The following is a 144,179-nucleotide window of genomic DNA, read 5'->3' as shown; positions in this document are numbered from 1 at the left end:
CTATAATGTATGCTCAGAAAGAAATTACTGTACCACCCACAAACAACACCAGCAAAAGGATTAAGGCTGAGGGCTTTTAGGACTTCTTTGTAGTTATCAGAAAATTTAAAAAAAATACAAGAACGAGGGGGCTAAAAAAGGACTGATGAGCAAATAATGGCGCATTTTTGTCTTGTTTTTGTTTTTAAATAACTGATGGATTTAAATAATCAAAATGCCACTCCCATTCTCACAAAGATAGCAGAGCTGGGTCTGGATCTCAAATCCCACCTTGGATGTTTGGATTCAACATTCATGAAGCAAATCTGAATATAATTTAGTCAGTATGTATCGATAAGCAATGTTGGAGGATCAACAAGGTTAATGCAGTGAACTAGATACAACTGAGGTGCAATTTTTTTATATTTATTTTTATTTTATTATTTTGCAACAGAGGTTGAGAGATAAAAATGAAGAGTGTATTGTACATTGTACAAGACGTTTACATGCAGTGTAAGTAACTTAAGAAGGACTAATTGGGAAACTTACATGCTGGGTAAAATTTGAAAAAGCACCTGAGCGCCACATTTTCAAAAGCGACTTAGCTCCTACTCCCAGATCTGCAAAAGTGTTTAGGTACCTAAATGCCTCAAACCACCATTCAGATGCCACCATCCTCATAATCACTGCTAAATTGTCATGTAACTTCCTAAATCCCTATGGCTTTTAATTTCCACTGGTAGCATTTGCGAAGTTACTTAACCCTGACACTGCCTTATAGCTAATGAGCTACTTGGAGCCGTAGCTCAAGCCAAAGCCCTGGAGGCCCTAAAATGATTGGGCCATCATGTCATCTCATGGAAGACCTGATACCTGTCAGATTCTGCATTAGGATGACTGAGGGCAGGTCACTGATAGGTGGAAGGACAGCACAGTGCTGGCACAAAAATATAGGGGGGGGGGCGCACAAGGAAATGTGAAGCAAGCATGACAGAAGTATTGAGCATGAGTAGGGGAGACTGACAGAGAGATGGTTTCAGCTTGCTGGCTTCTGAGGATCCCTTTCTATGGGTCTAACTCTTCCAAAGTATCGAATGTAGCCTGGGCACATAACTTGGGACTAGGGTGACCAGATGTCCCGATAAAAATCGGGACCGTCCCGATTTTTAGCTGTTTGTCCCGCATCCCGATCGATCTCTGGTCGGGACGCAATTTGTCCCGATATTTTGCTCCGCCGGCATTTTTTTGCTCGGCCGGCAGCACTCGGCTTTTTTTTTTTTTTTGGTGTGTGTGCCCCCTTTTCCCCGTGGCGTCCCGATATTTTCTCATCTGGTCACCCTACTTGGGACTGAGGCTTCCACTAGGCAGCAAGCTGCCAAGGGATTAGGCATTTAAATATTGAATGGAACAATGCCTAAATACCTTAGAGAATCTGTACCCTAGACACTCTTGCAAATTTTACCCCATCTCTGAATTTGACCATCCTCTCTTTGCAAAGATATTGTTAAAATAATGGAATGGAAGAAAAGCTGGGCACTTTTGGAAGGATGAAGGATTTTAGTCTCACTTTGGATAGAACTTGCTGTTACAATTGCATGAAGTTGTAGGCATCTTGGAAATGTTTATAGACATTGTAAGCAAGAAACAAGAAGTAATTCTTTCATCTACTGAGCACTAATAAGGCCTCAACTGAAGAACTATGTCCCGTTCTGGGCACCATGCTTTAGGAAAGAAGTGGACATATTGGAGAATGTCCAGAGGAGAGCAACAAAAATTATTAAAGGTCTAGCAAATATGAGCTATGAGGAATGATTGAAAGTAACGGGTTTATTCCATCTGGGAAGAGAAGATGGATCGGGGGTAATTAATTTTCAAGTACGTAAAAGGTTGTTATAAAGAGGAGGGTGATAAATTGTTTTCCTTAACCACTGAGGACAGGACAAGAAGTAATGGGCTTAAATTGCAGCAAGGGAGATTTAGGTTAGACATTAGGGAAAAACTTCTTAACTGTCAGGGTAGTTAAGCACCCCATCATTGGGGGTTTTTAAGAACAGTGTAGGCAAACACCTGTCAGGGATGGTCTAGATAATGCTTAGTCCTGCCTCAGTGCAGGGGACTGGACTAAATGACCTCTCGAGGTCCCTCACAGTCCTCACATTTCTGTGATAGCCCTTCATGTTAAACCTCTGTGGCAAAGAAGATCCTAGAGACCTAAAAAGGGAAGAGATCACAAAACATCTAGAGAAATACACATCAGTGATATCTAGCCTGTGGGGTTTCTCAGAGTGGATGTTTAACAAGTCTGGTGGAATTTTTGGGGTGATAGCACAGAAAGCAGGTAGGCATGAAGCAGTTCAGGTAATCAATTTGTACTAGCTGGTATTGGACACAGTTATACAATAGACTAACTTGTAAGATTAGCAATTCTGGCACAGAAGGCAGTGACCATCAGTGGATTTAGAACTAATTACATTTAGTAAAATTAAGCAAATAGGTTCTAATGATAGAAGAAGCTGTAGAGGTAGACAGTATTGAACTCAGTACTAAAGAGAACAGTAGGGGAGGCACACTTGTCATTTCACAAATAAAAGACAGACTTACTGTGAGCATAGGATTCATATTCACAGATGTTAGCAAAGTTGATAGGAAAAGGATCAAACCTAGAAATAACTAGATAGGTTAATAATATGAATACCTTAGAAGGCTTGAAGATTCAGTCAAGCTGCTTATCTGAAATTCTGGAAATCATGGGAGAACTGACTGTTAGTGTTCCTTATTCCACATGAACCCTTTACCTACAGATATCTCCCATCCTGCACTGAAATAGTCAACCATTTCCTTAGCACTGAGTATCCCCTCCCCCAGACCCTGCAGAAGGCTGTCCTCAGTCAGGAATCCACGCGTGGAGAGCATAGCTGGAGAATAGGGCTAGGGGAAATCTCGGAAGTGGGTACATCCAGAGTCTTTATTAACTACTGCTGCCCCAGCTTCACTGTGGAACAAATGTCTTATGAACTTTTTCAAAGCTCAGAGTTTGGGGCTTGGTTCAGTTTGTCTGCAACAGAGACATTAGCATCAATTCTTATTTCATGCACGCTGGCTTGTTCATCCCTCCTGAGGCCATGTATAAGTGATTTGTGAATATTAACATGGAGAAGACTAAAATATAAATTTTAGGATTCTAAAATAGCTAGTGCAGCTACATTTCCTTTCCAATCTGGTGTATTTCAGAGATCAAGGCTGATGGTTCTCCATTGCTCAACATAAAAGTAGTTAGAATGTTCATCTGTGTGGTAATAATTCTTAGATTTAAGGATTAATGTGAATTGCTTCCTCTATCATCATAAGCTTTGCTTAGTGCTCCCCCCCCCCAATTGCTTATTCAGTAATGTGTTTCTTCATAGTTCTAGAAACAGGGCCACCTGGAGGGGGAGGGGGGAGCAAGTGAGGCAATTTGCCCCAGGCTCCAGGCCCCGGCCCGGCGGCGATCCGGGTCTTCGGCGGCGGGTCCTTCAGTGCTGCTGAAGACGCGGAGCAACTGAAGGGCCCCTCGCCGCCGAAGACCCGGACCGCCGCCGGGTGAGTACAAGCGCCGCAGCCAGGGCCGGAATTGGGCCCCGTGCCCCTAAGAGGGCCCTGCAACCTCCCGAAGGAGCTGCCACCGAATTCTCGCCACTGTCTTCGGCGGCAGCTCAATCATTGCTGCTGTCTTCGGCGGCATTTCGGCGGAGGGTCCTTCCTCCATGGCAGCGATGGGACTTCGGTGGCAGCTCATTCGAATTGGGCCCCACAGTGCCTAAAGCCGGCCCTGGCCGCAGCTCCCCCGCTTTGCCCCAGGCCCCCTGAATCCTCCGGGCAGCCCTGTCTAGAAAACCTTGATTAAATATTGAAACTTCATCTGTTAGAAAGCAAATTTATCTTTTGCCTTTTGAGTGGAATCAAAATCAATCTTTCATTCTTGTTTCATCGTGAACTTGGGTTCTGATATCTGTCTCAATCAAGTTTTATTTGTTGAATGTAGTGAACTACATTAATGGTAAGCTATAGATGAGACACCCCAAGAAATTCAAAAACTTCTGATTTCCAGACAAATGTACCTGTGTCGTATTGTACATATTTCGGCAAGGAACAGTAATACAAAACCCTTTAAATATGCAAGGGGCTGAGTTACAATTGTTGAGGGAATCATAACTTACTATGTACATCCATTACATGGTATTGATACTGATGGAGTTTATTGCATTTAAGAAATAAAACAATAATGGAATTGTGATATTGGGCAGGCAAGGTGATTAAATAGATGGCCTAATAGGCTTTCCCAGCTCTAATTTCTGTGATTCAATATCATACTGGATCCAGCTTAGTTTTTGTTCTTGAACTAATTTTAATTTTTATTATTTTGGGGGTGGGGGGAAATGCTGGTGTTCCAAATTGACATAACAGGGTACACTCTTTAAAACAAGCTAAGCTGTGTGTCAAAGTAAAACTGTTGCCATAGTAACTGGCTGCATATTATATGTGCAGCAGCCTAGTTTAATCAGTCAAATTACCCCTTGTTTAAAAAAAACAACAGCCACATAGCCATTTTTATGTTTAAAAAGAGCAAGAGAAAAGAAGAAAAGAAAAGCTTAATAAAAACCAGCCACAATTCTGTTAAATTCTCTTTCCCAAACTGTGAGCTTCTGGTTTGTAAAGGATACTTCCTATTCTATTTTTCTCATGTAGTGTGTCCAAAAATATGGAAACTTGGTTTTGTTTTGTTCATTGCCTTCAACAATTCTTTTGGGCTGGCTATGAGCCAAAAATTAAAAAAAGGGCTTATGATATGCTTCTCCCAAAACAGATCTTAATAAGATATGAAAGTCTAGGCATGTAGTTGGTACTGCCACGGTTCATGAAATGTGTTTAGTCTCAGTAGTGCATGTTAACCACCCCATTTTTGGATGATTTCTAATAAAAATGGCATGTTTCTTGGTTGCAGATGAACTCAACTGCCAGTTAAATCAATACCTGCCACCTCTTCTCATTTGAGAAGCTCAGCAATTAGTTGTGACAAGAGACAGTGCTGTCTAATTAAAAGTGAATGTGAGGGCAGGAAAAGCCCTTTTATTATTTAAGGTACATATTTATTTACTTTTACTTATAAATTGATTGTGTTTTGCAGCTTAATTTATTTTCTGTAGTATCCAAACCTAGGGTGACCAGATGAGAGGAAGACCATATCGGGGCATGGGGGTGGGGGGGAAGGGGAGGGTTGCCAGTGGAGCCAAAAAAAAAAAAAAAAGGACCGTGAAATATAGGGACTAATTGCGTAGACACGGGACAAATGCATAAATATCGGGACGGTCCGAATTTTATCGAGCCGTCTGGTCACCCTATCCAAACCAGCTGGTAGTCATGTCCGATTACTATCCAATTTGTCCTGAAAGTCTATGACCAATCAAGAAACATTACATCCTCAAAACAATCCAAGGAAAGGAAAGAACTATACATATGACTGACAATCATTATAAAGTCATTTCTAAACATGATGATAATTTATAGTACTTAATATTTATATGGCACTTTATGTGCACTATTCCTGAGGGCATTCTGCACCAAAAAACTAAAAATGTTGTGCAGAATTTTAAAATACCGTGCACTTTTTAAAAGGTGGTTTCCTCCTTGCTCACAGTCTATCAGTGTTAGTCAATTTTCTTGTTTCCATTGGTGCCTCAAGAGCACAGTGACTGGCAGATTAAAAATAGATAGGTTCCTCAGGCCAAAGAGCCTCCGTTTTGCCTGAGTGTTTTTATCACTTAACCATTAGAAATGGATGAAATTTTCAATCCAAATTATTATAATGAAGATGGCCTTTTTTTCTAATAAATTTATAGCAGAATATTATTTTATTGGCAATTTTCTCTTCCTTTTTGGACAAAGCACTTTTTACTTCTCTTTTCTGGTGAGGGGGTGAAGCACAGAAAATGACTGAACTTAAAAAGTTTCCCATTAGTGGATTTAGAATGTTCCAGATGAGGATGGTACATATCTGAGTAAGCAATGGGGAAAATATTTGTGTATGGAAAAAACCCCACTCCCTTCTTCATTCTCCTACATTTTTAAAGACTTGTTTTTCTGCTGAGAAAGTTACTAGTTTTGTATTAGAAAACTAATACAGCACAAGATTGTGACCACAAAAGAGTCTTTCCTGTACTACTTATCCCTGCCACCATGACTTTCATCAGATGCCTCAACTGAGATTCTCAAATGCAAACCTAACTATCCACTCCTTCTCTCTAAGTGGCAGCCTAAACATTAATTTTTTTGTCCATTGTTCATTTTTTGTTCAGTTAGTGTTGTCATGTCTCTTTTTAGTTTTTAAATATTGAAAAACTATTTCTGTATTCACTAATATAGGACCTGATCCTATACTCTTCACTCAAAACTCATGCTGACTTCATGGGGTGGAGGAGAGAGAGAGAGAGAGTGAGTTGTACAATTGGGCTGAATCCTCTCTGATACTTTTGCAGAATTGTAATTTGCATTTTCAGGGAAAAATAAGTCCTCCTCTCAGGAATTCAGAGAAGACAAAAATAACCTTTCTGATTAGTGTCCCCATCAGATCTCATTCAATAGATGACATTTATGCTCATGGATAACCGGTTGTTCAGAGCTATAGATTGAAGTTTTAAAGATGTATGGACCCAAAATCAGAGCTCTGCTTGGTGCCATTAAAGAAGGGGACAAAGGTATCTCTAAGATGCTCTATGCTCCCCTGATTCTTTGGGGTGCCTTTACTGAGGCCAGGGGTGCCTGGAACACAGGATGCTCTAGACATGACCCCTTTGTCCCCAACAAGCCTTCTCCCTGCGGGGTCCAGGAGGAATGGAATACAGATGGGATAATAGCTTTGAATTTAGATAATAGCTTTGAATTTAGAGGTTCATCCTCTTTATTTAAATCTGTATCACACATTTGTTCTTCTAGCTTTGGTATGTAATCTCTAGCTCCAAATTTTATATTGGTTGGGAACGCAGAGGAATACCAACATCAACATAGTTACCCAATATGGTTTCTCCCTGGGAATGCTGGCTCAAGCCTCTTCTTGGGATCAGATGCATTACTACTGTGGGGAAAGGCCACTATATAGTACAAAGATTATCTAAATATTTGAAGGGGCTAAGATATTATGGTGATAGGCAAAGCATAAGACAATAGATAGAACTGAACAGAACTCTGTCGGAGTATCTCAAGTTTATTCCAGATCCCAGGTCTTCTCTGTGAACCATTATTGCCAGGTCATAGATTCTGCTGGCTAGAAGAATACATCTCATTAGATCTTTCAGTATTTAACATCAGCACAATTGCAAAGTGAATTCAGCTGCAGTATTTTTTTTCTTCTTACATTGTTCCCCTTGAGCACTAATTAAATACAGTATTCACAAACATGCTTCTTTTAGGAATGATGTTTATCCATATTTTACCGTTCTCAGGCTGTGAATGCGTAAAATAGTAGTAATAATTTGTAATCAACATATTTGACATTGAAGAGGTGGGCTGTAGTCAACCAGTAAGATGGACATCACTATTTCAATTTTTACTCTATTAGTATGCAAATATGGACCCGAATGTAATCTTGTTAGAATATTCATATTTTTTTTTGCAAATGAGTAATCATAAAGAAGTCAAAATTGTCACCAGAGAAAATACTTTATTTGATGTACATAAAATTGAATATTTTGGAGATGCTGATGAAATTGCCTCCTAGAACTTGATATGATGTAGGAAGATGAATTAAAATTTCTTTGTAAAATATAACAGGTGGTCAATCCATCAGGAATGGAGGAAATCCATTTGAGTATATGACTAGGCTACAAATCCCAACAGATGTTTTACTTTCAGAACATCAGACAATTTATGTATATAAATTAGTTTTCCTATTTGTCTAATTTTATTTTCAAATATAATTACATTACTTAGCTTTTATTCGCAGTCTGACTTCACTGAGGCTTGTATTCATATTATTTATTATTTCACAAAGAGCATACTCCTCATGTAAGTAAATTGTTACAATCAGACCTTGACCTAGATTTCCTGCAGTTCTCAGAAATGATGTTTCTGAAGTCGTTCAGAGACTTCGGTCTATAAAGCTGATCTGCTGTGAGAGGCAAGTGAATTCCTGGAATATGAAATGTAGTCAAAGCTCAGCCTGTGAATTGAAAATGCACAATGATGAGTTTTGTCCTCTCAAAAGCCATTTTTAGCATGTTCAATAATTACCTCACAGCTGGTTTTAATAAAATGTGCACTGGAAAGGAGCCAGGTTCATGCAATATTTAAATATGCTTAGCTGGAAAATAGTGTCTTATTGCAATCTCGCTTTGAAACTGGCAGTAGAAAACAGACATATTATGGTTTTAGTGCAACAGTAGAAAGATCAGTGAAATATATATGTTTTTACCGTAGGCAGTGAAATAATGTCATACAGACTGAATACCTAAGAAAAACACAGAAGCAGATATAAAATGTCAATGCTAATTTGAAGTAGCAGTTGTCTTCAGAACCTTTAGTAGAAGAATCTATAACATTATTAAGAGAGTAGATGAAGTCAGAAAGGAATAGAGCCTTCTACAATCCAACCTCAGCAATCGGAGGAAAAGGATTTAATGGAAAAATAATCACCCAATTCTAGGCAATAGTGTTCCCTGCTCATTGCTTCAGAGGAAGGCAAGTCTCTAGTTCTCAAAAGTATTGAAAAGCCGAGTTAGCTCTTCAAGTCCATTCATGTCCATTCTTTTTTTAGCACAATGCCCAGCAATTATAAATCTCTTTATTTCTATGACATCTGACTCAGAAACTACATGCAATACTTTAGTAGGTGTCTATCTGAGGTTGGAGCTTGGATGAGATCTAGCTGGATGGGACTCATTCTGGATAACACTGAGATTTAGGGAAGCAACCACAAATATTCTTCAACTGAAGGAGCATACCCACTGTTTGTTACTCAGCTTTGCAATCTATTTATCATGTTGGATCCTCAGTGATTTCTGAATATCCAAATTGTAGCAGTAACCAATAACTTTATTTTTCATTTGCATTTGGCAATAAGATTGCAATGTTGTCTATGATGTGAATCATATCATAACTACTTATGTTTTTGTCAGCTCAAAAATGGATTACAAAAAATGTGTTCAACATGACGATGTATCAAAAGATGACTAGAAAATATCACCTTTGTAAAAGCAGATGTTAATTGTTAAACTGTGTTTAAATCAAGGAGAACACTCAAGCTTTGTAATGCACACTGGTTTCCAGTTACCTGGTGGATAAAATTTGAGGTCTTAGTTTTGATCTTCAGGGCCCTAAATGATTTGAGTCCAGTTTACTGTAAAGAGCAAAACAGTCTTCACAGAAACCAACCTGTAGCAGGTTGAAGCATGGATGAAGCATCCTTGACTCTGGAATTTATTCCCCATTTTAGTCAAATGGAGCCCAGATTTGTTGATCTCCAGAACATGCTGTTAAATCAGTTAACCGTGAAACTAGCTAATATGGTAACAAGTCAGCACATTTTTGACTAAATGAATTTCCATCAAAGTATGTCATTTCATCAAAGCCAAAATGTTTCACAGAGATGTATTTAGTTCAATGAATTTTTTGCCAGGAAGGAGTTTTTGGTCCAGGGCTCTTTGGTTACATCTGATATATGAGTGAGAGAGCGAGAGAGAGCGCTGAACTGAAAAACCTGGGCTCTTGTGTATGTTTCAACACCCTTCTGTTCCATGAAAATATTCAAAAGGATTTGTTTTCATTTCCCTTCAAAACAAATTGAAATATCAAAACCTCAAAAGTTGTTGTGAAATGGGGTTGTCTTCTGGAAAGCTCTAGTAACAAGCCTAGTTCTAATAGAGCATCCTTATCAGAGTACTCCCTTGTGGCATTGTGGGGGTTCTGCAGCTATTCAGAATCAGTTTCTCAGCTGCTCTTCCACTTCTCCACCCAGTCTCCAATTCCTTCTGGGTTGCAGAGATGTATTCCTCCACCATGCCACTTACAGTTCTACCCTTTTCAAGTTTCTCAAAGTCCAAAACAAGTCTGAATCAACATAACTCTTCTCTTTGCTCCATGAGATCTTGTATTGGGTCCCAGGAAGTGGGTGGGCACAAGCCTGCTCTCCTACAGTGAGGCATGTAGCCTTCACCTCTCCCCTGCTTTCTTCTAACTGAGCAGGGCTCTTCTTTTTAAACCCCTCCATTGAAGCCTGCTGTGTCTTAATTTGGGCTATTTGGACATTCAGTAGCCCATCAATCCCTTCCTGCCTTGTGCGGTGTCAAGACTCAGAGCCTGCAGAAAAGCTAGTCTCCAGGCAATCTAATGAGCACACCTGGCCTGTAGTAGGCTGCCTGATTGGCTGGACTGCCTGATTGGTTGGAAGAATCATCAGACTGGCTCTTAAGCCCAGCAGCAGCAGTCTAGCAGCTGCTCAAAGCAGTCACCCATTGCTGTGATAGCTCCTGGTTGTTCCCAGTCTTGGACCCAGTCCTGCCCCTACCTTGTCTCACTCCAGGTAATCTGGTTCTGACCCTTGGCTCTGTTACCTGCACTCTGACTCCAGCTGTGACCCTGAGTTCCAATTTCTGGGTATTAACTCTGGTTTTGACCCATAGGCACAACCACCCATGTCTTGGTCACTGATAGTTGGAAGCTTTTTTGCCCTATTATAGCAGTCTATATACCTAGCTTCTTAAGCTTTCTCTAAGGGGATGGACTGACTGATAGAGGTAATGAGTTGATTAGGTAGAATGACTATTAAGTGGCCTAGAGTTAATTTATGAATTAACTATTTTTAAAAATGTAGACTGGAAGTGCATCATTTACTATTTGTTTTCTGTTTTGGTCATCCAATGAGTAAGCAGAAACTATATCATGTGATTTTTAAGTGACCAGTCAGATACCATTAAATAGCAGATAGTCCAAAGGAATAGTTTGTGATCCACCCATAGAATGAAATGTTACATACTCTATTTGGCAAATATTTACACACACACAATATGCTCTGAGAAAGCAGGAGCTATTTGTAAACAGGAAAAAGGGTTACATTCACAAGGAATCTTATTTACCAACTCTGCTCAGGTGATTGACTCAAGACATTTTCATAATGAATGGATTAGTAGCAAAAAAGAAAAAAAATTGTGACCGTCCTTGAAAGGTTCAGTTGTGTTGATAAAATCAATACGGAGACACACTTGACCTTTAAACATGATGGACAGGAGTAGTTTCAGAGGGGACTCTGCCTATAGTAGAAGAATGGCTGTTCATAACATGACATTAAATGAAATATGCTAATTGTATTGTAGTTTTCAGAATCTGCAATTGTTTGTTTGCTACAATGGAGGCCTTTCAACTTGTCTTAGGTTACCTTGCAATATATTAATAGCATCTTCAGCCCCAATCCTGCTCCCAATAAGAATGAGAGAGTCTCTTCTTTACATATAGTATGTTACCATCACGTTGTTAGCAACATGTCCAGCCAGGGCCGGCTCTGGCTTTTTGGCCGCCCCAAGCAAAAAAAAAAAAAACCTGCGGCGCAGGTGCAGGGGGACCGGTTGGGGGGGGGGCAGCAGTGGGAGCGGGCGGGAGAGAGAGAGAAGGGGCGGCCAGGGCTACAGCAGGGGCGCTGCCACGCGGCCCCTCCCACTGCGCCGCCGCCTGCCGCGAGGGCTCCGCTCCGGTCGGCGGGGAGGGAAGGAAGAGGACTGCCCTGCAGGGCGCTCTGGTTCTCCGTGCCGCCGCCGCACCCTACCAAAAAAAAAAAAAAGCGTCCGTGCCGCCCTAGAATTAGGCAGAATGCCGCCTCCAACAATCTGCCGCCCCAAGCACCAGCTTGCTCAGCTGGTGCCTGGAGCCAGCCCTGTGTCCAGCAGGTTCACAAACATGAGAAGGGAAGTGAGTTCCAAATGCAAGAAACTTTCACAGGGAGTACCTTGTAAAAACCAGACCAGTTAGAGTCATGGTTATTATCTTGACCAATAACGCATTGAGTATTTCTTGTGCATACTTAAATAAAATAGAAAATTGTTGGCCTCCATAGAAGCTATTTTATTTTTCAGTAATGGAGGATAAGGTATAGGGGTGTGTGTGTATATACCAGTAACTAATTCTAAAATAAGAAATATCTTAACAGTAGTTCAAAATGGCTTTAAAAAAGATGTAAAGCAGAAAGCTAGCCCTGCTTCTCTGCCAGAAGTGTTACCTGTGTTTAAAAATATTAATAGGAACTTTGGCTTAGCCGTAGCCCAATTATCTATCTAAATAGAACCCGTGAAGCATTTTCATGGTGCATTTCAGGTTGTTGGGACTTTGCCAAACTGTTTAACCTTCATTGTTCACCTTCCATTTATATGTCAGATTTTTCATAATTAAATTGGGTTTAGGGTTTTCTTATTGATTGCATTTCTTGCCAGCTGAGTAGTCTCTGTGAATATATTACTTGTGTTATTCAGTAAACCAAGCAGCAAAAAGTTATTGAGACAAATTCATTCCTGGTGTTACGGCACAGAAGTCAGTTATATGAGGGATGAATCTGGCCCATAGACTAGTAAAACTTAGTTTGCTAATCATTTTTATTATAGTAGTGCCTCAGGATCAACCAAGAATGGGGCCCCATTATGCAAAGCACTGGGCAGACACAGAATAGCAGACAGGCCTTAACCTGAAGAGCTCACAGCCTAAAAAAGGACACAGGGTGGTAGAAGGGGTAGAACACACAAGCAGAGTGAACACTGTGATGGCACCAAATGTCATATTAGTTCCATGGCTTTACTTATTTAGGGGTGGGTTTAGTTAAGAGGGGAACAGCTAAATGGGAAGGGAAGAGGGTTGAGATTGGGGGGACATGAGGTAGGTGTGGAGTGAATCTGAAGTGAGGAGACTGAAGGCAGAGCAGGGTTTGAGCAAACAGCCTATCAGCAGAGGACAGAGAAAGTCCGGTCAAAACTAGAAAATTCTCTCAATGACTGAAGGAATTAGCTGAAGAGATTGTGGAGCCCCAGCAATAATATGTATAAATTCATGGATGATAGGAGAGATCCTGGAAGACTGGAGAAGGGCTAACATAGTGCGCATCTTTAAAAGGGGGTGGGTGGGAAGAAGGAGCTGGGGAACTATAGACCAGTCAGCCTGACTTTGATACCTGGGAAGCTACTAGAGCAATGTATAAAACATTCAATTTGCAAATACCTAGAGGATGAAGGGATAATCACTAGCAGCCAGCATGGATTTACCAAGAACAAACAAATCATTCTAAACCATGATTTGTTCTTGGTAAATCCATCTATACTATAACCGGGTAACTGATTTGGTGGATGGGGGAATGTGGTGGACATACTATACCTGGACTTCAGCAAGGCTTTTGACATAATCCCACATGACATTCTGATAAGTAAGCTGGAGAAATGCTGCTCAACAAAATGACCATTAAGTAGATACATAATTGGTTAAACCACTGCAAACAGAATAACTATTAATGGAAAGATATCGGATTGGAGGGAGGTCTCAAGTGGGGGTTTCACAGGGATCTGATCTTGGTCCAGTGTTGTTAAACATCTTTATTGATAACCTGGATGTAGGTATAGAGATCACAATGATCGAGTTTGCAGATGACATAAAGCTGGGATAAGTTTGCCAACACTTTGGAGAATAGAGCTAAAATTCAGAGGGATTTTGATAAATTTGGGACCTGGGTTATAGACAACAAAAGGAAAGTCAATAAAGACAAATGCAAGGTGCTACACTTAGGGAAGAAAAACCAAATGCACAAATAAAGAATGGGGGAAAACTGGCTTGGCAGCAGCACTGCTGAGAAGGATGTGGGAGTTGTGGTGGATAACAGCCTCAACATACATCAGCAATCTTGGTGTTGGTTAGGCCTCAGCTGGAGTACTGTGTCCAATTTTGGTCACCAATGTATGGAAAGGCTCCATAGGTGAGCAATAAAGATGATCAAAGGGATGGAGTGCAAGCCATATGAGCAAAGGCTGAAGGAACTGGGTATGTTTAGTTTTAGAAAAAAGGAGTTTGAAGGGGTAGGGGGGCGGGGGCATGATAGCTGTCTTTAAATTCTTGAAAGGTTGCCATAAAAAAGATGGAGAAAAATTGTTCTCGCTTCACAGAGGGCAGGACAAGAGGCAATGAGTTCAAATTACAGCCTAGCAGATTAGGATTAAATCTCAGGAAAAACTTCCTAACTGTAAGAACAGCAGGACAATGGAACAAACTGCCTAGGGAGGTTGTGGAAGCTTCTTCACTAGAGGTTTTCAAAGGGAGGCTGGATAACAATCTGTCTCGGATGGCTTAGACACAACAAATCCTGTATCTTAGTAGGGGGTTAGACTAGAGGACACTTGCAGTCCCTTCTAGCCCTGTGATTCTATGACTGAAGGAACCTGCTTTGGAGGCTTCCATAGCTGCTCCTACAGGCTGGAGCCTCTGGCTGGCTCCTTTCTGCAGTTTTTTCCATAAGGCCACATGGTGTGGGGAGAGAGTTTTAATGCCCCCAGAGAACAGGGAGTCTCCCCTGCACAGTTTGGGATGCAGGTCGTGTTGAGGGGAGAGGGGTTGCTCCAGCTGGGTCCCTCACCCCCAGTGCAGGAATCCCTTCAATAAAAGTTTGACCCCTCCTTTGTCTTCACAATGGTACACATCAAAGTTTTCTAGCAGTTCCAGCTGAGCCATTTCATGCTCAACAGTAAACAGTTTCCTTTGAAGTTCAGAAAGAAAATGTTTTACTGTGCAATCAGGCATCTCTCTGTTATGCGCACACACGTGCTGTTTATATGTGCCACCTGCATAGCTTTAAAAGGGAGATGGTTGTCATCTCTGTGGAAACCCAATGACTTCAGTGTTTGTGAGGTGTGAGGGAAGTAGTTTGGTTTGACTTGAGGATAGGTGTCAGACAGGGCTGCATGCCATCGCTGACTCTTTTCAACTGTTATCCTGAAGAAGTCTTAAGAGGAGCCACTGATGGAAACCTACAAGAGGATATACATGTTGGTGGATCGAAAAATTAGTGATCTGTGCTTTGCCAATGATATTGACCTGATTGGATCATCATTAAAATTGGTAGGAAGAGTAGTGGTGGAAGCAGAGAAGTTAGGTCTAAAGATAAAAACTAATGGTGACCTCTAAGTCTGTTGAAAAGGCAAAGATGTTTGTACCCAAAGCTGAGGAGGCATTGAGCACTTCAATTACCTAGGTAGCATGGCTACAAGGGCTGCTAATCATCACTTTGTTATCCTACATAGAATTGGATTTGTGACTGTCTCTATAGTGATACTCAGCCCCCGTGGAAGAGGCAAAAGTCTTACTATGAACTGAAAACAAAAATTGCTGCAGTCTTGTTTTTTGTGTTTTTGTTTTTTTGGCAATACACATGTGAGATGTGTGCTAAGGAAACTGGACATTGAGGCTTTTTGCCTCCCAATTGCAATGTTACAGGCAATAGCTACACATTAGCAGTGCCGTATTATTGCCTAGGCCGGCAAATTTGCAGGGGCGGAAGCTCCCCTCCGCGCCCCGCCCCCCTGCTCCAGCTCACCTCCGCCTCCTCTGCAAGCGCGCCGCCGCGTCCTGTTTCTCTCCACTCCCAGCGCTTGCGCCGCGAAACAGTTGTTTCGCGGGGCAGGGAGGGAGAGGAGAGGAGGAGGAAGGCCGCGTGCTGGGGGAAGAGGCGGGGCCGGGGGTGGGGATTTGGGGAAGGGATCCACTAGGGGAAGGGAGGGGGCGGAGTTGGGGTGGAGACTTTGGGGAGGGGGTTGGAATGGGGGTGGGGAAAAGGGCGGAGTCGGGGCGGGGCCAGGGCGGCAATTATTTCCCAGCCTAGGGGCGGCAAAATTATTAATCCGCCACTGCACATTAGGTATACCTTTCACATGAATAATGAGGAGGTAACCACTCAAATGTACAGTATAACCAGAGTGAGACCTGATATCAAGATGATCAGATTGGGGTGGGAAAAAACTTGAACTTGCAGGACATGTGGGTCAGATGAGTGGAGGAAGATTGGTGAAGCAAGTTTTGTAGGGAGAGATGCCAAGGGTTGGCGTGCCCATGGCGAGTATGGTTTGACGACGTGGCTGACTGGATAGGATTCAGCATTGTAGGCCTGAGAGCTGCTCAAACCTCCCTCTCCCCCCATTAAACCAGCCTTGGGTGAAACTCAGGGAGTTCACCACTAAAATTGGGGGGGGGGGAAGGAATGTTTGCTGCTGATAAAGCACCCCCACCTCAGGCTAACGAGAGTTATAACCACCAAGGTTGTAAAGGCACTGGGAAATTAGGGAGGATACAGAAAGAGACTCAACAAATGGTAAAATAAGCTCTGACCAGCGTTTTATGCTGACCATCTGCACAAATAGAGAAGGTCACAATAAGTTACAATTTGGGCATGAAAAATAAAATGTAAAGAACTTGGGCACGAAGGAAGAGACATAAATGCCAGTGTGTAATTGGTTAAAATTTTTGTTATTTAGGAGTGTGGGATAATGTGACCGGTTTAGTAAATTTGAAGGAGGAGCTAGTTTTACCTATATAATGTAAATGAAAAACAATGCTCTTTGGGAATCCATTCCGGAGTGCAGTTCAGCATCAAGCTGCTGGAACTCTGACCCCTCTGCACGACCATGATGTGCAGAGGTGTTGCTGGGAACCCCCAGATGAATGAATCCTGACTGGCTATTGGGTGAAATTTGTCTGTATATTCGGAGTGGTGAGCATAAGAGATTTGCTTGGTCTATGTATTCTGTGTGTGTTGCTAATAAATAGATGTTTAAAGCCCAACTGTGTAAGGCTCTTTCACTGGGAAAAGCTTCCGCAGACCCGTAGAGCCCTGAGCCCCGAGGAAAAGGGCAGGTACTTAAATTGACTAGGTTTCTTCCTGAGCCCCATGGGTAAGGATAAGTGCCTTACACCCTGAGCCCTTGGAAAGGAAAGGGTGGGGGTGCCTAAATTGATTGGGTCACGCCTTGAGCCCTCAGTAGGGTATAGGCAGGGTGCCCTAAATTGACCAGGTCAAGCCGTGAGCCCTCGGTAGGGTGTAGGAGGGGTGCCCTAAATTGAGCGGGTAACAGTATGGTGTGCTTGAAATGTGGAGGAAGATTGCTGGCCAGTGACTCCCATGTGTAGTGTTTATTCTTTATTGTGATGTGATTTTTGTGGTGCTTTGCACTATGAGAATAATATCTAGTTACAATGTTGTTGAGGGGTTTGTTTTATTACTGTTTGCTTTCCAACTGGACATCATGGAGATCTCATTCTGTCTTACCAACTGAAATGTGTGATTATAAAACTAGGAATCAGACATCACATAAAACGTCAAGACCGGATGTGAGCATTGAGCCTGTTAGTGAACTTGATATATGTGCACAGACTCCCTCCTTCATTACTCCCTCCATGCTAATTTGTGTGGGTACTAACTAGTCAGCTGGGTTGTTGTGGGTAGATGCTACGTAGGAAATTACTCTGCTGTCTTTTCAAAGGTGCAAAAATTAGCAACTGAAACACAAACTCACTCCATTTATCTGATAACATCATAATGGCCGTGGCAGACTTACCAATGCATATTGAGCCAGTTTGGTAAATGTATATCATGAAAAGCATGTTGTTTTGGGGTAGATGTAAATTAATGCTTTAGAGCCATTATGATCTATTATGTAAATAAGCTTTTAGGGACTTTAAAAAAGCATAATTATGATGGAGAGACAAGGTGGGTGAGGGAATATCTTTTATTGGACCAACTTCTGTTGGTGAGAGAGACAAGGATTCAGCTTGCTTTTCTGAGACCTATACCCTCCCCCCACTTCCATGAAGGGACAGAGGACCTTGGCCAACAAACGCCACAAGGTCGTCTCCTATTCCATATGCACAAGGCCTATCAGTACAATCCCAGGTCTCTCACTTCTGGGAAGTGTTCCTTTTAACCACACTGGAAACAGGCCACTGAGGGGGCACCAGTGACCAGCTAGGTTACATTTTCCCCCACCACCACACCAATACCTGCTATCAGATCTCCTGCCCAATCCATTCTCTCACATTTCTGAGGCAGAGGTCAGCCCCTGCATCCGACAAACATATTCAATCGACCCTGGAAAACTAAGACTGGTTATAACAGATGTTCCTATGCTAGACCACAAAATCACAGTCTCCAAGAATATTTTAGTAACCTCACAGGTCACCACCTTCTGAGTCTTATCCACACAGGCTGACTTTGCAACTCCCAGACAAACATGCATTGTGAACATTTCTGGCCACGGTTGCTTAATCAGTCCAACATACCCTTGAGTTTCGTATCTCAACTTGACTCCCATGCAGGTCTCAAGATCATTCTTCCCAGGATGAATAACCAGGACTTTAGTGAGCTGCTCATCAATGAGTGCAGGAGCCGCAGAGCTGATCCCACAGCATGCCTCTTCTGCCAAGCCACTGAACACATACACTGAAACTCAGTTGTGATCCATCTGCAGACTGGCCACCTTCTTGCACTATGGAGCACCTGCTAATCCAAACATTGTGTATGCTTTGGACATCCCCTGGAGTCAGAAACAGACCGGATTAGTTACACTTATTTTCATTTCCAGTAATCTTTCCCTTGGGACAGACATAAGTCCTGTAACAATTAGATTGCCAGTGCCTTATCGCCTAAACCTTTCAAGAGTCAAAACCCTCTGCTGCTGCCAGTGTCGCTGCCTCAATCCTGAAAGGATGTTTACCAAAGTTAGCTTGGCTGAGACTTCAGTGGGCCAGAGACTCCTTCACTGGAATGCACCCCACACACATGGGAGGGGGAGTCCCAGAGCTCCTGTGTACTCTCTTGGCATTGATTCTCCTAGGGGCAGAGCGCACCTCAACTTCTTTGTCCTGATATCCTGGATCTGGGAACCTGAAAAGAATCCAACCAAAGCCAAATCTTGCTGCTGCTGTAATGGAGGGGGGGAAGCCTCCATGTGGCCTTGGCAGGATTTAAGTTAATGAAGGCAGAGGCCTTGGCAGGATTTAAGTTAATGAAGGCAGAGGGTAAGGGAACAATCAGCTACCTTCCTCCTCAAGCTTGCCAATGAGTTGCTAGAGATTCTGAAGGGGAGGGGGACCCCTCAGCATGAGTTCAATTGGAGTGGTCCCAATTGCTGTGAACCCCATTGAGTTTTCTACCCATTGAGGTAGGCGGGTGGCACTGACTGAATTGCATGAGGGCAAAGCAGTGGTTGGGAAACTTTAGCTTAAAAATCCTTTTGTGGATAGTGGGTCTTACTTTCATTATGCAGAAGTCCTTTGTACACTATTTTGGCAGCACGAAAGGGTCTCAAGGTGGATGGAAGTGGCTCTCTATGGACACCCCTCATGTACAGCCTCCCTAACTACTGTCAAGCCAGTGAAAGGCCTCTTGTGTGGAGATGTATTTTGGGTGTGACCACAGTATACTACACTATGGCTAGTCTCCACTTCCTAGGGGCCACAGGAAGTAGGGGGTTCTAGAATATGAAGAACTGAAAGGGGGCTTAAATATTTGGTCCCTAAGTACAGGGATGGAATAACAGAATCAGGCTGAAGGTCTGGGTCTTAGACTAGTAAAAGAAAATGGTGAATGAAATTGTTGCCTCTAAGATCAAGTAGAGCTGTTCAGAAAATGTTTATCCATGTCATTTCATGATTTTTTATTTTTTTTAAATTTTTTTACCAACTCAATCATACGACTTTTTAATTCTTCATGGTATTTTCTTCTTTAAAATGCAAGAACATATATACTTAAAACTGAGGCTTAAGTCTGACAAGTGACAACTTTGACAAAGATGCTAGCCTAAGAGATTAAGATATGTGCATTTTAATTAGTAAGATCTGCAAAGTACCAGTAGCAATCATAGAGGAATGAAAAATTCATATTCTCAACATTACCAATAACCAGGGTAAAAAACAGTGGGATTCATCTTCATTTACATCAAGAAGGGATAATTAGGAAGGCTATTAAGAAAACCATGTCAATCAAGCCTATCAAATTATTGCAAGAAATTTAATATCCTAGTTACACTTTTTATCAAATGAAATTGGGTATTTTTTTCATTTCTATCAGTAAGAAATAATAAATTATTGTAAATTGGTATTAATAATTAAAACTGCATTTAAGTAGACAGTCATTGTAGAGTTTGAGTTGAAAAATGTTTAAACAAGGGACTAAATGATCATATCTGTGAATGGAAATGTATGCAAAGCAAATCTTTGACTACGCCTATTAAATTGAAATTCTCCCACTGTTTAAAAGGTACAAACGGCACTTAGGTGAGTTAAGTGCCAGTTGTACCTCTGAAAATCAATCCCCTCGTGTATATTTGTTTTATGAATTTGTGCAGTTTATACTATGGACAAAATTGGTGGACTTACAAGATTGATAAGGAAATGTCATTTTTTATTATGAAACCTATGTGAGTAGCTTCTGGGTTTTGACAAAATATTGACTAGATAATTATTGCTACATTTTGCACTATTAACCTCACCCTGGTCCAAAGTCCACTCAAAATTCCCATCGGAGTCCCTAGGAGATTTGGATACACAACAGTAAGATCAAGCTAAAGGCAAGAAGGTAAGTATGTGGCTATTAATTTTACCTCTAATAATCCTGAGAGTTTGCACTGAGGAAAAGAATCATTAGAAATTTCAGAATACAATATACTATGAGTGCAAATTATACACCGAGGCATTAATTTCTGTAGGTGAAATACTTTTCTCTGGATTCTTAACTTGAGATCAAGTCACTCAAAGCCTGCTGTTATATTTTACATCTATATAGCATCTTTTTATCTGAGAAATCTCAAAGCATTTGACAAGCTTTATGACATGCCTTTGAGATAAGTAAGTAGTACTGTTCTCATTGTAGATAGGTAAACTGAAACAGAGGGACTTACATAAAATAACACAGCAAGTTAAATGTAGAGCCAGGAATCAAACCCAAGAGTCCTAGAGCTCAGTCCTCTGTTTTTAGCCGTTAGATTGTGCTTACATTTTGTTGTTGTTTGTCTGATTCATTCTAAGAGAATCCTTGGAAAATCAGTTTGAGAGAAAAAGGAAACACACATTTTTAAACAGAGGACTAATGGAACTCTTAAAACAGAACTTGCATATGTAAACCATTGCAAGATAATGCCACCCTGAAAGGGGTTTTGTTTTGTTGTGTGTTAGATGAACCTCAGGCAGCATTGATGGCTGTGGATATGTCTACACTACAGTGTAAACCCAGGGAAGCAGCTAGCTTGTGTTAGGGAACCTTGAGCTTGAGTCTACATTGTATCTTAACCCTACGTTAAGACTTTTCTAATGCGTGCTCAAACCTAGAGCTCTAATGTCCACACTGCAGTGCACAGACCTGAGACAAAGTAACCATATCCCAGAGTCCCTAGTGGCCCCTCACGAATGATGGCCACTGTAGCCGAAGGACCATGGTGCATTCTGGAAAAACTTTACTGCCCACCCTGCATGTTACAGGAAATTTGAGCAGCCCACCAAAACAGTCTGCTGAGCAGTCACTTTGGTCTGTGCCCTCCCAGCGACTGGAGCCAGCAACATGGAGGAGGTGCCTTTTGACAAACTTCTCTTGCTTTCGCCTTGACTCCTGTGTCAGGAAACTGGCAGAGCATTTGCAAGGATCTGGTGGACATTTTTGGTGGCTTTTCTGTCCCACCAAAGTTACCTGATGGATTTCATGATGGAGCAGTGGGAGGAGGAGGAACTAGAGGAGGAGAAAAAGTACCCTGGTATTGCAGACTCTCACTGGGAGATGTTTCTCAGAATAATTAGCATAGCTGCTGATGCCCCTTATGTATACTCCAACTTCTGGCACAGGACCGCAAGCACAGACAGGTGGGACCACATCATCATGGACACCTGGGATGACCAGCAGTGGCTCCAGACCTTCTGCATGAAGAAAGCCAAATTTCTGGAACTTTGTGAGCAGCTTGCTCCCACCCTCCAGTGAAAAGAGACTCATCTGAGGTCACATTTGCCAGTCCAGAAGCAGATTGCTATAACTGTCTGGGAGCTGGCTACCCCAGACTGCCACAAGTCTGTGGCTAACCAGTTTGAGATTGGAAAGTCGACAATGGGTAGTCAGGATATGGTTTATCCCAAGGTGGTGGGCATTAAAGATATTCCTGAGTAATTACTGGCTTTGAGAGAATGGTGTTTCCTAATTGTTCCAGGGCTATTGATGGGACTCATTTTTCCTCAAGGAGCACATGAGTACATAAACCACAAAGGTTACTACTCCATTTTTATGCAGGCACTCGTGAACCACAGAGGCACTTTTTATGAACGTCAGTGTGAGCTGTACAGGAAATGTTCACAATGCCAGAGTTTTTTGCCTCTCTGGAGCCTACCTTCATGGACAGGTTGGGGCACTATTGCCACCAGATTACATTGACATAAATGGTGTTACTGTCCCCACTGTTATTCTGGGGGACCCTCAATAACCCACTTTTGCCTCGGCTTATGAAACCCTACCCTGATTTCAGAGGCCATAGCCAAAATTTAAAAAAAAAGGTTTGTTTGTTTGTTTGTTTGATTATACTCTCAACAGCTGTAGAATGGCTATTGAATGTGTTTTTGGAAGATTAAAATCACATTGGAGGTGTCTACAAACCCATTTGGATGCCAGTGTCATCAATGCTGCCCCTGTTAATGGGGCTTGTTGTGCTCTTCACAACCTTTCTGAAGCCAGAGGTGAGTCATTTCCCCCTGAACAGGACCTATGTTCCCTCAGCTAGAACGTGCAGGGTGTGCAGAAGTCAGGCAGCAGAAGTTAGGGATGCTTTGAGCTCCCCCATTTTGGACTTGCATAGCCCAATGGAAGAGGGGGAATAGTACCTGTGTGAATGTGCTTGTGGGGGGGGAAAGTGGCTCATATGGGGAGGGGAGCAGCTCTTGGTAGGGGTGTGGGCTTGATTGCTATGCAATGTAAGTCTGAATGACATGATGTATATTGAATTTGGTTGTGGGGGAGAAGGGGGCAGAGTGGGTATAGAGATGGAATTTATTTGTAAAGATGTCTTAAAAGACTAAAACACTCAGACTTGGGAAGGCTAGCTGCCATTATAAAACCACATGCAGGAAATAGTTAATACCCAACACAATCCTCCTACCACTGCATGTCTCCTGCCCCAATGTTCTTTTCCCCTTTTCCCCTCAGTTGACAGCAGGGGAGGTAGGTAGAGGTTTCCACTGAAGAAGGGTTGAAGAAGGAAGCCTGCATGGTGTAGTTGCCCTGCCCAGCTGCTCATGAGTCCTGAATGCTTGGGCCACCTCAACATGGAGATGTCCAAGCTACTGCTGGGCTGAAGGTACATTGCAGGGTGGTCATGCTGTGGTGGTGGGGAGGCAGCAGGAGCCTGGTTCTAAATACACCCTTCCCCACAGTGTGACTAACTATCTGGAGTTCCTTCTTCAGGAGAACTTTGCAGCAATCAGCAGCTGTGAGAGAATTAACATGATGCTGAGTTAGCTCACACATGGCTTAACTCTGCAGCTTTACTCCACCCAGCACAGTTCTGGGGAAAAACTGACACACATTTATACTTTGGAGAAATGATTTTGTGACCTACAGACTGCATGGATAACCCCTAAATGAAGTGCACTAGATTTGGATGTAGAAGTAGCTCCATAGACCCAGAAAGAGTGATTACAAAGTGGCAAATTTCTTATAACTGAAAAGGAAAACAAGAATGACTTTAGCAAACACCTATGTTTTAACTGTTAATATAACCTTTACAGTTGTTTATGAATGTTTTGAATTCTAAGTTACCATTTTGAACTCCTAGTGGTGGGGGACACCTAGGCTGTGGGATACAATCCACCATTAGTGGCCAAATGCTGGTAGCCAGGGTTTATCATTTTTTGCATTGTTTCTTACAGCAGAAATCCCTCCCATTACTGTAATAATAAACTCTAAATTTGAGCCATACACTTACTGGGCACCAGGGCAGCTTCTGTCTCCACTGGATTCTCTGCAGGCTCATCAGCGGGCTGTTCCTTGCGGGGGTGGGAGGGGAATCAAATAGCTCTTCCAAATAGGGACCAAGTATTTGCTGTTGACCCTGATCCACAGCCTCCTCTGAGACTGGTTTCATTAAGAGTCACTTTCTGCTCCTCACTGGGAGCCTGCTGCTGGATCCCATCAGTCCCCATGGTGCATTCAGGGCCCAGCAGGGCACCATCACTGCTGATCAGGTTGTCATGAAGCACGGTTGGCTCCATCCTGGGTGCAGTTCCCAGAACCTGGTCAAAGTCGTCATATAATGGGCATTTCATTGGCAAGTTGCGTGAGGTGCAGTTCTTGTCCCTGGTCTTCCAGTACTCGCCCTTCAGCCAAGCACTTAATACGCTCCCTGCACTGATCACCTGTTTGGAAAATTTGCAGAGCAGCAAGCTTTTTAGCTATTTGCTGGTACATGTTGTTGTTCCAGGTGCTTTTGCTGAAGTCCACAGTTTTACTGGTCTAGCACCAGAGAGTCCTCAAAATCTGGCTGTGCTTCCATGACCATGAAGCAGCTCACTTAGCAAAAAGGCTTGATCAGTTTACTCTACGTGGCAAACCCATGTGAGGCTCTCTGATAGCGTGCTTGCAGATTGGTTAATGCTGACCTGAGCTGCGTCCATTCGCCAAACGGGGGTGGGGAGGGCAGCTTCCATTTTCAGTAGAGTGGATTGCAGATTGCTGGAATAGAGAGGACTAAGGAAATTGTCCTATGGAATTGTGGGGTACTTCTGGCTGACTCCCGGGACCTGAGTCAAGCAGAGCTGTGCCTACAGTGCAAAACCATAGGGCTCAGACTCTCTGGGTTCTGGCTTGACTTGCGCTTGGACCCTCTGCCCTGCAAGGTCCTGGGATACTGGTTCAGAGTCCTGGATTAGCGCAATTGCAGCATAGATGCAAGAGGTGTTAGGTTTGAGCCCGGGTGTCAGAGAGGTTTAAAGAGAAATGGAAGGAGGGACGGGAAAGTGTGCGCTGAAAATAACACTTGAGTGCTCACGTTGTGCCATTGTATATTTGTTCCTCTTTTCTTTTTTCCTTTCTGATTTGAGGAGCAGGTTGAACTGTACAATGTGTACTGCTGGCTTTTCTAACAGTTTATTCAGTACTCCACACAAACGTTTTTTCCCCCTCTGGCTTGCTCTTCATTCTGCTACGGGTGAATCCATGCTGACTGACTGCTCTCTCCAATTATGTACCTGTTAGCCTTGAAGTGATCATAACCTAATGGGTGATAATTTGCCACTACAGCAATATAAGTTTTTACCCTTTCAATTTATTGTTAATCAGCAATTTAATCTGTCATGCTCATGCCTATAGTCCCATTGATGGTTTTTAAGGCAGCTTTAACTTCATCCCCATCAGGGTGGCCAGTGGTAGTTTTGCATATATATTATTGCATAGAGATGATCCAGGAAACAATATAAGGTTTGGGCTTCTAATTATTTCATAATAAATATCTTCCCTCCAATTCAAGTGCTGATGAACAATATTCTACATAATTAGTAGCATTGTATATAATATTCTATTTAACATTGGGAGTAGAATAAATTGAAGGGAGAGGCATGTTCTGAAACAGCTCCTTGTCATGACTTTCTTTAACTTTTCTCATGTGGCTTGATTTTTCTTTCATCTGCTACCCACTACCAAACCCATTTTTCTCAGCTTTTGTTTCTCAGTTTAAATCTATTTTTATCTAATGATGAGTCAGTCACTGGTCTCTAGTTTAACACATCCTGTGTTGCTCAGAATGGCCTCAAATCCTTCTCATATGAAGAAGAATAAAAGAACTAGCTAACTGCATTATGACTTTGTTTTATTCTATTCCACACCAAAAGCAAAGCTGGGTGCCATATATTTATTTCTTAAGTTCTTCTTGAGTCAATGATTCTTGAATAGATTTTTTTTCCCCTCCTAACACAATTTCTGTCAGGTTTTATACGTGCATGCACCTTGGTTTGCTACTAGTTTGTCTCACCCATAGCTTATATAAATGCTGCAGTTTTTGTTTTCTTGTACTACTTGTTCAATTCCGCTGCAGCTGAAATCATTAAATTGTCATCTAATTATAGTGGTGCTACTCAGATGGCCAGAGTTAAGGTTGTGTCAGCATTTGCATTATAAATCTTTAATATCAAGGGTTCATAACAGCTCAACTATAAAATGTGTTTTGAGCTAAACCTTGGTTTGCAAGGTCTCAGGCCAGCATTGAATTCTTTTTAAAGCATACAATTTGAAAATAACTTAGTTTAATTGTTTCAAAAATGAATTTAATACTTGTGAAAGTGCTGGATTTATTGCTCTGCAGACTACAGTCCTCTATTTAACCACTTAACAGGTACAGCAGCGGGCACTGCATTATAAGTTTCTCCATGATGCCTGAAACTGGCCTCATCCCTGACTTGGAAGAAATAATTCCATAAAATGAGAGGATAGCTCAATCTGCATGTAAATTAGCATTTTTGCTGGCAATAAAGGCCAATTACTGTCAATTATGGTGGTGGCTTACAGGATCAATTAATGGACAACCATTACAACTAACACTCAGGGACTGGACTGAGACCACCAAATCATATTTCACTTGCTCTCAGTCATCAAGGAACTATTAGATGGTGATGAAGGCTTCCATTACCAGTCTCATAAACCCAGCCCCCTAATCATTTTTAATTTGAAGAATGTTAGGAAGAGGGAGGAGGACAGGTAAGGAACTGGAGGCAAAGCAGCCCACAGAAATGGATAGATTTAGGTATTTTTAGAACTGTTGCCTATAATTAAAAAAAACTATTTTTTCTGGATTTTTTTTTTCCAGCTGTATCAGCGATCTCAGCTAAAGTGGAGCCTCAATTTCTCAAGGAAAGAGATGGAAATAATCTCACTGAAATAGATTTTTCAGGTAAGCTAAAACTCTTGATCACATGATACCCCTCCAATCACTTGGGGGTAGGCTTCCCACCACGTGTCTCACCAGGTGACCTTGAAAAATCTTGTTCCTATCCAGTTAGTACAAAGCATAAGTCAGTTTGGGGTATGAACAAATTTTATCATTAAACATGGTTGGATGCAGTTCAGGCTCTTACTAAGATTGAACATCTCTTTCAGACAGACATCATGACTTTCATGCAGAAATCACTTGGTGCAATTCTTTGGCCTGTGTGATGCAGGAAGTCAGGCTAGGTGATCAGTGATCTCTATGGATTTTAAGGTCAAAAGGGTGAAATCCTGCTCCATTGAAGTCAATGACAGAATTCCTATTGATAATGGGCCATAATTTCACCCTGTGACTATATTAATCAAACCAGGGAGATTTCCCCACCTGCCCAGTATTTGTATTACAATAGTGTCTAGAGGCATCAAGAAAGATCAGGGCCTCATTGTACACTCTCACAACAACCCACATGGTCCCTATTCAAGGATCTTGTAATCTAAATAAGAACCTATAAATTACATATACAAAACAGATAAAGAAGGTATCTCAGTTTTACAGATGGGAAATAGAAGTACAGAGATATTAGGTGGTTTGCCCAAGGTAATGCAGGAAATCTATGCCAGAGCTAAGTATTGAACCCAGACTCTTGGTAGTACTTTTGTGACTTGAGTTGAACAATTCACAGAGAGCTTCTGATTGCGAAGATGTGAATCCTTTTCAGTATATCAACATGCTGCTTTTACATGTGTTGTTGATGAGGTGACTGCATAAAAATCTTCGTTTAAACTATGTAAAAAGATTCATAGGGTCAGCCCTTTCTAATGTCCATTTTAGAATCAAATTTACATCTGATTGAAATATTTTCTGCTTTTATAAAGTATTTACATTATAATGCAAAATCATGAATGTATGATTTTATTACTTGTTTTATTCTTAAAAATAATCTTCAGTCATTAGTTTTCTTTTGTCCTTCATCTTGGATCTTCAGTCTGTATTCGGATCTTTGCAAGCTGGGATGTGCCCATGAGTCTGAAGAAAGAATATGGGCTCTAAGATTTGTTAGCAGTATTTTTTCCTTCAGTCTTTTGAAAATGAGAAGACCAAATTCTAAATCTTTTCTCTAGTCTGTTAAAACATGTATAGTACCATAATAGTATGTCCATAACTTCTGAAACATGATTGGATAGAGAGTTCACAATCATCATACAGAAAAGAAAAACTGTAACCAGGTAGAACTGACTGGTTAACTGATCAAATTAATATACAGTGCTTTTTACCATTTATCACCTATATGAAGTGTTCTATCAAGTTCAAGAAATTCTGGCAGCTCATTCTTCTAACAAAGTGTATAATGAAAAAAGAAAATGGCATGTCAAAAATCCATCCCTGTATTACAATTGTTACAATATTTAACTAAATCTCATTGTGCTCCAAAGACTGTAATTATGATGTTATCCTTGAGCTCTATAAATTGGCATAAATGAAAAGCCCTTGGAAGCTTTCCATTCATGAGGTGCTCTTGCATTAGGCATAGCAGTTTTCTATCTCTGGCTCCTCAAACAGATTGGCCAGATCAGATGTTTAAACACCTAAGCTCTTCTCCTTGGCACCTCACCCCTGGTTTGCTTAGGTGGCTCCTCACTCAGCTGGCCAGTTTCTGAAAATCTTTCTTAGGTAATTAACACTCCCCATGCATTCCATGGGGAGCTGAAGGTCATGGAGCTGCCTAATTTAGGACTGAAAATTCCACTAGGCAGTGGGTGGCCAATGGGTTAGGCATTGCTGCACTCAGCTGAACACCACCTAAATCCTTCTAAAAGGCTGGGCCTCCATGTCTAAGGTGATGCAAGGTTTGGCAAAGATTGAATATTGTTTGTAAGATCCTACTGGGTTTTTTATCCATTTCTTAGCTCTCTAGAGAAAAGAGTCAAGTAGATTGCACTATCTTTGCAGCTTTGATGTTCATATTAATGATCTACAGAGTGATAATGAGTTACAGCCTGCTGATATTGACAGCTACTGAGAGTGACAGCCTCTGAGATTATAGCTGCTCTCCAGATCTTAGGGTCAATGCTGCTGATAAGAGACTTTAGAATCATAATAGGAAAAAACAGCATCACATTATGACATGGGGAATGAATGTGCCACTATTTCTGCTTAGACAAATTGACAATCCTGAGGCTACGTCCTCACTACGGTGTGTGTGTGTGTGTCGATTTAAGATACGCAAATTCAGCTACGCTATTTCGACGTATCGGAGCCGACTTACCCCGCTGTGAGGACGGCGGCAAATCGACCTCCACGGCTCCCCCATCAACGGCGCTTACTCCTACCTCCGCTGGTGGAGTACAAGCGTCAATTCGGGGATCGATTGTCGCGTCCCGACGAGACACGATAATTCGATCCCCGAGAGATCGATTTCTACCCGCCGATTCAGGCGGGTAGTGTAGACCTGCAGTGTCTCAGGGAAGACATGGATGAAAGTAAACCAGTTGCTCTGGGTCCTTAGTCCTTCTTGCAAAAAACAAAATGAAGGCAAAGTAGTTGCTTTTGAAAGCAAACTTGTTCAGCTTAGATCAACTTGTGATACCTAGCAGCTGAACTAATTGTTTATCTCAAGCCATCTGCAAACACTTGTAAGGTCTCCCATTATGTAATCAGCTACAAGATATCGGGTACACGTTTTGTAGGAGAGTGACGGTTTCAGCTTTCTGATTGTCAGGCAGAACTATCTGGGGTCATTTCATACAGGGTGCTGTTCTTGATAGCAAATATGAACAAACAAGTCAAGGCAGAAACAATTTTATTTTATCCTGATCCTGACCATCTGGCTACCTAGGTAGATTTTTCAATTGTTTTTGCTTTAAAAAAAAATGTTTTAAATCAGATACACTTTGAAAAACACAGGATGATTCAAGGAACTTTAGAACATATATTTTTCCCTTCACACCCAAGTCTACCAAGACAATAAAGAACCACATCCAAAGAATGCATCTGAAGTCTGAAACTAGTAATGTTTTGACTTTTATCTCCTTGTGCAATGTTCCGAGTACGGTGTGTGTGTGTGTGTTTTTAAAAAGCTTGTTTTGAGTTTGACCCTGTTTATACATCCTGCCCAAGCTCCACTTTGCTCCATTTAAGGTGGTCTTATTTTAATCTAAAGTTCACAGGCAACTCTCTTGCGCCTTTATTTTCCACTTTGTTTAAAAAAAAAAAATCACTAGGGAACAGATTTTACTGCTAACTTGATGCGTTAAGAGGGAGTTGAAAGTTACTTTCTGCCCTAGATGTCTACCAGTCTCTATCATTAGCATCTGAGTCACTGCCAGTAATTACCTATTTCTTCATCATAGGTCTATTTTGTTCACTTCTGGAATTTTTTTTAACCCTATTTTACTTTATCTGTTTCTTTTCTTCAGGCCCATTTCATTATTGACAAGTTTGTTTTTACTTAAAATTGTTTCTGCTTTTATTGTAACTAAATTACCTCAAATAAGAGTATTTCTTTCATTGCATTTTAGCTCTAAAAGCTCTTTCATGGAAGTTCAAGGTCAACAGGAGGGCTTATATAAGCAAATTAACATTAGGCCTGGTCCAGCTTTCAGTGAAGTCAATGAGAACTTGCATTGAAATGGGTGGAAGCAAGATTGAGATTATTGGGGTTATCATAATATAATATAACACTTTGGACTTTAATAGTGTCAAATCTGATATCACAGTACTTTAATATAGTTCTATAACAGCATTATACATAGAGCTCGGTGAATGATTTTCAGTTCACTGGCAATTCCAAAAAGCAAAATAATTCATTTCAGGTACAACAAAACATTTTTGTTTTGATAAAATTGAAATATTCAGTTTTGATTTTGACAAGTTTAAACCAGCTTTTTATTGGTTGTTAATAAAATGAGACTTTGACAACCAAAAACACTTCAAATAAAAAAATTCAAAACATTTCATTTTGAATATGCCAAATTGAAAGACTTTTTTTGTTCTTAAAAAAAAAAAAAAAAAAAAAAAAAAAGTTTGGTGAAATAGATACAAACTTACAAATGTTTCGGTGTTGCTGAATCTGCATTTTTATCTGAAAGAAAAAAAAATTTGCACAAAAACTTTTGCCCAGCTCTAGTTATAAATTCTTGCAATCGCAGCATAACAGGGTAGGTAAGTATTTGAGGAGGTTGCCTGCATTTGGGTTGCTTATTACTTCCTTCTTCCCCGGTTTATTTTATCGGTTTGGATGACTATAACAAAACTATCCACACCTAGGAACCTGATTTTGTTGGCAAGGGCCATTAATGACTATGGGTGCAGCAGCTTAGCAATATGAACTCAGCTATGTTGTATGTATGCAATGTTTAATTTCCAGGTTAGATAGTTATATACTTAATTGGGGTGCTATATAAGTACAAAGGATTATATACACTGGGCTTGATCTCCTCTCATTTAAGCTTGTTTTACACTAGTGTAATTCCACTGGCTTCATTTTACTTGCTTCAAACATAGACCAGAAGAAAGTGGAAAAAGAATCTAGCTCACTATATGCACTGTGATTGAACTAATGCTGCTTTCTTAATACTGGAATCTTTGCTTTCCTATGTTAGCAACACAGACTTCCATAATTCCGAGAAGACTTTTGTTCCACAAGATGTTAACTAACAGAGGGTGAAATTCACCAGGGCCTTGGAGGGCCTTACATGGGATTTCTGGTGCATTCAAACCATGCAGTGATTTTGCACTGGATCGTGTAGTAACTGTGGAAGCACAGGCATGAGGAGAAGGTTCTGCACTTTCTGTACACTGCAGAGGAAGTCTACCTGCTGGCCTCAAACAGGCCAGTGCATAAGGGGGATTTGAGAGCAGGCTTGAGGGGTAGAGGGTGAGGCTGCAGAGATCCTGCAGAAAACAAAGATACAGAATGGCAGCTGCTGCTGTTCTAGTCAATGAGTTGTGGAGGACAGGAGTGAGGGGAATTAACTTTTCCCATAGCTAATATCCAAACCATTCCACTGGGTCTGCATATAGAGCTGAATATAGGTCTTATATTCTATTAAAAACTGTTGTACTTCTCTCTCTTAATTTGTTGAGAGTCTTTCAGGGCTGTCACCTTGGTTCTCATTAGGTCATTTTGTGTTGCTTTGGGCTTCTGAAATGGACTGTTGTGTTGTCTGTAGGTGCCAGCATGCTGGTATGAAGGATGGTGCTGTCTGTCTGTACCTTCATTACATTCCTTCCAAGAGACATTTCCCAGCTTCTGTCCTTTCCATTCTGTTAGTGCCAATGTTAGTTATGCGCCTTTGTATGCTCTTGTTTTAACAAGTGTTGTTCATTCACTCCACCTTCCCACAAACAGGATTAAAGTTCCTCCTTGGGAATTTCACCTGAGGGAAAAGCAAACATATTACTAACATCCCTCATGAGTTTTAGAGGTCCATGCCCCTTGAAAGAAAGGATCTTATTTAGAGACCTATCATTGTCAGTCATTTTTATAACTCCTAACCTCATGGAGGAAAGAGGGTATGATTTTTTTTTAAATTATCATGAGAGAGCTAAATATTGAACATGTCAAAGTCACTTAAGACGCATTCCTGTCAGATATCTGTATGATTGCTTATTTATTTTGTCCTCATTCCAAATATGATTTTAACTGGCCACCTCAAAACTATTATATACAAATTCTATGATATGTCTAATTCACACTTACACTAAGGGTTATTTACACCACCCTGGTATCGTAAAAGGGTCCTAAAGTGGATATACATTACATCTGTTTTACATTGACAGAATGATTTAAAGGGATCTTACTGTAAATGAGAATTGGGTCCTATAACTTGAAAATGTCTGAGTATTTTGATAAAGTCATTGTATTCTATGGGAAATAAAAGTAGAAGCATAAAGTAAGATTTCACCCTCCCCCTGAGGAGGCCTTAGTTTTTACATTGGGCTGGATCACCCCATATTACACTATGACATACTTGCCTAAAATATGACCAATTATGGCTTTGTTAAAACCAAATATGAATAAGAAGCTTATCATGGAGGCATTTCAATTTAAGGGGGGGGGGGTAGAAAGACACCTGAGATAGGTGCTGGACTCCAGCTAGCCAAAGTTTTAAAAAAATCCTATTTTAGAATGTATTGAATATGGTGCATCCTGTTTGCCCCATGCTTTGAGTCAGCATAGAATGAATTTACCTAAGATGTCAATCCACTCTATAATTTTCACTAGTTCCGTTAGTGGCATCCAATTACAGAGAAGTTCAGATCAAAGTAGGAGTGTATTTGTCTAAAAAGCAGGAGAGAACAGACTATATAAGATCCGTTGGGATTTTCTTAATAAAACAAAAAATAGAACTGACATGCAATATTGATCATGCTTAGAATCTTTTCACTTCTCATGGGGTTGAATCATTAGAATTTATGTTGAATTGAAGAACCCAAGGCTGTGAATTTCCCAGCCAAGAGCGATGTATTTGTGACTTCAAAATCTTGTAGTAAAAATTATAACCACAGTTCTCTTTCATGAATACTAATACTATTATACAAGATGATAGTGCCATGTTGAAAGATACATGGGCTAGTGATTTAAGTGCAGGGATGGGAGCCAGGAATTCTGGGGTCTGCTTCTGGCTCTTCCAGAGCTTTGCTATGTGAGCTAGACGAGCCACTTAAACTTATATCCCAGTTTTCCCTTCAGTAAAATGGAAATTGTGGAAGTAAAATGGAAATTTGGAATGTGGAAATTTGGAAGTAAAATTGTGGAAATTCTTGTGAAGCTTCATTCATTAACGTTTGAAGTGGTTTGGGATCCTTTGATGAAAAGTATTAAAAAAAAACACCCTGCAAAGTGCACAAAAGTAACTCAAGTAACCCCAACCTTGCCCACAGTGGTTCCCAAATGAGTCGTCACCATTGGCCATGAGGTGTTATCAAAGGTAGAAATCAGAGCTAATAATATCTGTGATGTTTCACTCTATATGATTTTATGAAAATATGCTAATGTGTGTGAATATAATGTAACTGGAATATACTTCATGCAAAAGGTCTCTTGTAAGGTATCATTACAAAGCTTATAATCTACTGAGTGTGGTCCTCCTATTTATATAAATGTATCATTCTTGTATCTGAAACTAGAAATATGAAATATAACTCTGAGGTCCTATTGTAGTAATGCAACGTGTGGGCCATTATGGTGGATTAGAATCTTGATGGCTCCCATCAACCAGGACAATTAACTGTGGATGGCTCTGTTTGCTTACAGGCCTTCCTGTGAGTCAGGCTGGGAGGAATAAGGGCTTGGAGTCTTACAATGACATGTGATCCTGTCACCTGAACTGGAATCCATCTTTAACCTGGTGCTTTCCTATTTAGAAGGAGGGGTGGGAACCCAGAGAGGGACAAAGGACTCCTGCCTTATGCAAAAGATATATAAGTGGGTGGAACAGAACAAAGGGGGCTGCAATCATGAGAAATCCCCTAGCTACCACCTGAGCTGGAACAAGGGCTGTACCAGGGAAAGGACTGTGCCCAGACTAGGAAGGCATCCATTCTGTGATAGAAACTTATTGAAGCATCTCTGAGGGTTAGATTTCATCTGTAATCGCTTTCTTACCCTATTAGGTTTAGAGTTGCATGTTTTATTTTATTTTGCTTGGTAATTCACTTTGTTCCGTCTATCATCACCTGGAACCACTTAAATCCTACTTTTTATATTTAATAAACTCACTTTTTACTTATTAATTAATGCAGAATATGTATTAATACCTTGTGGGGGGGGGGAGGCAAACAGCTGTGGTGGATTCATGGATAACAGAATTTTACGTATTCAAGTCTTTGTGGTTAGATTCAAGACCATTTGTGGCAACTCTAACAGAGGTGCACTGTGAGGAAAGAGGATACAGAGTTCCTTTCCCTGTTTAATGCACCCATGCAGGATGCAACCATAACTTGGGTGCTTGGGCCATGGAGCACGGGTGCAGCTGTCCAATGCTGCTGAAGGCACACACTGCCCACAGAGGCAGGCGTAGGCCAGGGCCTGGCCATTACCCTACATGCCATCTAGCAGATGTAGAGCTCTACAGGGGAGTATGTGCTACTCCTGAGAAGAGGGCTGCTAGTCCACATGCTCCTTCCAATGTACTACCTCTGACTTCCTCAGATTAATGTTTCCATAGGTCCTTGATACACTTCATTCCTTTCCCCCACTGTGGCTCCCTTTGGTCCTTGAGAGATTCTGTAAAAGAACACATCTGCCAAACTAGCAAGATACTTCTAATGGGAGTTCTATTTCAAGCAGCAAAATAAAGTGTTCCAAGGAGATTTTGGTATGTTAACTTTTTTTTGTAGGAACTTATACTTATGATGGTTGGTGGATGGCTTTGAGGGTAGTCAGGGTAGCTGTTTTTCCACCTTGTATTACACACAAAGTGAGAACAAATCTAGTTTTATCTCTGTCCTTTATGAAACTACTGGGTGAAAGCTTGTACTGTAAGAACTGTGGCAGTTGGGTCAAATAATCTGTGCAGTCTTTCTCATACAATCAACAAAATTACTGCATGCAAATTAGCTGGAGAGTATGGGTGGGAGTTGGTTGAATTACCACTAAAATCTCAATGGTCTAGGACTCTTGCATGGCTTGCATGCATGCCTTACTGTAGCTGGAAGCCTGTGCTGTCACTCAGTTGTAATTTGTAAAGTCAAAATTGCTTGGGCACTTAAAAATTGGACAATAATAGACTACAGATCCCAGTGATGATTGAACCTGGTGATATTCTAAACAAAAAGAGCTCTCGGCCATGCTTGTCGCTTGTAGCTGTTTCCATCGCTTAACAATGACTCAACAGACATTCTAGGTTTCAGAGTGACAAACCTGGAGTCTTCTTATAGAGATAATCTTGCACTACTCACTGCCTGCAATGAGATTCTAGCCCAAAAGTTTCATCAAGTGTAGGGTGACCAGATGTCCCATTTTTAAAGTGACAGTCCTGTTTGGGGGATTTTTTCTTATATAGGCATCTATTTTCTCTCTTCCCCCCTACCCCCCATCCTGTTTTTTCACAGTTGCTATCTGGTAACCCTAATCAAGTGGAGGGAGAATTCTTTCATCTCATGCTGGGCCTCACAAACTGTAGCATGGGGGCCTGCTGAGGTGGGATGTGGCATGGCCTGTAGCCAGTAGCACTTGAGGCATTCTTGGCAAAGTTGCGGCCGTAACAGAGGCTGGTATAAATATACAAACCACAGTAATAAACAAAATCCAATAGCATGTGTTAATATTGCACATAAATTATCTACAGTACGATATACTTTTGATTTTGGATTCAGAAGTGCCTTTATCCATGTATTCTGTATTTCCCCACTCTCTATCTATTTAAAGGGTTCATTTACTAGATAACTGCTTGTTGCCTGTTAGATTGTGAAGTGTGAAAGACTGCTAAGAATTTCTAAAATGCATTTTAGCTGAAGAGTTTGATTAAATTCAGAGTTGAATGAATAATTTGTAATGAATTGACTGAGTTTATCCTTTTCTTTTGCATGTGGATTATCGGTAGGCTGATTGCAGTTTCTTCAGATTTATTCAATAATTTTTGTGGGAGATTTTCAATGCCAATACATTGCCAGAAGTTCACTGTGAGCATTTAGTAATTAATGTTTGAAATGTGTGTTGTCTAGTCTCACAAATCACGTGATATAGTTTTTCTAATTACAACTTATTGGAACTTTTATCATCAAAAGGAAGGCACATAAACGCATAAGAAGGTATTTGAGATCAGAAAAGATAAAATAATTTAAAAACAAGAAGAAAATGGAACAGTAGGAAGAAAGAAGGGGGGGATGAAGGAGCAACTTTCTAATTTTTTTTAATAAGTGATTTTTTAATCAAATTCTTTCCTGACATGAAAGATGGATTTTTATAGACTGTGGTTCACTGAGAATGCTAAAGATAAATCTGAAAATGGGCATCCATTGCCTCAGATTGTTCTTCATGACTTATTTATACTGAACAAAATTAGTCAAACCTGACCTTAAGTCTGCTTATTTTCAGATTTGCATGACAAAAACGATATTCCAGAAATAGTATTCAGAAATGGGCCTGTCTTTCTGAATGTCCCTCAAACTTAAAAAAATGCTCATTACCTCTATGAATTTAAGGCATGATGTATTCATACTTACATTTGATGAGTGCATATGAAAACAGCATACAGTAAAACAGTCAAAGAACATGGTGAGTACTGCAGCATCACTTAACTTTAGGGCCATTTTTAAAAACATGGGTGCTTAACATTAGGTTCCTATTGCCAGACTTTTAAAGTTATTTAGGCATTTAAGGATACTGGTAGGCACCTAGTGGGATTGTCAAAAGTACTTGGATGTCTAAATCCCATTGATTTAAAATCAGACAATTTAAAGTCAAGCATGATTATAAATGTTTTCCTGAACTGGGGCAATAAATGAGTGGTCTGATTTTCCAAAGTTCAGAGCACCCATCAGCTCCTATTGAGGTCCATTTGAGATGTTTCAAGTGAGATAGATATGGCATGTTTTTGCAATATCCTTGAAAAACTTTATTTTATGTATTATTGTGAACTGTGATTGTATGTAACCTCTCTAGGGGGAAGATGTATGCAGTGTAGGTGTAGCTGTGTTGGTCCCAGGATGGTAGAGACACAAGGTGGATGAGATAATATCTTTTATTGGACCAATTTCAGTGTTCACATTGCGCTCCGCGTCAGTACCCAGACCAATCCTACCTGCTGACCAAATTTGGTGATGAATCCTGGTCACGTGCCGCCTGAGGCACGTTGCACATATGCTAAGAAGAAAGTGAGAGAGACAAGCTTTTGAGCCACACAGAGCTTTTCTTCAGGTCTGGGAAAGGTACTCCCACATCACAGCAAAACAACCTGTTCCACCTTGCATTTTGCTGTGATACTGGGAGTACCTTTCCCAGACCTGAAGAAGAGCTCTGTGTGGCTCAAACACTTCTCTCTCACCAAATAAGATATTACCTCACCCATCCTGTCTCTCTAGAGAAGGGGCAGGAGACGTGACAGATGTAAGGCCTGGTAGTTCAAAAGACTGTATTGAAAATGTGCTAGGCACAGGGCGGGTGCAAGGATGTTTCGCACCCTAGGAGAAACTTCCACCTTGCGCCCGCCCCTCCCCGAGTCCTGTGGAAGCTCTCTGCCCTGAGGCCCCCCCCTGCCCCCCGCGGCAGCTCCCCTAGGTCGCCTAGTGGGTTGCACTGGCCCTGGCTAGGCAAGAATGGACTTGGACACAATAAATGTTAAGTGGATTTCCTGGGGAACTCCTAGGAAGAAAATGCAAATTCCCCATCTCCAATTATGCAAAACCCCAGCCTTTTGAAGCCTCACCTTTTGTAACAGGGAGTCAGCAGACAAAGGTCCAAGCTGTATAAAGCAATAGCTGATCTGTACAGCCTTTGTTCTAGTTCTGGATCTAAGATGGATGAACTTGTAACTATGGGGAAAACCAAGTTGCGGGTTTTGAGGGACTAAAACCTACCAGAGCCCTAGGTTGGAATTCAGCATGACACCTGGTAAATTTTTAGCATGTGTATAGGTTTTTATTTTAATGTTTTCTCTCCTAGATCCCCCTCCTCACCTCTGTGAGTCTCTCTTTATAGACTCCTGATGGGGTAACCTGCTTCTATTGTTCTGCCTTTTGGTATTTTTCCACTGCTGTCAAACCTCCTTCCCTTCAGACAAGTAGAAGTGGTGTCTTCTCCCAGCTTCAACAAAGCCATTGTCTCAAGGTGTTTTACTTGGAATAGATAATAGAGTGTTGATCACTTCCCATTGTTTTTAACCTGGCAGAGACATGACCTAGCCCTGCTAACTCAGGGCAGATCCATACCTCCATACAGGTTTTCCAGTATATAATAATTTCATAATTAACCACATTTCAGAAGTGGTACAGATAGATTGTGGCCAATTTGTCACAAACAGCATTTTGAAAATCAGGTTACTTATACATGTGCCTAAATCAGGGCTGACTCCAGCTTTTTTGCCACCCCAAGCGCTGAAGCAAGGGGGGGGGGAGAAATAAAGCCGATCGGCGGCACTTCGGAGGTAGCTCAATCGCGCCGCTTCATTCTGTGGGGGCAATTCGGCAGCGGGTCCTTCGCCCCCCTCTTCCTTTTCGGCGGCACTTCAAAGAGGAAGAGAGGGACTGAGGGACCCACTGCCGAAGACCCGGACGTGCCGCCCCTTTCCATTGGCTGCCCCAAGCACCTGCTTCCTTCACTGGTGTCTGGAGCCGGCCCTGGCCTAAATAGGGATTATTTTAGGGTCCTGTTTTTTAAAAACTTGGTTTAGAATCTAGATCCTTTATGTAGAATAAAAAGTAGCAGTCTTTATGCTAAGTAAAAGCATGTGTGGGTAGGAAAAGTATAATTTCTGGGCTTGAAGTGTTTGACAAATCCTGAAGTGTATGTCTGGCAGATCTTGCTTCCCCTGAGTGGGGAAGACCCACTGAAATGTGCATGTGCTTCACTTCACTTTAAGCACATGGGTAATTCCACTGAAGTAAATGGAACAACTCATGTGCTCAAAGTCAAGTACATGCTTGTGTGCTTTGCTGGATCAGGGCAGCAGAGGGCTTGCAGGATCTGGACCTCTATGTATAAGGCGAAGGCTATCAAAAAAAAGGCCTGACTTACAAAGAACTGTATACACAGATGCCTTCTTGCTATTTCTAAGCTATTATAGGTTTGTGGCTGCTTTAGCTCAAATTGCAGTAATGGTAGCTAATAGGCACTTGAAAGCCTAATAGCGCCTCAAAAGGACTCAAGTGGAACAAATCTACCTAGATCTGCTCTTTTTTTAGGACAACTTGACACAGACCTTCCACTTAATATAAATATAGGTGCATCAACAGAAGTGATTGTGCTGTAGTGACTCACATAGAAAATGATAGTAAATAGCAAGTTGCATTTGAGTCTGGAAGGCAGGGCCGGTGCAAGGAAGTTTCGCGCCCTAGGCGAAACTTCCACCTTGCGCCCCCCCCCCCGAGGTGCCCCCCCGCGGCAGTCCCCACCTGCCCTGAGGCACCCACCCCATAGCAGCTCCCCCCCCGGGAGCCGTGTGGCAGCTCCCCACCCCAGCTCACTTCTGCTCCGCCTCCTCCCCGAGCACACCGCCCCACTGTAATTCTCCTCCCCTCCCAGGCTTGCGGTGCCAATCAGCTGATTGGCGCCGCAAGCCTGGGAGGCAGGAGAAGTGGAGCAGCGACGGCATGCTCGGGGAGGGGGCGTAGCAGAGGTGAGCTGGGTGGGGAGCCCTGCGGCAGCTCCTCCCTCCCCCCTGCCCTGAGGCACCCCCACGGCAGCTCCCCGGCCCGGGGAACCGTGCAGCAGCTCCCCACCCCAGCTCACCTCTGCTCCGCCTCCTCCCCGAGCATGCCGCCCCCGCTTTAATTCTCCTCCCCTCCTAGGCTTGCGGTGTCAAACAGCTGATTGGCGCTGCAAGCCCAGGAGGCGGGAGAAGTGGAGCGGCGACCACGCGCTCGGGGAGGGGGCATAGGAACGCTGTAAAAAAAAATGGGGGGCACCGCTTTTTGGTGCCCCCAAATCTTGGCGCCCTAGGCAACCGCCTAGTTTGCCTTCATGGTAGCACCGGCCCTGCTGGAAGGTAGATTTTGGCTGAATAAAATAATACAACATAAAGAGAGAGAGAATTGTTGTTAATTTCTGTTGAAAAGTGGGGGAAGCTATATTTACAAAGTCAAAAAGTCCTGTAGTTCAGTAACTTTAGAACTACCTGCTATACCAGGGGTGGGCAAACTTTTTGGCCCTAGGGCCACATCGGATACAGAAATTGTATGGAGAGCTGGTAGGGAAGGCTGGGGGAGGCTATGCCTCCCCAAACAGTGAGGCGTGGCCTGGCACCCTATCCAGCCCCCGCCCCGGAACCCTCATCCCCATCCACCCCTGACTGCCCCCCAGGACTCCCGCATCCTATCCAAACACCCCTGCTCGCTGCCCCCGACCATCCCCTCAGATGCCTGTCCCCTATCCAATCCCTCCTGCTCCTGACCCTCTGACCGCCCCTGGGACCTCTGCCCCTATCCAATCCCCCCTGCCTCCTGACCGCACCCCCCTGGAGCACCAGGTGTGGCAGTGCTATAGCCGTGCCGCCTGGCCGGAGCTGCAGCCACGCTGCCCTGGCCCAGCCTCCGCCCCGCTCACTGCACTGCTGGGGGGTTAGGCTGGCTCCTCCACAAGCCTGTCCTGACCCCGCTCCCTGGCAGGAGCTTGGGGGCCAGAGGGAAGGGTCCTGCAGGCCCGATGTGGCCCACGGGCTGTAGTTTGCCCCCCGCTGTGTTATACCATCTTCACAAGCGCAGCATCTTTTGTTGCTGAGACGTTTCAATAGAGGCTTTACAAACCTATGATTTTGAAATAAACTATCAGGAGGGCCATGCTTACTCATTACACCTCCCGAGCCATTTTTGACTGTGTATATATGCTATATAGCGAGTAGGCTGTAGGTAAGAAGGGGCTAGGAGAGCTAGCAAGAAGTGCTAGGGCAGCTCTTGTAAGTCGATTTAAAGGAATACAGTTTTCAGAACAATGAAAGCCAAAGAGTATCTGGTTAACAATTGGGGATGATATTAAAAGGTAGTGCATGTGAGCACCTTCTTCAGGAGAAGGTGAAAGCTGTGGCTGAATATTTGGACTAAAATTTAGTTTAAAAAAAAAAATTCTTCTGCCACAAGGGGTATTTTTCTAACCTACAAGGACTTGGTTCTAAATTTTGGATTGTAGCCTAAAGCTTCTGAACTCCTTGTAGACAGTCTATGGGCAAAATAAGCTGAAAAATCAGGCAGAGAGCAATCTGAATTTTTTAGAGAGAGCTCTGCTGCCCTAAGAGCTGTCAGTACAGGCTGAATCCTAGTAATCTTATGCACTAAGTAGATAGCGTAATAAATACTGGACTCTGTGGGGAGGCAGTCCCAATTCACCAGGCTGTTCACCACCTGAAACATTTCCACTGACTGGGCTGTGGCTTACTCTGTGGAGAAATAGAATACCTTGGCCTCTAGCACAAACACAGCATAAGACTTCTGTGCATTTTAGGTGAAATTCACCCCACCATAGGGAACAAGCTCAAGGCTAGGATGAACCCTGTAAATTCCACTTACATCCCAAAATAGGGATGAAATGGGCTTAAGTAATGTACAGAAAATGTGAGGACCCTCTGCACAAAGATGGATTTCACCCATAATCGGTACAATTACCACATAATTTTGGATTACTAACCATATTTTATCTAGAACCAAGAGTATTTTTGCTGAACTTGTATTTTAAGCTATCAGAAGACAATGAGCTATCGTGTATGCAAGGCTTACATAAAAATCAAATGTATCTATCATGTTCCATGTACTGACATGTACCAACTGTTAAAACCCCCACTGAGAATGGACTTCAAAATTTGGTTTATCCTAACTGTTGTAAAAATTGAATTTAGTCACCAAACTTAGTATAAACATCAAGTTCCTTCAAGAACATAAGGAAAAATATCCATTCCAGCAGGCAAAGTGTGTATTTTCAAGCTCTGTATTGGGAGCTAATGCTGTGTGAAAGACATTACAAATGGTTGAGAAACAGAATGGAACTAGCAATCCTACCTTCTTCAGATACTTCTGATGCCATTTCCATATATTTTTGTTTCAATTGCACTCTAATAAAGGGCATCCAGTCTTACTGTAGAACAGTTTTAATAAATCATTGTCATTGAGCAACACAATAATAGCCCTCCTAAACTCTAGGGAGTCTGAACACTTTAGACCTAATCTTGCACTATTGATGCCAATGGGATTTTTGCCATTGACTTCAAGTGTAAGATCATAAGGGATAGTTCTGTGTAAACATCTGCTTAATGTGCAGCAGCAGTCAAAAAGCTAACAATGTTCAGAACTAGGACAGGGGTACATAACAGAAAAATATCATAATGCCACTACATAAATCCATGTTACGCTCATATTTTGAATACTGCATGCAGTTCTGGTCGCCCCATCTCAAAATAGGTATATTAGAATTGGAAGAAGTATGGAGAAGGACAACAAAAATGATTAGGGGTATGGAACAGCTTCCAAGGGAGGAGAGATTTAAGATGAATAATGGAAGTCTTTTTAAAGAGAGACTACTAAGGTGGGGGGATAAGATAGCAGTCTATAAAATCATGAATGGTATGCAGAAAGTGTGTGGAGAAGTGTTTTACCCCTTCACATAACACAAGTACCAAGGGTCGCCCAATGAATTGAGTAGGCAGCAGGTTTAAAACAAACATAAGGAAGTACTTCACACAACATAAAGTCAACTTGTGGAACTTGTTGCCATGGGAAGTTATGAAGTCCAAAAGTATAACAGGGTTCAAAAGAGAATAAGATAAATTCACGGAGGATAGTTCCATCCAGGGCTATTAGCCAAGATGGTTAGGGACGCAACCCCATGCTTTGGGTGTCCCTAAACCTCCAACTGTCAGAAGCTAGGACTGGAGAACAGGGAATAGATCACTTAATAATCACCCTGTTCTGTTCATTCCTTCTGAAGCACTTGGCATTGGCCATTGTTGGAAGACCGCATACTAGGCTAGATGGACCATTGGTCTGACACAGTATGGCCATTCTTATGTTCTTATCAAGCCCCTTGTTGTGACCCCCTATCATAGTCTGAACTAAAAGGACATAGGATCAACGAGCCCCAACTTCACTCAGATATTGAGGTACAAAGATTCTCTTAACTATAACCAAGGAGCAGGGTAGCAGTTCTCCATAAATACTATTTTTATATATATATATATTCAAATTTTGAATTCATGAAATAATACTCAAATTTCACTACACTAATCGTTAGTGAATGCAATTCACAATCTGTTACTTTTAGGTTCACTGTAATGTCAGAGTTTTTGGATTTCTCTAGAAACGAGGACTGCTATAGCTGGGAAAGCAAATTTACGTGTAGTGGTGCTGCTGCTGTTTACCCACATGCATACTGTAGCTATCAGGAGTGCTTCTTCCTCCGCCCCCCTAACAGACACATTAGCATAATTTTTATAACCATTGAGGTTGTTTAAAAGCACTAAAAACATGAAGTACTGGCTGTGCTCTTTAATTAGGAATGTAATATTCTCCATCTGGAGTGACTCATTGCTGCAGTCTGATGTTGGTAGCAAGTCTTCTGTGGCGCTCCAGAAATTTTTCCCCCTGAAATAAACAGACAATATTGGATTTTTTAAAATAACTTTGGTTTTACATTCTGTCCATTGCCTATTTCACTTTTGAATTGTCTGTTGTAGATTTTTAATCAAAATTTACTCCTGGAACATATTGTGCTTGTCATCTCCAAAGCCATAATGAAGTGATTTCTATAACTGGTAAAATTCTATAGGCTTGATCCTAGCTCTAGACATTTGCAATCACTTTGTCGCTTGTCTTGTAAAACCAGTTCCCCTGGATGTGTGTACACTCTCCCTACCTGATTTTTAGAAGATTAGCACTGAGTATGTGCAGCTATTGTATCTGAGACTACACGTGCGCCCTGAACACTCTACATAATGTTATTCAGCTTCTTGTCAAGAAATATAAACCTATACTCTTATTAGGTGTTAGCATGAAGGATACTCAAAAGAAAGGACCTTATTAATAAAACAAAAACATCTACAATTCTGGGATTTACAAAGGAAAAAAGAGAGCCACTTACTGCATGATTCTTTATTTTCAATCATCAAAAAAAAAAAAAACACCTTTTCTCCACATATCATGAAACTCCTACTTGACATAAATTCAGCAGCACACATCAAAGGGAGTAGAATTTGTCAGAAAAATAGCAGATTGGTTGATTTTTGTGGAAGGAATGTATTTTCATTACAAGAGGCACTAGATGATTTATTGCAACAGTATGTCACTGCTTAAGTACAGTCAAGTTGGTAGTTACCAAAGGTTCTGAGTGCCCTTTAGTGGTTTGCATTAAATAAGCTGGTAATCATGCTATTACTAGACGGATGTGTAGAACATATCACATTTGAAAACCTTGTTGTCAGTCTGTCTGACTGCATATGAAGATTTTTCTCTCTGTGAACTCGGAGAATCTTTCCATTAACTTAGTGGACTTTGGATCAGGCCTGTAGTTATTTGTGATTGGTCATCTTAGTCATATGCTCTCAAATGAGGAAAAGAGGGAAGCTGAATTAAAAATTGGAAATTGTCTGGACTAGCCCTTAATTTTGACCTTGTACAGAAGGCTAGCACAAGGTCAGTCATCACTTAAGTCCACAAATTGGCCTTCTGCAGTGGGGTGAATTTCATCCTTCAAGAACTTGCTTGGGTAACACTTCTAGGCAGAGGCAACTCAAGACAATCTTCTACCTGAGGCAAAACTTTATTGGGCACCCTGTGCTCCATGTTGGACATGCACAGATTGCAATGTGTAGTGATGGGGACAGGGAACAGTTGTAGCCATGCATCCACTGATTTCTGAGACTACATTTCCCAGCACTCATTATCAACGATCATTTCCTTCTCCTCTCAGTTTCATCGCTTCTCCCAGGAATCTGCTGCCCTAGGCAGCTGCCTAGTTTGCCTGTAGTTTGAGCATAGTCTGCTTATATAATGAGTGAATCTTCTGTTTAAGGGTATTCAGGCATTTGATTTATGCTTGCTTTAACCACAGGCTTTTACAGACTCAGGTTTTCATTCACAGTCTGAAATCTCCCAAGCAGAATTTTAGGTCACAAAGGAAAAGCAGTTGTAATAGCAGAGCACATGTGATAATTGAGCAATCATTGCTCACTCTTTAACAGATCAATAAGTCACCTCCCCCAAAAATATTTGTCAGTGATAAATGCATAAAGTTGCTTAAGCTGAATATCAAATACTTCAATGGAAAAAAAGCAATACAGAATACACAGTACTGAGAAGATAAAACAACCGTTCATATCTTTACCATGCTAGTGGTATCAAATCAGAAATAATGAAAAATATATTTTTATTTGTAGCTCTGTGTTTTGTTATGTGTCGCTATGGGCCATTCTTGTTTGTCCATCCACTTAAACTGCAGCACATTGACTACACGGAATAAACAGGAATGATGTAAATGAAGAAACAAAATGGTCTTTGAGATTTCTGATTTTCTTTTATGCTGCCAGTGCATGGACTGCTGAAAAGGCTGAGGAGGAAATTAGGTTAAGTATTCAGTCATGAGGGAGAGAGACCCACAGTTATGTCATTTAAATGAAAAGGATGTTGGTGAGAGCTTAGTGAAAATTCAGTAAAGGAGGGGGCTGCGGAGCACCACCTGTCCATGCAGTCTGTTTAAAAATGTGCTCATAAAAAGGATGCAAAAGGTTTGGTTTGCCATCAACTAGGTGTGCTGCTGTTAACACTAGATAATGGAAGAGAGGGCAGCTTGTTCTTTCCAATATTTATTATATATTGTTTAATAAGCAAGTAAACTGCACAGGCTTTCACTGTTTGTTGCACTCATGCACAGTGTGCCATGTATTTATGGCACTTATATGTAGGATTTTATGATGTGATTAAAAATAATACTTTTTGGAGGTGGGGAGAGCTCATTTCTAATTGCACTTATAAAGCCATATATTGGTAACTTTTTATTACTTTGAAAGATTTTGTTATGGTCTTGGAGTTACTTTTAGACTTTGGGGATGTATTACAATTCCAAGCAAATGCAGATTGATTATTAAAAATATATCTTCCAAAAGTTTTCTTTCAAAATGAAAAGCGGTATCCAATCAATTTGGATAGGCTAGTATTTTGCCATGCAACAACAAAGTAGGAAGACCTCTGAGAAAAGTCCATATGTCCATTTAGAACAAGATTATTCCCTGTTTGGTAAAAGCTACATAAAGATGAGAAAATTTGAGTTTCAACTTGTAGCATTTCCATCAAGTCCTTCCTTCAAGGAGAGGGGTATGTGACTTTCCTCCTCTCATGGAAGGGGAAGGGTCAAAAGCCATCAAACCGACCAAAGTTCTGTGGTGAAATCCTGTGGATTTCAACATAACGATGGAAGGACCAAAGTTGTGGTGTGGAAGTTAATGCCACTGCACTGCTTACTGCTGCCCTACTACCATGTCCCCGCTCATGCCTGAGACCCTCCCCTTAGGGGGCATCTAGTGTAGGGAGGGGGAGCAGCTTGGAACTATAATGCTGAGATGGTCAGATCATTATCCTCTAGAAGGAAATTTCCCCCATCTGAAACAGACGAGTGGCTTTCCCGTCCCATCTGTCCTGCCCCAGCGTGGCCCCCACAGTCACGCAGAGCCTGAATGTGGCTTCTCTGTGAATAGCGGAAGACTGGAGCAGGCTGCAGAGCAACTGATTCTTCTCTTCAGTCATTTCTTCCTCCTGAAGTCCATTTCCACTAGATTTGGCTAGCATTAGTCTTGAAGTTCAGATTCTGAGCCAAATGTTTGAAAGGTTAGAGCTCTTTTTGCCATAAAGTGGACAAAAATGTGCACCAACGGTCACTTAACTTGCATGTCATTTGCAAACACAAGAGACTGTGATCTACCTCTGAGGACCAAAACATAGCAAAAAATACAACTGGTTATAAATTTCTATTGGTATTTTTCAGGAAGCAAATGATTTTTACCAAGTGACATTGGAGAGTATGAATAACAGACAGTAAATCAGCGCACATTGTTTTCTCATTGTGACTACTACCATCCTACATAAAGGAGAGAATACATAGTTGATGAGACTGCGGGTCACAGAGTTGAAAATCTGAAAGAAAAAAAAAATTCTACTTCCGTTTATTCTGTTTCTCTTTCCCCACGAACCTTCTCTGACACTGAACACCTTTTGGAAAGAGTAACTAGATGGAAAAAGTCAGACTTAAAATACAAATGCCTATGAAAACTAAAGAGATGGTGGGTAATGCAATAGTTTTTATTGGACCAACTTCTGGTCCAGTAAACAATATTACCTCACCCACATTGTCTCTCTAATATCCTGACCAACACAGCTACAACAACCCTGCAAACAGATATGAAATCTAAAGGTCAGACATATCCCTTCCAGCAAAAAAAGCAGAGAAGAGGAATGCTTAGAAGAAAATATCCCTTGCTTTTGACCTCCCAAAGCTGTGCAGCAGTATCCCTTGCTGATATGAGGCTAGTTGCAATGGAAAAGAGGGGAAGACTTAGGCTACATCTACACTACGGGGGGGGGGGGGGTCGATTTAAGATACGCAAATTCAGCTACGCGAATAGCTTACCCTGTTGTGAGGACGGCGGCAAAATCGACTGCCGCGGCTCCCAGTCGACGGCGCTTACTCCCACCTCCGCTGGTGGAGTAAGCGCGTCGATTCGGGGATCGATTGTCGCGTCCTGACGAGACGCGATAAGTTGATCCCCAAGAGATCGATTTCTACCCGCCGATTCAGGCGGGTAGTGTAGACCTAGCCTTAGATAGCAAAATTACATATAGGCTGAGGATGTATGGATTTAGATGGTCTGAACCAGACAGACATCTTGCCTTGTGCATATTGCTAATATGGAGTTAAATCCTGATTCTGTTGAAGTCAATGGCAAAACTCCCATTAACTTCAATTGGGCCAGGATTTCAGCCATGCTCTCTCAAAGCTCTCTTTTCCTCTCCCAGCACTGCAAGCATGACTGGCTCTAGAGATGTGCTGTTACTATTAGCTCTCCTCCCACCCCACACCGCCAGCAGCCAAGTTTATATAAGCCACCCAGTAGGGGTCACTGCACATAGTTACATTGTCTGTTCTGCTTGTTATGAGAGGGTCAGTAAAGTTTACATATTAACTGTTAACTTAATGGTGGGAGGGCAGTATTAGTATGCAAGGATTGGATTTAATTAAGCTGCAAAAACCCTTTTTTCCCTCTGGTACTAAAGGTTATTGTAATAAAAGTGGGGGGAGGGGGGAAGGGAAGAGGACTATAGTTATAAAAATGTGGCAATTATTGTTCACTTGTTTAAAATGCACAAACTAAATTTTCATCAAAATCTGTCATTGCTTTTCACTCAATGACATTTAAGTTTGTCTGAAGTCCATTCAATGTCAGTGGCAAAATTTTAAAGAGAAAAAAGAATCATGGGGTGAAAAGAGGCCAAAAAGGGTTAAGCATCCTGCAGAATAAATGACCGAAATTCAACCTTTAGGGACATATTGATAATGTTTGTGTTTTTGTGTGTTTTCATATGTATTGTTAGATGTAATGTATGTAATCAACAATGTAATCAAACTGTCTACTCTGCATTCTGTTAATTCAGAGATCAAAAGGAGATCTTATCATTTAAATGAACTGTGTATATATAGTGATGTCACTGTATTGATCTCTCTTTGAAGTATATATCAAATCACCTGTGAATGGTGGAAAACAGGCAATTGCCTTATTTTAATCCAAGTAGCTAACTACCAGTGATGCTTAGGAAATAGGTCTGCTTCAAAGTCTCAATGTTTGCCTATTGTTCGCCTAAGAACTCTGTGCTTTCAAGAGAAGGCCTGAAACTGTATAAAGGTCTCTTGGGTCTCCTTTTCATCTCAGATCTGTTTGGTGCTTTATGCAGGGGAGGCTTGAGTTGTAAAACTGAGCTCTCCAGTCCCACCTGGATTACCCTGGGTATGAACATTGGACTATAACCTATAGACTAATTCTGAGAGAACTCTTTGCAACTACAAAGCTTACTGTCTCTACTATGAAACAGATCTCAAACTATACACATGTCTGTATGTATACTGATCTTTTAACCAATACTCTCTTTTCTTTAATAGATTTTAGTTTAGTTAATAAGGATTGGCTGTAAGCGTGTATTTGGGTAAGATCTGAAATATTTATTAACTTGGGAGGTGATATGTCCGTTCCTTTGAGATTGGTAGAACTTTCATATTTGACTTGGGTGTCTGGGTGGAAGCCCAAGGCTGGGTTGCTATAAGGGAACTATGTTTTGTCTTCTGGGTAACCAGTAAGGTATTATAGAAGCTGTTTTGAGGCTAGCTTGGTGCATCTAAGTACTGGAATGACCAGCAGCTTTGGGGATTGTCTGTCCCATTCTTTGCAGTTTACCTTAATTAAGTAACCTCAGTGTGCCTCCCCTTGGACCCTGTCACACATGGATTGAAACAGAGCAGAAGGCCCTGTAATAAAATAGCTGACCCATTTTCAACTGATTTTTCTTTCTGCCCTCGTGTGCTTTTTTCAAAACATAAATGAAATTGCATGCAAAGTAACTAGTGGGAAGACTTGACTTGTCAAAAGATACAGAGAGAAACTCCGAAAGTTTGTGTTACTAGGTCCTGTTTCAGGACCACATCCCTATTCAGGAAGAACATGTTAGTACATGCTTCACTTTAAATATGTTCTTAAGTCTCTTTGACAGGTTGACTTCAATAGGACTTAAGCATGTGCTTAAGTGCTTTCTTGAATTAGGGCTTTATACATTATCTTTTGTATGGTTTCAGAGTAGCAGCCGTGTTAGTCTGTATCCGCAAAAATAACAGGAGTACTTGTGGCACCTTAGAGACTAACAAATTTATTAGAGCATAAGCTTTCGTGGGCTACAACCCACTTCTTCGGATTGAATAAGGACTGGGAATGGCTGAGCCATTACAAACATTGAATCTATCTCCCCTTGTAAGTATTCTCACACTTGCTTCTTATCAAACTGTCTGTACTGGGCTATCTTGATTATCACTTCAAAAGTTTTTTTTTCTCTTTTTTTTCTCTTACTTAATTGGCCTCTCAGACTTGGTAAGACAACTCCCACCTGTTCATGCTCTCTGTATGTGTGTATATATATCTCCTCAATATATGTTTCACTCTATATGCATCCAAAGAAGTGGGTTGTAGCCCACGAAAGCTTATGCTCTAATAAATTTGTTAGTCTCTAAGGTGCCACAAGTACTCCTGTTATCTTTTGTATGTTCTATTTACTGTTGGGAGTGATGGCATATTCAAACCAGACAGAGCCTGCTCTGATAAATCTTAGCACAAGTAAAATTGCACACATGCAAGAAAGATGCAGAGTAATCATGAGTGTGAGGAAAACGGAAGATAAAGTAACTACAAAATTAGAAAAAAACAGCTTGAGCTAACACAAAACATGCACTGTCAGTACAGGAGTACTAACAGGGAAATGAGGAACTAATACATATGTATAAGAAAAGGTAACAAAAAGTTAAATTTAGTCAGCCTAACAAAAGATCAGAGATGCTGAGAACTGATTGGTCAGGAGGGGACATGTGTGGTGTTGTCCCAAATAGGTTCCCACTTGTAAGTATCTGATAATTGCTTGCTAGTGTTTTGCCTCACTAATAAGGGTTTGTTAATCCAATCTGCTGAGTGGTGAACTTCAATCCAACATTCACTACCATTCTTCTCCCCCCACCCAAAAAAAGACTTCCTCTCCTAATCAGTGTCAATCACTCCTAACCAGCCCTAACCAACCTCCCTTGGATCCATTTCCCTCATCTGTATGGCCACAAATGGATGGCTCAGTCATGCTGTATGTGGGCTGAATAGCAATATATTTGTCATTCCGACTATTTTTAGGAGTGGGCATACTGTTGCTGCCTGCAGGTAGAAGCAGGTAATGGTTGTTGGTTATCTGATGCATTTTCAGTTGTAAAGCTTTTTGTTTAGCAAAGGATTTATATCAATTATATGGCAGTAGTTTGATTAAAAGTTCATTTTTTCTTTGAAAATGATACTTGTGATCCCAGGGGGGAAAAAGTCACCCCTCTGCCAAGCAGATCAGTTGCCTTGAAGGCAATGTAGCCTAGTAGGTAGCTCACCAGACTAGGCCTCCAAAGAACTGGTTCTATTCCTGGCTCTGCTACTAGTCTGCTGAGTGACCTCGGGCAAGTCACTTCCCTCCCTGTGTCTCTTCCCCATCTCTAAAATGAAGGTGCTGATACTGACCTACTTTGTAAAGTGCTATGAGATCTAAAGAGGAACAGTCCTATCTAAGAGCTAGGTATTATTATTTGGAGAAGAAATTGGTGATGCCAAGTCAAGTATTTTCCTAGTCTAGCTTTTTTATTATAAAATGTACATAGTCCTGTATTCTGAAGCAGGGTTAGTAACAGGGCCGGCTCCAGGGTTTTTGCCGCCACAAGCGGCAGAGGGGGAAAAAAAAAAAGCCGCGATCGGCAGCAGCTCCACTGCACCGCTTTCTTCTTTGGCAGCAATTCAGCGGCAGGTCCTTCCCTCCAAGAGGGACCGAGGGACCCGCCACCAAATTGCCGCTGAAGAGCCCGACTTACCACCCCTTCCCCTTGGCCACCCCGAGCACCTGCTTACTGAGCTGGTGCCTGGAGCCGGCCCTGGTTAGTAATGAACATCACACAGGAAACTCCCTTTGGCAGAAACTTTGATGAAAGCACCTCTGCCATGTTCCAAAACAGTAACTCTCTTGCCTCTGCCTCCCTTCAGGGACTTGCACATGACTGACAGCCAAACCTGACACCTTAACAAAAGGTCAGAGGGGTAGCCGTGTTAATCTGTGTGACGGGTTGGATCACAGAAACCCCTTGGGAGCTGCCACCCGATGTGCAAAGACTACCCCTGCTCCTGTTTTCCCTGCCAGCTCAGGACTCCAGCACCCTGTCTTGCTGAGCTAGACACTCCAGTCTGCTCCAACACAGACCCAGGGTCTGAATCACTTGTCCCAAAGCTGCAAGTTTACCTGAAAACAGCTCACAGAAGTGTGCTTGTCTTTAGCACTCAGATGCTCAACTCCCAATGGGGTCTAAACCCAGATAAATCCGTTTTACCCTGCATAAAGCTTATGCAGAGTAAACTCATAAATTATTCGCCCTCTATAACACTGATAGAGAGATATGCACAGTTGTTTGCTCCCCCAGGTATTAATACATACTCTGAGTAAATTACTAAATAAAAAGTGATTTTATTAAATACAGAAAATAGGATTTAAGTGGTTCCAAGTAGTAACAGACAGAACAAAGTAAGTTACCAAGCAAAATAAAATAAAATGCGCAAATCTATGTCTAATCAAACTAAATACAGATAATCTCACCGTCAGAGATGCTTCAGTAAGTTTTTCTCAGACTGGACACCTTCCAGGCCTGGACACAATTCTTTCCCCTGGTACAGCTCTTGTTCCAGCTCAGGTGATAGCTAGGGGATTCTTCATGATGGCTCCTCTCCCCCTCTGTTCTCTTCCACCCCTTTATATATCTTTTGCATAAGGCGGGAACCCTTTGTCCCTCTGGGTTTCCACCCCCCGCCCCCCACTGGAAAAGCACCAGGTTCAAGATGGATTCCAGTTCAGGTGACATGATCACATGTCACTGCAAGACTTCATTGCCCACTTGCCAGCACACACATATACAGGAAGACTAACAGGTAAACACAGCCATCTGAAGACAATGGTCCTTGTTAATGGGAGTCATCAAGATTCCAAACCATCATTAATGGCCCACACTTTACATAATTATAATAGGCCCTCAGAGTTATATTTCATATTTCTAGTTATAGATACAAGAGTGGTACATTTATACAAATGGGATGATCACACTCAGTAGATTATGAGCTTTGTAATGATACCTTACAAGAGACCTTTTGCATGAAGCATATTCCAGTTACATTATATTCACTTATCATATTTTTATAAAACTATTCCCGTTACATTATATTCACTTCTTATTATGTTTTTATAAATCCATATAGACTGCACAACGTCACAGTCTGGATCTGTAAAAAGCGATAGAGTCCTGTGGCACCTTATAGACAGACGCATTGGAGCATAAGGTTTCGTGGGTGAATACAGCATGCATCTGACGAAGTGGGTATTCACCCACGAAAGCTTATGCTCCAATACGTCTGTTAGTCTATAACCTCTCTAGCCCCAAGCTCCCTTCAGAGCACATAGTCTGGAACGATGAATCTGAAATCAGCCCTCCCTTTGTGCATCTGTTTTTCCCCATGCTTTAAGTGCACGACCACAGGAGAATGAGTTAACTTACTCAACCTCCTAATGACTCTCTGGTTGAAGTTACTGTGTGGCAGTGATACACAGACCTCAGTGGTCAGGAGCTAAATTGGTGAACAACATTACCCAAAAAAGCCACAGTAGTGTGAATTCATTGTTTCATTTACACTCTCTCTCTCTCTAATTTTCTCACAACAAAATGACAGACCAAGTATTATTATTTTATCAACTACAACTGGTTAATAACATAGTAAAAGCATCCTGATTGGTTAATAATTAAATGACAGTGTTTTGATACCAGGTGCTGCAAAGAGCCACAGGAGACGTATTAAAGAGCCACTTGCATCCGGCGAGCCTCAGTCTGAGTATCACTGCTGTATGGCATTTCAGCTCTTTCTATTTGGACTTTCACCCCAGATGAGGGCATCAATTGCCCCCCCCCCCCCACACCCAATGGCAACCCTATTACAATACCCATAAAATCATCCAAAATGTAAGTTTTTTGTTTTGGAACTGAAATTTGTTTCTTAAAGTTTTCATTGAAACTCAGGCATGAGAGAAAACAAAAAAAGATGTGTTAAAATCAAGATTTTACTCAGATACATTGATCTTCCTTGGCTCAAATAAGGGAACCATGTGCCAAAACCCACCATATGAATATTGCTGGGATAATGATAGGCCATATTGTCTGGCTGATTTTTAATCACAACTCTCCAGTGAAATCAACATATTCAGCATGTTTTACATACTTTGCTCTCACAAATGTTGTGAAAGTATACGTTTTTCTTAGTAGATGAAAGTCTTCATGTAAAATGTAGCTTGAGAGCTGTTATAATTTAAGCTGTCATTATAGCTCTGGCTTTAAAGAATTAATGTTTCTTACACAATTTATCAATGACATTTTTATATGACAAATACATATGTTATACACAAGTGAAGTTCTTTACGGCAGTAAAATTGCATTGTTTTAGCTTATTCAATTTTAGATTCCTGAAACACAGTTATGATTGTGGGAAATGTAAAATAATGGTTAGGGTGTGCTCCACCATGAACTTGTGTCTATTCTTAATTAATATGATGGTCTTAAAAAAGATCTACTTTTCATACTACTGTTTATATTTAATTTAAAGTCAAAACTCAAAGCCTGTATCTGAACAGTGAGATGATCTTAAAAAAAGAGACAACTTAACACATTAGTTGGGTAATTTATTTAAAATGTTCTTTTTCTGTTTTGAAAAATGGAATTGTGGAATAGTATTTGGGGGTGGGGGGAGGGGGCTCCATGTTTTTTCTTTCTGAATGATTTGTATATCAAATATGCATTGTTTGATTCCTAGCTTGCAGTGACTGGGGTTTCTTACATGCTTAAAAGTAAGCATGCGCTTAATCACTTTGCTGGATCTGGGCCTTTAGAGGCACATCTTCTAACTTGCATCCTTACTAATACATCAGGGCTCAGAGTCCAGCTGGATTCTCTCCATCTTGTGAATTTGCTCCTCAGTAGCAGGTGTGCAACTCTCTCAGTTATGCTCTCAATGACGGAGGTAACTGATTGGAACTTCGCAAACAACTCCTTTGATGTACAAGAAAGAACAAAAATGCAGGTCAGTCTCTCTTAGCTGCATTGCCTCTTCAGAGCTAATAGGAGTAAAAAGCAACTACGCTTATTTTTTTTTCCTCTGAGTTCAGCAAACTCTGACTAAGGGGGTGCCATTTTGACAAAGCCACTTTTCAAAGTAGAACACCACTTTAAAAATTCTCCAAAGATTGCTTTGAGGATTTTCTGTCCTTTCTGAATTCATGTGACAAACATGTCCAAGTTGCTGCATAATAACATGGAGCTATTTCAGAGTTGTCCGCCTGGGCCATGCAGCCTAAACCACAGTCCAATTCAATTTCCCTGGCTGTCAATCAGTTGGGGGAAGAAACCAATACACTCAGATGGAGGCTGGGGAAACATTGACCTTTTTATTTTCAGTGCCTGATTGCCACATATGACAGTCAACCTGGGCAGTTACAGGCTTTGTATCTGGTGAGGAGGAGGAGTTTGGGAGTCACACAATGTTATGTGGCTGTCTTGGAAGGAGGGACAGGATTGCTGTCCACATCTACAGCTGAATCCTTCACTGCAGAGCCTAGCAGTATCCTGGAATTGCTGAGGGCTTTCTATTCTGGGTGCTGAGTATTTTGGGTGCTGACCTTCTGTTTGGGTTCTATCTGCTGACATCTTGTGATCATTCATTCAAGAATACAGTTCTGTTTAATGTCACAGTGCTTCAGCCAAATTGTCGAATACCCACCACTCCAATAGGCCAACCTCTGGGCATGTATTAATACCTATTGTTAGGAGAATATGAAATAAATAGGGTAGAGACTAAATAATAATCTTGTTTCTGGCCTTGCTTTTAGTTTAAGCAAGCAAGAGAATGTAAGTGAAAGCACAAGGCGGCACCCCTCTTCTGCCCACCCCTCCAGCTGGTAGTCTTGCCTTTCCGTAACAAGATAAGGGGCTAATCGAGCAACAGGTAGGTGTAAGGAGGGGAGACAAAGTGTCCATGGCCACAAGTAACCCCGCTCCCTATCCCTCCCATCAGGTACAAAAGAGGTGGTCTTATCGACCCCAGACTCAAGACCCCACAGAATGGAACATGACCATATATTGGAAGGGGTGGTACCAGGGGAGGGGCACTAAAAATATAATTAAGTTTTCTAAGAAGAGGGAGGGGAAGAGGGAGCTCCGTCGGCGTGTGGAGCTAGGGGTCAGAAGAAGAAGGGGGTTCTATTGGCATATAGAGAGAGCCTGACTGGTGTGAAGGGCTTTGGAATATGCTTGCTTGTTTAGCCCCAATAAACCCCTCGAATTGCCTGCAGACTGGACTCTGGACTGTTATTTTCCAGCAAACTGTGTCTGGGAACTGAGAGGGAGGAGGGAGCTGGACCCCTGCCAACACATATCATTGATATTACTGAAATAATTATTGAAGAGATATTAGAGCAACAGTGTAGTCTATCTGCAGTATCTTTAAGGAACAGTTTATTTTAAGAAAACACTTATAGTGGATTTACCTACTTTTTACTGACCTACTATCCTGTCTTCATCTTTACACTGGCTGCATAAACTACATTTATAATCAGAGCTGTCCCTTGGGTAGGGCAAATAGGGGTGACCACGTTGGGCCCTGTGCTTTGGGGGGCCCTGCGCGTTAATAAAATCGGGACTGTCCCAATAGTTAGTCCTTTCTCCCGCATCACAACCAATGTACGATCAGGACACCATTTGTCCTGATATTCAGGTGAGGAGGTGAGACAGGTGGGCAAGCGGGGTGAAGAGGCGAATGGGGAGGCGAGGAGGCAGGCAGACAGATGGCGAGGAGGAGAGTGGCGGGAGGGGGCGTGCACCGGATGCACGGCGAGGAGACTAGCGGGGAGGCGGGCAGCGGATAGGTGGGTGGGAGGCGAACAGAGAGGCAAGAGGCAGACAAGGAGGCAGGCAGGTGGGTGGATGGTGAGGAGGAGAGTGGTGGGGGGGGGCATGCACCAGATGGACGGCGAGGAGGCTAGCGGGGAGGCGAGTGGCAGGCAGGTGGGTGAGGAGGTGAGTGGCAGGTGGGTGGATGGGGAGGAGAAGAGCGGGGAGGCTGATTTGTCCCAGCCCCTGCACCCCACTAGGGACAGCCCTGTTTATAATGGCACCCATATGTAATCTAAAAGAGCAAACTATGATCATTTAAATCGTATTTCATTTCTTACAGTCTGTCCTAATTAAAAATACTTAAACTATAAAAATATAATGTTCATTACTTATTTATTCAGTTAAATCAAGTGCTATGTCATCAATTATGTGTGTAAATAAGAAACTAAAGAAATATTTTGTAAATGTTAGCAGTTTTAAAATGAACATTTTACTCCAGTTGAAGGAACTTGCTTCTAGGTCAAATACTTTGTGTGATAATGTGCATTTTTCTTATTGGAGTCAGTTTTTGTATCTATCTAATCTTGCAACTGCATATGCATCTGTTTAATTGTGTGTGTCTGAATCGCTCTGTTTACTTCCCAGGTACTGCTCATGCATAAGTATGCATACATACAGCTAAGCACATGCATAAGTTTTGCAGCAATAGGATAATTGGAAGTCTTGAACTGAGGCTTGCCTCAACCATCCTTGGTTTCAGGAACTAAAAAGTGGGTTGAGACAGGCACCTACAAATTGCAGAATAGAAAACTGGATGAAAAAACTTTGTAAATAAAAATCTAAATAAAAGCAACATTATTTTTGTAAGTGGTGACCACACTCAGCTTCAAAAGCTCTGAAATGTAGTCCATTTTATTTAGGAGTCTTGATATGTAACAGCATAACATTAGATATAAAATATCTTTATTTTCTACTGCAGAATCTTTGAGTTTTAACTGTCATCACCCATGTTCTCTGCTTCAGGGATTAATGGGTATGGAGGGGAGGGGGCCATAGAACCATAGGGTTAGTAGGGACCACAAGGGTCATCTACTCTAACCCTCTTATGAAAATGCAGGATTTGTTGTGTCTAAGCCATCAAAGACAAATGACTATCCAGCCTCCTTTTGAAAACCTCCAGTGAAGGCGCTTCCACAACCTCCCTAGGCAGTCTGTTCCATTGTTACAATTAAAAAGTTTTTCTTGAGATTTAATCTAAATCTACTATGCTGTAGTTTGAACCCATTGACTCTTGTCCTGTCCTCAGTGGCAAGACAGCAATTTTTCTCCATCTTTTTTATGGCAGCCTTTCAAGTATTTGAAGACTGCTATCATGTCCCTCCCTCAATCTCCTCTTTTCCAAACTAAACATCCCCAGTTCCTTCAGCCTTTGCTCCTATGGCTTGCATTCCATCCCTTTGATCATCTTTGTCACTCACCTCTGGATCCTTTCCAGTTTCTCTGGATCCTTTCTATAAATTGGTGACCAAAATTGGACACGGTCTTCCAGCTGAGGCCTAACCAGTGCAGAGTAGTGTGGTACTATCAATGCGGTACTAAGCAATGCCTCTGTTAATACAACTTAAAATGGCAATTGCTTTTTTTGCAACAGCATCACATAGACTTTCTGAGTTTGTGATCAACCAAAACTCCCAAATACTCCTCAGCAGTGCTGTATTCTCACCATTTGGTTTTTCTTCCCTAAGTGTAGCACCTTGCTTTGTCTTTGTTGAATTTCATTTTGCTGGCTATAGCCCAGTTCTCCAATTTATCAATATCAAGGGATCTTGGGTTTGATGGTTCTGAAATTCCTTTTATTTATCTATCTGTGATGAGGTGTTCACAATACATCAGACTGGAAGGGGTTAATGAGGCTGAGAACAAGCCAATTAACCAGATAGGCCACCTAAATCCCATCAGCTATGGCCTAAGCAATCCCCTGAATGATGATGGAGCCCAGCTGAGAAAGAACAGGTGAGGCTGGGATGAAGCCAGGAAGTTGGCAACAGAAAGGGGCTGCAAGGAAATAGTCCACAGTCACTCCTTGGGAGTAGGGAGGTGTGTTTTGAGGCAATGGAGTTCAGTAGTCTGCAGTTGAGGAGGGAATTTGAGTTGGTACACCCAGATTGGGGAACCAGAAGCTGAAGGAAGGAGTCCAAGGAAAGGGTAACAGAGTCTGAGGGGAAGCAGACCACAGTTGCTAGGCAGAGGGTCCCTGGACTGGAACCCAGATTAGGGGGGGAAGGCCCAGGTCCCCCTACCAGCCACTTGGAAAGTACAATCATCAGGGCAGTGCATTAGAAGACCACCTGACGTCACTGGTATGAAAAGAGTTTGATACCCTGGAAGGGAAAGACTACAGTGACCTGGCTGGTCTTCCAGAATTGGCCCTCTGTAACTGAGTACACTGGGAGTGAGAGAGATGGCAGCATGTGCAGCAAGCAGCAGAAGGGGGCATCAGACCTGAGTAAAGGTAATCCCCAGATATGGCCATAAGGATTATGGCCCCTTGCAGTGAATGGAGTGCTCTGTGACATTATCCACTTAACTTCTTTTTATCCAGATTGCTATTCTGAAATTTCAGTTGTGTGACTCTTGAGAAAACAAGGGTGGGATTCACAAGGATGACTCAGGTGCCTAACCACCACTTTAGATACCTAAATCCTAACTTTAGATTCTCAAAGCAGCAGCTCAGCTGCTGCCTAAATTTCTGCCAGTAGGCACTGCTCAAAGCCACCTCACCCCTGATACCAGTGAGCGGTTTGCCATCTAATTCCTGCCCTTACCCAGTGGGACTCTCAAACTAGGTGCTCTTCTGCTTATCTCGCCTGTGGGGCCTGATCGGTTAAGCATGCTCAGAGGCCATTTTAGAGCAAGTCTGGAAGGCATGGTGATGAGCATGAGATCAGACTCCATGTAAAACAGAAAACCCAGCATTTTCAGCCATCTCTCTAATGTCCTTATTTAGATATCTCTAGCTTCAGAAAGCCAGAAGTAAAAATAGTTTTTGTTAGTCTTCCATGTCAAGCTTTTGCAGAGATGAGTACCCTTCCCCATGGGGGGCTTAAGATCCCATATATACTGTGACAGGGTCAGGCCAGATGGCTACAGGAGAGTGACAGAAGGCAGATATATTAGCCCCAGATTAAGCAGGTCCCTTTTCCCTGGGTAAGGTAACCGGGGCGGTTCCAGAACAATCAGGAACTTGTTGGAACCAATTAAGGCAGGCAGGCTACTTAGGACACCTGGAGCCAATTAAGAAGCTGCTAGAATCAATTAAGACAGGCAGGCTAATCAGAGCACCTGGTTTAAAAAGGACCTCACTTCAGTCAGTGAAGGGCGTGCAAGGAGTGGGAAGTGAGAGGGCATGCTGTTGGAGGACTGAGGAGTATAAACGCTACCTGGCATCCAGAGGAAGGTCCTGCGGTGAGGATAAAGAAGGTGTTGGGTGGAGGCCAGGGAGAAGTAGCCCAGGGAGTTGTAGCTGTCACAAGAAACACTGTAGACAGCTGTGAGCCACAGGAACCCAGGCCCAGAGTAGAGGGTGGGCCTGGGTTCCCCCCATACCCCTCCCCCCTATTGGATATAAGAGGAGTTGACCTGGACTGTGGGTCCCACCAGAGGGGAAGGTCCCTGGCCCATCTCCCGACCCACTAGATGGATCAGCAGAGACTGCGGGGCTTGTTCTCCTTCCTTTTTTCCATGCTGGCCAGCAATGAGGTTAGCTGAATGAACGGCAGGTTTGAGCCACTAGCAAAAGTGACCAAACTGAGGGCTGCCGTGAATCTTTGAGGCAAGCAAATCCGCCAATAAGTGCAGGACCCACCAAGGCAGACGAGGGACTTTGTCACAGTACACACGCACTAATTGGGTGAACTAATATTTTGACAAAAGCACAGCTTTCTTCTGGTTGTTAATAAAATATTCAGCTGTCATTATGATGAATGCACATACTTTTCTGCACAGATAACAATGGAATAAGACCATAGGTTTCTAAACATGGAAGTGGTTTTACTGGGCACTTAATCTAGCAATATATTGTATACAGCATGAAATGAGGAGGGGGTGGGACAATAGGATTAAAGAAATCACTCGATAGTCATTCTTGATGCATGTAGCTACCTGCCTCTTCTCATACCTCTTTCCCTCATCCCATCGGTGTTATGTTATGCAGGGAAAATAAGAGAGACAAAATGAATTAAAGATGAGAGGCATTTTATTACTAGTACCTGACAACTTGCCATTATTCCTGAAGCTAGTGTGGGCATGTCTACTGTAGAAACACAACAGTGCACAGCTGCAACATGGCAACTGTGCCACTGCAATGCAGACACTTACTATAGACACAAGTGTTTTTTTCCATCGCTGTAGTAAATCCACCTCTCCCAGAGGCTAGGAAGAATTATTCTTCCATTGACCTAGTGTTGTCTGTCCCAGGGCTTAGGTCAGCTTGCTTACATCATACAGGGCATGAAACTTTTCTCAGACCTGCATGATGTAGTTAAGTTGACCTAACTTTGTAGTGTAGAACAGTCCTGTCTAAACCCTGCACGAGGCTTTCCTTCTGAGAATGACAATACAGCACCCAGCACTTCTGGATAGCTCAAGGAGAGAGAGATAAAGAGGAAACAATTTTAAAAGAAAAACCAATATTGGTGAAATTCTACCCCCAGTGACAACAATAGGAGTTTTTTGCCATGGAAGTAGGATTTCACCCATTGAATTTAAAAATAATGGTGATAGAGCAGCATGCTACCTAGAGGTTGAGGAAGAAAGCATGCTTGGAACTATATTGTGTCCTTGTATCTTTAAGCAGAATGCCCAACTGGTCTCTGAAAAAGGTTTTCTACAGTTTGAAAGACAAGAAGGAAGACTTGGCTGGGGTCAATTCTTTTTCTGAATCATTGAGACTGATTAAGACATACTTTTATATGTCCTACTGTACAACCCTGCTTGTGTACACAATTATTTCCCATGTCTTCCCTCAGCCAGAAAGCATAAAATCCATTTCTTAGAGTGGCCCCCTACTGAGAACTGCTATAAGACTGCAAAATAGTTTCCGTAATCAGCTCCTGAAGAAGAGCTCTGTGTAGCTTGAAAGCTTGTCTCTCTCACCAATAGAAGTTGGTCCAATAAAAGCTATTACCTCACCCACTTTTTCTCTCCAGTTTTCAGATGTTCATAACTTTGGAAGACCTTTTGAGCTGAATTTTTCCATCAGTCTCATGGTGACTTATTTGAGAAGTTCAAGCAAAATATTGTCACTCCATCTTCATTGAGAGGACAATGGAAACAAATACTGTTGTTTGAATGTGGGTATGTTGAAATGCACACATCTTATTGGCTGTTCAGTGTATAATATTGTTGCTAGGGGTTAAGATTCAATGATGAATATGTTAGAGAAGGAGGCTCTTTAAATATACATGGTCTTTGTACTAAATCAAAACTACAACGGAGTGGGGCATATATGTACTTGTTAAAAAGATACTGTCCAAAAAAAGTTACTGTGTGCTTAGGCTATGTATTAACCAAGTTTCATTTAGGTCAAGTATTTAAGTGAGAGCAGGCAAGAGACTATTTTTCATATTCATTGACATATTGAATATGGTCAGATTATATTACCTCTTCTTGGATGGAAGAGGTCCAGTTATTATGGTTCTCTCTACTTCTTGGCTATAATTTTGATCCAAGTGGCAGATGGGCTAGAGAGCGGTAGCATTAGCCCACCCACATGAGACAAGAGACCTGTTGTTTAGCTAGATGCTCTTTGAGGGGGGGATTATATTGTTACAGTGTTGTACAGTGTCTAGGACAGTGGAACCTTGATCCCTGGGTAGGGGCTCTACCCTCTACTCTAATACAAATTAATATTAATAGTTAGGAGGGCTGGGGTGTTAATTAACACCCTTTGGTGTTACAAATTACACCTCTACCCCGATATAACATGACCCGATATAACACGAATTCAGATATAACGTGGTAAAGCAGCGCTCCGGGGGGCTTCGCGCTCTGGCGGATCAAAGCAAGTTCAATATAGCACAGTTTCACCTATAACGCGGTAAGATTTTTTTGGCTCCCAAGGACAGCGTTATATCGGGGTAGAGGTGTATATGTGGTATTGTGAGATCCAGGGGGTCGTAGGAAAGGTTTGTAGAAGGGAATTTGGTAGTCCTTTGGAGAACAGGAGTATTTTTTTTTCAGGTGGTCTCTGGCTTGACCTAGGGAAGATTCTTATTTGGGAAGCTAGCTTCAATATTTTATTACCTTAAGGTATGCAAAAAGGTTGAAAATGCTGCTGGCTATATAATGGAGATAGGGAGGACCTGCAAAGGATTGGTTGTTGGGGCTTGAGTGCTCAGTCCTTGAAGTAGTGAGCAGGAGGAGACGGGGCAAAGTGCATGTTGTTTGGCATAAACCAAGACTGAGATATTTAGTCTCATTTGCATTGATTTTTTACTTTTGAAAATGTCTGTCTATGATCAGTTCTTTTCTTCATACTGTTTAATGCAAGATTAGTGGCTAATAAATTTATCAGTATCTTCTTAAGGATGAGACTCCTGATTCTGCATGCATAACTGAGGTTGATTTGATGACAAGGCAGGAACAATGCTGGCACATTTGTCTCCATCTGGGTATTTTACTACAGATTCCACATGTGAGTATGTGGTAATTACCTACTTGCATCTCATACAAGAGCTAAATTCTATGGTGAGCAGATTAATGGACAGAACTTCAGATTGATTTGCACTGATTTAGAGATCTCCAAACTATTTCCCCATTTGCAAAATAGATGTACTGTATCTAATGTTAATCCAAGTGTAAATATCAGTATATGGTTTGGGGCACAAGAGGTTATATAGAGAGAAGAACAGTGAGAAAAGAAGGGAGTAAAATGGCTACTGTCACTGTTAAGTGTGTCTGCTAGAAAAAAGGATTTGGTGCAATCCTTCTTGCTGCTTGCTTAACTCATTCAGAATAGAATATACCTTTCTTTGCACAGGTGACTATGCCAGGGCTTTCCATATCTGCCAAACTCTCCAGCTCTTGAAATACAGAAAGAGACAGCCATGCAAAGGGTAAAATGTATCTATGTCCTGGTAGCTGTCTCTCCACACTACAGGGAAGGTTATTGTAGCACATGAGAACTCTAGTAAGAAACGGGTGACTTGGGTCAGGGTTATAAAATATCAGGTTGTAGGGGATTGATTCCAGTGGCTACAGTTACATGCTGATAGGTTCTACAAAAGCAGAGGACGCTGGAGAAGCTGGCCATCACAGGCCTATGCTGAAAATGTGCAGGTGGCTTAAAGTCCAGTTCCCACTCCCCATTAGTGTCCTTAGCTTTGTGACACAGCAACATCTGTGTCCATTCTGCTCCTCTGTCTACACTGCCTTTTCCCCCTGTATGTCTCTTGGCCAATCAGAGATGGGGAACGAGTCCTTCAGGCATTCAGAGGCTGCCTAGAATCCAGTTACTCTTGCAACAATCAAAAACATATTCAGCCCCTGATACACTGTCTGAGAACATCAGGCAACCTAGTTACACTTTAGTGCTATACACCTTCCAAAGCAAATGGTTAGTTTTCAACCAAGCCTGTATGGGGAGCTAGAGTTAAGTGCATATTGCTGATAAAGCCTCTTGTACAGACTGCCAAACAGTCTCTTTAGTTATTCTCTAAAATGTCTAGCTTAATCTAATACATATTTATGCTAGAGGTGCAAGACTTTGGTCACAAAAATAAACCAGAAAATTATTCCAGGAAGTCAGTTTGTTTTCTGCAGTGGTTCTGCATTTATTCATGCTGGGAAGTAACTCTCGACGCTTCTGAGGAATACCAGTACATTTTCTTGTGCTCCGGAAGACAGATGGAGGCAGGATTTTAAGTCACAAGCTGCCAAACATATCCCTCAGGGAGCTTCCAAAGCCACCTTTCTGAATGCTAATGTTTTCTTTGTGACCTTTTACGTTGGAAGACATGGGTGGGATATATGTCCATCCCACAATGTTACGTCTCAGGAGGGTGATACGCTTCTTTTATTTCATCACAAAGGTAGACTAACCTTTAAGCTTGAATGTATTGATTTTAGCTAGCATGAAGACAGCAGAATCTGAAATAGGGGCATGTAGGCCTAAAATTGAATATTTAGGGTTAAGATATAACCCTGATATAGCCCTACTTACAAATAAATTTTTAGCTCCAAAATACGTAGCTTCAGTAGTTACTATTTGTTAACTCTACAGTGACATCAATTGCTTTCAATAGGTAAATGTCAATATTTTAATGGTAATTATATTGGGCATACGGGAGTATCAGGGTTATGCTAATTACTTTCAAATAATTTTAACATCTTAATTGCAATAGTATAGGGAATCCTACAACAATATCACTACATCACTTTCAAATGGTAACTGTCAGTAATTAGTGGCAATCACTGTATGTTCAAAGGAATGGCTGAAGTTTTAAGCCAGTTTGTCTCCTTTCTACTTATAAAAGAATAATCTGCAGCTTTATCTAAAGTCTGAGTTGTAGTGATTAAAGTTACAGATTACGCATACAGGGCCAGGTCATGCCTCGCTCTTAGGTGTGTGTGTGGACAGGAGGCAAGTTGTAAGATGGTGCAAAAATCTTTCCCTCCCTCCTCCTTGTACAGGCTATGCCACTGTCAGGTACAATTGCAGTCTCTGTTATTCCCTTTATTTGCCCATTGGGGAGCAAAATGCCATAGAGAAGAACATAATGTTGCCTCCCCATGCACTATCCATTAGAATGAAAGAATGCAGTTCCCCCTATTCTCCATGCATTGTGGAACTCAGATACACTGGACCTTTTTGAGCACGTTCCCTGCTGGAGCATACCTGAGTGCAGTTCATACTTAAACCAGTGCCTATTGAGCACAAGTTGGCCCAAAGTTTGTAAAGCCTGATTTCACAAATTCCATGATAGCATCCAAGTTAAATATTTACCATAACAGAATGCCATCTTTCTTAGGGTTCTGTTTTTCCTAACAAAATGTGCTGCACCTCCATGAGAATGATCTTTGCTATAAAACAATGGCAGCTATCAACATACCTATGATGTTGGAAGAGGCTTCTGATTTGCAGAGAATAAGAATATTTAACTCCCTATAACCCACTCGTTGTTATGCCATAGTTCATATGGTCTTTGGTTTCTTTCTTAGAGCAGGAGTATGCCATTTTACTCATGAGTTTAGTGCTGTACATTTGCTGCTATTGATGAACAAGAGCCTTTTTTGGTGCAGAAAGGCAATAATAAATCACTGTAGCTTGTTAAAATGGCATGGTAGTGGTGGTTGAGGAGATAATACACCACTCATTTGATCTGTTATCCTAAAATGAAACCAGTGTTAGTTCAGTCATTGAACAGCAGCTTAGAGTGGAAGGGGGGCCAATGAAAGTATAAAAATTATCAAGCATTGCCAAAAATTCAATGCTGAGCCCTATTGACCTGAGCAAAGCAGAACATTGCCTTCTTAGTAAAATCAATATCCAGGTTATTTTATGTATGGAACTTTGCATTATTACAACAGAGAACATTTTTCTGGCACCAATCTCTGCAAAAGACTAAGTGTGCCCAAAAATCATGTACAAGACCTATCTAAAAATAACCTAGGCACAACATTCTCACTGACTGCCCTTTGGCCAAAATGATACTGATAGCCCAGATTTAATACAATATAACCTCTCTCTCACTGATGTAAATCAGGAGTAATTCTATTGAAGTTAATACAACAAATTAAATTTATTTAATTAATTTATTTATTTATTTAATACAAATACACTAGTAGAAAATGAGTTTAACTGAAAAAGAGAATGTAGAGTGTACATTTTAGTGTATTTTTACAGGGAATTAGTTTCTAGTTCTTTAATAATAGGAGTTCAATTTCAAAGTTCTAGCAAAGTGCATGAAAATATAACCTATGTAAGCTGAGAAGGCTGAACCTGAAATGACTGACCAGTGATAAAAGAATCCAACACTTCATTTTACACCGTACCACATCTACTATGAACAATGGAACCATAACTCACCTGTACATAACTTTGTCCTGTACTAAGTCAGGAAGCTGTAAGAATGTCAGAGGAAAACAGAGCACATAGATGGGTGACAGGTCAGCAGCAAGATTGGAGGCAGTTGTCTTGGAAGCGAATAATGGGTGTGGAGTGGGAAAGGAGTCTGATATTCCAATTTGTCCTGTACTGAAGTTTAAAAACCAAACAAAAAATCTGTATTCTGCTGCTCACAACAAATAGAAGTGAAATCGATGGGATTGTTTCTGGAAAGAGGACGCAATTTAAGTAAAGGGGTCTGAATCTAGCCTATAGGCCTGGTCTACACTAGGAGGTTATGTCGAATTTAGCAGCGTTAAATTGAATTAACCCTGCACCCGTCCACACAACGAAGCTATTTAGTTCGACATAGAGGTCTCTTAAATTCAATTTCTGTACTCCTCCCCAACGAGGGGAGTAGCGCTAAATTCGACATGGCCATGTCGAATTAGGGTAGGCGTGGATGGAAATTGACGCTAATAGCTCCGGGAGCTATCCCACAGTGCACCACTCTGTTGACGCTCAGGACAGCAGTCCGAGCTCGGATGCTCTGACCAGCCACACAGGAAAAGCCCCGGGAAAATTTGAATTCCTTTTCCTGTCTGGGCAGTTTGAATCTCATTTCCTGTTTGGACATTGTGGCGAGCTCATCAGCACTGGCAACGATGCAGAGCTCTCCAGCAGAGGTGACCATGCAATCCCAGAATAGAAAGAGGGCCCCAGCATGGACTGATCGGGAAGTCTTGGATCTGATCGCTGTGTGGGGCAATAAGTCCGTGCTTTCGGAGCTGCGCTCAAAAAGACGGAACGCAAAGATCTACGAGAAGATCTCAAAAGCCATGACAGAGAGAGGATACAGCCGGGATGCAACGCAGTGCCGTGTGAAAATCAAGGAGCTGAGACAAGACTACCAGAAGACCAAAGAGGCAAACGGACGCTCCGGATCCCAGCCCCAGACATGCCGTTTCTACGAGGCACTGCATTCCATTCTAGGTGCGGCCGCCACCACTACCCCACCACTGACCGTGGACTCTGAGGATGGGATATTGTCAACGGCCGGTTCCTCGGAGATGTTAGCGGACGGGGAAGATGAGGAAGGAGATGAGGAGGATGAGGCAGTCGACAGCGCTTACAACGCTGATTTCCCCGACAGCCAGGATCTCTTCATCACCCTCACAGAGATCCCCTACCAACCGTCCCCAGGCGTTAACCCGGACCCAGAATCAGGGGAAGGATCAGTCGGTAAGTGTTTAAAACATGTAAACATTTATTTTGAACAGAACAGGAATATTAACAATATTAACAATGGGTTTTTCATGATTAGTTTGCCCTAGGCACTCTACTTTTTAGTCCTTGCCAGTGCAGCTACTGCAAAAGAAGGTCTATATGTCCGGGGATAGAGCTGAAATCCTCATGGGACATCTCCACGAAGCTCTCCTGGAGGTAATTGGAAAGCCTTTGCATGAGGTTCCTGGGGAGAGCAGCCTTATTGTGTCCTCCGTGGTAGGAAACTTTTCCACGCAAGGCTATCATCAAGTACTCTGGGATCATTGCCTTGCAGAGCATGGCGGCATACAGCCCTGGTTTTTGCTGGCTTTCACCCAGCATGCGGTCTTTCTCTGTCCCAGAAATCCTCAGCAGAGTGATGTCGCTCATGGTGACCTGCTTAGAATTAGGGGAATATTACTTGCCTGTTCCTTTACAGAACTGTAACCAGCGGTTTACAGCCAAGCGGTGGAGGCGGGAGAGGGGCAGCATACAGGGATCTTTCCCAGGGACAGCCGCGAGGGGGTGGGACAGGGGCAGAGTTCATGCTTGCCAGATTGCCGGCAGCAGGAACTGGCAAATGCTAGGAGCATTGCTTTGAACGTGAAAGGAGGGCACTGCTATAATTTAAGTTTTAAGCAGTCAAAAGTCTATGGCTTACCATGTCAGCCTGCTACCCGAATTCTGCTGTCCTGCCCTGCTTGTCTGATCTCCAGTGCAAGACCCCAGGCACTGAATGCGAAGGCCGAAAATTCGACCTTGTCCTGAGTGCGCATGTGATAGGTGCTGTGCATGGTCTTGTTCACAGAGAAAGACTATGTTCATTGTTCACAAAAAATTATCTTTGTGAGGAATTCACTTCCTTTTTCCCATCCCACAGCTGCGACTGTCTCCCGACCTACCCTGGCATCTCCCTCCCAGAGGCTGGCGCAGATTAGGCGGAGAAAGAAAAGGACACGGGACGACATGTTCTCAGAACTTATGGGCTGCTCCCGAGCCGAGGTGGCCCAGCAGACCCAGTGGAGGGAGAACATGTCGCAAATCCATCGATCACACATTGAACGGGAAGAGAGGTGGCGTCAGGAAGACCAGCAGGCGACTCAAACGCTGCTTGGACTAATGAGGGAGCAAACGGACACGCTCCGGCGCCTTGTGGATGTTCTGCAGGACCGGAGGCAGGAGGACAGAGCCCCGCTGCAGTCTCTCTCTAACCCTCCTCCCCCGCCACAAAGTCCCATACCCCCCTCACCCAAAGTCCCAAGAAGGAGGGGCGGCAGGGGCCGTGAAAACTGTCACTCCACCCCTGCAGACTGCTCAAGTAACAGAAGGCTCTCATTCCCCAAAATTTAATAAGTCCTTTCCTTCCTGCCTCACCCAAGCCCCCGGCCCAGTTTCATCCCCTAACTGTTTCGTTGCTAATAAAAAATACGTTTCTGTTAATTACTGTTTTCATCATGTTCTTTTAGAGGACAGTGTGTTTGAAGGGGGGGAAGGGGGTTGGTAATTGGACAGGACAGTCACCTTTACCAGGGTACAGACAGGGGGTCATGTTCAGCAGCAGGTCACACACACATTGCAGTCACTAGGCACCCTGGTCAGTCTGGGAGGTGGTTTTCATGTTCTGTGTGTGGGGGGGCTATGTGAGTTTGTGGCGGGGGAGGGCGGTTAGAGATCTTATGCAGCGGTCCTTATCCTGGATCACAGAGCCACGCAGCAGCGTCCTCCCCCGCCACAAAGTCACATAGCCCCCACACACAGAGTCCCGAAAAGGAGGGGTGGCAGGCTCCGTTGAAACAACCAGTCCACCACTGTGGACCGCTCTAGGAGCAGGAGCCTGTCATTCCTCGAGTTTATAAGCGTTCTTTCCATCACTACGCCCGCTCCCCACCACAGTCTGCGTCCCAGTTTCAACCCTTTACCGCGAAACCCGTAATAAGGAAAACGGTGTTCATTAACAGAGTTCCATTTTTTTTATTTTTAAACGTGTGTTGGAAGGGTGGGGACGGGGTGAACGGGGTATGTAGCTGCAGAGGATAGTCAACATAAACTGGGTAAAGAAACGGGGGCAGGTTCAGCTTCTCTTTAAACAAAGTTAATAGTCACAGGTTACCCTGCTCACTGAGGAACCTAGCTTTCAAAGCCTCCTGGATGCACAGCGCGTCCCGCTGGGCTCTTCTAATCGCACGGCTGTCTGGCTGAGCGTAATCAGCAGCCAGGCTATTTGCCTCAACCTCCCACCCCGCCATAAAGGTCTCCCCCTTGTTCTCACAGAGATTGTGGAGCACACAGCAAGCTGCAATAACAATGGGGATATTGGTTTCGCTGAGATCAGAGCGAGTCAGTAAGCTTCTCCATCTCCCCTTGAGACCTCCAAAAGCACACTCCACCACCATTCTGCACTTGCTGAGACGGTAGTTGAAGAGTTATTTTTCAGTGTCCAGGGCGCCTGTATAGGGCTTCATGAGCCAGGGCATTAGCGGGTAGGCTGGGTCCCCGAGGATCACTATAGGCATCTCCAAATCCCCAACGGTTATTTTGTGGTCCGGGAAGTAAATACCTTCCTGCAGCCGTCTAAACAGACCAGAGTTCCTGAAAACACGAGCGTCATGAACCTTGCCCGGCCATCCGACGTTGATGTTTGTAAAACGTCCCCTATGGTCCACCAGTGCTTGCAGCACCATTGAAAAGTAGCCCTTTCGGTTAATGTACTGGCTGGCCTGGTGGTCCGGTCCCAGGATAGGGATGTGAGTTCCATCTATAGCCCCACCGCAGTTTGGGAATCCCATCACGGCGAAGCCATCTATGATGATCTGCACGTTTCCAAGGGTCACTACCTTTGAGAGCAGTAGCTCAACGATTGCGTTGGCTACTTGCATCACAGCAACCCCCACGGTAGATTTGCCCACGCCAAAGTGGTTCGCGACTGACCGGTAGCTGTCTGGCGTTGCAAGCTTCCAGAGGGCTATGGCCACTCGCTTCTGGACAGTCAGGGCTGCTCGCATCCGGGTGTCCTTGCGCTTCAGGGCAGGGGACAGCAGCTCACAAGGTTCCAGGAAAGTTCCCTTCCGCATCCGAAAGTTTCGCAGCCACTGTGATTCATCCCAGACCTGCAGCACTATGCGGTCCCACCAGTCCGTGCTTGTTTCCCGGGCCCAGAATCGCCGTTCCACAGCATCAACATGACCCATTGCCACCATGATATTCATGGCGCGGGGTCCCGTGCTTTGCGAGAGGTCTGTGCCACTCTCAGACTTCATGTCCTCACCGCGATGCCGTAGTCTCCTCGCCCGATTTCTCAGCATCTGCCTCTGGAAAAGGTGGACGATAAGGTGCGAGGCGTTGACAACGGCCAGAACTGCAGCGATGGTCGCAGCGGGCTCCATGCTCGCAGTGCTGTGGCGTCCGCGCTGTCACTCACCAGAAAAGCGCGCAAAATGATTTCCCGCCGGCGCTTTCAGGGAGGGAGGGCGGGAGTGACGATTGGATGACGACAGTTACCCAAAACCACCCTCGACACATTTTTTCCCCCAGCAGGCATTGGGGGCTCGACCCAGAATTCCAATGGGCAGCGGAGACTGCGGGAACTGTGGGATAGCTGCCCACAGTGCACCGCTTCCAATGTCGACGCTTGCCCCATTAGTGTGGACTCACAAAGTCGAATTAGTGCCCTTAGTGTGGATACACACGTTCGACTTTGTAATATCGATTCCACATATTCGATTTAAGTAAAATCGAACTACTCTCGTAGTGTAGACATACCCATAGAAAGTATGTCCTCCTTCCTTTTCCTTTGTAAACATTCTTTATATGTAATTTAAAAAAACCCAAACACCTCAGTATCTAAAACCTGAATAAGGCAAAGAACAGGTTGCAAAACAGCAACAAGGGAGTACAATAGAATTAAAGGTTTCAGAGCAGCAGCCGTGTTAGTCTGTATCCGCAAAAAGAACAGGAGTACTTGTGGCACCTTAGAGACTAAGAAATTTATTTGAGCATAAGCTTTCGTGGGCTACAGCCCACTTCATCGGATGCATAGAATGGAACATATAGTAAGGAGATATATATACACATACAGAGAACATGAAAAGGTGGGAGTATGTGTATATATCTCCTTACTATATGTTCCATTCTATGAATCCGATGAAGTGGGCTGTAGCCCACGAAAGCTTATGCTCAAATAAATTTCTTAGTCTCTAAGGTGCCACAAGTACTCCTGTTTTTCTTAACAGAATTAAAAAAACCCTGTTTTTAACATTTCCAAAGTGCTTGTTGCCTTTTTTCTGTTTACTATTTGACTTGATGACACAGATGTGATTTATCTGGTGTCAGTCAAAGAAAAACCGAAATAGCTACAGGCAGGACAAAGAAATAAAATAAAATCAAGAAACACTTCAAAGGCAAAAAGTAGGCTTTGAGTTAAGCAGAAAGTTCACCACTGTATAAAATCTTTGCCATCAAATGGCACTTCCAGTCTATAGGCACTAGTCTCCATTCTGACCAACACTGTGAAGTACTCTACTTCAATGCAGATCTCCAGTGGATATTCTGCACTTGTTCCACGCATGTGACTTCTGTTGGTTTCCATTAAGTCCTACATGCAGAGCAAGAAATGACAATGAAAGGGGGATGTACACTGTTTCAAAGCTTTTCCCCCATCTCAATTTATGGTTTAAAATGGGTGTTGAAATTATACAAATAGTTTTTCTAACTATTACAGTTCCCTTTCTTTCCCTCTATTTCTGAGGAAATGAGGAAGAAGGTATGGAGATGAATAATAGCCGGGATTAAGCTTTAAAGTTTAGAGAGAATTGTATGGGCTTTGTCTTGGAAGCCTGAGCCCAATTGCACCCTTTGTAAAACTCATAGGAGGGGGCACAGTTTAGGAAATCTTCATGAAGGCCCCCTCACAGTCATTACCTGATCAATGGTTGGGAGGCAGTGTTTGCCTCCCATTTTAGAGGCCAAGGAACTCTTCCATAAACATCCTGGGAATCAGCAGGAGGCCCCATTCCTTTTTTGTTTTGTTTTTTAAATTGCTCTGAGACTCTGGCAGTCTCCAGAGACTCCTTTTGGTTACAGCTTTTAGAACACTCAACATATTGCTCTCATGAGTTTGTAGCTGAGTTCTGTTAAATGTAGCATGCTGGATTATGGCTGTTGTGGAGTTTCTGGGGAAGAGGTAGTCTGAGAAACAATTTGGGCCTAGCCTATTGAGGGCTCTGTAAAGCAGTACTAGGACCTTAAACTGGATGTACTAGTGCTTAAGGAGCCAGTGCAGTCTGTGCAGCATTAGTGTGTTGTGTTCTTTTCCAGTAATGAGGTGGACTGCAGGCTTGTGTATCAGTTGCAGCTTTCTTGTGAGTCTCTTGCTTAGGCTGAGCTAGAGAGATCTGCAGTAATCCATCTCAGAGGTGATGAACCCATGAGATATTGTATCTAGGTCAACAACTGAAAGGACTAAACGAAGAGCTATATTTACTAAAATTTACTGTATTTACTTGATTTGTTCCATTTATTAACATTAAATCCAAAATGTTTGACAGGTGTGGCTAAGGCTTAAAAGTGAGGTCTGACTGGCAAAACAGAATGTAGCCTTACTGGAGTTCATGAAGGGAGCTTTCAGTAGCCATTAGGCCTGTGGAGGCCAAGAACAGGTGTAATGCCTGTAAAGGCTCTGCCAGGAGCTCTTGTGCTAGAAGCCCCAGGATACTTGTGAAACATGCATTTTCTGCAGTTTCTCAGCTCAGCCCATACTTACCGGAAAGCCATGGAAAAACCCTGATACACTGTCACTATGGCTACAGGCAGCACTGGCTGGCTCCCCTTTGTTGTGCTCCCATACTGAAAGTAGCCAAATCATGGCTGCCTCTTGCATAGCAGTTCCATAGGGAAAGGGGTCCTTGTGCCATCTCTTCCCCTAGTTGATCTATACTCATCTACTATGTGATTAAATCATCATGGTAGGGATACTGTAGGCAACCATCAGCTATTTGCTCCATTCAAATCAGATTTTCCCATAAAAATATTAAAAAAATAAAATGCTGTAGCTTTTCTTGAAAAATAATCAAAAACTTCATTCACAAAATACAGCTCTATTTCATGCCTGCAGAGAGATAGCAGACAATGGTGTCAGGACCATACTGAGGAGAAAAGTTTTATTCTATCTCTCTAGATAATTGTCTGTTGTAATAGAATTTACTCTTTCTTCCTTGTAACCAAACATGCCAACTGCACAGTGAAATTACCAGGTAAAGTTAAACCTCATAAACAAATACACTTCAGCTACAGGTAAGAAATCAATATACTCAGAAGAAACAGGGGTTAAATAAATCAGGGAAGGAAGGAAGTACACACCCTTAATTTCTCATTGCAGCAGATCAGGTATGAGGCATGATATTGTTAAACACAGTAGTCTTAAACCTTTTTTCGTTACATTTTTATTTTACATGGCATTTAGCTTCTCCTTGATTATAAAGCTAAACACACTTGTATCTTTTCTATAGCGGAATTTATATATTTTAGTCAAATTTGGTAGGCAACTAAAGCCATATCTACATAAAAGTGGCCTGGCTTGTGGAGGTGCAGAGCACTCACAGATCCCCTTGACTTCATGGGAATCAAGATTGCTCACTGAAAATCAGGCCCCAGTTTAGGCATCTAAATAAGGATTTTTACTAACTATAAGCATCAAAAACTTGGTCTCAGAACTTCTTGCTCTCACTCTCACTGATGTAAAAATGGAGTGAATCCATTCAATTCAGTGGAATATGGTGGTGAGAGCAGAATCAGGATTGACACTGATCTATGTACAAATAGTACCCAAAAAAGGACAATATTCATTTGAGGGCTTAGCAGCCTGGGCCAGCTCCAGGCACCAGCGCAGCAAGCTGGTGCTTGGGGCGGCCCCTGGAAGGGGGCGGCACATCCAGGTCTTCAGCAGCAATTCAGCGGCGGGTCCCTCAGTCCCTCTCGGAGGGAAGGACCAGCTGCTAAACTGCCGCCGAAGAATGAAGTGGCGCGGTAGAGCAGCCGCCAAAGTGCTGCCGATTACGGCTGCTTTCCCCCCCCCCCCCTCTTCGCCGCTTGGGGCGGCAAAAAAGCTGGAGCCGGCCCTGTTAGCAGCAGTTTCTATATTCACTTGCAGTTATGCTAGGATAGCTATCGTTTGTTTATGGGCTTTTCTCTGGTGCTCATTACCGTAATATCTAAGCACACCATGTAACATTAGTGGATTTATTCTCATTATCTACGTATTACCCATGGGGAACTGAGGCACAGAGATTACACAAAGTCTGTAGCAGAACCCTAAATTCCAGGTCTGGTACATTAGCTGCCATATCATCCTTCCTCTGTCCCTTAACGTTAATGTGCTGGAAAGGGTGACAAGTTATTGCCCTGAAGAGGGTATTGCCCAGGTTTCTCTTTGACTTAATTGCTATTAATGTCAAACATGTTGGTGGAGGGACCAGGCGATGCACAGAGGAATCAGTTATAAGAGGTGTCTGAGCAATAAACATCCTGAGAAATTAATGGGACTACTTGTGGAGTGAGGTGTTTCTCAACTGAATGAGTGGCAAAATTTGAATAATTGAAATCACATTTTTTTTTGTATTGAAGTGTTTGAGTGCCATGTGGGGGAGAGTACTTAACCACATTTCAGTGGACTGTAGTAGTTGATGCCAACATCTCCACTAATGCATTGAAAGGCATGTCTATCCTCTGTGGTTTGACACCTGAACGATGACATGGCACAAAGCCTGCTTGTGATATGCCTTCAGGTTTCTTGAGAGGTATTATAAAGGTGCTATCAGTTCAGGGAAGAAATCTACTAGCCCAGTTTAACTGTCCAGCTGCTTCTAGCTAAGCGACACTGTCTAGATGTAAACCAAACTTCTAGGGGCTAAGCTCACACTTTAAAGAGCTTCTTGTACCAAGAAATCAAATAAAACACACTAAAAAGACTACTTCCTGGGGTGGAGTCTTTCCATGCAAAGTATCAAAGAAACCAAGAGTGATGGAAGCCTGAAAAGACTATTAAAAACCTAGTGTATCCATCTGCTAATGCAGGATTGTCCCCTAATGCTTACTAGTGTTTGCTACACTTTGCTTTTTAAATGCAGATGGAGATTATGTTCTGTTTTTCCAGGATATTCATCCTGATTTTTCTTGTTTCTTAATTTTATCCACTGTGCTTAGTTATACCCTCTTATGCATCTTAATGGTGCATTTTCTTCCAGAAGCAAGATTCCTGCAGTCTGTTTTCCCAAGGAGCATCTGACCCTTTTCAGAGGAACTCCCAAAGCCAGAGTAAGTCTTTTATAACCCTCTCCTTCCCCATACTCTTGAAGGGAAAAATAGGCTCAGATGGGAACTAACCTCTTTCCCTCATGGCTACTTCTTAAACAGTCTCTGCAATGAGGGGAGATACCATTTTGACCACCCTGTCCAAGGTGAGTGTGTTAATCCTCTCTTAGCCAGATATGGACTGGGGTTTATATACCCCATTCCAAACAAACATATCCCATAAGGCTGCAAATTACTCTGAAAAAGTGACATATGGGTGAAGTAACATATACAACATAGACTTTGATTTATTATAGCTTTGTAATAGACACAATAGGGATTATTTTATTACTCTAGTAAAGAAATAATGCGGAATCTCACTCTGCACTGATTAGCGTAGGGTAGATTTAAGTCTCTCACACAAACCCATCAGTGGAGACCCAGGTTTAGCAGTATGAAATAAACTTTGTCAAAAGAAAACATATGAAAACACTATCAAAAACCAGATCTGTAAATGCAGGTATGCAAAAAGAGCCAGTGTAGTTTTGCAGCCCTTATGTGCAGAGATACCTTTGGAGTACTCTTCCAAATTATTGCCTTTCTTCTCCCTTAGGATCTCTAGCATTCATTATTCTGATTAACTGCAAAATCGTGGAGGGGAGAGAAACTGCCACCTTACAAAACCAACGTATTCAGGCTCATTAGCCCCGGGTGTAGGATTTTCCAAAGCACTCACTCTTGGCCTAGCACTTCTCCCCTTCAGCAATGGTAAAACTCTCGCTGAAGTCGGAGGTAGGTAACCTCTGAGTGCTTTTGAAAATCCCATCCTAGAAATATAATCATTATGGAGATACATTTAAGAATTACTAATTCTATCATTTGACTGGTTACCTAGATTTATTTCCTCCAACTTGAAAGATGATCAGATGCAGTGTAGTCATCCCATCAGAAGGTGAGCAGCAAGTAAATCAAAGCATGACAACCCAATGTTTTAGCATTTTTCTTTAAACTCTTTATATTGGCATCTTAAGTAAATATTTGAAACTATATATAGTCTAAACCACATCATTACATAACTTTCATTTGAGGTCTGAGCATAGGGCTGGGAGCAGGGATTCCTGAGTTTTAATCCTGGTTTAAATACTATAATTCCTAAATTAACCTGACCCAAAATCCTGGGTCCATCTTCAATATTCCCTGAACTTTAAAGTTTGGATTGAGATCTGAACTTTGCTGGTCAGGCCTATCTCAATTATAATCCAAACTTTAGGAGTCTGATATCATTCCTCACTAATGGTAAATAGGGACATAATTGAAATACTCCTATACAACAAGGGCAAAATACCTCAAATAAAAGAGTACAGGTCCTCAACATGGGCATAATGAAAAACAGACTGGTGTAATTAATTGACAAGTGTGATATCCAAAAAAGAGAGACTCTTTAAAGCTGGTTGTAATACCATTATATTGCAGATTGGCACAAATTCATTCTAATTTGTACACCTTATGGCTTGTCAGCTTGTATAGGCTCATTAGCCCTGAACTGAACCAAGGCTATATAGGATCCATTATAATTCAGGACACTACAGCAAGAGCATATATGATGAAGTGTTGTCACCTCTGGCAAACGATGATAAATATAAAATTAAAGAAATTTACTAATTTTACAGACAGTCTTGTATTATGCTTGCTTGGCTTATATTACTGTACTGCCATACAACAAGTGGCAGCACAATTAATCATGAGCATCACAGGGTAATTTGTTATGACAGAACTCCATGTGTGCTCATTAAAGGCAGCTTCTCTTTGATCTCTTCAATATTACTTTCCTCCCTTTGTAATTCTTGTCAAGAAATGGAGGATTGCACAAAAGTATAGAATACTGAAGTGAATTCTTGAGTAAGCAGTCACTGTTGGTATAGGGGATCTTATGGAGCACATAAGCCTTAATGACCTCCTGTATTACACAGCTTATGCCTGATAGATAGTGCAGAAATTGTATGTTCTGTAAAGTGAGGATTATTAAAAAACAGTTGTGAAGTATGATTAAATTCAAAATGTTTATCACTTTAGTACCTGCATATCTGAGTAATATAGACTCAACCATAACATTTGACAGTGTCAAACACAGGAAATTACTTATTATTGTAAATGAGTGTAAAAATGGCTACAATTTATTTTTGCTTTACTTTTTCCACTTACATTCAATAGCAGCTTTCATCCAAGGATCTATGCATCTGAAGAAGTGAGGTTTTTACCCACGAAAGCTTATGCCCAAATAAATCTGTTAGTCTTTAAGGTGCCACCAGACTCCTTGTTGTTTTTAAATAGATCATTAGTACATTGTAACTCTAGAAGGTAAGCAAGTATTTTTCTACCTATTTGAGAGGTATAAAAGGTATAAAGAGACACAGAAAGGTTAAACAATTAGCTCCGTGTTCCCCAGCAAATTTATGACAAAGTGGGGAACAGAACACAGTTCCATACTCTAAGCATTGTACACCCTTTAAAAACTGCCATGTACCAATATTTACGCTAATGCCTCACTTTAACTATAGAAAATTGATATTACCATGAATATCAGTAACGTGGTAAAAGGAAAGTTTTTTAAAGAACACAACTGTCATGATGGACACACTTAAAAATCAGTACTACTTTGAAAGAGTTTACTATTTCCAGCATTCTTCCTTCTCTCTCTAATAGAGAATGCAGCTAGAAATGGAGGAAACTTCAAAAATAGCACTTTTTTTTAAAGGCACCTTTTGCTATCTATTTATCTGTCAGCTTGTATGTGATAAATTAGAGCCATGTGATTGCATTCCTCCTGCACCTTTGATTACTTCACTTGCTTTCTGCCTGCCAATCCATCACCCCATGATTAGTTTTAACATTCAAAATCTCTGATGGAGCAACTTCAAACAGCCACAATTTACATGGATTAAAATATATATCAATAAAATACTTTCCCACCAATTGTGAAATCCCATCCCTTAATAAATAAATAAATTAAATAAATAAATTACACTGGTCTGAGGCCAGTAGTGTGCCATGACATTTGTGGTAAGTCATGCAATTCTAGATTTGTGTGCAAGATCATGCCTTGCATACATAGTGTGTGGAGGATACACAACTTGCTTGTCTAGGCCCGGAAGATGGTAGGATATTCAACTTTTCAAGGTACAACATGTTGATGTAGAAAAAATAATTTTAGAGTTTAATACATTAGTTATAATGTTCCTCTACCTACTAGTCCGGTAGGAATTTGGACTCTCAGTAAATAGATCTTTGCCTGGTCAATACTTAAGTTAGAGTAACTGACATACTTATGTGGGTTAGGGGTGTGAAAAATCCCCAACTTTTGAAAAAAAATTTTAACTAGCCACATATCCAGGAAATCTCTTGTTTTTAAAAGAGGACTCTTTTAAAAAAAAAAAATAGTCTCCATATTTTGGATAAATTACATTTGCTTTAAGGTATTCCATAATATTTTTGAGACAGTCTCACAGTTCAAAATATTCTGCTGACAACTTTGCCTAGCAACACCAGTAGATGAATGTATTCCAGAATATAAATAGTAGTTACTGAACAAGTGTATGTAAATCTGTTATCCTATCATTTCTCATACCAATATCTTAAGCAAAATAAAAGCAAGGTGAGAAATAGAGGATTAGATTCACAAAGGAACTTAGGCATGGCAATGCTAAGTGTCACTACACTTTTCCTTGTAGAGTCCTAGAAAATCACTGGGATTCATGAAGCCTGAGTTAGTCGCATATGCTCCCAGTACAATGAATGGGGTGGGGAGAGAGGCTCCCGAGAATGGTATTAAGAAAACCCAGTATGTTGGCATCTCCCTGCCTAAGCTAACTAGTGGGATATCCCAAGGTAATAAGTGTAACCTAAGCCCCGCTTCTCTCAGAGGATTCAGCACTTAAGTTCATGCTGCAACTAGGTGAATCCTCAGCTTGTGATTCTCCGCTGCAAACCTTTCCTTTGGCCTGTAGCAAAATGGTATAGGCACCTAATGCCTAGAGGACAAAAACAACCCTCTGTCCTCAAACTTTTAACCCAGGTACTTACCTGGAATGTGAGACCCCCCTGGTTCCAATTCCTCTTCCACCTGAGGAGGAGAAGGGAGTTGAATAGTGATCTGGTACCTCTCAGCTGAGTGCCCTGCCCACTGGGCTATCCCGATGTGTCGCTCCCTCAATCTGTCCTGCCGAAACTGTTCCACCGTGGATAAATAATTTTAAAGTCGTTGGAGCAGGAGGAGTCGATCCTGGGTTGCCACCTCCCAGGTGAGTGCTCCAACCACCAGGCTGCAGACTCCTCCTCATGCTTATGTGCATACACCCTTTCTCTCTCTCACCCAATGACCAGGGTTCTGATATCCCAGGTGAGTGCCCTAAACACTAAATGTCTTGCTCTCTCTTTCCCTCCCCCATCCCCACCAGGCTAAAAGTTATAAGGGAAGTCCTCTTCCTGCCTTCCACTGGCCCAATCTGCATGGTAAGCTCTGAGCATGCAATTTGGGTGGACAAATGAGCTGGGCTGAGGTATCCAGATACTTCGAGTGAGGCTGCAGTGCACGTACTCAGAGACAAGTGTAGGCACCGAGGGAACTTTTACTTCAAAAATTTAGGTGTGGAGCACCTACAGGACATGGGGGCAGCTGAGCAGGGGCGTTGTTGGGGTCTGGGATTCAGGCACCTTTGTCCTTTTGTGAATCTAGTCCCTAGAGCCCAATCTTGCTCTTCTTGGACAGTGGTTTATAATGAAGGCCTAAAGGAATTTATCATTGACTTTAGTGGGAGCAGGATTAAGCCCTTAATGTAAACTGCTGATTATCAGAAATTGGATAAACTTTCACAAATCATACTAATGAAGCTTCACTGAAAGTTCAAGCTGCTCCAAATACAAGAGCATGTTGAAGCTGAGGGAACAATATCACAGGAGTAATGACAATGAGATCACTCAGTCAGAAAAACTTACTGCAGTTCAAAAATGGGGTTGAAACACTTCCAATGGGAATACTCAGAGGTATAAAGAGAAGCATAGGCATGTTTCCAGGATCAGGACCAGAGAATGGAAGTACTCTTTCCCATCCATAATTATAAACACTTACCTCAACATAGTGTTGATATGTGAGCCGACCATCACCTCTCTGGGCCACGCATCTGACTGATGGGAGGGGAACCAGCTACTGGATCCCAGATATTTTAAACCTCCAGAGGCTGAACAGAGCACAGACACGCTCCCTACTTTTAGGGCCTCTAAGCACACGTGCCCCTTCTATCTATCTCCCCATCCTGAGATTTTCAGCCATGCGGTCCAACTGCCCAGTCCCTAGTACCACTGCTGATTCCTTTGACTCAACCCCACCCACTCCTAGAAGTCCACCCAAAGGCATGAGTCTTCTGGGTTACCTCTGCAAGGGGCATGTGATGAGGTGTAACACAAACACACTATTGCTCATTACTTAGTCACAGGAGAAATACAAACCTACTACAAATTTTAAACCCTACATGCATTTCCCTGCTTCTTTCCTCACCGCTCCAGAGCATTCTTTGGGCTGGGGCCATGGTTGTCTGCATCTATCCAACATCGTGCAGGTGCAGTAGTGTCCAACTTGTGTGCTAACATGGATCCCTCTTCCCCAGCTTGGCTGGTCTCTCCCCTTCTCCTCTCCTGCCCAAACTTCCTGTATCTCCCCCCCGCCCCCATCTTTTCCAGGAGTCCTTCTATAACCTTCTGTCCCGGTCAGGGAATATTCACTCTTTCCACTTAATCCTTCCAGACAAGAGAAGGAAGTTGTTCCAGCTTGGAGAAGCTAACACCCTTAGCACATAGAATCCTAGAAGTGTAGGACTGGAAGGGACCTCAAGAGGTTATCTAGTCCAGTCCACTTCACTCACAGCAGGACTAAACAATAAACTAGTCCCTTCCTGACAAGTGTCTGTATAACCTGTTCTTAAACCTCCAGTAATTGAGATTTCACAACTTCCTTTGACAATTTGTTTCAGTGCTTAACTACCCTGACATGAAGTTTTTTCCTAAAGTCCAACTTAAACCTCTCTTGCTGCAATTTAAGCCCATTGCTTCTTGTACTATCCGCTGACGTTAAGGAGAACAATTTTTCACCCTCCAAATATATCTATAGTCCAGTCAAAGCACAGTCATTGAAGTTAAGTATTACCCATTGTCCTTAGTGTGGTGCAGCCTTGTTGTAGGTCCTGCCAGCAATGGTGGATTCCATATTTACATAGGGCCATTCAGTGATATAGCAATAACTCATAATATAAGCCAGCATTCATAAATTGTACAGACACACTTCCCACATTGTCACACAAGTTTTCCCTTATCTTAATGAACAAGTGAACATCTAAATCTCAAAGATAAAAAAAAGCAAACAAAAGGTAACACAGCAATGATGGTGTGTATGTGTGGGCTGCTGGCCAGCCCCCTTTACTCCTTATTCAGGTATATCTCATTGATTTCACTGGCTGGTCACAGAATGCACGAGTAATAGATTAAGAGGAAAAAATCAGTTATGGCCAAAAAAGTTAAGGTGACAGGAGAGGGGATTCTGACATGGAGAGATGAAAGAAGACCAGCTAAAGATGATCAAGTTATGAGTGGGGAAACTAGGTCAAAACTGCAGCTTAAACTCTGTGGCTTTTATATTAACAAAGCTGATAACACAAATTTCCACTCACCTATAGAGTATAGAGGGGAACTTGTTACAATGGGCACAAGAGAACGAATTTCTCAACTTTCTGCCATTAGTGTTTTACATCAGATTTTGCCACCTTTGGAAGGTGACGTGCAATTTCAGGGGACAAAACAGGTATGGACCAAATATTTCACTCCTATGTCTCCTGAGAAACACACTTAAGATCTTTAGGCAACATTTTGAAACTGATGACGCTACTTCTGCTGTCAAGTGCCAAAGGCAACACTGACATGAGGATTCCCAACACGTAAGTGTTGCTTGGTACATATTAGCTATCATATGTGACTGAAGGTTTTATAAACACCTATGCCTCACTTTCTAAAGGTGCCAGAGTGAGGAAAATAAAGAGGCACTGAAAAGTATTATGATGATGCTCCAAACAGTGAGATTATGAAACAGAGTTACCACCCATTACCACTCTCCTACTGTTTCCTGCTTTTCTAACAGCTTCCAGCAGCTCTTCTGCTAAACAGTGGCTCTGAGCACATTAATAAAATATAGATGTTGGGATACGGGTCTAGGGGAAAAGGTCCACTATCACAATGCTATCAACAACTAGTTCTTTGTTCTTGTGGGGTAAAAGCTTAAATGAGGAGAATAAAATAGTTGTAGTCTGGGAAAATATCCTGGCTTTGTTTGCTTAAGTGTTGCCACGTATTTCAGATCTAATACTGGCTGTTTACATTTTTTAAAATAAAAATAGATTATTTTTTCAGTAGCTCAGCAAAACTCTGCATAACTAACTTTTGAGAAATAAGATTTTGCTGAAGCAAACATAAAAAGTATTATGATCATAACCTGTTGAAAACCTACACTCAATTAAAAAAGCAAAATAATGTTTTAGGGTCAGATTTTGCCCCATGTGGAGGCATGAGTCTGCCCATGGGGTTGTCTCTGTTCGATCAGGGCCAAAGTGAATAAGGATGGCAGAATCTGGCCTTTGGGAAAAGGCAAGAGAGAGGGGAGAAGGACCATCATTATCCCGTAAGAATCTACATTGCATTTATAGGTTCAGACCTCATTGACAGTTAGTCCTTTAACATCAGAGGTAAAAGTAAGCTGGTACGCCCCGGTATGGCGTACTGGCAAGAGCCGGTTTGCCGTACCGGGACGGCCCGGCTTTCCCAGGGGGCAATTTAAAGGGCCTGGGGCTCCCAGCAGGGGCTGGGAGCCCCAGGCCCTTTAAATTGCCACCATAGCCCCACTGCTGGAGCCCTGGGGTAGGGCTGCGGAGCTCTGGGGGCTATTTAAAAAGTCCGGGGCTCCCCTGCTTCTACCGCCCTGGCCCTTTAAATAGACGCCGGAGCCCCACCGCCACTACTCCAGGGCTCCGGTGGCTATTTAAAGGGCCGGGGCAGTAGAAGCAGGGGAGCCCCGGGGCAGCAGGGGGGCTCCAGGGGCTATTTAAAGGGCCCGGGGCTCCAGCTGCCTCTGCTGCCCTGGTCCTTTAAATAGCCGCGGGAGCCCCGCTGCTTCCCCAGGGCTCCCGCGGCTATTTACAGGACCGGGGCGGTAGAAGCAGGGGAGCCCCGGGCCCTTTAAATAGCCCCCGGAAACCCCGGGCTGCTGCTGCTGCTAACCTGGTGGGGGGGGGGAGGGGGCTGGCTCTGACTCCCTCAGCCACGCCCCTTCCACCCTAGGCCCCGCCCCTTCCGGGGGCCAGAGCTGGCCCCAGCGTACTGGTAAGTCACTGGACTTACTTTCACCACTGTTTAACATCCTTCTTGCAAGTTGACCTATCTGAGCCAGCTGTAGTAGAGCAATGTACTGCAAGTACCACCAGCGACCAGCACTACTTGAAGTCTCAGTAGACTGTTTAATCAAGTGAACCAACAAAGAAGTTGAAATATTGTGAATGTGGGATGATTTACACTATAAAGGTTAAAAAAAAGAGAAGACTTGCATCCAGAAGATGTTGCACTGCCACAGGTGCCAGAATAAAACTGAGACTGCTGGCTCTGGGTAACATGCTAAAACACAATAAAATCTCTGGAGAATGCATTCCAAGGGCGCAGTGCAGCACTTAAAAGTCCTGAATTTCCTGTAAGATGAATTAAGGCTTGTATTCTGCAGGCTGCTCTGTGTGAGTACACACCTGCCCTACAAAGTCCCATGTCTTGGGGCCTAAGATCCCAGGCATTGTGCTCATTATCGTTAAGGCAGTGAAGGAAAAAAAAGTCTTTATTTCTCTGTATTTTTTGTTAGTATTAGCTGTTTTTTTGGAGAGGCTAGAAATTCCACATTTCAATAGGGCAGCATATGGTGAGGGGCAGAGGGAGTACACTCATGAGGCGTTGAGGAGATGCCAGCTTCATTAATATTCTTGCCAATATTGTCAAGCATTAACTAGCAGCCTCTGCTGAGAGATGGGTAGTTGTCCAACTACCTACCACTATTGCCAACAATACATGACATGTTCTATGGTTTGATGCATCTTTATCCCTGAATAAATAATTACAGGTTGTTTATGGATTCATCTGAAGACACCAGATTATTTAATCGCTGCAGACCAAATTCTTTCCATCTCATAACACTCTAAGAAAGCCCTAAAGGCAACAGAACTACCAGAATTCAGCTGCACATGGAGGCAGATCAGAGGGACCATGCAGAGGGCTGTATAGACCTTGCAAGCTGTCAAGCATGCTTTACCCTGGGTTTCTCCATGGCAATGCACAGAGAAGGATTGGGGATGAGGTCAGGTCAGCAGATGAGGGGAATGGGGCCAGTGTATCTGTGTAATTAAATTCCGACCTAAACCCACTCAGGTGGGGATAATGCAGCCACTACTGAAGCCTGTGGAATACACAGAACTGGCCCTGCCTGGGCGGAGGTTTCCTGGCCCTGCTTGCAGGCTAGGAGGTTCTGTAGTGAAGTGTGCAGCCTGGGAGCCACAGTCAGAATGCAGAAAGCCAGCCCCATAAGAGATGAGGTAAATTGTACCTCTTTGTTTTAGAGAGAAACAAAGCAGGGTGTTCCCTCTTTAGGGGTTCTTGTGGGTTATCATTCTGAGTAGTAAAAGTAGTGTTATGTTGCAATCTGCCATCAACAGTATTTTTTGTTTTTATCTAACTTCTCTATTTGCATATCCTGTAACATAATGGCTGTGAAGGCTTGTGTATGTGGCCCTATGAGGAGGATTCTGTTGCCCTTGGTTTTCACAGAGCTCCCCAGGGTGTAATACATTTATGTGGTACTAGAATTTGATTGTATGTTTGGATTTTGTCTGACTTTTTTTCCTCCTACCTAAAATGTGTCATTGCCTTTAATTAAACTCTTCTAGGGGTCACAAGCTTGGAAACAGGATGGGATGTTTCCAAAGAGACCTTAAAAATATGGATAATAAAGATTGCATGGCATAAGACTGAAGCGTAACTTCTGCAGTTTGTTGTGCACCAGTCACCTACCTGGCTGCTATTCTCCATCCAACAGGTGGCTACATCTTATTGTTGAAGTTATGTGTATAGTTAGAGAAGGGCTTTGGTGTTCTCAGATTAATGGTGCTATATAGCTGTAATGTATCATGCTGTCCTTTATTTCTCTCTGGGCTCCCTTGGATGGCTTTACCCAAAGGATAACGGAACATAATAAAAATATTCAAGTGGAAACTTGTATTCATTAATTTTGCACAACTGTTCAATACACAGTTATTCTGGACAACTATGCTATGCTTTAAGCATTGGGGTAAATTTATATGTGCATTATTGATATAAATGGCTTATGGTGGCTTCATTTTTAACTTGGTAGGATACATTACAATACCTGAACATGATTGAAAGTCACATTTAGTACTTAAGAAATCTTAACAGATTCCCTGAAATACATAACCTGCCTCATTAGTCCATAAAGACTATATCATTTTTATGAAATAAGATTGAAGATTATCTATGAAAAGAAAATAGATTTTTTTTTAATATAACTATTTTTATTGGCTACTGTTCAGAGACCACAGGCAACTAAAAGTATGCTATGGAGTTTATGTACTTCTTGCAAAGGAAGGAAGCAATCTTTACCTGATGTTCAGGCTATTCAAATATTTTGATTTACCATTGTGATTTACTGGTTCAACATCATAATAATGTTCCCCTAGCACTATGTGAAGTTTGTAGTTGTAGTGGGAATGCTCTTCCTTTTATGCAGAAAAATAGTTTTGCTTTTCTATTCATGATACTTAAAACATTTTGAACTTTTAGAAGAGCAGGTAGTAAAATGTCCAGAGTCACAGAATGAATACTTAATTGTAGCAATAATAGGATAATGAGGAGATTTCTACTTCACTATGGGGATTCATTAGTAATACCTTCCTAATGCTTTTTTTTATTTTAATGATTCGCTAACAAAGTGGATTATGATTAGTAATGGGCATTGATGAAGGCGCGCATGAGTGAGATCTCTCATAGCAAAGGGGTCTGATAGGCTCTGCAGTAAATCAGAGACTTTACACTTATTAGGTTGTCAGAGCTGTATGCATAGTGCGCTGGTCAGACAGTGGTATCAAGCCATAGCGGCTCACCAGGTTATGGAGTGATGTCTGCTGGCTGTTTTCTGGTGCCATGTGATGAGGAGCATAAGCTACTTCATGCTAGCTGAGAGCTCCATGGTGACAAATTTGAGCTCCTGGAGAATCAGAAGCTCATCCATTTTATTGCCTTTCTGGCTGGCGTATATCACAGATTCCCCAATCCTGTTTAATAGGGAAACTCCATTCACTATTGTAAATGTATTTTCACCTATGTACATGCCAGTTATTTATGTATTGTTTTCTGCTGTACCTCCACCTTGGCATGGGTGGGGAGTTTGGATAACGCTAACACTACCTTCTCCCACTCTAATGGTTTCACTGGAGGCCCAAGATTCCATTGAATTGGCCTTCACTGGACATTAAAGAGCCCATGCAACTGTTTGTAAAAATAAGTTTGCTGTGCTGCCCCTGGCCTAAATTATTTTACCCTCTGTACTTATACAGTGTGTTCTCAGTGAAACTGACAAAAGTTTTCCTGCAGGGTTAGCTCTGGGAACAGAGTGTCTTGGCTCTCTACCTCCTGGAGTTGCAAAATCAGACTGAGTGCCCAGAATCTCTGCCTCTCCAGCAGCAAGGCTGGAAGGCTCTTGTGAATTACATAAGTGAAACTGATGGGAACCTTGTGGGGGCAGGGAAGGGAGGGGCCAGCCAGGGAGCTGATCTCAGTTCTCCAAAAATGGATTTTAAATCCATTCTGTGAAAAGGTTTGTGGCTTCAGCATTTCATCCTGATTTGGGATTAATTAAAAAAAATCCCATAGAAAAGGATTCCCTTTTTCCAGCCAGCTCTCATCTCTATCCCCACGCCTGCTGATACTACTGCCAATTGCAAGTCTTTTGAACTTTGCCAGATGGCATGTACCAGGACTTATACATGGAGGAAGCACAGAGTCCCCACAGTTTAGAGTGACCAGATGTCCCAGTTTTATAAGGACAGTCCTGATATTCGGGGCTTTGTCTTATATAAGCGCTTATCACCCTCCCCCCACCCCGATTTTTCACACTTGCTAGCTGGTCACCCTACCACAGTTCTTGTAGCTCCATACCTCTATTTGTTGCAGTTTGTTGGCAGAATCAGTGCATGGGATAGTAATCTGGGATAATCGAAGTGTAGTGGTAATAAGGGTGATGGTCACAGATTGCTCTTTGTATTCTGGGCCCAGTCATACGATATGGGTGAGCTTTACAAAGTGGTATCTCTGTAGTAGTTACTGATCTCTATTTCCAGTGGCTACTTTATAGTAAAACTTTTTTTAAAAAGCAGTGTGACTGGCCAGGTTGTCACATTATTCAGTCAACATTATTTATTGAATACCATTTCCTGACATTTGGGTGAGGTGGGGAGCATGTGGGTGTTAAACAATTTTTGACCAAAAAAGTCATATTTAAAAGTTGAAAAACTAAAAACTTCAATTTTATAGATGCTCAAACACATTTTAGGTGCCTTTCCGGTCAAAAATCTTCAAAATTTTAAAATTTGGCAGATTTTGAAACATTCTAGTTATATCATAAACTGACCTTTCCTCTAATACTGCACAGTAGCCATGGCTGATAGTAAGCTCAGTGTAATTTGTGTGCAGATAGCACAATTCCTAGTAAATGGATGGTAAATTTGAATTCAATAGGGTGGGAAAGGGCCCTGTCTGGTCTCTGTTAAACTTGTATGTCAAATGGGTAGTAATCAAAAGCAAACGAATGGGTGTAAGAGTAGAAAAGGATTTGTAAAAAGCTGATTTTGGCAGCATTGAGAAGCAACTGCTATTCAAAGCATAAGAAAAAAAATCAAAGTCCAGATGAAGGGGACAAGGCACTGGAAGGAGAGGCAGTGCCTCAGACGTGTGCTGCTCCAATTTAAGTCAGCAGGAGCTATGTGGGCATATCTGAGGACAGGTTTAGATCCAAATTGTGTGTAAAAGCAGTATAGGCAAGTGCAAAAAATTAAATGGCAGTAATAGTATCATCTCATCCACCCACTCTGGATCCAAAGACTTATGGGTCTGGCTCTGAGCCCATAGCCTCAGGGTTCCAATTACAACATATCCTCACTAGCTATTACTTTTTTGTAGGTTTGTCCCTGGAATAAGTGGTAACAGCACTACTGAATCCGATCACATTGCTGAAATTGGATACATCAGGCAACATGTTGAACAGGATGAAAAAGGAAATTGTTTTGGAAATAGATGGCAATCTCTTAACGAAGATGGAAATAAAGCTAGTCTGTTTTCTTTATGGATGATTTAGGGGAGATTTGTTTATAATATACATAAAACAAAACATCATAACAAACCAAGTTTGCCTCCATAAGTTATGAGACAATGAAGGCAACTTTAATTGTACTGTAAGGCTTGGATCCAGGTCACACTGAAATCAGTGGAAAAATTTCCATTGACTTTAATGAAAATTGGATCAAGTCTTAAATGGGCAAAATTCTACTGAATTCAATGGACTTGTACCTCTTTACATAGGTCTATTTTAGACCCACAAATTTATTTACTTTCTTTACTGTCTTGTATAGAAAGACAATGGGTTTGATACTTCCATTGTTTCTATCTAGTTCAGTATCCTGTCTGACTGCACTTGTATCAGTACCTGCTGCTTCACAGGAAGGTGCATAAAACCCCGGAGTGTACAATTACAGAATAATTTGCCTAGAGGGGGAAGTTTATTCCTAAACCTGGCAACTAGGGCCCAATCCAATTCCTATGGGAAAAAACTCATTGGCTCCTGTAGGAGTTGGATTGGGCCCTTAGTGGTTGACTTATGCCTTGATGTCCACTTAATATAAACAGCAGATGTTCTCATTATCTATATAAGTGTTTGAATCCTTTTTGATACCTCTTGGGCTCAATTTAAAAAAAATAAATTGTTCACTGAGACTGGCATACTAACTAAAGCATTATGTTTATATAACTGAGCAGCAACTCATGCTCCTCATGTTTTGTTCTTACTTTCATTTGATTGATCAAGTCTAGGGTGACCAGATAGAAAGTGTGAAAAATCAGGACAGGGGGTGGGGGGTAATAGGAGCCTATATAAGAAAAATGCCCAAATATCGGGACTGTCCCTATAAAATCGGGACATCTGGTCACCCTAATCAAGTCTAAGTTGTAGATGGCGATCTATGTTGGACATGGACCTTATCCAAACTGGTAGAGCTGATTGAAAAGTTTGTACAAAAAAAGGTGGAAAGCATTTAATGAAAAAACTCTTGTATTCTCAATCAGCTTTACTATTTGTTCAAGCATGCTTGTGGCACAAAATTAACTGATGACATGACCTGATACAAGCACACTGCCTATTTAATTAAGATAAATTTTTCAAAAGTACCTAATTCCCATTCTCAAAAGTGACTCAAGCCTGGTCCCCACTAAGCCCCCACTTCGGACTAAGGTACGCAAATTCAGCTACGTTAATAACGTAGCTGAATTCGAAGTACCTTAGTCCGAACTTACCATGGGTCCAGATGCTGCAGGCAGGCTCCCCTGTCGATGCCGCGTACTCCTCTCGCCGAGCTGGAGTACCGGCGTCGACGGCGAGCACTTCGGGATCGATCCCAGAACATCGATTGCCTGCCGCCGGACCCTCCGGTAAGTGTAGACGTACCCTCAGGCACTTAATCTAAGTCCCATTGAAAACAGTGGATGCTACTGGGGGTAGATAAATCCCCATTGCAGATTCCAGGAGTGCAGTTGGGCCCATTCATAATAACCTCAAACAAAGCTGATTTTGCAACTTAATGTTTTCTTTATTAGTTTAATAAAATATTGGACTAATTAGGGGGGAAATACTGTTGTTTTTTTTAAAGTGTGAGAAGCTGTAGGCTATTGCAACTTCTCACTTGTGTATTTGGATGTTAAAATATACACAACAAAGCCTATCAATAGATCACACAATAATGTATATGTCCACTTCCTCCACAGGTTAGTGTATAGTACAGAAAACATATCCTGAGCCTCACCGTTTGCTTTCATAAAAACTTTGGATGCTACGTACTTTTAACATGAAAAGAAATTCCAAAAAGAGTGTAAGGTATGTTGCAAAAAACATTTAAAAACTTGCATTTCATAGCTGCATGAAGTATTGTAAATTCAACAAGGTTTACGCTCTTTTTAGAATGGTTTTCTGATATTTCCAAATGCCACATCTCAGTAATAGTAAAACATTCAACTCCTAAGTCTGTTGGAAAGGTGGTAGCTGAAGTTCTGAAAAAGCATTGGTTTAAGCAATCATGGTTGAACAGAATTCTCATTGCAAGGGGGTTTCTGTGATCCAAACCGTCACAGGTAGTTAATTGAAAAATTCCTTACGTACCCCGTGTCTTGCGGAACAATTTGAACTGTGACAGAAATTAAAATAGATGTTGAAGTACCTGTCACGACCATCGTGCACAGGAGGAAGAATATCTTGCAAAAAGTATGCTCTAAATATTACTTTATATCACTTTGTTATGCTTTGGCAACATCAAGAAGCATTGCCCACATAGGCGTGCGCAGCACATTTCATTAGGGTGTGCACTTAGGGAATTTTTTTTTTTTTAAAGGTGAATATTTATTGAATACTCAATCATAAAGGACATTATTTTTATTCATCAAACAAACTAAAGAAACTAAAACTTAATTTAAAAAAAAATAAGTTTAGTTAACAACTAAACTTTTTACTTAAAAAATGAGACACAATATACAAAATTTTTGCTGTAGTGATAACCAGGTGTATACAAAGATACAGTCAATTTTCATGATCTTTATCTTTAACCAGATACTGAGCTAACCCAAATTGACCAAAACAGATTAAGGTTTCTTCATCTTCCTGTCCTAGAGAATGAGATGTCGCTCACCAGGTGTTATGGACTTAAATTCCTCAATCACATCATTGTAATTAACTGACAAAGCCAATTCTTGTTCAATGTACAAAATCATGAGTGAGTCGAGGCGCTGTTGGGACATTGTACTTCTTAGTTTGTTTTTTACATGTGCTAGTTTCGAAAAGGCTCTTTCACATGAACAGCTTGTCTGCTCCTTTTCTTATCTTAACAACGAATGGATCCATATTTTAAAATGAAAAGGGGGTATCATACGATTGAATTAAAATGTAAAGCCATGGGCTTGTTATGCTATTTCAGTAGAGTACACGCGACAAAGATTACAACCACTGTAGACACTGCGCTGGGCACGCCTGATGCAGCCGCTTATATAGGTCAAAGAATTTTCTAGAATACTAGTCGGAGGGGAGGGGAGGGCTAATGGTAATGCGGCGCCGCAGTAGTGGGGACGCATGCTGCGAGCGAACACAGGCTTTCTATATAGAGCGTATCATGCGATTAAATTAAAACGCAAAGCCACTTTATTTTTGAGACATTAGGGCAGGCGTGGGCAAACTTTTTGGCCCAAGGGCCACATCGAGGTTCCAAAATTGTATGAAGGGCCAGGTAGGGAAGGCTGTACCTCCCCAAACAGCCTGGCCCTGCCCCCTATCTGACCCCCCACCCACTTCCTGCTCCCCGACTGCCCCCCTCAGAAGCCCCGACCCATCCTGCTCCTTGTCCCCTGACTGCCCCGACCCCTATCCACCTCTCCTCCAAGTCCTGACAGACCCCCGGAACACCCACGATTCAACCCCCCGTTCCCTGTCCCCTGACCACCACCCCTGAACCTCTGCCCCATCCACCCCCCCCCACCCGCTCCCTGTACCCGAGACTCCCTGCCCCTTATCCAATCCCTCTGGCCCCTTACCATGCCGCTTACCCCCGCCTCCCCCCTCTCCCACAGCCTCAGCAAGCCGCGTCCAGGAGCAGCCCTGGACAGCACTGCAGTGGCGTGGCTCTGGCGAGACCTGAGCTTCCTGCCCTGCCCCCTTACCACGTGGCTCTGAGCGGGAGGAGCTCAGGTCCCGCCGGAGCCACGCCACTGCAGCGCTGTCCAGGGCCGCCACTGGACGCGGCGCGCTGAGGCGCCGGGGGAAGGCGGAGGCGGGGAGCCTTAGACATTCTCATGGGGGCCCCTGCAGCAAATTGCCCCACTTGCCCCCCCTCCTGAGGGAAAGTAATAAAATAGCTGAAAGCTGTTCAAGCAAAGGTAGTAGGATTTCAGCTACAGTGTTTAGTATCAGTAAGAGGATAGAAAATAATAAGGGGGGGAAATTAAAAGCAAAAGATCAGGCTCTGCAAGAGCAGAACTCAACACTCTGAAATTACATATGTGTATAAAACCCACACACCTTGTGGGTGTGGTGTTCTCAGGGCCGGATCCAGGCACCAGCCGACCAAGCACGTGCTTTGGGTGGCACCTTATAAGGGGCGGCAAATGTTGGGGTAGCGGGGGGCGCTCGTGGTGTTTTTGTTTTTGTTCGCAGGGCAGCGCTCGAGGGGTTTTTTGTTGTTGTTTCGGTGGCGCGGCGCTGGGGGGGGTGGGGGCTTTGGTGGCTTTGGCGGCGCGGCGCTGGGGGGGCGGGGGCTTCAGCGGTGCGGCGCTGGGGGCGGGGCTTTGGCCGGCCCGGCCCGGCGCTCCGGGGGTTTGGGCGGCCCAGCGCGGCGCTCCGGGGGGGGGCGGGGGTTTGGGTGGCGCGGCGCGGCACTCTGGGGGGTTGGGCGGCCCGGTGCGGCGCTCGGGGGGGAGTTGGCCGGCCCAGCGTGGCGCTCCAAGGGTTTGGGCGGCCCAGCAAGGCCCTCGGGAGGGGGCGGGGGTTTGGGCGGCCCGGTGAGGCACTCGGGGGGGTTCAGCAGCCCGGCGCTCCGGGGGTTTTGGGCGACCCGGTGCTCGGGGGGGGGAGGGAGGGGGAGTTGGGTGGCCCGGCGTGGCAATCGGGGGGGGAGGGGGGTCGGCGGCCTGGCGCGGCGCTGGGGGGGGGGGTGTTACGGCGGGGCAGCGTTCTTCTTTTTTGCCTGGGGCAGCAAAAAAGTTGGAGCCAGCCCTGGGTGTTCTGTCCCATTTAGTGGCACTGAGACCATTTAGAGAGAAAAATAAAATGAGTCTGCTCTACAGCCTTAGCTAAACAGCCAGTTGGCTTTTAGCTCATGCTGTAGAGGCTCATGTACTAAGCTCCAGAGGTCCCCAGTTCGATTCCGCCTGCCAGCAACCAGGCTCTGTTGGTGTTACATGTATATCTGTCATTATTATTTAGGATCAGAAGCAGGGCATGGATCTCTCATGTCCGGAATAGTTTCCACCTGTAACTATAAATATCTAGATAGTTGGCTTCTGCTCCTGAACAGTACTGCACTTTCAAAACCTCTTATACTTTTATTCTAGACCTGTCCCATGTTTTAATTAAAATGCACATAGTATCTATTTTTAGCACTGCAATTTACTTTCTATTAAGAGAAGCTCATTTATAATAATCTCTGGGGTGAAGGGTAGCAACAATCTGGCACACAGCACACTGAACAATCCTTTGTGGGAGGGGAAGTTTTGGGCAAGAGAATTGGGGAAAATCCCTATTACAGAAATGCTGAGTTCTCAGATTAAATTTTTACAGGGCCTCAGCTGAACTGTCTTTTGTGACTGCATGCAAATCACTTCAGCGCCTGTGCTTGACACATCATCATCACTTGAATACAAATGAGAATGTATAGGTTTATTGTTGCCCAGCCCTGCATGTGTGTATGAGAAAGAAGCTGGCTGTGCGCAGAGTGGGCAACACCTATGAACATCAAACTTGGGCAATAGAGGGCAAGACTTGCTGGAAAAAAGATCAACCTTTTAAATTAAACTGAATTTCTTTCAACAGTGTTCACTTTCTGCCTGCATTCATGCCCCTGTTCATGCCAGTATACTATATATTCCTGTGAAATAGTATTTGTACCAGAAATCTGTGTGTCAATCTTGGGAGCAGAAGAATTCTGTGCAAATTAGCGAATGCTCAAAACAATAGCGGCTATTGAAGCAATCCATGCAGTGAAATATTTCAATAAACCATTAGTTAATTTTTAAAAGCAAATAAGTAAATATGAAAAAATCCTGTTCCTAGATACCTTGTATTAAAAAGCTAAATGTGCTGGTAAAAATATTTGTTGTGAGTAGTTTACCCAGTATTAATTTGAACTAAACAGCAAGAAGAGAACCTGTAGAAAGTTTTTAAAATGTCTTGGTACATCTATGAAGAGTTAATTCTACAGAGACTGACTAAAGTATGGATTTGGGGTTCCTCCCTCCATTGGATGTGGTGTATATTCAGAAATAAAGCAAACATCATGTTGGTTGTACTGACTTGAAATGATACTAAACACCAGCTTGTTTTCAAGTGAAGCACGTCATCTGCTTCCATATCTGATGATGAACCAAATTCTGCTCTCATATGCTGATGTAAATCTAGCTGAAATTCACTAAAGTCAGTTAAGACTTATTTACATCAGTGAAAAACTAAGATTAGTCATTAGTATAGTATCTAATGGTATGCCTTTAAAGATGTGTTTTGAATAGAAAAGTGGTTGAGTTTCTCTAATACACTTTTCCTGGCATAGATGCAGGATGATACCTTTAGCTCGTTTTTTTAACAGGGTTATATTTTAGCCTAGCTTCCTGAACCATGAGTGTGAGAGGGTTGGTGATAGGATATGGAAACTATAAAATATGGAACTCAAGCTAGAGCTGTTATCCTGACTCAACAGTAGACAAAGGGACCAATTTTCCTCATCAAGACAAAGCCTGAACTAGTGGCCCAAAGGCAGCAGAAAGATGTATCACCTTAAAGGAAGCCCTGCAAAGTGTTATTCCTTAATAAAATATCAAGTTTAAAGCCAAACTTGTATCTTAGCAGATGTATTTCCTTTACTCTTCACCCACTCACTGCACAATGTCCCTGTTCAGTAACAGATAAAGCCATGCAAAAAGTAAAGACACAATTATGAGGCACTTACAGTGCTATGGCTCAATTACATTACAATCCATGACTATATTATCAACAAGTAGCAATAGTGACCTGCTTACACTTGGCTAAAATGCTTTCTTATACTGTCTATGCATCTCTATTTATTTAGTTTACTACAACATATCTATATTTAACAAGTGAAGTAGGTTTTAAAGATGCTACTGCTAGGATTATACCAGTAAGCAGAAAAAATATCCTGCCAGGTATATTGTTTACATAAGCAGGATATGTTTTAATGCACTTTCAGCTATTTCTTTTTCTCTTCATTATTTTCATAATCCTGAAAAAGTAGACAGGGCCAGTAATTGGATGCTCTGCCAAGAACAGGGCCCTGAACACACCTAAAGTAGTTCAGTGACTAAAGTTCTCTCCAGAATAAGGCTAAATTCACAAGGGAGAAGAGGGTACACCAGGATTGCGGGCCCTGGTGGCAAAAACTGCCATGTCTGTGAATATAGTTCTTCCTGTCATGACACACTTGCCTGTGTAACTGCTTCAGAGCAGTTTTTCGCATCCTGCCAATCTATTAAACCCTCATTTGCACTTATTAGAGTTTTCCTGTGTGGGAGCAAAATGAGCTATCAGCCCTTTGAATGCCTTCATCGGCACCTGCACATCAAGTGATTCAGATAAGACCAAACAGCTCCAGGTGCAGTCACAGAAACCCCTAAAAATAATTACTTAAACTCAGAGCTAAATAGAAACAGCATGTAACAGGTGCAAGAGTCAAGACATATAGCCTTTTGGATATTGCTAGCTACATATCCTACCGTTCCCCGAGAGTCATGGAAACACCTACATCCATGCGTGCTTGGAGTATCTGGCTAGCTATTGAATAAGCACAAATCAATCACACTATTGATAAAAGTGCCAAGCAATAATGGGTTCAGATGGGCAGCTGCAAAACACAGAGCTGCTGTCACCACTCAAAACTCAATATCACATCCCCACCAATAAGGTCCCCTTGAGGAGGAGACCATTGCACAGAAATTTTATTCTGATTTACTTGCATGACTAGTTGAATATAAGCACTTCCTTCAAGTTTAGACTTCACTGTGGGCCAAATAGTTGAATTCAGCTCAGGATGAACAGCAAATGTCCTGGAGAGCTCTCATGTTGAACTCTTCAACACACAAGCTCTCTGAGAGGAGTGTGTGTTTGGGATAGCTCACCAACCAGGGAATTCATAACAGTTCTTAGATCAGAGATTCCTAGACTCTTCTAACAGAGCATCTTTGTTTCCCTAAAGTGTTTCCATGGGCTCCAATTAAGATGTCCTTAATTAGATACATTTTCAGTTGAATTTAGCACTCAAGAAAGGTGTAGGATTGGCACGCAGCTGCAGCTGCCCTGAAGTGTGACAGAAACCAAAGAGTGAAACTAAATATAAAAAGAATAGGAACATTACTAGTGTCATAACCCAAGATAAGTGAAATGCAAAAAACAAAGCCAATATAAATGGTGGAAAGTATATCATCAAGTTTATAAACATTCTTAGTAAAAAATGCCAGCTACATATATGATGGTTCTCAGGATATCCAGGACTGTGAGCCACCTTGTTACCCCTGCCTCCAGCATGAGAGAATTTTGCTTGGGTTTAGATGGATGTGAGCTCCTTAATGCCACAAGCTTGTTAGCCACTCAAGCACTCTCTTCTGGGCTCTACCAGCCCTTCCCTTGTAGATTAACAATAGGTTCACTCCAGTCCCTTTGAAACATTCCCCTGTGAATCCAACAGTAGCTACCCACAGAAATACCAGGTCTGTGGTCTCCAAAGGAACAGTGTGCACACCAGATTGTCAGATTTAGCTCAGGACCAGAACTTGGCTTAACATCACAGAACTGAGATTCCCCCCACCCCCAACTATAAATGAGTTTATTATCAAAGACTAGAGATTTGGAGATAATGAGTAAGAAAACTGGAAACATAAGTTTAGTCTCTGAAAAGCATGTTATGATTTTGTTTTATATGTAACCTTAACCTCCTATGTAAAGTTTTTCACCCAAAATCTTCTATGGCATGTTCAGCCAAGGTTGGTTGAGATCCTGTTTTCATGAAGGTAAATACACAGTTTACTCCCTAAGTGCAGGATGAGGGGGTGTTATCTTTGACTTCTACATATATCCTCATAGTTTGTCGGTCCTCAGAGACAGGATTACTACCTGTGGCTTGTTTTTCCTGTATGCGGCTTCTGTATTGACTTCACATCTTTGTTAACATTTAGACTTCATACGTAAATTAGCATGCACTATGTTAGCTTACAATGCTTAATTTGAGTCTCCAACAGCAAGATACACATTTCAGACCTCCTGTCTGGAAGAAAAACCTGTTTTTCACCTCTGCTGGTGACTGTCTTGATTCAGCCTTTTAAAACATTTTTAGTATGTGTAAATAGCTCCTTATACAGTATCTGTGAATACATTTCCACAATGCTATTGATGATCAGTGTCCCCTCAGCTTTCATTTAAGACCTCATATCACATTCTTTGGTGAACGAGAATGTACATACCAGAATCAACATATTACTGGAACCCCCTTGCCACTGGGTATTGAGTGGTTCTTGGGTAATAACATAGCTCTGGTACAGCGCAATGATTAATAACCCACTAACAGTAACATAACATATTTATGCTATCAAGCAACCTTGTTTTCAAGCATATGCTGCCTATGATATCTATTGTTTAACACCCCTTACTCTTCAATAAATGAATAATTATTATTTAAGTGCAATCTGAATTAAATGATAAAGGTGTCCCAAGAAAGGATGCAGTCTAGCTGGGAACTGCAGTTGCAGGGAACCACAGCTTCTAGAATTTACTCACACTAATCTGAAAAAAAAAATAGCAATTGTGTATTAATGAGAATTAGAGTATCACAAAATCATAAATGATCTGGAAATAGGGGTAAACAGTGAGGTGGCAAAATTTGCAGGTGATACAAAATTCCTTAAGATAGTTAAGATCAAAGCAGACTGTGAAGAGTTACAAAAGGATTTCACAAAACTGGGTGACTGGGCAACAAAATAGCAGATTAAATTCAATGTTAAATACAAAGTAATGAACACTGGAAAACATAATCCCACCTATACTTAGAAATGATGGGATCTAAATGAGCTGTTAACACTCAACAAAGATCTTGAGTCATTGTGGCTAATTCTCTGAAAACATCTGCTCAATGTTTGGTGGCAGACAAAAAGCCGGACAATGTTAGGAAACGTTAGGCAAGGGATATGTATAAAACAGAAAATAACATACCACCATTATAGAAATCTATAGTAAACCCTCACTTGAATACTGTGTGCAGTTCTGGTCACCCCATCTCAAAAAAGCTTTTAGAACTGAAAAAAGTACAGAGAAGGGAACAAAGATGATTAAGGGTAGGGAACAGCTTCCATATGAGGAGAGATTAAAATGACTGGGGCCTTTCACCTTGGAAAAGACAACTAAGAGGGGATAGGATACAAGTCTATAAAATAGCAAATGGTGTGGATAAAGTGAATAAGTGTTATTTATTCTGTCACATAACACAAGAACTAGGGATCACCCAATGAAAGGTTTAACACCAACAAAAGAAAGTGTTTCCTCACACAATGCAGAGTCAACCTGTGTAATATGTTGCCAGGGGATGTTATGAAGCACAAAACTATAATGGGGTGCAAAATAGAATTAGATAATTCATGGAGGATAGGTCCATCAATGGCTATTAGCCTAAATGGTCAGGGATGCAACATCCATGCTCTGGGTGTCACTAGCCTCTGACTGACAGAAGCTGGGAGTGAATGTCAGGGGATGGATCACTGGATGATGTCCTGTTCTGTTTATTCCCTCCAAAGCACTTGGTATTGGCCACTGTGAGAAGACAGGATACTAGATGGATCATTGGTCTGACCCAGTATGGCTGTTCTCATAACTGTATTTTGTGTTTTTGTTCCAGCATCATTGTGCTTCATTTAAATAAGAATATCTTCTGTTTCTTCCTGAAGAGATTACAGGAAAAGAGCCAAAGCATGCCTGCTTCTATCCATGCTTGGAGAAGACACAGCATAGGTGGATCTCACCCCTCCCATGCACAATGGGAAACTAGCTGACTCCATGTCATGAGGAGACAACCCTTCCTCAGACCCATTGGGAGGAAGCAAAGTGGTCTGTGTTATCTTTCTCACAAAGTCCCCATCCCAGCAAAGATCCCTTTTAAAGGTGCTTCCAAATCAGCCATTGCTAGTGGGATCCTGCGTACCATTGGAGTTGCACGGCCAAAGAGCAGGGTAGGAGCCATCAGAGGCACAGGCTGGCGTGGGTCTCTATGTGGATGGCTTCAGTTTACTGTTGATCACATAGAATCCATGTAGATCCCTGGGGATTTAACATGTTTGGGGGCAGGCCCTGCAACTCAGTCTATGGAGAAAGTAGGGGTGGGGGTAAATCTTGCATCTGCAAGAATGACCAGAGAGCAACTCCACAAGGTGAAATCTGCTGAGATTTCTACCAGTTTAATAAGCTCCTGAAAGTTTTAATACAGAAGGGGGTAAAGTGAATAAGTTGTATGGGATGAGTAATTAGAAGATTATGGCCCATGCCACACATTGCTGTAAAAATGATCTGTGGAAATATTTTAGATAGGGAAATATTACTGTGTGATTAATATACAAAACAGCATTTTTAGTGTTGAGAGTAGTTCTCCAAAAGTTCAACTTTAAGGCTAAAATGTTGCTGATTTTTAAGCAGTTTGGAATATAAATTATTTTCAGAAGCATTTACAAGTTGTAGGCAATGTCCTCATAGCCATCTTGCAATTTTTCAAAATTATTTGTAGGATTCTTTTGGACTATAGTGTCTATTTACAAAGGAAAGCCTAAAATGTATAATTGCAAACTAATAAAATAAGCTGTGATTATCATTTTAGCTGAATCAAAACTGGTATGGGAATAAACATGATAGTAGTTTCCAGATGAGATAAATACTTTTTTTTCCTGATGATATAACAAAAAGTTCCATCTCTGATGTTTTTGACATGGTGTGCAGTTTTTGCTGACTGTTTTATATGCTGCTAGTTATTCTTCAGTTCCAAGAAAGAATGTATTGCTATTCTGGGAAGGCTGAGTCATGTTTCTAAACAGCTGAGGAAAGAAACATTTACATAAATCATGCTTTTTCTCCTTCCAGCCCTGGAGAAGTGTTGCCTGATCTTTAGATTGATTACTTAGAGGGTTGACAGGTTCTTGTCCCAAGATCAGGCCCAGTATCATTTAAATTATTATATAGTTGGGAACCCCAATGTGCATAGTTGCAACACTCACACTATAGGAACTCTTTTATATTTACAAATATAGTTTATGAATACATTTAGCACAATCACAAACACCCCAACTCCATAAGGTAGATAGAGATACTACAGAACGAACATCTGCACATCCATATATACTCACCTCCCTTGTAGAATAACCTGAAATGTTAGCCATCATTTTCCTCATCACCATCACCTTCTCCATCATCACCAGTGGCCATCATTCTGGCACCTCCCGAGGGCTATCTCTCTCTCTTGACGATGAAAATACAAAAGGAGCGCTTAAAGATGATAAAGATGATAAAGTCATTGCGGAGAAACTAAATGGATTCTTTGCTTCAGTCTTCACGGCTGAGGATGTTAGGGAGATTCCCAAACCTGAGCTGGCTTTTGTAGGTGACAAATCTGAGGAACTGTCACAGATTGAAGTATCACTAGAGGAGGTTTTGGAATTAATTGATAAACTCAACATTAACAAGTCACCGGGACCAGATGGCATTCACCCAAGAGTTCTGAAAGAACTCAAATGTGAAGTTGCGGAACTATTAACTAAGGTTTGTAACCTGTCCTTTAAATCGGCTTCGGTACCCAATGACTGGAAGTTAGCTAATGTAACGCCAATATTTAAAAAGGGCTCTAGGGGTGATCCCGGCAATTACAGACCGGTAAGTCTAACGTCGGTACCGGGCAAATTAGTTGAAACAATAGTAAAGAACAAAATTGTCAGACACTTAGAAAAACATAAACTCTTGAGCAATAGTCAACATGGTTTCTGTAAAGGGAAATCGTGTCTTACTAATCTATTAGAGTTCTTTGAAGGGGTCAACAAACATGTGGACAAGGGGGATCCGGTGGACATAGTGTACTTAGATTTCCAGAAAGCCTTTGACAAGGTCCCTCACCAAAGGCTCTTAGGTAAATTAAGCTGTCATGGGATAAAAGGGAAGGTCCTTTCATGGATTGAGAACTGGTTAAAGGACAGGGAACAAAGGGTAGGAATTAATGGTAAATTCTCAGAATGGAGAGGGGTAACTAGTGGTGTTCCCCAAGGGTCAGTCCTAGGACCAATCCTATTCAATTTATTCATAAATGATCTGGAGAAAGGGGTAAACAGTGAGGTGGCAAAGTTTGCAGATGATACTAAACTACTCAAGATAGTTAAGACCAAAGCAGATTGTGAAGAACTTCAAAAAGATCTCACAAAACTAAGTGATTGGGCAGCAAAATGGCAAATGAAATTTAATGTGGATAAATGTAAAGTAATGCACATTGGAAAAAATAACCCCAACTATACATACAACATGATGGGGGCTAATTTAGCTACAACGAGTCAGGAAAAAGATCTTGGCGTCATCGTGGATAGTTCTCTAAAGATGTCCACGCAGTGTGCAGAGGCGGTCAAAAAAGCAAACAGGATGTTAGGAATCATTAAAAAGGGGATAGAGAATAAGACTGAGAATATATTATTGCCCTTATATAAATCCATGGTACGCCCACATCTCGAATACTGTGTACAGATGTGGTCTCCTCACCTCAAAAAAGATATTCTAGCACTAGAAAAGGTTCAGAAAAGAGCAACTAAAATGATTAAGGGTTTAGAGAGGGTCCCATATGAGGAAAGATTAAAGAGGCTAGGACTCTTCAGTTTGGAAAAGAGAAGACTAAGGGGGGACATGATAGAGGTATATAAAATCATGAGTGATGTTGAGAAAGTGGATAAGGAAAAGTTATTTACTTATTCCCATAATACAAGAACTAGGGGTCACCAAATGAAATTAATAGGCAGCAGGTTTAAAACAAATAAAAGGAAGTTCTTCTTCACGCAGCGCACAGTCAACTTGTGGAACTCCTTACCTGAGGAGGTTGTGAAGGCTAGGACTATAACAATGTTTAAAAGGGGACTGGATAAATTCATGGTGGCTAAGTCCATAAATGGCTATTAGCCAGGATGGGTAAGAATGGTGTCCCTAGCCTCTGTTTGTCAGAGGATGGAGATGGATGGCAGGAGAGAGATCACTTGATCATTGCCTGTTAGGTTCACTCCCTCTGGGGCACCTGACATTGGCCACTGTCGGTAGACAGATACTGGGCTAGATGGACCTTTGGTCTGACCCAGTACGGCCTTTCTTATGTTATGTTCTCTCCTACCGCCCCTAGGTTGGGATGCCACTTCTATAATATGTTACGTTTACGCCACTATGTTCGATGCATATTCAGTAGGGGATTTTTCCCTTTTCCTTATTTGTATTTCCTCACCTTACTAATGCTGGACTGTCTTTTTTTCTGTATATTGGTATATCAATGATCTGAACTTATCATATACGTCCATTCATTACCATAGCCCTTTTGTGGTGAGGTATCACATTTGTTATTTCTGTCCTAACTGGTTATTTTGGTTCTTTCCAAGTTCCCAGTTGTGGTGTAAGTGTGGTGTACCTGTTAAGTTTAAAAGGGTATGAACTTAGGAAGGCCCCTATGCCAACCTACTTCAACTCATCCTCTATGTTAAAGGTTGTAGCCATATTATGGATCTATGTGGATCTTATGCTTTAGCTCATCACCATCTATCCAGGTGAAAGGCCACAAACATATGTACGCTAACTTTGCCTTAGCTCAACATACAGGCTGTGTCCTGTAGGTCCCTTGTGTTACAGCCAAAATATACTCTAATATAAACCTAATATAATAAAACAAATAAGTAAACCAATAAGAAAATAATACATATATGCAAGCAAGCAGGCTAGCCTTAGATGTATCTCATGTACTTGTTATGTACGTCAGTTCATTGGCAGGCACTTCTGTAGTTGAATCATGTACCTGTGATCAGAACTTCCCCTTAAACTCTATTTTCATCTCCCCAAATATTTGGGGGTTTCCATGGGGCCATTTATCTGTGCAAAGTTCATAGGCCTCAAGCCTTATGCTAACTTGCTGAAGCTAATGTCTTACAGGATATGGGCCTGTAGGTTTCTTGCATTACTGCTGAATATAATGAAAAACAGAATATAATAAAGGCAAGCTAGCCCACTGGCCTACAGGAGTTATTTTTTGTTTTCCCTTTTAACTTGCTGTCCTAAAAAACTGGCAAGGAGCTAGAATATAAAGGTGAATTTGTGAAATGTTTAGTGGTCATGAGAGTGAGACATCATTCATATCACTCTTGTTTGTAGACAAGAACCATGCAAACATCCCAACATGGTCAGGGCAATTCACCTTAAGTCAGAGCTGCTTCTTGCTAAAGACCACAATGGGGAAAGAACAAGCCACAAGTGCTTTGCATATCAACCTGTAATTAAATTAAATGTTTTTCCACTTGGATGCCACAAAAAGCATTAGACATAGTCACTTGAAGAGTTTTATACAGTTCTCTCTCCCCAGATGAAAGAAGTCACTGGACTAGGTCCATAACGTGGATTTAAGTTCTGTGTTGCAATGCATAACTTTAGGTGCCCTGCTGCCTAACACAATGCACAGCCCTGAGCTAGGCGCCCAGGATCTGTACATAATGCATGGGGAAATTTAGATGCCTAAGAATGTGATCCACAAAAGTCAACAAGCTGAGCAGGCAGCTGCCTGAGCTAGCCAGTAGGAAATGCTGAAGGATGGGGTCTAAGCTCAGCCCCTCAAGGGGACTTAGATGCCTATCTCTGCTCAGAATTCACCTTCTCCTGCAGTTATGTGCCTAATCCCTTTCTCTCAAAAAAGGAGGACAGTGCCCCTCCCGCCATGACCTTTAGCATAGGGGTTAGAGCACTTATACAGAGTGAGAGATATCCAGTAGCCCCTCTGCTTGATTTGGAGCAGGGATTCAAACCCATGTCACCCACCTCTCAGAAGCATGCCCTAACCACCGGCTATGGGCTATTGCAGTGTATATAAGGGTGACATGGGCTTTCAATTTCTCCCGTTGAAGATGTCCCATTTTGTATCAATAATTAAATATTCATTGGACCAGGGAACAAAACAAATACTTTGCCTCAGTCTTTAATGATGCTAATGAGGAGCTTAGGGATAATGGTAGGATGACAAATGGGAATGAGGATATGGAGGTAGATATTACCACATCCAAGTTTGGCTTCTAACTCAAACAGCTTAATGGGATTAAATCAGGGGGCCCAGATAATCTTCATCCAAGAATATTAAAGGAACTGGCACATGAAATTGCAAGCCTATTAGCAAGAATTTTTAATGACTCTGTAAACTCAGGGGTTGTACCGTATGACTGGAGAATTGCTAACTTAGTTCCTATCTTTAAGAAAGGGGGGGAAAAGTGATCCGGGTAACTACAAGCCTGTTAGTTTGACATCTGTAGTATGCAAGGTCTTGGAAAAAAATTTGAAGGAGAAAGTAGTTAAGGACATTGAGGTCAATGGTAATTGGGACAAATTACAATATGGTTTTACAAAAGGTAGATCATGCCAAACCAACCTGATCTCCTTCTTTGAGAAGGTAACATGTTTTTAGACAAAGGAAACGCAGTGGATCTAATTTACCTCAATTTCAGTAAGGCATTCGATATGGTTTCACATGGGGAATTATTAACTAAATTGGAAAAGATGGGGATCAATATGAAAATTGAAAGGTGGATAAGGAACTGGTTAAAGGGGATAATACAACGGATCATACTGAAAGGTGAACTGTCAGGCTGGAGGGAGGTTACTAGTGGAGTTCCTCGGGGATCGGTTTTGGGACCAATCTTATTTAATCTTTTTATTACTGACCTTGGCACAAAAAGTGGGAATGTGTTAAGAAAGTTTGTGGATGACACAAAGCTGGGAGGTATTGCCAATACAGAGAAGGACTGGGATATCATACAGGAAGATCTGGATGACCTCGTAAACTGGAGTAATACTAATAGGATGAAATTTAATAGTGAAAAGTGCAAGGTCATGCATTTAGGGATTAATAACAAGAATTTTTGTTATAAACTGGGGACACATCAGTTGGAAGTAACAGAGGAGGAGAAGGACCTCGGAGTATTAGTTGATCACAGGATGACTATGAGCCGCCAATGTGATATGGCCGTGAAAAAAGCTAATGCAGTCTTGGGATGCATCAGGTGAGGTATTTCCAGTAGAGATAAGGCGTTGTTAGTATCATTATACAAGGCACTGGTGAGACCTCATCTGGAATACTGTGTGCAGTTCTGGTCTTCCATGTTTAAGAAGGATGAATTCAAACTGGAACAGGTACAGAGAAGGGCTACTAGGATGATCTGAGGAATGGAAAACCTATCTTATGAAAGGAGACTCAAAGAGCTTGGCTTGTTTAGCCTAACCAAAAGAAGGCTGAGGGGAGATATGATTGCTCTCTACAAATATATCAGAGGAATAAATACCAGGGAGGGAGAGGAATTTTTTAAGCTCAGTAACAATGTGGACACAAGAACAAATGGATATAAACTGGCCATCAGGAAGTTTAGACTTGAAATTAGATGAAGGTTTCTAAACATCAGAGAAGTGAAGTTCTGGAAGAGCCTTCCAAGGGGAGTAATGGGGGCAAAAGACATATCTGTCTTCAAGACTAAGCTTGATAAGCTTATGGAGGGGATGGTATAATGAGATTGGTCTTTGACTATTAGCAGTAAATATGCCCAATGGCTTGTGATAGGATGTTAAATGGGGTGGGATCTGAGTTACTACAGAGAATTCTTTCCTGGGTGTCTGGCTGGTGAGTCTTGCCCACATGCTCAGGGGTTAGCTGATTGCCATATTTGGGGTCAGGAAGGAATTTTCCTCCAGGGCAGATTGGCAGAGGCCCTGGGGGTTTTTCGCCTTCCTCTGCAGCGTGGGGCACGGGTCACTTGCTGGAAGACTCTCGGCACCTTGAAGTCTTTAAACCATGATTTGAGGACTTCAATGGCTCAGACACAGGTTTGATACAGGAGTGGGTGGGTGAGATTCTGTAGCCTATGTTGTGCAGGAGGTCAGACTAGATGATCATAATGATCCGTTCTGACCTTAAAGTCTATGATTCTAACTGCATGTGGGTTTCCCATATTCTGGGTGAGTGCTCTAACCACTTGAATAAAGGTTATAAGAGTGGCAGCACCATCACCCCCCCCCCCCTTTGTGCAGTTCCTAATTCATAAGGCAGGCCCTGAGACCCCCTGCTGGATTGGGCCCTGCAGCCCAATACATGGGAGAAGACCAGGGCTTAGATACCAGGACTGAGGTGGCTGTGCACATGCCAAGCAGTAGATTTTTAGGCATCTAAGGGAATTTTGCAGCAGAAATGTAGGTGCCTAGGTTTTAGGTGCCTACAGGGTTAGGTGGCAGTTGAGCAGGGGTTTTAAAAATCTAAATTTTGTATTTAGGCACAAAAGGGTCAGTTAGGTGCATAAATCCCTTTGTGGATCTAGCCCTTTGTGCTAGAATTCCATACTTGTCACAACACTCTTATTCAGACCAGCAAAGCAGGATTGCTTTTGTCTACCAGGATGGGAGACCTACTCAAGCCACATAGCGGAACAACATCTTACAACCCTGTTAGTCTTGTAAAGAAATGGACATGTTACACACCAGTGATTTCCAGTACAAATAATGAGTTTGTTAATTATGAGAGAGCTGAGTGTTTGGTTTTCATAAATAAAAGGCCTGCCATCGAAAACACTAATGTTAATTGATTTAGAGCAAAAAAAATAAAAAATATAATTACTACAATATATCATTTTGTAATGTCATCTCCTGAATTTAACAATAGCATGATTTCCAAGTCACTGGTAAGCTTAGGCGTGACTTCATGAAATCCACTTTATGATTTGAAGTATAAATCATTTACAATGCCAATTTTTTTTCCCCTTTAGTGATAAAATTCTGCATGCTGTGATTGATCTCTCACTCATGCTGGTAACATTTTTCACATCAACCGAGAAAAATGTATATCCAATATAACCATATTTCAGTAATTTAGATCTTCCCCTTAGTCATTGAAATCTGCTTTTCACTTGAGCACTGTTAAAGTTTTATTGAGTTAAAACTTGAAAGATTACATTTTTATTTAATTTCTAAACTTGAAGAACCCACAGGTATCTCAAGAATAATGTTTCCTTAAAAATGCAGAGAGGACAAATCAAGTGGCTGGAGAACAGCATTGCAAACTACAACGAGGGGATCTAGGTCTGGGAATGGCCTGAAATAATTCAGATTATGTTTAAAAGAATATTTTTTTAAACAGAAATGAAGATTTTAAGGCATCTACATGCCCATGGAGAATCCAAATTCTTGCAATCAGAGGTCTCTCAGAACCCATGAGTCCTATAACTTCTTTAGGTGGTAGTGTTGTAGGAATAGGAGGATACTACAGGCCTATCTGTAGTACATCATTTGCTTTGCCTAGAATCAGCTGGAATGGTGACCAGAACACCTAGAGAGAACATTTACAATAAAATTAAGAAATATTCCTCTCTCCTCCCATCACTGCTCTCAGAGCCAGATCCCTTCAAGTTGAAGACAACGGAAGTTTTGCTGTTAACTTAAATGGGAGCAGCATTGAGCCATTAGATACCCTCTTATTTCTGATTCCCCATACCGGTTTTCATCTGCTGTAATAGTAAATACTAAAAAATAATTTACCCTAGCCATGCATTATTGGGTCATTAATGAGAGTGGCCAATGCCTACACAAAAGTGTGTGTCATTAGGTTATCACCCTGCCAGCAGCACTTACCATTAGGGTTTGCACTGAGATAATCTGAAGCTGAATATAGCTAGTCCAGTCAACTTCAATTGATATCTGATTAAATTAAAGATGAGGATAGAGGTAAAAGTCACATATAATGAATATCTAGACCACAAATATCTACGATTATGATCTTCTCTACAACTTCTAACCTGATATCCACAACTTGCTCCCGTGATGAGGGATTATTTCTTTTAAACTAACATTATGTGCAAAGCTAGTGTATAAAGGAGAAAACACATTCATATTCTTGTTACCTCATCTTCCTTCTCACCAATCCCCATCACATGCTTGTTTCATCTACTTATAGCTTGCTATTAACCAAGATTTAAATTCCTTGAGGCAAGGACTGATTTTTACTACATGTTTATACGGATCCTAGTAAGCAGAGCCTGAAACCGGATTGGTATCTTTGGCATTATTGTAATACAAATAATGTATTATAACAACCCCCAACTGCAATTTTGTGTCTTATTACTTCTTGCTCTTCTGTTAACTCTAAATTTAACATTCCTCAAAAGGAAGATAATATCATCCAAGGGTAATTCAGTAAACCAAATGCTTTAATTGTAAATAGGAGAACAGGTTAATTCATAGCAATGTTTGCAGGTTACATACAAGAAAACCATAAGTGCAGATTGTTTACATAATTACCAGCTATTACTGAATATTTCATTTCGATAAATTCTTGAATAAGAGTAGACTGTCTGAAGATAACCGTACTATAGCAGAGTGGCCCAGGATAGAGATATAAGGGAAGTTAATAACTGCCACTCATATTGCTGAAATAATGTACTCATTCACCTTACTTCCATGGTGAACCTTGCTTATCTATAGACATCACCTCTCAAAGAGGGATGCCATGAGTCAGTGTGGTAAATCTTGACTGGCAGACTCAGTGCAATGAGGGTTGCAGTCACTTATCTGCTCTAACGTTGGGAGGGCAGATATTATGTTCAGAGATACTCAGCTCCGCATACAAAAGCCACACTGAAATTAATGGAAGAAAAGTGCAGTGCATGTCAATGGGCTCTGGTTCAGGCATGTACTCACAATGGCTCTAGCCTTATGGCCAAAGAAACCTTCTATACTATTACTAGTAGCAAGGAAAGTATAAGTGCACAAACAGATTAGTAAAGACCCATCCTTTGACAGCATGGTATATTCTTTTGTCACCAATGATACAAAGATTTTTCAGAAGAAATAAGTGGAGCTAAGTTTAAATGAATGGAAAAGGGGCTTAAATCAGAGAAAAACTGTACATTCTTGTTCATTTGCATTTAATGGTAGACATTTTATTCAATAGCGAATACAAAGAGTTCTATGTAAGTGGTGCATACACGTTGTAATGAATCCCTTGTAGAATCTAACCCCAACCAATGTAAGTTAACTAAATATGTACCAGAGAGACTTCCTACCATCCCATATTTTATAGATTAGCCATTATCAATAGTTGGAATGATACAGAAGCTTGCAATTTCCTCATTTTATGTATAGCAGGAAAGTTAATACAGAAAAATAAACTTGCTTTATTTCCAAATGTAACCACCCTAAACAACTATTACACGAGACCCGCCACACACGGCACATTTCCCTAAAACTTCTACAACAGAAATCAGCCTGCTCAAATCCACACATCTGGTGGGCTTCCTATGCTTGTCAATATTTCATGTCCCAGAGTACAAGACTATCCTATTACTTACAAGCCAAATACCTATATTCCTGCCACAGCTAGGATGTTGCCAACAAATGCTTTCAATCTGAAAAAAAATGCAGTGGTAGGATTGTAAACGTTGCACAAGAAGAAATAAAATAAAAACGTAGGCCTGGTCTACACTAGCCTGTTATTTCGGAATTAGCCGAGTTATTTCGAAAAAAAAAAGATTCCGTCCACATGACACAACGTTTTTTTTTCGATTTAAAGGGCTCTTTGATTTCTGTATTCCACCTCGGCAAGTGGAGTAGTGCTTAAATCGAGATCGCAATCCCGGGTTAAAGGTATTGTGGATGCAATTCGACATTATTGGCCTCCGGGAGCTGTCCCAGGATGCTCCCTTGTGACCGCTCTGGTCAACGCAATCAACTCCAATGAACTAGCCAGGTGGGCAGGAAAAGCCCTGGGAACTTTTGAATTTAATTTCCTGTTTGGTCACCAGCAGCACAGGTGACCATCAGGACAGTCCACCATCACAGGCAACCATGCAGAGTCCACCATCACAGGAGATCACGCAGTCCCGGATTCGCAGACGAGCTCCAGCATGGTCCAAACGGGAGGTAATGGATCTCATCGCATGCTGGGGAGACGAGTCTATTATGGCAGAACTACATTCCAAAAAAAGGAATGCAAATAACTACGCTAAAGTCTCCAGGGCCATGATGGAAAGAGGCTACTCCAGGGACACAGACCAGTGTCGTACAAAAATCAAGGAGCTCAGGCACGCATACCAAAAAGCCAGGGAGGCAAACGGGTGCTCTGGGTCACAGCCCCATACATTCCGCTTTTACTGTGAGCTCCATGCAATTATGGGGGGTGATGCCACCACTACCCCACCACTGTCCGTGGACACCTGCAAGGGGGGAGTTGCACGGAGCGAGGAGGCAGAGACATTGGAGGAGGAGGAGGAGGACAGTGCACACGTGGCAAGTGGGGAATCCGTTTTCCCCCCTAGCCAGGAACTAATCTTAACGCTGGATCCAATAGCCTCCCCTCACTCCCAAGGCGGGCTCCTGTTCCATGACCCTGGAGAAGGTACTTCTGGTGAGTGAGAGCCTGATCGGAGCCATGCGGTTGGGGGGGGGGGGGGGGGAACCCAGCCGCACTTAGAGTAAATGGCTCAGCTCATCCCTGCTCTGAGTCTGATTGGAGCCACGCGGTGGGGGGGGGTGTTGTTGTGTGCAGTGATCATCCCAGAGAGCCCGTAGGCCCTCCTTTTATATGGCAAACCCACCAGGCATTGCTTGCTGTGGGAAAGGGGGCCCAGCCGTTTGAAAGCATTGAAATGAATGTAGAAGAAGCAGAACCCTGCGTGCCCCTAGGGGCTGCCTGCAAGATGAATTCTGTTGCCCGGCCGTGTGTGATGGCTTACTCATACCAAAGTGCCCCCTTTGTTCTCTGCAATGTATTTTTTAAAATACTACCCTCCCTTTTTCTCCTCCCGCAGGTGCAAATGTTTCAACGCGGCCCCTATCTACTCCATCCCAGAGGCTGGTCCAGATTAGAAGGCGGAAAAAACTAACTTGGGACGACATGTTCGCCGAGCTCATGCAGTCCTCCCTCACTGATAGGGCCCAGCTGAATGCATGGAGTCAAACAATTGCGGAGTCCCGTAAAGCATTACAGGAACACGAAGAGAGGAGGTAGGCGCGTGATGAGAGCAGGCAGGACGCTATGGTCAAGCTCATGGGGGAGCAAACTGACATGCTCCGCTGTATGGTGGATCTAATGTGGGAAAGGCAGCAAGACCACAGACTTCCGCTGCAGCCCCTGTATAATCAAACTCCCTCCTCCCCAAGTTCCATAGCCTCCTCACCCGGACGCCCAAGAACACGAGGGGGGAGGCTACAGGGACCCACACACTCAACAGAGGATTGCCCAAGCACCAGAAAGCTGAAATATGCAAACTTTTGATTTGCTTTCTGGACTTTCCTTCCCTCCTCCTCCACCACCCCCCTAACCCAACCCTCCCCGCCACCAGTCTACCTTCTAATTTCTCTCAATGCATTGTGCATCAAATAATAAAGAACAGTTTTTAAACAATTTTGACTTTATTTCCTTTCTTATATATATATATAGGGTGCGGGTATCTTCAAGAGAAACAAACACAACTGTCACACCATAGCCTGGCCTGTCACGAAACTGGCTTTCAAAGCTTCTCTGATGCACAGCGTGCCCTGCTCCGCTCTTCTAATCGCCCAATTTTCTGACTGTGCAAAATTGGCAGCCAGGCGAGTTGCCTCAACCTCCCACCCCACCATAAAAGTCTCCCCCTTACTCTCACAGATATTGTGGAGCACACAACAAGCAGCAATTGCAATTGGAATATTGGTTGTGCTGAGATCTAACCGAGTCAGTAAACTGTGCCAGCGCCCTTTCAAATGTCCAAAAGCACACTCCACCACCATTCTGCACTTGCTCAGCCTATAGTTGAACTGCTCCTTACTACTCTCCAGGGTGCCTGTGTACGGCTTCATGAGCCATGGCATTAAGGGGTAGGCTGGGTCCTCGAGGAGAACTATAGGCATTTCAACACCCCCAACAGTAATTTTCTGGTCTGGGAAGTAAGTCCCTTCCTGCAGCTGTTCAAACAGACCAGAGTTCCTGAAGATGCGAGCGTCATGCACCTTTCCCGGCCAGCCCACGTTGATGTCGGTGAAACGTCCCTTGTGATCCACCAGTGCTTGCAGCACCATGAAAAAGTACCCCTTGCGGTTTATGCACTGGCCGCCACGGTGTGCCAGGGCCAAGATGGGGATATGTGTTCCGTCTATCACCCCGCCGCAGTTAGGGAACCCCAGCGCATTGAAGCCATCCACAGCGGTCTGCACATTTCCCAAAGTCACTACCCTTGATAGCAGCTGGTCAATGATTGTGTTGGCTACTTGCAGCACAGCAGCCCCTACAGTAGATTTGCCCACTCCAAACTGATTCCCGACTGACCGGTAGCTGTCGGGCGTTGCAAGCTTCCACAGTGCTATGGCCACTCGCATCTCAACGGTGAGGGCTGCTCTCATTTTGGTGTCTTTGTGCTTCAGGGCAGGGGACAGCAAGTCACAAAGTTCCATGAAAGAGGCCCTACGCATACGAAAGTTTCACAGCCACTGGGAATCATCCCAGACCTGCAACACTATGCAAACCCACCAGTCTGTGCTTGTTTCCTGGGCCCCAAATCGGCATTCCACAGCATGAACCTGGCCCAATGCCACCATGATCTCCCAATCACCACATGCCGTGCATCTGGGAACGTCTGTGTCCATGTCCTCATCAGTATAGTAATCACACTGTCGTCACTTCCTCGCCCGGTTTTGCAGGTACTGAACATACTGCTGGATAATGCATGCGGTATTTACAATGGTCAAAACTGCAGCAGAGATCTGAGCAGGCTCCATGTTTGCCGCGCAATGGCGCCTGCACAGGTAATCCTTGCAAAAGGGCACGAAATGAACTGTTCGGTTCAAGATGGCCAATAAAAGGCGGTAAATGGTTGTCTTCTGTAGCTTCCACGGGAGCCCAGGACCGACAACATGGAAAAAGCGGCGGAAGCTGTGTGGCTCTGTTCACGGTGGCCAAGGACATTTGAAGTGGATTCAACATACCAGGAGACAGGCGGTACACCGTGCTGCACCGTCTGCTGGCAGCATGGCATCTGCTGTAGCTTTCACACAGGAAGGAGCGAGTGACGGCATACACCCAGAAAAACCCGCAAGAATGTTTTTGCCCCATCATGCACTGGGAGCTTAACCCAAAATTCCAATGGGTGGCAGAGACTGCGGGAACTGTGGGATAGCTACCACAGTGCACCGCTCCGACATTCAATGCTAGCCTCTGTACTGTGGACGCACTCCATCCAATTCACGCGCTTTAGTGGGGACACATAACATCGAATGTAAGAACTCGATTCTGGAAATTTAAATAAAATAACTTCGAATTAATTTCATACTGTAGACGTACCCTTAGTCATATTAGATAGTCAACTCTCCATAGTCAAGTTAGTGTTAATGTATGCATTTTATATAAATACTGTACTTCGGGTACTGTCAATGGATTTTAATAAAATTCTTGCCCTCTTTTCAGAAGATAGAGATCTGTCCCTCACAAAGTTGCAATATATAAAGTGGGCCTGATTCACCAGTTACACCAATTTTACACCATTTAACTCCTTTGCTTTCTCTGTAGTTACAGGTGTAAAACTAGTGTAACAGTGGTGAATCAGACCTAATATATAGTTTATTTTAGGCCCAGTTCTGCACTCCATTGCACCTTGTATAGTCATTCTCACCTCAGGAAAGTGAAAAGAAATGAAAAACCCAACTCAGTCAGAAATAACCCACTTTGCCCTCAACTTTCCATAATTGTTAGTGACTACATCACTGGTGGGGGGGGGGGGGGGGGATGTCAGAATTGTTCTGACTTTTTTCAAAATTATATGGACACATTTTTCCAATTTTCAAGACATTCTAAGCTACATAAGATGCAAGGCACTGAAGAATCAAACACATTTTATGTATTATGTGTACATACTTTTAGTTACCTGAGTAGTTCCACTGAGGTTAATGGGGCTGCTCACATGCTTAAAAGTTAGGCATGTGCTTAGATACTTTGCTGATTCAAGGCCCTTGTTACCCAGTACAGTATAGCTGCAGTATTGACGTTTTTTTTTCCTTCAAAAGAAAACCGATCCCTTTGGGATTTGGACATGATAGGAACCAAGGAGTGTTCTTTCCTTTGTTTGGTAGTGAAAATAGTGCATATTTTCCCAAATAGCCTTAGCTAAGAAACTAGCCTTAACTAATCTATCGTGCCTTGATATATTTCAGTTCATATGGGATATCAGCTGCTAGAGACAGGTTCCCAATATGGGACTATACCATATTTAAATGCTCCCTGTAAATTAAAGCGTATGGACTGTGGCTTGACTGTCTGAATGATTAACTATTACAGTTACCAAAGACAACTAAACTCTTAATATAACTTTTTTTTAGCCAAATTCCTAGCTAGTACACCTGAACAGATATATGTGGGGTATGAATACTACAGAGCAGCTCCAGGGAGGCTCCAGTCTAGTGGCTGGAGTAGCCTCTTTATCCCTTGGTGTGGCCCCTACTACAGGAAGGATTGGAAGATCCATATCATACTTCTTTATGCCTTTCCATGGTCTACCCTCACCCATCACCTGTAAAGAGGAGTCAGGGTTCTGTGCTGTGTAGGAGTTGCACATCCTTTGCGTGGGGCCCCAAAACAGCAACTCCACCTTCTCTGCAAAGCTAAGCCTTCCACTGCTTAAGAGGAAGGGGCAGGATTTATTCCATAGTGAATCAGAATTATAATACTTACTCATCTTTGTAAAAGTACTTTGAGAGCTACTATATTGTACACAATATGCATCAACTCCTTTCTACATGTGGTAGAGAGAGTTTAAGTGCTTTGCCCAAGATCATACAGAGAATCAGATGCAGACCTGGACACTGAATCTAGGTCTCCCCCTTTCCAGGCCTCAGAGATGAACAGTTACAGCTAAGAACACAGATTCTGTACAGTATGTAAAATGGTTTATAAATGTATATTGTGTCATGATACAAACATTAATTAATACTTCTCAGCTATTGATTACATATGTATAGCATAATACATTTCTAAATAACTAATGTTTATCTAATGGAAGATGTTATATGTTAAATATATCTTAAATGTACATTAAGCTTCCCAAAGATACAACTGCAGCAGACTCAAAGAGACTCTGAATCAGGGGATGAGAACAGGAAGAGTAGATGCTGCACTCAGCTTGAGGAAGAGATTTCATCAAATAGACAATTTGAGCAATAATTGTGGGGATCCTCTTTAATCTCCTAGCTAGTTGCAGAAATGTAATATATATATGTGCCAGACATCTATATTTGCCTGGAAGTTTGCTCAATGGTCCCAAAAGGCCATGTGACATACAGGTTCAATACAGTACTTTGCTTTATGAAGAGAGGGATTGGGACCCAATATTTGAGTGAACTAATAGTCCAGTTAAGTGTTTCCTCCTAACGTCTCTCCTTTAATCTTTTTTAATGATTAATTTCAAGTCATAGTCAAGCAACAGTATTAAAATATTTGATATCTATGCAATTAACTCCTCATTTCATTCTTTTGGTCACTGAAGCTGCTGACTTCTGCAGAACATGAAAGTTGGTATCTATTTTTTTTTCAAAATGTCTTTCATAGGCAGTATTGATTAATGACACTGGTGATCAGATTAAGAAATTATGTAGAAATTATCCATTGCAGTGGATGCAGTAGCAATGGATATCTGTTAGTGTTTCCATTTTACATATGTCATCCTATTTTAAGCATCTCCCCACTATTAGTGTTGGTGAATAGGATGCACCCTAGATTTCCCTCTGAGATGATTCATATTTTAATGGTCAACTTGTCGATGTGGAACTGCCCAGGGTAATTTCTGGCTCAGCGCACAAAACCAGCAATAATCTCCATCTGGTTTTGGTGCTGGATTGGGTATCTGAGTGGATGAGGATTAGACTTTTGTTATGGTCACACCTTACCTCTTCTGATTTGAGGCCACAGATCATCTTTTCTCCAATCAGGGCAAGGGGTCTATCTGAAACCCAACCAATTCAATCAGTTCAGCTGATGACCACTGACTGAATATTAGAGTTCCCCTCTACCCATTATGATAGCCTTAAAGCACTCCCTCACTTTGGACCCCCTTCACAAGAGACCAAGATATACAGAAGATCTGTAACAAGGGACCAGTTTTAAGAGCTGTGTTCTGAGTTTGGCCAATTGTGGTATACATAATTAATGAAATCCCTTATCATAGCTTAGTTGGTAGCAAAGAGGTTTTTCTTGTTGATCAGCATCCACAAGGCCCTGAGAAGTGGAACTGTAGGGAAGAGGCAGCTTGATGAAGCCACATTGTCTTTATTTGGAGAGAGAGTCAAATATTCCTTGCTGCAAGGATTCTTCCATCAATTTAGCTGGCAAGATCAGATTTAGAATCAGGGGGATTAGGGGTTTTGGTAGAAGCATGTCAAAAGGCAACAAATAAGAGATCATCTCTTCTAGAGATCCAGTCAGATTTGGCTAGAGAATGGAGACCAATTGTAGCAGAAGTCCAGAGAGTGAGAGAGCAAGCCTTGGAGACTAGAATGACAGTTCTCTTATTTCTGTATTTAAGATTCGTATCTCTTAAAATGTAAGAACATGGAGGCAACAGAGCGTGATGGCAATGAGCTCTGCCCTGATCTTTCAATATCATTTTCTACACAAGTTTATTTGCTAGTCTGAGGCTGGCATTTCAAATCATAATACTCACTGTAGTGCCATAGAAGGAAAAAGATAATAGACAGATGCGCTAAATTAGAGTTTCTGATACGTCTGAATTAGTCTTGTTAAGAGTAATATAAGAGCATAACAAAACCTGGGGATATTTTTCTTTGAACTTTTTCTCCTCAGAAAGATAGAGGAAAGACCAAATGACAGACTTCTGAGAGAGAGAGAACTAAAATAACAGCAAATACATTGTTCGTATAAGGAAACCTTTATCTTATTTTACCTTACCTTTCTATAGAGACTTAGTTATTTTATTGAATGCACTTTCCAGTTTGCTTGTTGAAACAAGCAGAAATCAGAGATTCAGGTAACCATCCAAACTTTCACATGCTTTGCTGATGGACTGGGAATGGTCCACAAGGGGTATTACTTTACCAGTATCACTGGTAAGTATTGGTAAATATCAGTAAGATAAGACAGTATTGCTGTCTAGAGAAGATTGATTTTTGGATTGTTGCTGGAACACAATAAATGCCTCATGAACCTATAAATACAATTTCAAACATGCTGTGATAAAGTAAATAGACTTCATAATTACCATGCAAGTTTAACTGTGAAATCTCATTAGAATACTATTTTGTTCCATTAAGTAAACTGAGCACAGTGGAATCACCATGAGACTTCGTGGCAAATCACAAGTCTGCATGATCATTTGCATGCTGAGTATTTATTTGTGTTAAGCCATTGGAAATGGGCTAAAACTAAGTTTACATGGGTGTGCCATATTATGGCTATTTCATTATGTGGACACACTGGACTGAGTCAGCTGGAATTCCTCCTGGGGCTCTCTCTGCAGCATGACTCCTCCACACCTGGGTGATTTGTATCTTAAAACCCACTAATAATCTAACCCAGAAAATCGAGGATTAACAAATTTACATTACAATGTATTTTTAAATGTTGCTGCACTATTGGATATTCTAATGTTGCATTTCCACTAAGTATAGGCAAATGAAAAAAAAAAAAGACATTACTGCCTTCTTAAATTTAGAAATTAAGCATACAAGCAGGCAAATACAGAAGTTACAGTTGAATGCAACAACATTAAATTACTGTCGAAGTTGTATCTAATACTTTTAAAAGTACTTTTTCAATCTTAACTATTTTATTCAGGTTTACCAACAGAGTAACAAGCATGTAGCTGTGTGATCTCTGCCTAGGAAAGTAGAGACTCAGTGCTGTAATAAGCCACCAAATATTGAAAAATTCTGATGGCCAACATTGCTCTTTAAGCTCTACAAAGAATACAAACTGAATTACATTATTTTCCATAGTAATATTTGTAGAATCTTAAAAGAGCAACTATTCCCAAAAGCAATTTGGTCTCTGTTTTTAATATTAGATACACAACATGTTTAGACCATTCAAATATATTTATAAGCTTTACCTATGGAGCCTCCATAATTATACTAGTCAGCATTTTTATAGACATTTGCATTTTCAGAGCTCTTACACACACTAGTTACCTATATAAGCTACCTCTCATGGGAGTTGCTAAGTATTATCATCTCCATATTAGAAATGGGAAAAAGTAGGCAGAGATGTTAGGCAACTTGCAGCAGGCTACAAAGGGAATAGGTGTTAGAGCCAGGTTTAGAGTTTAAGAATTCCTGGTGCTCAGCCTGAGTCTTAACTGCCTGCCTACTTCTCACTCATCAACTTATCGTATCAGCTCTGTGAGCCATAAACATCTGCTTGTAAACTGATGGCATTTGTATACAATTCCCTAAGTATGTTTTTCTATAAATGCCTGATACCTTTATAGTACTACTATACTAGGAAGAATTATATTACAGTTTCTAAAGTTAAAGTGTTTGAGTATTCTTATATGGAGCATCTCAATTTAACTTCTGTATGTTTACATTATTTAATTTTATTATTCTCAAGGTCATTAATGAATTACAATTATAAATCACATAAGGCAAGGCAGTTATGACTCACTGACCCACTATAGAGTAAAGAAGTTTTATTCGGTATTCTTCTTCTTGGTAGTCCATCGAATCCGATGATGACAAATCTGTGCAGATCATCAGTTGTTGGTCTCATGGTGTGCCCTCTGGTGACTGTACAAGCCAATTCTTGAGGTGCACATTTTGCTGCAGATGGTGCATGGGAAGTTTGCGGTCAGTGGATTGTGCGCTGCTGATGCTCTGTGACGTCATTTGCGTGCCTCTTGTAGACGCCGGCAGCGGTCTTCCTCAAAGGCGATGCAGGTATTTCTGACTGTTGCACGCCACTGTGTTCTGTCGCTGGCAGCGTCCTCAAGGTCCCTAGGTTTGATACTGCTGTACTGCAGATTGGCTTTGATGGTGTCCTTGTAACGTTTCCGTGGATGACCTATATGCCGGATGCCCTGGGAGAGCTCATCATACAGAAGCTGGCGGGGGATTCTGTTGGCATCCATGCAGCTGACATGACCGGTCCAACGTAGCTGTGACTTCATGATCATCATTTCAATGCTTGTCATCTGGGCTGTCTCGAGGACCTCGAGATTGGGCACTTTGTCTTGCCAGCGGATCTTCATGATGTTGCGGAGGCAGCGCATGTGAAATGCTTTGAGCTGCTTGATGTGACGCCTATATAGTGTCCATGTTTCGCACCTGTACAAAAGAGATGAAAGAACAACAGCTCTGTACACAAGCAGTTTTGTTGACATCCAGATGTTGTGGTGATTTAAAACTTTGACACGCAGACAGCCAAGTGCCTGGCTTGCTTTGGATATTCGTGCATTGATCTCATTATCCAGTGATCCATCACTGGATATGACACTACCCAGATATTTAAAGTTCTCCACTACTTTCAGCTGAGTGCCGTCGATGGAGATACTCGGGACAGAAGCATTTGATCCAGGTGCAGGTTGATGGAGAACTTCTGTCTTTCCGAGGCTGATAGTTAGTCCAAAAAGTTGCGAGGCCTCAGCAAACTTGTTGACAATGTGCTGAAGATCATTTTCAGTGTGAGCCATGGGGGCACAGTCGTCAGCAAAGAGTGCCTCAAGAAGGAGTTTCTGCATTGTCTTAGTCTTTGCATTCAGGCGACGGAGGTCAAAAAGTGAACCATCGTGCCGGTATTTCAAGTATATACCTCGGTCCAGATCTTTCAGTGCATGGTTAAGGACACATGCAAAGAACAGGTTAAATAGGACAGAAGCGAGAACACATCCTTGTTTCACGCCGTTGGTGATATTAAAGGGGGCTGATGTGGCTCCATCAGACAATACTTTGCCTGTCATGCTGTCATGAAAAAGGCGTATAATCTGGACACATTTTCTTGGGCAGCAAAGTCGTGTTAGAATGGTCCAAAGGGCTTCCCTGTTGACGGTATCAAACGCCTTTGTCAGATCTATGAAGACAGCATACACGTGCATGTTCTGTTCAATGCACTTCTCTTGTATTTGTCTGACAGCAAACACCATGTCGACTGTGCTCCGGCCAGGTTGAAAACCACATTGACTTTCAGGTAGATTTGCCTCGGAAATACTGGCTATTAGGCGGTTCAAGATGATGCGGGCAATGATCTTCCCTCCAACAGAGAGGAGGGATATGCCTCTATAGTTTCCACATTCTGCTTTGCTGCCTTTGTTCTTGAAAAGAGAGGCAGCAAAGCAGATGCTACAATAGTAGCATCGCGAAGGTCCTGTGGTATGTTTTCATCCTCCCAGATGTTGATGATCACGCTGTGGAACGCTGCTAGTGCTGCTGGACCTGCTGCTTTATATCTCTCTGCTGGTATCCCATCTTTTCCAGGAGCTTTCCCTGAACTCATCTGGCTAACAGCTTTCTTAATCTCATCTATAGTGGGCGGAAAGTCAAGATCTGTCAGAGCAGGTTGTTGTGGAATTTCATTAAGGACATTATTATTCACGGTTGATGGTCTATTGAGAAGGTTGCTAAAGTGTTCTCGCCATCTTTCGTTGATGCCTTCATCTTTAATCAGCATTGTGTTGTCTAATGAGAGCAATGGGGTGGTCCTTGGTTTAGAAGGTCCATAGACAGTCTTAATAGCACTAAAGAACATTTTAAAGTTGTGGATCTCAGCATAGTGCTCAATTTCTTTGGCTTTGCTCTCCCACCAGTTGTCTTGTATCTGATGGAGGTCTTTCTGTGTTTTGCTCTGAAGGTACTTGAAATGCTCCTGTTTAGAGACTGAGGAGGGGTCATTCTGCCATTCGATAAAGGCTTTTCTCTTTACTTCCAATGCTGAGCATATTTCTTCTTGGTTCTCATCAAACCAATCCTGATGTGTTCTTTTCTTTGGTCCAAGAGATGTTATTGCTGTGTCAGTCACTCTCTGCTTGAACTGGTCCCACTTTTCGGTTACAGTACCGATCAGTTGTCCATGGGATGTCAGTTTGTCATCAAGACTCTTCTGGAATTTGTTGAAAGATTGAGCATCCTTCAGTTTGGCTATATTGAAAGCAGGTCGCACATGCTTAGGGTGTTTGTGCCGAGAAGGAACGATGTTGAGACGTCCTGACTAATCTGTGATCTGTCCAGCACTCTGCGCCTCGCATTACTCTGGTAATCAGTACGTCTCGGATGTCTCGCCTTCTAACAATGGCATAATCTATCAGATGCCACTGTTTGGACCTAGGGTGCATCCACGTCATTTTGTATTTGTCCGCTTGTCGGAACAGAGTGTTGGTAATGGTCAGGTCATTTTCAGGTCAATGGTCAGGTCATTTTCAGAACAAAGACTCAAAAGAAGTAGTCCATTACTGTTCATTTTGCCTACACCATGTGGCCCGATTACTCCTTTCCAGTTCTCGCTGTCAGCCCCGACTCGGGCATTGAAATCTCCAAGTAGGAGTAGTTTATCTGTTACAGGTGTGACCTTGATCAGTTTGTTGAGATCTTCATAGAATTGTTCCTTTGAGTTGTCAGAGCATGTTAGAGTGGGTGCATATGCACTGATGATGGTGACATGACGTTTGGCATTTAGTGGGAAGCGTAGCTTCAGCAATCTTTCATTGATACCCACTGGAAGGTCTGGGAGTTGATGCATCAATAAGGTTTTTATTGCCAGACCAACTCGGTGTATTCTGTCCTCTGTCTCAGTCTTACCCTTCCAGAAGAAGGTGTAACCACCTCCTGGTTCACTCAAGAAACCTTCCCCAGGCAATCTTGTTTCACTTAATGCCGCTATATCGATGTTATAACGGACAAGTTCTCGAGCAATGAGGGCTGTCCTTCTCTCAGGTCTTGCAACAGCTTCTCGATCCATGAGTGTACGAACATTCCATACACCAATGGTAAGTTTTCTCAAATATTTCTTTTGGTTTCGGCTGCAGATTGAGTTGAACTGCCAGCCGCGGCTTGCTGGCCAGTTGTTGTAGGGCAGGCAATTTTTAGGCCACCTTTTCTAGGCCCCTCCCTTACTAGGGTGAGCAGTGCTGTCCTGAAGAGGGCTGCTCAGACGCCTGGGATGCTGCCGGGCAGCTCTGCTGCCCCAAGTACAGAGCTGGACGACCACCTATCCACAGGCCACCTGCGTGCAGGATTGGGACTACGACTCCCAATGGTAACCTCCACCTGTCGCTTTGCCCCTCCCCCATCGCCGCAGGACTTGGGTAGTATGATGATGATGATGATGATGATGTTTGATGATTTGCACAGGACCTGTGTGTGAAAGCTTTTGAGTGGTAGAGCCGTTGCACGGGAGCAATCCCACTCTCTCGACCTTAGAAGCCAGACACCAATGGTACGAAAAATCGTCACGACTGGTAACTTCTTTGGTTGCAGTGGATGGCCTTGACGTCTTTCGTGCCTCGTCAAGTCCTTCGCTTTCCACAAAGCGTTGCAGACCCGCCTTCTTGGCCGTTGGATCTTAGTGATCTCTTTCGCCCAATCCGCCGGAGCTGACGTTGCATGCAGGGGAGGCATATCCCAAATTCACTGAGGGTTTGAGTCCCATCAGTTACACTCACCTGGTTTGGCCGGCCTGTCGAAGCAGTTGCCCGGGGTGTGGCCGCTGCGCATGCTGCAGCTACTTGGAGCCACAGTTGAGAGCTGAGTGACAGGTGGGGACCAAAGTGGACGGACTACCCTCAAAGGGTACGACAAGTCCCCCCATCAGAGGTACTACCCCTCCCTGGCCACCCCATACACCCCATTCAGTATTATAGTTGACTTAAATTAGATGACTTAAAATATCAACAGAATTGCCTCAGTATTTAACCAACCATTTTGAGAGGAGATCCTTTCAAACCATCTTAAAAACTTAAACTATGCATCAGTTAGGTTGATTTAAAACTAGGGCTGTCAAGCGATAAAAAAAATTAATCGCAATTAATTGCAATGTTAAATAATAGAATACCATTTATTTAAATATTTTTGGATGTTTTCTACATTTTCAAATATATTGATTTCAATTACAACACAGAATACAAAGTGTACAGTGCTCACTTTATATTTATTTTTATTACAAATATTTGCACTGTAAAAAACAAAAGAAATAGTATTTTTCAATTCACCTCATACAAGTACTATAGTGCAATCTCTTTATCATGAAAGTTGAACTTATAAATGTAGAATTGTGTACAAAAAATAACTGCATTGAAAAATAAAACAATGTAAAGAACTTTAGAACCTACAAATCCACTCAGTCCTACTTCAGCCAATTGCTCAGACAAACAAGTTTGGTTACAATTTGCAGGAGATAATGCTGCCCACGTCTTGTTTACAGTGTCAACTCAAAGTGAGAACAGGCGTTCACATGGCACTGTTGTAGCCAGCATCATAAGATATTTACGTGCCAGATGCACTAAAGATTCTTATATCCCGTCATGCTTCAACCACCATTCCAGAAGACATGCGTCCATGCTGACAGGTTCTGCTCAATAACGATCCAAAGCAGAGCAGACCGACATATGTTCATTTTCATCTGAGTCAGATGCCACCAGCAGAAGGTTGATTTTCTTTTTTGGTGGTTTGGGTTCTGTAGTTTCCGCATCAGAGTGTTGCTCTTTTAAGACATCTGAAAGCATGCTCCACACCTCGTCCCTCTCAGATTTTGGAAGGCACTCCAGAGTCTTAAGCCTTGTGTCGAGTGCTGTATCTATCCTTAGAAATCTCACCTTGGTACCTCCTTTGCGTTTTGTCAAATCTGCTGTGAAAGTGTTCTTAAAATGAACATGTGCTGGGTCATTATCCGAGACTGCTATAACATGAAATCTGGGTAAAACAGAACAGGAGACATACAATTCTCCCCCAAGGAGTTCAATCACAAATTTAATTAAGGATTTTTTTTTTTTAAAACGAGCATCATCAGCATGGAAGTATGTCTTCTGGAATGGTGGCCGAAGCATGCAGGGGCATATGAATGTTTAGCATATCTGGCACGTAAATTCTTTGCAATGCCAGCTACAAAAGTGCCATGCGAACGCCTGTTCTCACTTTCAGGTGACGTAAATAAGAAGCAGTCAGCAATATCTCCCGTAAATGTAAACAAACTTGTTTGTCTTAGCAATTGGCTGCACAAGAAGTAGGACTGAGTGGACTTGTAGGCTCTAAAGTTTTACATTGTTTTGTTGTTGAGTGCAGTTATGTAACAAAAAAAAATCTACATTTGTAAGTTACACTTTCACAACAAAGATTGCACAACACTTCTTGTATTAGGAGAATTGAAAAATACTATCTTTTTTATTTATCATTTTTACAGTGCAAATATTTATATTATTTTTATTACAAAGTGAGCACTGTACACTTTATTCTGTATTGCAATAGAAATCAATATTTTTGAAAGTGTACAAAAATCCAAACTATTTAATAAATTTCAATTGGTATTCTATTGTTTAACAGTGCGATTAATCGCAGTTATTTTTAATCGCAGTTAATTTTTTTTAGTTAATTGCATGAGTTAGCTACAATAAATCGACAGCCCTATTTACAACATTTATGCACCCACTGGTATAATATCACAACATAGAATACTATGCTTTATAGCCTCATCCTGTACCAGGCAAAAAAAAAATATGGGTTTTTACCGTTGACTGCAAAGGGAAGGGAAATTCAGGCAGAACTGTGAAAAATATGGATCTGAAGGTTAGAAGTTCTGCATATGAAAGTGTATGCACTACTTCACTGCTAAATGAAACAGAGCAATTTAAGTTAAGGGTATATATTTCAATATTTATCCCAGATAACAATGGGAACAGAAAACTCTCTTTTTGGAATAAAAATCTAGAATTGCTTGTATTAGCCCATAACATTATTATCCCTGAGTCTCTTCAATGGGAAGAAGGGAGCAGATAAGGGTTTTAAGTGAAGTAGGGAGGAAACTAGATTAAACTATACCCTTTGCAGGACTAATTTTGTTATTGGGATCATTTTTCTGAGGCTCTCAGATACTAAAGTGATGAACATGTTTTATATAAGATTAATATTAGATTAGGCAGACAGAAAATGAGACTACATCCTGCTGGTCTTGATTTAGAGCTTGTGTCTCCAAATGTGTTTATATTTGATTTGAGAAAATTACACTGGCTTTATCTTCAACATTGCCACTGTCAGTGCTTGCGTTTCCAGCAATAGTCTCATCTTTGGCACTGCATTCCTTTCCCACTGTCACCAGGATTTGTAATTTCGTAAAATGTCAGTTGGAAAGTGCTTTCCTGAAGCCATTTTCAAAACAAACAAAAAATGCCACTTTGCAAAAAGCAAATGTTTTCGCCGGATCTGGAGAATCTTTCACAGTCCCCTTATTGTTACAATAAGGAACTATATAGTAACTGTGATAAGGCTATGATTAAAGTGTTATGTAATGAAGTGAAATTACCAGCAGGCTGTGACCCGAAGAATTCACTGGAGGGATCTCTCAGTTTTTGCCACTAAATCATGTTTATTCCTTTTATCCCCTTGAAAATACCAAAAAACATTGTTCCCCCTCAAGATAATCCCATTCATAATATCATTGAAACCAGATACTGTGAAAAGCATATTCCCTTGATCATTATTACATAAATGCTACAATAAAATCTTTCCTTATAGTTTTACACTGATAAAATAGTGCCTTTCCTGAGGACAACATGAAGCCTAAATGGGAGTAATTAATTAATGAGGTTGGATTTAAAAATTATTTCAGGAGATTTGGACAGAAATGGGGCTCAGATTTTTCATTGGATTTGTGCCAGTTTATAGACAAAGTTCTGTTAATTTGAACTTGTACTAAATTAATGCCCAAAGACCAGAGTAAGAACAGTATAATAAAAACTGCATAAATACAATATTCCCTATCATAGTATCACAATTAAGATTTATATACCCTCTTCAGGACTGTGATTATAATCTGAGTTTCATATAAAGATGGAGGGTGGGGAAGGGAAGAGACACTGGAATGTTAACTTTACTTATTGAATTCCTAACCTAAAAAAGTATTTTATAGCAATAACGGAGAATTCTGACAAATCAACGATTAGTAAGATTCTGCCTCTATATTCATCCTAAATGGCTCAGGAACTGTAAAAGGGATTTCATCCTTAGAATGCAGGATTTGAATCCAGCTCATAGTGGTAGTGAACATAAATGGTTTATTAACTCATGAAATGAATTGGTGGTCGTATGCCTCTGACGGGCCTCTCTCTTGTGTAGCTAGAAAGGATTTCATTAACTTCTGAATCTTTCATGAATGATATATTAACTAAAATAATTTGGGCTTTCATTTGGCTTATGACTAATTAAAAAAACCCATAAAACATTTGTATATAATAATTTCAACTAACCGTTCTAACAGGTGGGACATTTACATTGTTCAAGTGTCTGCCTCTTATGTATTCTGTATTTCTCTGCTATACTTTGGATGCAATACCCAAAAACCCATCAGAAGTATGGGGCCTAATTACTGAACTATGCATCGAAGAGACTCGGGGTATTTATTATAGGCCAGGATTTTCTCTTTCCACTATTTTGAAGGCTTTGCTATATAACCAGTCATAGCACAGTTTGCCTCTAAAGCTAGGGCTACATCATAAATAAAGGGAGTAATGATTTCCCAGCTCATGTGCACATATTCAAGAGGATAAATAGCAGCGTAGTTGCAGTAGCAAAGGTAGTGCCAGTGGAGGCATGGCTGAGCCCTGTTTCCACTGCTGCTACTAGTGTTACCACAGCGACTCTGCTATTTATACTTGCTCTAACTCAATGAGAGCTAGAGTGGGAATGTGTACATGAGCAGGGGAATCTCACCCCTAGTTTGCAGGGTAGACAGAGCCTAATGCACTGCAGCTGGGAGGTGGCATTCCCAGAGCAGGTAGATTGTGTGAGCAGAGCTAGTGAGAGTCTGTACACTAAAAATAGCAGTGTGGGCATTGCTGCAGGGAGGAGAGCTCAGGCTTGCTGCCTTAAGTATGATCCTGCCTCCTTCCTGGTCCAAGCTCAAGAGGCTACCCACCCTGTGCTGCAAGAGCTACCCTGATATTTTTAGCATGTTAGTGTGAGCAGAGCCCACTAGGATGAGTCTATCTACCTGTGTGGGAATCACACCTCCCAACTGCAGCGTAGACATACCCCCAACACCCAGGATGCATGGTTTATAATAGGTATTCACATCCACTCAGATAGTCATCCATGATTTAGATATATAGGGCTCAATCCTTGGCCCCATCATAGTTCCTGTATATAGCTGACTAGCTAAAAAGCCAGCTGGCAACTCCAGTCACAACCCCTATAAGCTTCCTACTCAGCGCCTGGCATGGGGAACATACCAGATATGAGAAGAAGTTTGGACAGAGCACATTGTGCTCTAGCAATCCCTGGTTAGTGAATGGTCTATTGGGGTCTGTTGCAGCTGGGGGGCAATTCAGAGCATCTGTCAGGGCTGCTATAAGCTACAGTAAAGACTGAATCAGCCTTATCCACCCTCAGGAGGCTGTACACCAGCTACTTTGTAGAGAAGTACCTTATTGATACATTTGCACACTCACTCATTGCACACACAAAATGAGAGATTTTTGAAGATTTGGCCCCATATATCATATTAGGGAAGTCAGATTATTGCATCCCATGGAATTTTGATAACTGCACATATGCTATGCCAATTCAATAGTATGCTCATTACTTTAAGATTTCTCTCCCCCCAGCCCCCATTTTACTGTATTTCTGATTCCAGTACATTCTCATTATCTCATAAGAATATAAGAACGGCCATACTGGGTCAAACCAAAGGTCCATCAAGCCCAGTATCCTGTCTTCCGACAGTGGCCACTGCCAGGTGCTTCAGAGGCAATGAACAGAACAGGTAATCATCAAGTGATCCATTCCCTGTCGGTCATTCCCAGCTTCTGGCAAACAGAGGCTAGGGACACCATCCCTGCCCATCCTGGCTAATAGCCATTCATGGACCTATCCTCCAAATAAGAACTAGATACGTTCGTGAACCCTGTTATAGTCTTGATCTCACTTGCTTTTTCTATATACTAGATGTTATTTTCTGAGAGAGAGTATATATATATATATATATATATACATACACACACACACACATACACACTGTCTTGGAAAATAACATCTAAAAATATATATTAAAATATTTTTTTGTCTTGGTCAAAATGAAAAAGGAATGCAGATCTACTTTAGGTATCTCGGTGATATTTCAGTTTCAGATGTCAACAACAGCTTTGATGTAGCAGACAGAATTTTAGCTCCTGCTGATGCTAGCACTAAGTCATCACAGCTGTCTTCATTTAGGCTCTTAGCAACCATGCAATAGAGGCTCACAAATGTACCTCCCACAGCTAGCTTATCAAAGCACTTAGTCAGATGCAGCATGTACTCCTATAGATCAGCCTCCTATGGTTTGCTGTGGTTTGAATTTTTTATGTAGTGGGAAGTGAAGATTTTTGCATGGAGCTGACATGTTTTGATCAGCTGTCTAGTCAACAGCTCTGCAAGAGAAAGACATTTTCTACAATTGTTTCTCATACTATTTAAGCAGCTACCACTCCCCCACCCCATGTGCATAAGGGCATGCCCTGCCAACTCCCCCATGTTTTATGGAAGACATACACATATTCAGTATTTTATCTAGTCACCCACCAGAGTGCTACAAACAGACACATATGAGTGTTTCCTGGAAGATACATGGGATAAATATACCCATCCTCCATATCTCATCCTGGGTGTGGTCATAAAGAAATAATGCTAATTATTTCCCTGGGCCCCTAACCTGTCAGAACCCAAATGCTCCATGACAAACATCTGAAATCACTTTTGTCAAATGATCTTAGTCCTGCTGACTCCTTCACAAGACATCAGCATTCTTCATACAGTACTGCATTGAACCCTGATAACTCATGCCTATTTAAACATAAATCATGCAGTGTTTCCTCTTTCCCTGCAACTGATGCTGTGAATAGTCAGGAGAATGGGAAGGAACATCACTTCCCCAGTTTCACTCTGTCAGTGTATAGCTCATTAGACCTAAGAATATGTAGTAGGAACTCTTCATTTATGCATTCAAAGAGGCAGTAGATTTTTGAATAAAGAAAATTATTCTAGAGAAAGGTACAGTGGAACATGGTTGTGTGTGTGTGTGTGTATACACACACACACACACACACACACACACACACACACACACACACACACACGTGATGTGTTATGATGGTGGGTGCAAAACTAACACATCTTCATATTCTTTATATAAGAGTACTTAATTGAACCTAAATCTTCTTGTTCTTATTCTAGGACCAAGATCATATTATGCTTAACTGAGTATTAATAAAGCTCTCAAAGCTGGGTTTGTAGTCTCGAAAGTACCCATGATTACTATGTTATATTCTCTCAATATGCTTTTTTAATCGTTTGCGATTAATTTTCATACTGGGAGGATATCCTTCAATCTAAAATTCATATTAAACACGGTACTTTGCCAAGTGAAAAGAATGAATGTTGGGTTTTTGAGAATCACCTAGGTTAGTAAATATCCCTGAAGATAGTGTAGTAATAATTAATCTGGTTAATTAGATTCTTTAAAAAATAATTAATATGTTTGAAAATGAATGGCTCAGATGAGAAATATTAAACAAACTTAAATAAGAACCGCTATAATATCATCTCATTTCTCCCAAATATTAATTGATATGATCTCATTAAAAGTGATTCCTTTTGCCAATAGATTCAAATTCTGTTCCTGCATATGAAGAGGCTGGATACCTTCTGTCAAATTTTCATTTTGCCTGTTCTTTCTGTATTTCAGCTGAAGATGGTTAGAGGAAATGTTCAAAAGGAAGAAATGCAGAACATAAAAGACAAAACAAGAAATTGAGCAACATTTATAATGAATAACTGATACTGAAATGTAGAATTGTTGTGGTTTTGGTTTTTTTGTTTTGTTTTGTTTTTGGTGGGGGATGGGTTGTTCCTGAAGATTATGCATGTTTGGAAAAAACTCACTGCTTTTGTTTCAGTTTGTTGATCTTAAGAATTCAAAGAACAATTTAGCATCTTTTTAACTGAATTTCTAATTGTAATTACCTCTTATTTCACTATAAATATATTAAAGTGAATGCTTACAAATATTTCAAAACAAAATTTCAACTTCCACACACTCAATTTTCCAAAACATTCATCTTGTGGGGGCTAATGCAGCCTGCCCAAATGCAGACATTTGTTTCAAAGTTTGAAAAATATTTTGAGTGGGTAGGCTAGAAATGATACCATAGCAATGTTTTGTTACAGAGAGAGGAACAAGATTTGGGGAGCTCACATAGAGGGTCCACAGTGTTGTGCAGTATAGAGCACCTTGTTATAGGGGCACCATAAGGAACAGATTTTTTTTAAAAAAGTTTATATAATTACATTCAAACTTACAAAAATAAAAAGAGTGGGGCCTTGAGCTAAAAGTCTGCCTTCCAGCCCATAAGCCACATCCAGCACACAATAGAGCAATTGAGATCATGGTGTAGAGTGATCTCAGTGCACCTTCATAAACAGGGTTTCCACTTAATGAGGAGCCATCTACAGAATGTGGAGCCGGGTTCCCTAGACTCTACATATAGGCCAAGATGTGCAGCATTGCATGAACATGGCTGTAAGTGAATCCAAGAAATGCGACACAAGCATGACCTGCAGGTGCATGGCAACTATTCCCCTCTTTGCCCCCCCCCCACTATTGCAACCCAGGTGTAACCCCAAAATGCAGGGTGCAGACCAATAGATGGGATCTGCTATGTTGTTATCAGAAGTGCATTCTACTCAGCATATCCTACAGCTGCTCACTGCACTCTTGCGTGGCCCTGATTGTACAATATCAGATTATAATCCATCAAGATGCATGGAAGGCAGATATCTGATATGTGGAATCATTACTTGTACAAAAATATTTACAGCTGTTATATGGAACAAGGGTTCTCAACCTTTTCTATACTGTGGCCCCATTTTACAAGCAGAAGAAAGCAGGACTCCAATCCCATTTAGTCATAAAGAAATGGAGGGTAGTTGTCACTCCCAGGATGAGAGCCTGTGAATTATATAAAGTCGTCAGCTATCGCTAAAAGGTAACCTGCTTTTTAAAATGCTGTTGTATGCATTTTTAAGAAGCACAGCTGGTATTTGGTAAATAGAAGTATATGTTAGCTTAATCTCACTTTATGACTCACAGGAAACCATTCAGGAAAAAAATCATCTCTAGTACAATTCTAATGATTTCTATTGTATTTCCCCTGAAATAAAGTTCAGCTTTTGAAACACATTGGTAGCTGAGCAGCTCTTTTAACCTATGGACCTCAGCTTCATGCTAGTTAGAGAAGGTCATTCTAGAATTTCTCCTCTTCTTCTCATCACATCACTGATAATATTTTTACAAGTTTCCTAAGTCCCAGTAGACTTATACCTTATGGGGCAGAACAAGTAAATGTAATTTATCAGGGGATATGGCAGTGAGTTAATGTGTGCACTTCCCTACTTAAAGTGATTTACCAGTAGATTTGGAGCCTTTAAAGAACTAGAAATTTATCTGTTTCTCTCCTCACCATGTCAGATATCATTTACTTGAAGTATTAAATACAGTAGTGGCTGGTGTCCCAAATAAGTGGTGAAGCTGCATGTGGCAAACTTTTCAAAGTAAAAAGCTGTGATTCAGAGGTCAAGAGTGCCACTGGGAAGCTTTTTGTTGAGGGATAATGAATGTTGGTGGGGAAGTGAGAAGAAAAAGGAGTGCCCTCATGCTTTATCCAGTCTCTCTGCCTTTCTGAATGAAAAAACTGGGACACTTTGGGATAAGATTCATAATGGTAAAAAGACAGTCTTTATTTCTGATCCTTTCAGTGTTTTCCCCTAGTTGCAATCTGTCCCCTCCAATGAAACTCTTACCCCACCATCTCCCCCACAAACCATATACATCACCATTTCCTTCATATCCCCTTCATTCTTATCTACCACCTCAACCCAATCTCCTCCCACTTAAGAACCTCCCAAAGTCCCCTTAGCACCTTCTAACCTAACCCCTAATCGCCAGCCACCAGTGAATGACAGTTATAATTACAGAGATGCAAGTGTCAAGATGTCAGAGGTGAAAGGTATGTCAACGGTTACCAATAGAACTAGTTGGTTGGTTGGTTGACATTTGGAAACAAACAAAGTATTGATTAAATTTCCAATTTTGAAAACTAGACATTTGAAAAATAAAAGGAAAATTTGATTAAATTCCACATTTCCCCCTTGCTTTTCAACCAATGATCATCTCAAAACATCTAAAATTTTGAACTTTGATATTTTTAAAACTGCCAGAATTTCTTCCCCCCTGTGCGATTTCCCCCCCTTTTTTTTTTTTGACCAGCTATAATTACAATGCTACATCTTTATGGAAATACCTCTACCATCTCTGATTTTGTTTGCAACTTCATTTTTTCTATTTACTTTCTACAATATACAAGGACTTTTGGCTATATTTTATAGAAGTATTTTATAAAGTTAATGCTTCTGATGACTTAATACTAGTACTTTACTGCATTCTTCCAACCCACCCTAACTGCTAAGCACCCTAAATTCTAGTATACTTCAATGGAAGTTGAGGGCACTCAGGAGGTTGCTCAAAATTGTAGACTCCAGTCCAAAAGGCTAAAATATCAGAAGTAGCACTACCACAAGAAAATTGAATTTTTTCAATGCAGCAAATCATTTTTGGCAGATGATTCGTGGGCAAGATATTTGTAAAGAGAAAGCATTTTTTCTTTACCATGGGTAGATTGCAGGCAAAGATATTTCACCTCCTGTACATTGTTAGTGTACAAAACTAAGCATTCTTTCTTACTGAGTTGAAAATAAATTTTCATGATATAGATATTCACACTTAAAGCTAGCTGATCCTAACCCAGATTAGAATCAAACTGCAATTTAAAATGTACAGTAAACACACTTATGAACACCACATTTACAATACTTTGACATGTATTCGATGTTAGATTTAGAAAACTTTCTAGTCTTTCATGGATTCACCCCTTCCATAATATCTATTTATACCTCTGTCTACTTTGCTGTTCCCGCTTTTGGCCTTCTCTCTCTCTTTTCCATTACTCCACATTTAGAGGTCACTTTCACTTATGCAGCCTCATGTGTTTGGAACTTCCTTCCTGCCTTAAGGACATAAGGTCATATTTTCAGCTGGGTTTCTAACTGTGTACACAAATGTAGGATTAGCACATGCAAGATTGCGGTCTGTTAGATTGCCTCAACCAAAAAAGTCAGAGGCCTGAAAATTCAGCCTGAAGTCTCTTCTTTCCTCCCCACCACACATATTTCAAGATCGGTGTCTCCTACAAATGCCTACCACATCATGTGGTGTACCTCATCCAGTGCATCAAATGCCCCAACAACTATGTAGGTAAAACCAGACAATCGCTACGTTCTCGAATGAACTCTCACAGAAAAAATGATCAATAAAAAACACCCTTTTATCAATGGGTGAACACTTTTCAAAAAGTGATCCTTCTATATCTGATCCCTCAGTCCTCGATCTCAAAGGAAACCTGTACAACAATTTCAATAGACGAGCCCGGAACTTAAATTCATAACTCTGCCGGACACTAAAAGCCATGGACTTAACAGAGGCACTGGTTTTGTGGCCCATTACAACAATTTGTAACACACCCTGCTGCCTATTACCCCTCCATTGTCCTATGACTGCAGGGGTGTTATAATGAGGGGGGGGATTAAGTGGTCTTGTACAACATATATGAACCCCTTATGCTTAACCATCTGTCTCACCTTGTTTTTAGCTTGGACACTCAGGTTTCCTTCTCCATCCCTGAAGAAGAGGAGATCTCTGAAGCTTGAAAGCATGTTCCTTCCACCAACAGAAGTTGGTCAGTTTAACATAGTAATTCCCTAAACAAATAAATGTTTAAAGAAATCAACAAGTGACCCAAAAACATATTGGATTATAATATATACACAACAGTGTAACGAGCATTGGAATTAGATTCTGTGTGTTTTATTACAGTAAGATCATTCAGTGTAACATCCAATAAAAGAAATGATCTGATTGGTTTGGTTTTAAAGGAGTACTTCATTGTTAAACGTGAAGGAAAATTCTTTTTTGCATATTTTATTGAAGCAGCAAAATATGCAATAAGTGTGATCTTCAGGTAGATTTTACTAATATTTTTCCTTTCTATAGTGCCTTCAATCGGAGGATCTTAAAGTGCTTTATAAACATTATATATAAAGCACCACAACATCACAGAAATTAAAGGTCATAAAATGTCCATTCATTTTGGCTCTCTCAACTTTTGGTGGCCCAGCTTGAGACACCTGGGGCCGGATTTTCTGAATGTGCTGAGCATTCCCAACTGCAAATTAATTCAATGTTGTGGTTGTTCAGCCTTTCTGAGTGACACCTAGATCTTGACAACTGAGCACACAAAGTGAATGCTTCCAAAATTAATGGACACTTTTGAAAATTTGGCATGACATTCAAAATAATCAGCTAGCTGTTTTTATGCTGTAGATTAAACATTTTTATAGGGTGAACCAACTCTTTTCCTAACTTGGCTTTTTTAAAACTAACTAATTAAAATGGTTTAGGTAAGATCTTTTTTGAAAGTGTTCACCTAAAAAGACAAATATGGAAAAAACAGACAATGGAAAATATTTGCAAATTTAAAATATAGGGAGCTTGTATATTTTTGCACAGTGGCAACAATTCACGGAGCACACAACAGTGTAAAAGGCTTAATAAAGATGCAGTATGAAACTCCAGGCATCTTTTCTTACTGATAATGTCTAGAAGGTGAAAAACCTTCCCCCACTTAAATATTTTTAGATTTTCATCTGATTGCTGACAGAATTTTCATTAAGAGTTGCCTTGGAGAATAATATAACAACCTTGCCAGGAGCAGTCATAAATAAAGCATCACAAGTGCTTACACACTGATGTTGAAACCCAGCAGATATTATTGCCTTGCTAGAATTCAAAACACAGCCAATTACAATTCCTTCATTAGGCTGAAGTTATCTCAATTCATCATCACAATTATTTCCTATTTAAGATTCTGTAATAAAGACAATGTGCAACAAAATTTTCTTCACACATTTAAGTCTGCATTTTACATTGTATTGCCAATGCACCAGTATTTAAAACACAAAAAAACCCACAATAGAATTTACAATTGATATATCTTTAAAAAACAACAATATTTAATACTAGAGAATGACTCAAGAAAATGCATATGGTAATTATCCTGTTAAATCCAGGAATAAATTAATTGAAAAGGGTGACTGTTTCCTGCTCAGTTAATTTCTGTGTCTATTCTTTTTCTGGTTTTTAATTTGGAGTCAGTGATTGTGTCTAATGGTGCGACTGCACTTTAGGATTTGATTGTGGGTCTTCGTGCTTCTACAGCAGGCAAAGATAAACCTGTTCTGCCAAATTTTGAACTTTGAAAGCCACAACATGGACCCATACTTTGCTTTTTGAAACAATGTATTCAGGAGAAAATGTGGAAAAAAGGTAACAAAAGAAAAAGAAGATGAGCAAGAGAGAAAAATCTAACAAAAAGTAAACACAGTAGGCCTAATCAGTCCTTGATGTGAGCCCTCTGAAGTCAGTGTAATTTCAGGAGGGATAAATTTGCTCATCTCCATTTTCACCTCTCCCCCTAAAGTGCTCCCCAATTTCCCCCTGAGACATTCAACACCCCACTGATTTTGCCAGATACTCCTATTTAAAAAGGTAAGCCATGCAATAAGGCAAGGGAAATCTTACCATGCAATTTAGGTGAGCAATCTCAAGGATCATAAAATGAATTCTGCTGTGAACAGTTCATGAACAGTCTATAGCCCAGATACATTTATGATTAGCTAACCATTACAATCCGTTTGCAGATAGTTTGTAAAAAGAAAGAGGGGTCAAATCTTGGGTGGAGAGTGGGGGGGAGGGAGTAAAGTTCACCAGGAGATGTTTGGACATTTCTCCTCTGGAATCTTTATGAAACTAGCATAATCACTTTGCAAGACTCATCAAGAGAGAGTTGGGCATAATTTTAAAATAAAAAATGAATAAGTATATCAGTTTGTTTTTTCACTGAGCTTCTTCGTACTCTCTTAGGTAGTACATTCCACTTTAGCTTTTCCATTAGGAATTCCAGATAGCAGAAGGTCAGACTTCAATTCTGCTTAACAATTTCTGTAACACTTTTTTGTTTTAAAATGAGATAATGTACCCAGGGTACCCTCTAATTCTATTATGTATGTCCTGTGGCTCATGAATACAAGCTGGTATTCTATTGCTAAGGACTGTTTTTAATAGACTTGTTTTAGTGTGGGGGGTGGGGGGAAGGTACTAAGAGGTAGATGTTTAAAAAAAAAAAAAGGGAAAATCCAGCACATTACAAAAAGGACACTAGTTTACACTCACCCCTGCTCATATGGCTGTAGAAGACATACAGACGTAACAGACTACGGTATAGAAAAGACCCAAAAATATTTTCACCTGGCTTCTGGTCTACCATTGTGACTTATGTGATTGGCAGATGTATCCTTTAATAAATCAAAATACAGGCGGCCAGACACACCAGCATAATAAAGCTTTAGTTGCAGCTATGCATAAAGCAACATAAAATGGAAGACGTTTTCCAAAGGATTTACTCGGGCAGTTGCATATGATCTTATCTTGCTTCTGAAATGGTTGAATTTTTTTTTTAAGAATAAAAAAAAGGAGTCTCAATCGCTGACCTGCCTACAGAAACAATGCCTGAAATGAGCAGAAACTTAGTTGCTATCCAACAGAATATTGGAGTTGCTGCATTACAACAATCAAGAGAATAGAAGTGAAGGAGAATACTGTGATGCGGAAAAGAAAACGTCTGCAGGAGTGTGGGCATACTACTGGTTTCCCTTACATGACAAAGAAAGGGAAACAAAAAATGTCATGTAATATTTAGCACATGCTTTCTATACATGTAACATGTGCTAGTGTCATGATAGGCAGTCTCCACAGTTTCCACCAAACTGCTAACATAGGTTTCACATAATATCTTCAAAATATTCAGCTTTTCCCCTCCCTGCCTTTACATTCCTCGGCAGTCCAAGAAAGAGGAAGGAAATAAATTATGTATGAGGAAACAGGAATCAGAGTTTATTTATGAGGAACAATAGCTTAATTCATAAGGCAGTTTTTACAATGCCCGGTCCCTAGACAATTCTTGCAGTTAGTACTGAGAGTAAGATCCTATCAGGATTTGGCATACAGTCAATACCATAATGCATCCTCTCTTTATCTAAGAAGTGAACCTTTTATAAGAGAGGATTTTGATGCGCAGGCACTTGCTAGCTTTTCTTTTTCTCCTGCAGGCAGATCCTCCTTTTTCTTCCTTGCCTGACTCTCCCAGGATATCAAAGCCCAAATAAATCCCATTCTGTTTATAGCTGAAGCACTCCCCTTTAAACCTTACACGCAGTGGAGGCCACTTCAATATCGCACTTAATGCTGTGTGTGCTGGTGTGCCATATATTACTCTTGAAAGGAAGGTTGATTTTTTCCCTTGGTTTATTCAGTTTTATATGTAACCTCAAAATAAGTTGGAGCACGAGAGATTTACTTAATGGGTATATGTTCCAAGCACCAAAATATCACTGTATTTCAATGTCTGATGTGAGATTTATTTAACAATTGTATTAATTTATCAAGTATTAATTTAAATAGATTTAATTATCTATAGAAGTTAATTCCATTCTCTATAAAAAGTGATGCACAGCAAATATCCCCTAGCAAGTTTGCTCTTGAAGCAAATATACATGTTGAGGCTTCTCTGTACTTCCAGCAACAGTTCTCAATTTCCGCAAACCAACAGGGACTTGTGTCAAGAATCAATTAGTCACACTGCCATGAAGTTCTGAATGCAGCAAGGGTTCTTTGTTGCCTAGCAGCAGCTCAGTAAGCGGAGGCTTAACATCTACTCTTTTAACCCTGAACTAACCAGAGTTTATAGGTTCCCCCACACACACACACACACAGGATTGTCTCTCTTGGTCTGCAATGACAGGCTTATCACCTACACAAATCACACCTGAAGAGTCTTGCCTTCTTTCTTAGAAGATTAAACATGTTTAGAGCAGGTTGACAGGTTTCTTGGGGGTTTTTTGGTTGTTTTTTTTGGGGGGGGGGACTTTCATAAACCCCACAAGAGGCTTTTAAGGAAACTATAGCCCCAATTCTACAAGGAGAACTGTCTGGGTGCCTGTCTGTGTGGAGCCCCACTGGCTTCTGTAGGTCTGTGTTGGGGTAGGAGTGTGCCATTACATTACAGCTCACAATGCAAGATCTGGGCCTAAGTCACTAAAAGGTGATAGGTAAAGTACTGTAACCAAGTTACTGTGCTGGCTGGGTCTCTGTGTGTGGCACATCACAGTCACACCCTAAAGGAAATAATCCTGAGAGGAAGGTTGGGGCGGGATGTGTGCTTCCTGCCTTCAGGAAAGGGAAAATGTTTGTGGAGTCAGAAGCAGCAGAGGGGAGCTGCCTTTGTCCTCTCATACAATAATAAATACATGTTTTGTTGTTACTCAGCTCATGCCTGTGTCATCATTCCCAGGACTCAGCCTACTGTGCTAACTAACACCTAACTGTACTGTCATGGATCAGAAATTGGTTAAGAGTTTGACCTCTGTCGGCTGTTCAGATTTCTTTATAGAAGTTAGTTGTAGGGTTTTTTTAGTCATTCAGAGGAGAAAACGAGAGGATTCTTCAATTATACCAATCCGATGTTAGCAATGAGGTCCTTCCAGAGATGCAGTTTTTATGGGCATTAAGAGACTAGAGACACCATCCATAAACAGCAGATAAATTGTATGACCCTCTAACCCAGAACCTAGAAGAATAAACCCCATGTTTCTCAAAATTTGAGATCAAAATGAAGCTTTGTTACGTCAGCAGCACATTAAAAACAAACAAACACTCACACACAACCATCCTGTCAAATTTTAAGTATAGAACATATAGAATCAGCTCAAGACAAAAATGTGCAAACATGTAAAATGAGAAGAACGGTAGTTTGGTCAAAAGAACTGTTGAGTTAAATTGCTAGGATGCTACACTAAACTTTTTGCTAAACTGTACAATGGACTAATTCCTAAAATTAGGGCACAGAGGTATATCTTTTCAGAAAGGAACTTTTGAACAGCAAAATAAAATATATTTTACACATTCCACCACATCCTACTTTAGTGGATGTTAAGGGCACAACTGTTTCAATAAACTTACATGTTAAGCCTGTGTTCCAGTCCACTGCCAATAACACAGGTCACAAAAATCTGGAACAAAGTGCATGAATGAACTTGAATTGAAAAAAACCCAAACCCTAAATAGTCAAAGCATTAGTCTAATTATCAGGTAGCACAAAAATAGTCACCCATAGATTTGCATAGTTAGGAGCTTTCCCTAGTTTTTTTGAGGAGAGAAAGCTCTACCTATCCTTCAGCACATACAACCACTCCGCTACCCATAGATGGTCCATTGCTTGGGCAAAATCGACTCATTGATGAATAGTCAATCGATGCTGATGCCGAGCAAGACAGAGGTGATGCAGCTGGACAAGAGGAGATCATTCTGGGGAGTTTGCAGCCATGATACAGTCTCCTTTGGATGGAGGTACACACCTACCATTGGTCAATTCAGTCTGTAGCTTAGGAGTGTTCCTGGATTCCTCATTGTTGCTAAGCACTCACATAGCAACCTCTGTGTAATGCTTTCTCATATCTCTGGTTGACTAAGGGACTCTGTTCCATCCCAGTTGATAGTACCACTGTGGCCAGGTCACTCTTTGTAGTACAGATGGGAGGTGACCTGGGCATGAAGCCTTTAGCTCTTAGGAAATTCCAACTAGTGCAGGATGCTGCAGTGCATCTCTTAAGCAACACAGGATACTGTGAGCACATCAGACCTGTCCTCTGCTCTCTACACTCGCTTCACACAGAATATTGAATCAAGTTCAACATCTCAGTCCTTATCTTCAAGGTGCTCAATGTCCTGGGCCCAAGGTATGTAAAAGATTATCTAAAACTCCAGGATGACAACTGTGGTTGACAGCTTTGTTCCTCCGGCGCAACAGAGCTCTCTATCATAAGCATAAAGCTGGTCTCTGTGAAAGACAGAGCTTTCTTGGATGCATTACAGAGAAAGCAGAATAAGCAATCTAAAACACATACTGTGTTGCCCATCATCCACATGTGATCCTGGTAGATCTGTACACAAGTTTGTCAGTTCTTTGTTCCACAGCATGTCATCCCTTAGTCAGCTCAGGCTCATTCTTTATACCATTTCTTGTTCTTTGTCTGCTGAGCCCCTTGAATACTGTCTGAACCAGTATAAGTAGTTTTCCCTGGAGGGTGGGATTTTTACAGTCTTGTTTATCTGTCTAGGGGTTTGCATTAATTACCCACTAGTGATTCCAGATTCCACAGGAAACACACAGGAAGTCAGAAACACAAAGATACATATACCACTTATTGACCTAATAGTCTGTGCACCCATAGCAGACACTCAATAGTCTTTGAAGTTTCCACAATATAATAGTCTTTGAAGTTTCCACACTTTCCAAGGTCTCACATCTCAATATATATGTAGTATAAATAAATCCCAAAACAACCCCCCCCACACACACACACCACCACACACTATTCTCCCACAGAAGTCAAGAGGAGAGAACACGTACATGACAGATGTTATACATGTTGCTTAATGCACTACAGCAAGGCACTCAGATACTACAGTGAGGAGCATGATACTATATAGAATAGACATGATTGGCTGACTCTGCTCAGCAGATGTCAAAAGACTGGAAGAGTGGATGCTCAAGCTAGCGCAACGCCATCAGGACAGCCACTCTAGGTACCAAGATTCGGGGCATCAAATTATCTCATTCGGGAGTGCCAAATCCCTGTAGGTATTTTTGCTTTTGGGTGGGGCACATCAAAAGCTTTTTCCACCCTAGGTGACAACACACCCAGGACTAGCCCTATCCGGTGTTTTCAAATTGTTCTCTGACTTGAGTGCTAAAATTCACTGGGATGGATTCTTCCCTCCACTGCAGGCCCTGTGCCCCACTGCATCTGCTTACAGGTCCACAAGAGCCCTGCAGCTAGCCAAGGGCTATTTCTCCAGCACATACACTGCATAGGACAGCTGTAAAGGTGCCTGGAAGCAGGGCAGGGTGTGGGAAAGGAGTCCCTATAGTGGGGCGAGCTGCTATATAGGGTCTGAGCTGCTTTGGACTGTGCACTAGCCCTTGGGTGAGTCTAGAATCCCTGGAGTGGCTTTAAAAACAACCCTAACCCCTACCTCTGCCTAGAATGTCTTTTTGTTTTGTGCCTCCCAGAAGTGCTACACTGCATTCCAGACAGTTTTTTCTATGCATATTACTAACATAGAATAGGTCATGAGCATAATCTCTTCATACACTGCAATCAAAACCAATAAATGTGATGTTTGCAATTAATCTTTTGAGTCAGAGCCAATATGTGCTTACTGTCCAGATAGATACAACAGGAACAAATCAGAACAAACATACCTTTCTGCATGCTTACATATTGCTCCCTCTTCATGGAACATCCCAGAACTAATCTGTAAAGCAGCAACCCTGC

General features: G+C 41.8%; 1 protein-coding gene across 1 annotated transcript; it reads right to left on the bottom strand.

Moving 5' to 3' along the window:
• Nucleotides 1-24,045: 24,045 nt before the first annotated feature.
• Nucleotides 24,046-125,087, bottom strand: LOC135879663 (uncharacterized). Its single transcript, XM_065405715.1, is given in 6 exon segments — nucleotides 24,046-24,393; nucleotides 121,595-122,720; nucleotides 123,014-123,477; nucleotides 123,587-123,793; nucleotides 123,796-124,427; nucleotides 125,036-125,087. Coding segments are annotated over 6 exon segments (2,829 nt in total).
• Nucleotides 125,088-144,179: the final 19,092 nt, after the last annotated feature.

Source organism: Emys orbicularis, chromosome 5, assembly GCF_028017835.1.
Source record: "Emys orbicularis isolate rEmyOrb1 chromosome 5, rEmyOrb1.hap1, whole genome shotgun sequence".
Lineage (NCBI taxonomy): Eukaryota > Metazoa > Chordata > Testudines > Emydidae > Emys > Emys orbicularis.
Note: the sequence above shows the minus strand (reverse complement) of the source record. Positions and strands in the feature narration are given on the sequence as shown.